The sequence below is a fragment of the Thamnophis elegans genome, chromosome 1 (genome assembly GCF_009769535.1).
Source record: "Thamnophis elegans isolate rThaEle1 chromosome 1, rThaEle1.pri, whole genome shotgun sequence".
NCBI lineage: Eukaryota > Metazoa > Chordata > Lepidosauria > Squamata > Colubridae > Thamnophis > Thamnophis elegans.
The window spans coordinates 85,803,436-85,934,241 of record NC_045541.1 but is presented as its reverse complement, the minus strand read 5'-3'; the positions used below and the strand labels follow the sequence as shown (position 1 = coordinate 85,934,241).

At 36.0% G+C, this 130,806-nt stretch overlaps 2 protein-coding genes across 2 annotated transcripts; both read left to right on the top strand.

Moving 5' to 3' along the window:
• The first annotated feature begins 9,233 nt into the window (after positions 1-9,233).
• On the top strand, positions 9,234-49,980 carry TRIM66 (tripartite motif containing 66). The gene is made up of 19 exons (XM_032212896.1): positions 9,234-9,237; positions 10,743-10,961; positions 11,781-11,913; positions 13,888-14,004; positions 15,047-15,161; positions 17,322-17,468; positions 18,587-18,704; positions 19,981-20,951; positions 23,871-24,014; positions 37,078-37,347; positions 38,002-38,224; positions 40,940-41,000; positions 41,721-41,895; positions 42,776-43,062; positions 44,011-44,146; positions 44,970-45,044; positions 47,292-47,444; positions 49,410-49,628; positions 49,921-49,980. Exons 1-19 carry the CDS (start codon positions 9,234-9,236, stop codon positions 49,978-49,980), a joined length of 3,627 nt encoding a protein of 1,208 aa, XP_032068787.1.
• Positions 49,981-59,429: 9,449 nt separating this feature from the next.
• STK33 (serine/threonine kinase 33) lies at positions 59,430-115,425 on the top strand. Its single transcript, XM_032229101.1, has 16 exons — positions 59,430-59,535; positions 76,021-76,085; positions 85,290-85,427; positions 88,910-89,199; positions 92,193-92,312; positions 94,788-94,901; positions 97,097-97,201; positions 98,594-98,732; positions 101,331-101,419; positions 103,807-103,891; positions 105,422-105,497; positions 108,318-108,430; positions 108,657-108,742; positions 113,569-113,817; positions 113,958-114,041; positions 114,722-115,425. Exons 4-16 carry the CDS (start codon positions 88,978-88,980, stop codon positions 114,887-114,889), a joined length of 1,650 nt encoding a protein of 549 aa, XP_032084992.1. The 5' UTR covers positions 59,430-59,535; positions 76,021-76,085; positions 85,290-85,427; positions 88,910-88,977; the 3' UTR covers positions 114,890-115,425.
• Positions 115,426-130,806: the final 15,381 nt, after the last annotated feature.

Genomic DNA, 130,806 nt, shown 5'->3' with positions numbered 1-130,806 from the left:
TTTTTGTACCTAAAATAAATCACTATGGATGTTATGGTATGTTATTGGTTTACTATGGAAACACATTTTAGCCTTTTCTAGTTATTATTGTCATTCCTTTATTTACCCAGATGTGGCACAGGTTGACATTTAAAGATTATTTTCATTAACTGATTTACTTTTGTATTCTAACATGTGGGAAACTCCAAAATAAGCACTATATGAGTTAATTGTCTAAGGATTTTTGTTAGTTCATTCTGAATTACCTGTGACACTGTGATTATTTTTACAGCAGTCATGCCATAAATAGAAAGCTATGGATTCAAACTAACAACTTAGTAGTTGATAAATTTAGTCATAGCCCTATGGAATGCATTAAGTAACATTAATTCTTATGGAGCAATCAAAATATTTTTCAAAGACTAAAGGCAGCTTTTTGTAAGAAGCAAGATGTGTTAGTTTGGACCATGCAATAATACAAAAACTGAATTTGCTCTATTGCTTTTTAAATGCTGTGGTTTGAGTTGTCTAATTTCATCTTGGATTGCTATTTAGATTTGCTGATTGCATCATTCTTCATACGTGCAAACAGTAAATCTCTAGGGCAAAGCTGAATATTCTTCCTCTACCAACAGAGGTATAATAATGGTATATTTAAAAGAAGTCTCTCTAAGATACAAGGGCTGGAAAGAGATATGGTCTTGGGTGTGAAAGTCAGCCACTTTGATGGGTAGGAAACTAAATAAAGTATCTGACTGTAAACAATTGTTTGTAATTTTGGTTGCTGCGTTAGACTCTCCCTTTGTGAGCATTTATTGTAAAATATGTTCTTGGGGGTGGGGGGGGGGGAGAATCTACTTGACAAAAGAGAGCTTGCTGAACTTCTTACCTGACTGTGGAATTGTATTTTATTCCAGCAAACAGGGAAAATAATTCAGAGGAGGCCTAAATGTAAGAGAAGAAAAACAAAACCTGTTTAGTGATCTCTGCACCTGTCCATGTTGCTTAGTTTTTGAAGCGGGCATTAACAGAGAGAAAAAGAAAAAGAAAAGAAAAGATGAGTGAATCTTCAGATGCTGCATATGAAGGTCTAACCCTTTTCTCGCAGCACCAAGCCTGATGCTGAACAGTCAAAGCTGTTTCCAGGGATTACGCTGTGCATGCTTGTCTGCTTAGTAACAACCCATTTCCTCGGTCAAGGGACTCTTAACTGATTGCTTTAGAGAGAGAGAACAGGTAAGCAAAAATGAGAAGTATTTTTTTTCTGAAGAAATAATATCATGTAGATAAGCAGTTAATGTTACTGATCAGAAGAGCTTTCTTGTCAGTTATTATTTATTGCCTGGTTATTCTTCAAACACTTGCTTAAAGGTATGCTGATGAACTTTGAATAGCTGTTCCGAAATGAAATGTATTGATGATTAAATAATATGTAGATTTAAAAGGTAACGGCCATCAGGCACATGGAGGGGGAGGAGATTGGTGCATCTCTTCAGTGCTCAGGTTTAAAATTACCAAGTAATGCAAGTCGGTGATGCTCTGACTTTGAATAACTGAAGGGCAATTGTTCTCTCTCTGTAAGATAAGGACAGCAATGTACTAACCAAAAACTAGATGAGATAATATTTAGGTAGCTGATCAAATGGTAAAAGTTGGAGTGTGTGTGTGCATGTGTGCGGTGTGTGTATGTGTGTTGTGTAGCTGGTTAATGCAGTAACTGCATAAGTCTTGCCTTTGCTGTGTTACGTCTGCTATATTAGCAGTTATATTTGGAGTGCTGCTGCTGTTACCCGTTGCTCCTTCTCTTATCTAAAAGGCCTGAAGGTCATAATCACTTGACTTGTCCCTTGTCCAGAAGCTTTGTTGATTAGGACCCATAGGCTAATTCAGATGTTTATTTGTTTAAACTACCTCTATCTTTGTACAGAACTTGTCACATATGTTTTTGAATGAGGCTCTCCCCCCTGTATCACGTTTGTATAGTACAAGCTTTCAAAGATCTGCCCATTGGTGATATACACCCTAACCTAATTTTGACACAGCAATTCCAGGGACACTTTTTCAGATACAGTTTTTAGCAGAGATGAGTGCAAATTAGAGCATATTTCCACAGACTGCTTTTTAATTTGTCCTATTAAAATACAAGTCCCCACAAGGGCATTATGCAGTTCTATTCTGCATCACAACTCCAGCTGTCAGCACCAGTGAATCATACTGTAGAATCTCCAGCTGTCAAGAAAAATAATCGTGCTTAAATTATTTTAGTTTAAAAAGGAAGCAAACATTGGAACAACTGATAAAAACCGAATGTGTAAAATAACACAACATATTTGTTAGGTCTTTTCTCCAATAAAGTCTAGCAAATTTTCCTAGTTATTCTGATTTTCAGATACTGTGCCTGCTTGAATATATAATAATGGTTTAGTAATGCATTATATATTGACTTTATGTGTTTATAATGGCCACTTTATTTAATAAAAGAAGTCACCGGAAAGAGATTGTTTTGAGCAGAATAGCAGAGGGGAAGGAAGTGCTGCATTTTCCTCTACTAAGATTTTTCCTCTGCTTCTTTGCGCTGTCCCCCCATGGAAGTGCATCAGCAAAAAGAAGTAACGATATGACACCAATTTACATAAAATTATCATATGCTAACTTAAATACACTATGCACATTTATAATTTAATTTAAATATTATTTGTTTAAATAATTTAGATATGTATTTATTTATTGCTTATTTATCCTGTTTTTCCTCTTAAGAGTGTTAGTCAGCGCACGCTGAGGTCTCCTTATAATAACAAGCTTGTAAATAGGTCTTTGACAAAGTAACTGGCCCAGAGTCACTAAGTGAGCTCAATGAATAGTCACAGTATTTATATATGATAATAAATCAGCATTAAAAAAGCACCGATGCATTAATAATACATAGCTTGATTATGTTTGCATTAACCTAATGAATGCTTTGCTTTATGCAGTTAATAAGTTATTTTATATCAGAATGAAGCAGCTTGACATAAATTCTTCTTTGTCCTGGCATGGCTAGGGAAAACTATTACAGAGATATGTTAAAAAGGTGCAGTGTAACAGAACGTGTTATATTGTTTCAGTCTTCCCAAATTCACATGGGGAAAAATGCTCAGCCTGGGAAATTTTTGTTCAAAAATACAGATAGCTTTATGCCACTTTGTGGTTGAGTGGAGGCTTGTGTTTGGATTGCCCCAGTCTAAGTTCAACATAACTGTTATGCTCAGTTAAGATGCTGGGCATAGAACAGTGGAAACAATACCAATTAAGTGAACTATAAGTCTGTCCTGTGTCCTGCCCAAGTGCAAAGTCCTGATTGGCAATTGAACAACCACTGCTTTTCTCCTTACAGTTCTTTTACTTAGAATAGGGGTTCCCAACCTCCAGTTTGTAGACTGGCACTGCGCCGTGGAATGTCAGAAACCAGGCCGCGAAATAAGCGAAATCCCATCCGCGGGATGCAGGCAGTATGTGAAACCACGCCCTCTCCAGTCGGTAGAAAAACCTCTCTCCTTGGAACTGGTTCCTAGGAGCCAAAAGATTGGGGGCCATTGACTTAGAGGATACTTTCAGCTAGTGGACTGATGCCTCTTTAATGTAATGTAATTGCCACTTGTAAAATAGGAATCAGGGCAGTTATATCTTCAATCTTCTACTTTTGCTTGACAAGTGGTGGCCATATAAATAAATTAGTCAAATCAGTGTGTGTGCGTGTGTGTGTTCTTCAAACCCTTATTTCCCAGCTATTTCCTATCATGGTGAACAAATTCTAGATGTCTACCCCAAAATAAAATCTGAATGTAATAAGCAGAGTGCTTGCTATTTGCTATGTATCTTTGATATGATAAGTGGGCTCTGCTATACAGTTCCTGCATATCTGAAATAAACCACACTGGGAAAGAACAGTGTATAACCTGACTGGAGAAATGTTTGAGGTAGCCCAGGTTCAGGAAAGAGAAGAATGGGAAGGTTTTATCTAGCAGTTCATTACTTACTTTTTATCTCTATCCTGAAATTTGATTTAGAACAATAATTGAAGATGTCAATCACTTTACTCTTAAGAAATTTCTCCCAGGTATCAAGATTTGTACTAAACTTTTTTAAATACAAAAGGATTGATTTAGTTGATACTTTTAAACAAATTTCTAAATCATCATCGCTGATGCTGTAAGAATAATATGAAGCAAAAGCAATGAAAACACCAATTAATTTGTACACAAACCTTATGGTAGTCAGAAAATAATTTCAATTTGCTATTTTTATTGCTATTTTTGTATAGTTTACAGAATCTTACATAAGGTATTCCTGCTGCAATTTCACAATTTGGTGAAATCTGTGCTTAATCACTCAAAACAGTTATGAAATTAAAAAATAAGGCCATTAGATAAAATTGTTTTAAATGCTCACTTTGACTAGAAAGAATAATATAAATTGAATAAATAGATGATGTACAAAACTGATATTGTCCATATTATGTGAGCAGGTCAATAACACAACATAATTGCCCTCATATTTCCTTTTTTTCTTATTTTCATTTGTTAAGTGATAAGGACACCCTACTAAAGTAATGCTACTATGAAAAACGTAACATTGAAAATACATTTTGAAAAAGTCAAATACCACTACCTTAGGAAATTTATTAATTTTAAATTTTAATACCTTGGCAAAATTTGGATTATACCTTTCAGTTAACTGTTTCCTCTTTATTTACTTCCATATATTTTCTGATAGAAATGAGATGCTATGTAAGAGCAAAATTTATCTATTTCTTATCATTTCTTTAATGGATAGTGTGATATACCTGAACTAGGGAAGCTTAGGCTTGCCTCTCTGTTCATTCATACATTCCAAGTGAACTAAAGCCTTCTTTCCCTCTTTCATCACTTCATCATTTACCTATTTTTCTTGTTGTTGTAAAAGAAATATTCCCATGTGAGTTTCCCTGAACTTTCTCTAGAAGAGCATAGAACAAATATGATGGCAGCAGGGTATATTTGAAAGAAAGACATTTAAAAACAAGTTCATGTTATGTATAATTCAGCTATTATTGTTCAGGTGTCATTTTCTTTAAGAGCAAGAGATGCAGCAACTTAGAAGAATATGCATAAAAGCCCCCCTCCCCCATCAATATTGAGTAATTGGAAACATTAACATACTAGAGTCATTGACACAAGTATAATTAATCACAAGAATAGTAAATGAGTTACTAATTGAACAATTTCCAGAGCATTTAATAAGAAAATATAAATGACATTAACATCTGAAACTATACTCTCTGATAATTCTATACATTAAAAAAATATGTACCATCAAGTTAGAGACATCAGAGATTTTGAGAATAGCATACAAGAGATAGGCCAAATTTTACAATATTTCTTTTTCCAAATGAAACCAGAAAAATCTTTTGGAGCTATCATTAGTCAACCTACTCAGCCTCAACATTTGATATCATTATCTTCAATACAGTATTGATTTAACAGGAAAAATTTAACCAAGCTGGGATTTTGTTATCCAAGGGAACTTGAAATAACTAAGATAACCGTTCATTTGCATATCTACCCTGCTTTAATATCACACAGTAGAAGTCCATCATATAAAATGCATTAAAACATTTTACAAAACTCTGTAGTTGAAGCATTTTAGTACAACCATAAAGATCATACAAAATGTCTGGTCTGTCTCATTACTTTGGCAGCTTAGAAAGGATAAACACTAGCCCCACTTCCTCAGAATGTGTAGTCCTCAATGGAACTGCATCTACATGGAGGGAGGTATGCAGTGGAGTACCCCAAGGCTCTGTTTTAGGCCCAGTACTCTTCAACATCTTCATCAATGATTTGGATGAGGGAATAAATGGGGAACTCATCAAATTTGCAGATGACACCAAGCTGGCAAGAATAGTCAACACTCCAGAAAGTAGGCTTAAGATACAGAAGGATCTTGACAAACTTGAACATTGGGCACTATATAATAAAATGAAATTCAATGGTGAAAAGAGTAAGGTTCTACATTTAGGCATGAAAAATGAAATGTACAGTATATGTGGTACCTTGCTCAATAGTACTAACTGTGAGAGAGATCTTGGAGTCTTATGGACAACCATTTAAATATGAGCCAGCAGTGTGCAGCAGCTGGCAAAAAAGCCAACACAGTTCTAGGCTACATAAACAGAGGGATAGAATCAAGATCACGTGAAGTGTTAATACCACTTTATAATGCCTTGGTAAGGCCACACTTGGAATACGGCATTCAGTTTTGGTTGCCATGATGTAAAAAAGATGTGGAGACTCTAGAAAGAGTGCAGAGAAGCGCAACAAAGATGATTAGGGGACTGGAGACTAAAACATATGAAGAACGGTTGCAGGAACTGGGTATGTCTAGTTTAATGAAAAGAAGGACTAGGGGAGACATGACAGGAGTGTTCCAATATCTCAGGGGTTGCCACAAAGAAGAGGAAGTCAAACTATTCTCCAAGGCACCAGAGGGTAGAACAAGAAGCAATGGGTGGAAACTAATCAAGGAGAGAAGCAATTTAGAACTGAGGAGAAATTTCCTGACAGTTAGAACAATTAATCAGTGGAACAGCTTGTCTCCAGAAGTTGTGAATGCCCCAACACTGGAAATCTTTAAGAAGATGTTGGATAGCCATTTGTTTGAAATGATATAGGGTTTCCTGCCTAGGCAGGGGATTGGACTAGAAGACCTCCAAGGTCCCTTCCAACTCTGCTATTGTATTATTGTATAGAATAGCAGCATTTTTGCAGAATAAGTGTTTCAATGCAAAAAGGAAATAAGACAATTCTAACTGTTTCTGGATAGTCAACAGACTCTTGGAGAAGCCATTAGTGCATCTGTTTTTGCCCAGCTGAAACCTGATTTGTGAGAAAACACAACAGATTTTAAAGGGACACAAGTAACCAAATTATTGAGTATTAATTAATTGTTAAATAATTAAGATTATTTATGGCATATGTAACACATGGATTATATTCCTCTTCTTTTTTGCTTTACAATGATTAAAATTTTGAAAATTTTCAATATGAAACGAGCATTTTCTTAAAAAAAACTAGGCAATTTTTTTTAGAAGAACATAGCCAATTCTTATATGGGAAATTACTCTATACTGAGCCATAACATTAGTTCACATAGTTTAATAATGTACATTAATTGACAGTAGCCTTCCAATATTTTATGTACATCTTAACTGTACTATCAGGAACCATACAAATTATATCCACAACCATTCTCTTTAATCATCTGTTCGTTTGTGTCACAAAATGTCAGTTCATAATATTTTTGAATGTTTTTTTGGCTTAGCAAGATGTGTAAATTTAACCATTCTGGTGTAGCTTCATATACGAACTGGGCCACCATGATTTGTTCAACAAAACCTTGGCTTGATTTTATGCATCAATACAGTTATTATACAGTAATATATTCAACAAATAATCAAACAATTGTACTACCCAGGTGTATTCTGTGTACATAATTCTTCAAACATACTGAATTCTTAGATATATACATGATCATTTAAGATTTTAAGACAAATATGTAAAATGTGTTCAAATGTGATTTTCTGAATTGTGTTGATGCTTCCCCCCCTTCTCTTTATGTAGGTAGCATCAGTTTTGTACATAACTTCTTCATTACTGTACCAAGGAATGTAGTATCATAGAAGATTTCTTTTATAGGAATTGTTGCCACAAAAAAGCCAGACATGGCAAGGGTAAGTATGTATATTATTGTTTAATAAGTTGGTATGCCTTGTATAGATTAAGTAACTTTGGAGTTTTCGTGCATTAAGAATGGTACAAGTTTGGATAAATAGTCTAGCTCTGGTTGATTTCTCAGGGTTCTAAAAAGAATTTTTGATAAATGAATCTGATTTATTAAATCATTTCTTAATCCAAAAAATAAATTCTCAGGATTATTAGTGTAGTTATCTTTAATTAGTTGTTCTTGACAATATGTTCTTTTATTTTGAAATTTTAACTGTTGAATACTGTTGAATTGAATAATTTAGATAATCAATAACTATAGACCATGTCTTGCTTCTCCTTTAGTGGATTAAGTAGTTTATCCTGTTTCAGTTTAACAAACTTTAAAACCTAATATTTCCATTTCATAACAGGGATATGACTGAGAGTCTCTTCTTCATTGAAACAGTCTACTATGTTCTATCTACAGAATAGTTTTCTAATACTGAGAACAGGTTGAATTCCATCAATGTTTTTATTGTTATTGTTCCATTGCCATTTTGAAGCAAAAGGAGGAGATACTTAGGGCATAAATTGCTGTTGATCATAGTTGTGATTTGAAAGAAGCAGTCGTGCTTAAAAAGAAATGATTAGTCCTGTTCAACCTTAAATTCCTTAATAAAATACATTTTACCTGTCTGCACATGTTATACAGGATGGGATTTCATTATTATCAGAGCTACATAATGTAAAAGTTTTCAAGTCTTTATGTTGCATCCAGTGTTAAGATGTGTGTTTACTTCCAATTGTCACAATTGTATAGAATTGGATCAAATTGTATTTGATCTCTATACATGACACAGATTTTCAATGACTTGTAATGACTTGGAAAAAAAGGTATAGAAGTATTGAATAGCAAGGAATAACTACTGTACACTAGCCTTGGTCTTTTCCCAAAAGACAATTCTTACTCTCCATTGTCTCACTTCTGATAAAACTTACAGTACGAACCTCAGAGCTGGCAAAGCACAAACAGGATCTCAGAGCCCCAAGAGAGATGTTACTTCAGCAACAGTCTGGCTCAAGCTGAAAGTGCAGAGAAAAGCTTTCGTGAGCTTTCAGTCAGTCTAATTCAGGCAAATTCCCAGAGGGACTTCCTCTTCTAAGTAATCACACAAAGGAAGCCTAGGTAACAGGGAACTGGACGCTCTGTTGAAGACACCAAAGAGGCAGTTCTGGAGGATTTAGATATCCAGGCTGAGGCCATAATGGTTACAGCAGCTCAGGGTTTCATGGAAGCTATAGTTCTATATAGCTAAAGTTATAGTTGGCCACATGCTAGATTTGGGTTTCTTTATTAGGCAGTACTGAGTATGATCTGGAGATGAAGAATTTTATATATATTATTTGTCATGGCCACACTACTTTTTGCTGAAATTTAGATTTATAGTTAACCATAGTTGTACAGGATCTACAAGTGTAGGATCTATAAACTCCAAACAGTTCCATGAGACTATGGGCATTTTTCTGACTAGTATGGGTATGTGTGCTTCTGTTGAAGAATTATTGCACGTTTGCCAAAACAAATCGAGGGAAACCTGAAAAAAGGAACATAGGCTTTAGAAAAAGACATTTGAAGACAGACATTCCAGTTATGATCTGCCAACTTGGAAATAACATTTCCAAGAACTCAAGGATTTAAGATAGGATCTTATTTTCTTTTGACCCCCAAAATAAGTGCTTGGCCTTATTTTTGGGGAGGTCTTGTTATTTTTGAGGTGCAGGAGGTAGGGAGCACAACACATGGCTGTTGCTGTGTTGCAATATTTTCAGGGAGGGCTTATTTTAGTGCATGTACTCAAAAGCCTGATTGGGCTAATTATCCGGGGAGGTCTTATTTTCAGGGAAACAGGGTAGTTATTAGTTAGGGAGAACAAAATCATGAGAATCTGCTACTTTTCTATTTGCTTTCATTTTTTAAAAATTGCAACAGGTGATTTACTATCATGTTTGATTGGATACATTTATATTTTACCTTGCAGCTATGCTTGAATTCTGATAAACACGTGTTAGAAAAATAGAACAAAGTTTAAGACTGAAAGGATATTCTTACCTGTTACTTCCCATATATTTTGAGGTGCAAAGAAAAACATAGGATATGATGAAATAGTTTAAATATGTCTCATCCATATAAAGATTTCCTAATTTATTGTAAGCTTCCTATACCTGAACTCTCAGACTCCTTATCCATTCACTGAATATGTGAATTATATATGGTTAGAGATCAAGAAGCACGGATCATGTGGTTGTTTTTTCATTTCTCTTGTCAAATGTATGGTGTATGGTGCAGAATGTGAAATGTTGCCATTTAAAACCAAGGGTGGAAAATGGGTCGTTATTAAATTTCAACTCCCAGCAACCCTGGTTAGCATGGCTGATGATGAAGGATGCTTGGCACTCATACAGTCATAATAAGAGAGCTAGAAATCCCATGCTTCTGTTTTAAATGGCTTGGTAATGTAATATGTCAAAGAATATATGTTATTTACCTCTGCCACTAGATAAGGTGCTCAAGTTTTACATTCTCTATTGGAAACATGTCACTGGGTGTCTCTAAAATTTCTCAGTTTAGTTGGGTGGTCTCTGAAAAAGGACTTTCTTTGATTTGATGATCAGGTAAGTTTGCAATCCACATATTAGCAGAATGAATAGTCTGCACAATTTAACACCTTCTTTGTGTGAATTCACCATTCCCTGATTTTTCTCTGTCTCTTATGTAGTGTTTAAAAAATGGAAATCTCTTTGTCCATTAAGACTATTTTCTCTCTAATGATTTATATTATCTCATAGCCAACTATCGCTATAGTCATATAAATCCTGCCTTAAATTATTGATTTCAAAGGCTGGATAATGCTATAAGATGCTAGTAAAGCGGTGACCTGCGCCATAATAGTTTTATGTGCTCCAAACTACTGCTGATCTATTAAATAGCAAATGCCACCTTTTAAAAAGAATAACTTCCAAATATACATTATATTGAGACAGTGACTCTGTCAGCTAATGGAAATCATCCCAATGTAATTATATTTTTCTCCTGCTCGAATCTATTACAGAATTGCTCTGGTTGCAAAGAAAAAAGACCTGCACACAGTTTGTGTACAAACTGCAACAAGTGGCTTTGTAGCTTATGTACGGAAGAACACAGCCACAGCAAAGAAGCAGGAGGAGAACATTATTTGCCAGTCTCCTTGAAAGGATGTTCAGGTAGAAATGGAACCAGCTCATGTTTTTTCCCATTCTTTTGCTGAACAATATATCTGTAATTCACTTATTGGACCTGTGCGTGTATAGAAACAGTGCCTTAGCTAATGTGATGCAGTTCTCAACAGAATTCAGTGATCCGCCACCCCCACTGAAAAACCTCTCACCATGGAATTGGTCCCTAGTGCCCAAAAGGTTAGCGGCTGCTAGTCTAGAATGTCTGTATCCTTCCTGAAAATTGCTGAAAAGGGCAATCAGCAAAGAGAAACTGAAAAAGATTCTAAAATTCTGTGGACTCACCTAAATGCATATTCTTTCTCTACTTTTGGTTGTTTTTTTTCCCTAGTTCCTTCCAGAGGAAGGACATGGTGTATTTTAAAGGCACTGTACAAAGAGTTACATTCTGCTCTTTTCTCTACAAGATTTTCAGTTCTAAATTGAAATAGTGGAGCATAATAAATTTATGATATTTGCATGTGAAGGATTTAGATGATTTACATATGAGCGTGAAATTTGATGGATATAAAATACATGACTCCTGACAATCTGAGATTAATTGTGTTAACTTTCAGAATTTATTATACAAGACCACTTAGTAATCATACATTTATACCAATCTTTCTCTAAAAATCATCTTCAACATGTATTATATCTGTATTTTTCCCCTAGAATTTTTCCTGCAAATGCAGGGTGCATTTTTTTTTGGTTCAACTGACTGCCAGTCCATGAGCTGACAGGAATTGACTGACCAGTTTGTCTCCTGTGCCTGATATTGAGGCAATTGCAATTGTTCTTATTTTATAGCAATGTTTTATTTTTCAGGAGTTGAAGGGGAAGCCAATGAAAATCCCTTGTTTTGTCCGCTGCATAGCCAAGAGAGGCTTAAGCTGTTTTGTGAGACTTGTGACGTCCTTACCTGTCGCTGCTGCCTTCTGACAGAGCACAAGGATCACAGGTAGGAAAACAAAATTGCCATGTTGTCTCATCCAAAGGTGGCTTGGTACAATAAGAGACAAGATCCCTTCACTTTTTAAGACTTAGGCAGAAAAGGGAATTGGAGCAGGTATAACTTTTCAAGCAAGCTATACCTGCTGGAATTCCTCCCTCCTTTCAGTTTTTCAACAGCCACGTGCCCACTCCTATTTCTGGCCACACCAAAGAAGCTTCTCTGACCCACTATAAATCAGTGCTGTAAAGCCAATGAGAATGCATTTGAGACCCTGCTCATTTTAAGTAGGACTAGAGTCAAAAATATATAGGGCTTTATTTTGTTTATGTATTTATTTAATGAATTTGTAATAAATAAATACACAAATCTCTGTAACAGCAACTCTGAGCAGCTTGTAGCATATAGCTCTCCTTTTTGTTGTTGCTGTTTTCTACCTATTTTGTTCTTCCCATCGTTTTCTCTTTCTTTTTATTGTTTCTCTAACTCTGGGCCATGGAGAGAGAGGTTTTGTCCGTTTTCATTTTTGTGCCTTGACTCCTGATGCTCACCTGGCATAGTCCCTGCAGCAAAAATTTGTGGCAGTATTTTTAGAAGTGATTTGCCATTGTCTTCTTCCTCTTAGTATTGAGAGAGAGTGATTTGCCCAAAGTCACTCAGATGGCTTTGTGTTTAAGATTAGATTAGATTAGCAGTTTTTAATCCAGTTCTTTTGACCACTACACAAAAATGGCTGTCATTGATATCCCTAAGGTGCTTTTTTATCCAGGTCATTCTTGTGACTTTGGGACAACCATGATCTGGATAACCGAGAATCTCCATAGACTCTCATTGATATAGACACAGATCTGAAATAATCACTGGAGAGGCTCCTCCGTCACACCAGAACCGTGGTTAGAATGCAGTGTTAAGGCTAACTCACTGCTCACTGTCAGAAGTTCGATTCTGACCAGCTCAAAGTTGATTTATCCTTCTATCCTTCCAAGGTTGGTAAAATTGTTGGGAATAATATGCTGACTCTATAAACCTCTGAGAGAGGATTGTAAAGCACTATGAAGTGGTATATAAGTCTTAAGTGCTATTGCTATTGTATTCTTGCCCACTTTCTCTGGCTTTAGGCTTCCCACACATGCCAAAAATTAGGTCAAGGAATATATGTTTTAGTTTTAGTTTTATTAAACTTGTATGCCGCCCTATTCCCCGAGGGGACTCAGGGTGGCTAACAAAACCAAATGGGGAAAGGGGGAGTACAAAAAACAAGAAGACAAAACAAATACAAACAACAAATTAAAAACTCATCAACAGCCGCAACCATTCGAGTGGGGCTGGGAACTCAACAGCCCCAGGCCTGCCGAAACAGCCAGGTTTTAACGGCTTCACGGAAAGCCTGAAGGGTGGTGAGAATCTCCACGGGGAGATCGTTCCAGAGGGCTGGAGCAGCCACAGAGAAGGCCCTCCCCCGGGGGGGGGTGTCGACAGTCGACACTGGCTAGTTGATGGAATCCAGAGGAGGCCTAATCTGTGGGATCTAATTGGTCATAGAGGGTAATTGGCAGAAGGCGGTCTCTCAAGTACCCAGGTCCAATACCATGTAGGGCTTTAAAAGTAACGACTAGCACCTTGAAGCGCGTCCGGAGTCCAATAGGCAGCCAGTGCAACTCGCGGAGGATAGGTGTAACGTGGGTGTACCGAGGTGCACCCACAATCGCTCGCGTGGCTGCATTCTGGACAAGCTGAAGTCTCCGAATGCTCTTCAAGGGCTGCCCCATGTAGAGTGCAATATGCTGCCAATCTCTGCTATGCAGGATGTTGTCGAGGGATATAGAATTGCTGTTTAATTCCTGTGGAATTGGGAGGGAGAATAGAAATGAATTTTGAAGGGATCGATCTTAAGAGGAGGGGTTGGCAAGCTGTTAGGAAAACTATCTGATTGGCCTTCTGAACCCAGGTAAAATTTCCAAGACTTTTCTTTTTTTCTCTTAGATTCAGGCATCTTCAAGAGGCATTGCAAAATCAGAGGGTTATCCTGGAAAGCATTACCTGCAAAGTAGAAGAGAAAAAAAATGTAATGCAAGTCTCAGCTAAACATATTGAAGACAGGTAATTGAGGAGATGCCTCTTTTAAGAAGCTGAATTGTGTAATGGGTTTTTTAACTGATTTGTATTTCTAAGAGTTAATTCCTGGGACTATGTAGAGAATGATTTGGTGCCTCTATAACTCTATAAATTGTCCATTCATTCAAATTCATAGCGTCTTTCACTGTGGATTGACATCATACAGTCATGCTGTTGTTTAAAGCACCATAGTTGTCGTGTATTAACTAATAATCCTCAGCTATGAGAAAATCCTCATATCAACCTTGAGCATTCCATATCTTTAAGGTTTTCTCTTTCCCTGATTTCTTTAGTGACATTTTTCTATGTTTACAGAAGTGTAACTTTGATATGGACTATGACTTGCTGGGCAGTAAGTAACCTAGTACAGGTTAGGACACTGTCAGTATATATAGCCTATATGGTGGCATTGTTTAAATAACCTGTTTATTTATTTAGTTTCTGAAATATTTATTAAAATCTATTAAAAATATAAAGAATATAAAGATTTTTATATTCATAAATATTCATAAAAAGTAAGAAGCCGTGTTCTATGGGTATAAAGTTATATTGTGTGATATCATTTCAGAGAAAAAAAGTGGTGGAACATTAGGTTGGTTTTCTTCAAGATGTGAAAATAGATACCAAAATACCCTTAAAATAAAATTGAAACTCTTATGTGTGACAAGTAAATATTGAATGTTATACAATTAATAGTTGTTCAAAAGTTCTGGCAAATAAAATTTAAATATGTAGTGCTTAATATTGGCAAAACTATTCTCCACTTTGAGAAAAAAATGATAAGCCCATTAAGTATATCATTTAAATGTTTATCTGTGTACAAATGCTAAACAGTAAATATTAGGTGGATCAATGCATCTTGCAACTTGAAAGATTCAGGCCCTAAATCCATATACAAATTCACTCTGCACACATTATCTGCATATATAACCCATATAATCTCATTTTTAACCTCCATAAATATGATTTCTTCCAAACATTTTGAAACATGATTATAGTTATTGAAATTGTTAATCTTTCTCTACAGATTGTTTGAAGCAAAACACTTGCAACGGAAAATAGAAAATCAGATCAAAATGGCCAAAATGGTCCTGATCAGTGAAATAAATAAGCGGACAAATGTTCTCCTTGAACAGTTGGAGGTAAATCGGATGGTTCTTGAAGCTAAGAAGATGAGGCAGGAGATGCCAATTTACTGTAGTACTGATTGGTTGATAAACTCACTCGTTATGCCAGTGTTTCCCCGGGTCTTACTTTCTTTTGGGTCCCAAAATAAACACTAGGGCTTATTTTCAGGGTGTGTCTGTATTTTTTTTCCCATATAAGGGAGGCCGCCGCCTTCTGCTTGCTCACTGCAGGGCAGTGCTGTCTCCATGATGCAAGGTGGTGGAGCTGCGCCATGCACACCACACCAGCTTACCTCAGAGCTCCACAGCCAGGTCACCCAAGCTCCAACATGTGCCTCACCTCTCAGCGGCGACTCCACCAGCCCCATCCTGCAGGACCTCCCATGGCCACTGGCCCGCTTCTTCTGCTTCCTCGCAGCCACAACAGAACAGGAGGCAGAGCAACGTGCCAGTATTGCAGCCATGAGCTGAGGCGGGGGTGAGTGGAGCTGCCTCATGTGCCTCTTACCGGTTTACCTCATGGCTCTGCAGCCAGGCTGTCCATTCCCTGACATCTGCCTTGCCTCATGGCCGTGGCACAAAGACACATCACTCAGCCTCCTGTTCTATTGAGGCTGCAAGTGAGCAGAAGTGGGCCTCCAGTCATGTGGGCTTGTCTGCACATGGGTGCTAGTACTGCCGCCATGAGGCAACTGTCAGAGCATGAATGGCCTGGCTGCAGGTGCCCTGAGGTAAGCCGGGGTGGGGCACATGATGCAGCTCCACCACCACCCTTCCTCACCTTGTGGCTGCAGCATCGCAAGCAACTAGGTGGAATGGCTGGGCGGGCAGCTGCTCAAGCTCCTAAGTAGGGCTTATTTTGGTAGTAGGGCTTATATTATGAGCACATATAAAACATTCTAGGGCTTATTTTTGGGATAGAGATTTGTGGGAGGGAAGAGAAATGCTGCCTAGGGAATCTTGAGAGGACATAGACAATTGATGCATAATGAGCAAGGAAAGAAACTCAGAAGAAAATCACTGTAACATCTTGAGTGTAAAAAAAGACTCTGGGAAATTTCAACTACCAGACTAGTAAGATTCTGTTAATGTAGCCTTACAGTAAAGTAGAATTAGCTTATGTAGTTATGCTTCCTATCTGATCTACCTGGGAAAGCTGACACTAGTTGAGGGAACATAAAAATGGGATGTTTTGGAAAAAGCAATTCCCTGGGCTATTACAGAGACAGAGAAACGGCTGGATATTTATTAGATCTGTACCATCATTGAGATTCACAATGTCAACCTAGATTTGCAGGAATTTAATACTGAAGGCAGTTTCTGTTCTAAGGAAAAGAGAATGAATGAAAACTTACTTTTCCCACTCTTTATTATAGCAATAGCAATAGCAGTAGACTTATATACCGCTTCATAGGCCTTTCAGGCCTCTCTAAGCGGTTTACAGAGAGTCAGCATATTGCCCCCAACAATCTGGGTCCTCATTTTACCCACCTCGGAAGGATGGAAGGCTGAGTCAACCTTGAGCCGGTGAGATTTGAACCGCTGACCTGCTGATCTAGCAGTAGCCTGCAGTGCTGCATTTAACCACTGCGCCACCTTGGCTCTTTATTGGTTAAAGCATTAGTGTTTAATCATAACTTGAATTAATTTTCAAAGATTTTTTAAAAATTAGAAATAAATTAGCCAGGGTGCTAGAACCAAAAGTTCAGCCTCTATTGATAATTATATTTACAAGAAATGCTTCAGGGTTAGGGTTAGGGTTAGGGTTAGGGTTAGGGTTAGGGTTAGGGTTAGGGTTGGCTGTTCTATTGGATGCTTGCTCATCTACACAGAAAAAGAGACAAAACTAAGCTACAGTCATAAAATTCTTGAGATGATAGAGAGCTACAAAAACAGTTTATTTTTCTGGGAATGAATACTTTGGGAGTAGCTGTGCTTATTGGGCCATGCCTAAATGTTATGTGAAGAAATCACTCCTCTGTGGCAGCCATTTTCTGAGAATGCCGAGCATAGACTTGAACCATTTTATTTGTGCCTATTGACTTAGCAAAGGTTTTTACTCCTGATCTAATTTGTGGTTTTTTTATATCTCATTTTGAATATAGATGCCATTTATTACCAAGCAAGCTATATTTTTAAATGACTGTTTGCTTCTTTGTTTCTGATTGTTGACAGCGGATCACCAGTGAAAGGAAGCAAAAAATGGAACAACAGCTTCAGGGAATTATGATGTTAAACAGGCAGTTTGAACACGTGCAAAACTTTCTTAGCTGGGCAGTATGCAGTAAAAGCACCGTTCCATTCCTCTTCAGTAAAGAACTGGTAAGAGTAAATGCTCACTCCGAGACACTTTAGATGGCCTTCTTGTCTAAAGTGTAGTTTGACCTTTTAAATGAACAGAGGGGTGTGCTATAAGAATTACTCAGATTGATCTTTCTTAAATGATCATTGAAAGATTATGAAGAGAGAAATAATATAAGTAGACAATGAGAAGAAGGTACTGATAGGTCAAAAGTACCCTGTTCCTACGAATAAAATGTTTAAAAGGCTTTTAAAAGCAAATAAAAATAGTCACCCCAACAGAAGTAAATAGTTGTTAAGTCTCAAAGAAAAAATATAGCTAGTCTTCAACTTACAACAGTTCATTTAGTGACCGTTCAAAGTTACAAAAGCACTGAAAAGAGTGACTGATGACCATTTTTCACAGTGGACCTTTGTAGCATCTCCATGATCATGTGATCAAAATTCAAAACCAGTACTTGGCAACTGGTTCATATTTATGACTGTTGTTGTTCCCCAAAGTCATGTGATCACATTTTGTGACCATCTGACAAGCAAAGTCAGTGGGAAAGCTAGATTCACTTAACAACCAGGTTATTAACTTAACAACTGCAATGACTTACTTAACAACTGTGGCAAGAAAGTTGTAAAATGGGGCAAAATTCACTTAACAAACATCTTACTTAACAGAAATTTTGGGCTCATTGTGGTCATAAATGTGGTATTTGTATTTTGTATTTGTATTTATTTGTCTTGTATGCTGCCCACTCCCGAAGGACTCCGGGCGGCTCACAATAGACAAGGAAAGGGGGAAATATGGTATAATAAACATTATTCTGGAATGGCTTTTCATGCGAGACACATTGATTTTATCCTCATTTAATTACTGTGGTGGCCAACTTTGTTGCCTTCAAAATTCCTAATGCTGATAAAACTGAGTTAAATGCAAGATAATTTATTTTATGGTAAATGGAATTCTATTCATTTTTCTTTTCAGTTCATTATAGCTTAGGAATCTCCACTTGAATATGAAACCCAGCCCATAGTGAATGTAAACAATAATTGAAATATAGGATTAGGTGCCCATTTCAAATCCTAAGCTATAAGCAGCCAATTATATTTTTATTGCATCAAACTATAATTCTCTGGTTTGTTACTAGATTGTTTTTCAGATTCAGCGTTTGCTGGAAACCAACTGTAATGCAGATGTGGGTTGTCCTTGGAAGATCAGATTCACGTGGGACCCGTCTTTTTGGACTAAACAACTATCCAATATAGGTAAAACAGTATATTGTATAATTGTACATTTTTTTTGAAAAAAATGTATTTGTGTGTGTGACAGAGAAAAAAATGAGAGACAGAGAGTGGTTCTTTATCTCTATGTACAGTAAGTGATATTGCCCTTTCTCTAATGATTTTGTGGCCTAGGAATGAGGAAGCCAGTTCAGAATTGTTTCTTACAGATCCAAAAAAGTTTTAGATGTGACAGAACAGAACATAATCAGAATCTAGGAGAACTCATTGTAAGAAACTGCAGGCTGGGCATTTCAAAATAAAAGAGCTTTGTTCCAGGAGTTCTCTGGAGTCACTGGAGGGTTTTAGATGACTGGCAGAGCCAAGTGCTTTCCTTTTTGTTGCCATATTGAAAATAAAACATCTCTGATTATCTTAGTGATCCAGTCTCCTGTTTAACTGATAAATGGAGAAAATATTATATTTTCAGGCTAAATGGCATAACAGGATTGCTGACAGTTTTTCCCAAAATTGGTTTCTTCAGGCTTCTGAACCTGGGACTATGATGACACTTTGTTGATGCACCCAGTGTCCTGATAAGCACTGGGACAACCACATTATTATTTTGATTATTAAGGATTTCTGTGGATTGATATTCTATTCATTACTATATTGTAGTGCCCTCCTTCAATGTACATTAGTTTAGTTCAGTGTTTTTTTGGGTAGATAATCAACAATGACCGGAATTAGAATTAGAAAAGGGCACACTTTAGACATGTGTTTTACGATATCCATTTTTGATTCCTGATGCTTAACATTTTGATAAAATATCAACAATTTTAGTCATATATTAGTCTCATACTTACTTATAAAAATACGTACTGACAGATTGGATCAAATCATTAGTTTCACTCAGTACTATGTTTTTAGAGTAGAACTATCTTTCAGAATTTAGTTGATCAGTGCTGCTTTCCTGCTGCTCTTATACTTATTGTTTCAGATCAGCAGAATTCCAGGATGGAAAACTTTTAGATGGGTACTTCATTACACCTTCTACTGAATATGAAATTGTTCTGTTCTGGGTGTCCCAAAGGTACTTTTTCAAGAGACAAGAGTTAGAGCTGAAGAAGCTTCTTGGATGAGAAGCAAAACATCTTCAAAGATAAACCAGAAAGTTCAATCATCTCTTGAAAAAGGTCCTTTGGGACAACCATGATCTGGATGACTGAGAATCTCCATAGACATCCTATTGTGGATAAAGAATCTTAAAATGAAGACTATTGATGCTATTCCCCCATTATTTTTGGTTTGTTCTTTTTAGGCCACTTGTCAATGGAAGGGGGCCCAAGCCACCATTCAGATGTACCAACATATGCAAGTATACAAGGAATGCAGCCATCTCTGTATCACCATCATGGCCATCATTCTCCAGTGCCACAACATGACCCACTCAATAACCAGCCCCACCAATATCAGCCTCCTGTCCATTGCCTGGCACCTATGTGCTTTGCCCATTGCCTTAATATCCCACATATGAACAAAGGGCAGCTTTCTCATCAAACTGTGAGCCACCCTCAGCCTTTCCGCCAGGCTTCTGAAATACAGCAACACCACCCACAACATTTCCCTGTGCAGTACAGCTTGCAGCAACATGAGAGGGAGCAGAGGTGTGCCCCACGGGTGCTGAAAAGCATGCAGCCGTGTGCTGAGCAGAAATCTCATCAAGAGCCTGATGGCCTAACTACCAGGTTGGGCAAGAACTCCCAAGAGCAGCCAATGCACCTTCCACCTATTTATCCCCTTTCGTCACAGGATGACCACCAAAGCCAAGGTAGTCATTCCCAGCAACTCCCTGTACAGTCTTCTCTTCACAGTCCAACAGTGCAGGTTCAAGTTGGTCCCCTCCAGAAGCTAAAGCTGAATAATTTGCAGCAACAGCCACAGCCGCCACCACCACAGCCTCAGCCACAGCCACAGCCACAGCCACCACAACAGGAACATGCATTGCCACCCCCACCACCCCTCTCACCTCAACAGTCGCCTGCCGCAGGCCCAAATGAGAAATCTCACGAACACGTGATACAACAGAGCTTGGACATCATGCACCACCAATTTGAACTGGAGGAAATGAAGAAAGATTTGGAGCTTCTCCTTCAGGCTCAGCAACCCAGCCTGCAACTCAATCAGGCCAAGCAGCCTCAGCATGTGCAGCAAACCATTGTTGGCCAGATAAACTACATTGTCAGGCAGCCAGCCACAGTTCAGCAGCAAAACCAAGAAGAAGTGCAGCAAGTGAGCTGACTAGATTTATTTTCTTTTGATTTTATATATTTGGTGACATCTTTGTTAACATTAATGAATATTCAATCTGAAACAGGGCTGGTGAAGGATTGAGTAAAAGACATTTAGCCCAGGTTAAGAAATAATTGCTTATTTAACCTTATTTATTAGTTTCTTTGTAAAATTTACTGGCCATTCATCTTACCACAGGATACCTTTTAACCTTATTTTAAATAAATCCAAGTAGATATGTTTATCAGGTAACTGATCTTTAAGTTAGGCTTGAAATATTAAGCTTTCCATTTAAATTTATGTGAAAAAATAAATTTACAGAACAGTTTCTTATGGATTGCATTTGACTCCCATTCTCTCATTTTTTAAGGGAAATCTGCAAATATGTTTCTCTTTCTCCAGGTGAAGAATTGTTAGATAATTTTAATGTTTATTTAAGCAGGTTTTTAAAAAACTTTTTAATGTTTGTTTTTGCTTTTAAATGTTTTGGGCCTCTCCAGAACAGAGAATGCTTACCAGATCAGAAAGATGGAGTGCAAATCAAGGATAACATCAAGGAGAGGATGGCGGATTAATATTGTCATGTTACTCAGAACCCCATTAAACTGTCCTGTTTTTGCTTTCATGTGATTGTAGGATGCCTAGATTTTCAAGCTCTTAGACCACTACAAAACCTAAAGGAGAATCCTTAGCAAATAGACAGTTAGTGCATGGTGGGGCAGAACATGGTGTCTGACAAATCAAGAAAAGAGAGAGGCTGGACATGTCACTTTAAGGGTCAACTAGTATTAAAGTTATATCAAACTTCGTTTAAATAGAATCCACTGACAAATGCCCAGTCTATAATTAGGAGTGAATTTTCTCTCTATATTTCCATGCTGTAAGGGGGAACGACCCATTAAGATGCTGGACTTGTCAATCGGAAGTTGGCAGTTTGAGACCTAAGTAGCATGTGACAGAGTGAGCTCCCATTCCTGCCCCAATTCTTGCGCCCTAAAAGCAAGCACATGCAAATAGCTAGATAAATAGCTAACCCTTCCAGATAACAGTGTTCCATGTGGCTTCGGCATGTGGTCATGCCAGCCACATGATCACATATGTCTTTGGACAATTCCGACTCTTAGATATATAGATAAATAACCTTTATTGCGGGAACATATTAAAAATGATTTTTGTTGCCTGCTCTCAAAAATGTACACATATGTAACACATATATACACGTGCCCCCCTCAGAGGGAGAGGGAGGGAGAGAGAGAGAGAGAGAGAGAGAGAGAGAGAGAGGCTACATAATTCTACACCCAAACATAATTCATACGCATATGTAATCATAATCTTTAACTGTGAATCAGGGATGAGCGCTGCTCCCTAGAGTCGGACATGTCTGGTAGGAGAAATCTGTATCTTTCCTTAGAATTCTTTATTGGCCAAGTGTGATTGGACACACAAGGAATTTGTTTGGTGCATATGCTCTCAGTGTACATAAAAGAAAAGATACATTCATCATGCATCATAAGGTACAACACTTAATGATAGTCCTAGGATACAAATAAGCAATCAAATCATAGTAGGAAACAATCAATATAAATCGTAAGGATACAAGCAACAAAGTTACAGCCATACAGTCATAAGTGGGAGGAGATGAGTGATAGGAACGATGAGAAGACTAATAGTAATAGTAATGCAGACTTAGTAAATAGTTTGACAGTGTTGAGGGAATTATTTGTTCAGCAGAGTGATGACATTCGGGGGAAAAAATTTCTTATGTCTAGTTGTTCTGGTGTGCAGTGCTCTATAGTGTCGTTTTGAGGTTAGGAGTTGAAACAATTTTCTGTCCAGAATGCGAGGGGTCTGTAAATATTTTCACGGCCCTCTTTTCGACTCGTGCAGTATACAGGTCCTCATTGGAAAACAGGTTGGCAGTAATAGTTTTTTTCTGCAGTTCTAATTATCCTCTGAAGTCTGTGTCTGTCTTGTTGGGTTGCAGAACCAAACCAGACAGTTATAGAAGTGCAGATGGCAGACTCAATAATTCCTCTGTAGAACTGTATCAGCAGCTCCTCGGGCAGTTTCTTTTTTATATTAAAAAATTGGGTAAAACTCCTCTTCCCAAGACGTTAGTCCTTTTCTTGGAGGAAAACTGGTATTTTTCCCAGGGCAAATAACAATTTTGAGGAAAAATTATGCTCAGATTCATTACCTGGGGAAATGATGTGAGAATATTCGGTAAAAGAAATATTTTCCTCTTCATCATAAATAACATTATAAGTTTAAAATACCAGTGGAATGAAAATAGTGTCTCAGAGGTGAATAATAATGAAATGTTATTTTAAGATAGCACAATCTTTTTATTTATAAAAGTTATTAATATATTTTCAGCTGAAAGGCAATCAGTGTGATTTACCATGTTTTAATTCAAATAATATTCTTTTTAAAATAATAACATTGAACAAACAAAAGTAACAACAACAAAAATTCAAACTAAATGACTGAGAAAAATAGGATCTGGGGACTATTTTTACCACTCTGCTGATTCCCAGCAACTGGTGCTCTCCCAGATTTCCGTAATCTCATAAATGTCTTTTATGTGCGGTCAAAAGCCACCTCAAAATTTTGAAAGAATTATGAAGTTCATTTGAGAAAAGATGTGTTCACTGAAATGCTGTGGTAAGGACATTTAAGAAACTCAAAATGGATGCCAGCTTCTACGGTAAATTGGTAATATCTAGGCAGCCAAATGAAGGCAGGTTAACACAGAATATACGTATATATGAAGCCTGAAAAGTATCCATTTGTTTGGATAATATAAATACTTATTTATATACTGTTAGTGATCTTGTTGCCATGTGCTTATTATTCATTTATTTTGCTGGTCATTGACTGAATAAACTATTTTATCTATGTACTATTTCTTTATGAAAGATTGGTGAAGATTCTGCTGAATCAGAAGGTCAAAAACCAGCACTTCCTCTTGATAGAAATGTGATTCCATCTATGTCTCAGCCAGGAGATGAAGCTACTGTCAACAGGCAATCTCCAGAGAGTATATTGAGTCCAGTCAGAAAGGTAAACCTTCCTTCCTTCCTGTAAAATAATGTTTTTTTTAAAAAAAAAATCTATATGACTGGTTTAAAAAAATCCCCTCTTTCTCTACCTTTATAAAAATTGAAGGTGAACTTTCACCTCGGTGGAGAAAGCACATTTATCTTTATGAATGAAGTAAAACATAGGAAAAAACAGTATTTATTAGATGAGCTTTCTGGACAAGATGATTTTGATATTTCTGTTGTAAAGTAATTGAAGCCATTTTAAGGTTAGGGTTAGTATTATATTGCCTTATTTGTTTGTTTTAGATATCCATTATGGCAAGATAAAACTCTGAAAGGATAGTTTGATTCGACAAAAAAAATGCTCAAATCTCCCTATCAAAGCAGATTTACAAGGTGAAGCAAGGAGCCAATTCGATGTATATGCAGTATTTAATAAATATGCAGTACTTCGATTTGATTTGCAAATTCAGAGGCTTTTTTGCTGCTGGGAGGGTTACAGACAGTACATTGTTGCAATTTCACTTCCATATATTGATAATATTGGAAATGGGCAGAAATAATGTGTAACCAACTCTCTGACCTTGACGTGAATAACCGGCATCTTGTGTATGATTTCATTCAATTGCCTGCCAACTTTTGGGATGATAAAGCTAACCTTGATTTGAGTTTCATTTACTTTTTCAACTGCTAGTTTCTATAATATGGCCAAACACAAGCCTTAACTCTGCTCATTATCGTGCTGGATATGGAATGTAACATATCTGATGTTACAGAGCACCTTAACTCTGATCACTTTAATATGGGCTCATAGTTATCCAACCCTCTATACTCTCCTGGGTCAACTTTTATTTTTAAATTCTTCATGAGTGGGACAGGTTTAACTCATCCACTAAGGAATAAATGAGTGCAAGGCAAACATAAGCACTGTCCCAAATGTTTGCTGCTCTTATAAAAGTCTGCTTTATCTGTACTAGATAATGGCCTGCATTTCTCTCAAAGCCTGATGTTTTCTCATATCAGCCTATTTCTATTGTCCCTGCTGACAAATAACGTTGTACAACTTTGAATCCATTTGTCTAGAGCTGAATCATTACTTCCCCCCACCCACACCTTTGAATCTTTGAAATATAATTATACCAGAAAAAATCCACAAAGGTCTATCTTCAATGAATTATGAGTTATTAATTTCTGGATGGACATTCATATTTTAGAGCTGTTTCGTAGATTATGTTTGTTTATTTGTATATTTAGAATAATATTTTATTTTTATTTTACTTATTTGAAAGCATAACCAAGAAAAAAAAATTGGGGGGAAGAAGTTGAAAAGAAAATTTAAAATTATATAAAACTGAAAAAAAAAATTCAAAGCAATGTTAGATAATACTGCGAATAACAATAATCTTTTATCAATGTAGCATTTTAAAACCACTATTAAAACCAAATCAATACTCAATACAATAATTAGCAAAGGCAGCCAATATACAATAAGTTAACAATCAAAACATTTTGTAGGAGCTTCTATCTTTTCTGGGCAACTCTGTCTTTATTATCACAAATCAAGCAAGATCTGGTACTTTAAAGCCTTACATTTACTTGTATTTTTTAATTAAAAAATAACTTCAGTATTGCTCCTTCATGTGGAAAATATTTTTGTTTCTTTTTTTTTGAATAATTAAAATTTATAACTAAAGGCTTCTAATTAATTTACAAAATTGTAGCAATGATGTTGGCAAATCTGACATGTACAGGTAATATAGAAAAATACTATCAGTTGGAGATTGTTGTAAAGTTAAGAAAGGCAGTGAAGTAAAGAATGACAACCCTGATATCAGGATGAGGCATGTGGTTTTTCTTTAGTTCCTACTTCCACAGGTTGTGGAATTATCATGTGGCTTAGCTCTTTCCAAATTCTTGATATGTCAGAGCTATAAGTCTCAGAATCCCCCATGAATGTGGCCACCGGGTATTATATATTATTGTGAAGGCAAGACTGCAAGGTGACATATGCAAACTGTGAGGCTGTTCACCGGGCATGATAGTTTGTAGTAAGTACAAAAGATGGCCTTGAAGGGAAGAGAGAAAACCTATTAGCAAGACAACGATCAGATAGATGAAGCTTGAGTCCAGCCCAAAATGTGGTGTATGAAAATGGCTCAGATAGCCCTTGCCCCCTACCCTACATTTCACAGGAAGAGAAAAGAGAGAGGAATACAAGGATTTGATAGATTATTAAGGATTCTGAGGCTGAGGAGGTAGATGATCTAAATCTTCTTTGCATAATCTCAAGTGATGTCTCCCTGCCCTGTTGCTGAGAAGAGTAATATATTAATTATCTTCAATGACAATAACAAATGATACATTTATGTTGATATCAATATAGATAGGTTGGAAGGAGGTTTATGATGTGGACACATAGGAAGAATTGTCCTTACTAATTGGTTTGTATTAGTAAAATATATTTTGTTTTTTAACACACACAAGGTATTTTTTCTGATATTACATGTACAGCGACAGAGAAATAAATCGTTAAGGACTGTACCAATGATTGTTATATATGTGATTGTTGTTTCAATTCCAGCCATGCATGATGGAATCTCCTTTTGTAATATAAGTATACAACATTCTGAAAGCTGCTTACTTAAGTTGACAGATATGAAAATGAGACAGTTCTTGGAATTGCAACTTGAGCTCTTCATGTGTCAGCCTTGATGTTAGCTCTTCTCAGGTTCTTGGTCTTCTTCTGTTCTGTTCTCTTTTCCATGGTGTACTTCATGGCCAGTATGAAATGCTTATACATAATAAAGAAGGGATGACTTACAAACGCAATTTAGTAGTGAATTTGTTGGAGCCAGACAATTATCATTTGCTAAGGAGCAAGCAAAGCAAAAAGGCATATTTGTATATAATTCTTATAGAAAAACACTGAAGAACTTTGCATATATTTGATTAATTAGATACTGTTCATAAGTAATAGAAACAACTGATAGATAAAACAGAGGAAGGCTACGATTGCCTCTTATTGCTCAATGTCATTCACTAATTAGGAAGAACTGAAGAACTTTACAACTGGCTTAACCAATAAATTGGACAACAACACCCAGTACACCCATTCTGATCAAATGGAATTCATCCCCTGATGATACCTGATGGACGAAGTCTTCTACATTTTTGATATAATGCACAAGAAAGAAAAACCTATCATTTGAGTCCCATGATAAGAAAGCTGTCATGCTGAATTCATTCAAGTATTTTCTTTGTCTGATGCTTTCTGAGTTTAACTCTACCATGGCTTTTCAGGCTAATTATTTACATTGTTATGAGTTGATTTAAAGAATTGACTTTTATGCTTTTCATCTGAAAAGAGATGTTAGACAAGCTATCTGTCGAACTATAACAACTTCTATACTGTTGTAATGAAGATTATGTCAATGAAGGATACTGTATGTCCATGAAATCACCAGATTATAAATATGATTTGAAGAAGACTTTTTATTGGTGAACATAATGAACCAAATATGAAACAATCTGGCCCTTTTCTCTTACTGGACCTTCAACATCTCCCTACCAGGCTTACTTCATAGATTTTGTAAAACATCTGAATATAAAGCCAACTATTACTGGAATTCAGTTGGGTCTAAAGCAATTCGTCAGTTTGTTCAGCATATCAAACTGGTGTCACCTGTTGTGGTCCGCCGGTGGCCTGTGGAGCTGGCAGCCGAGTGGGACAGTGAGGAGGTTGGCGAGGAACATGGGCCAATACTGGAGTCTGGGAAAGGCTCAGACGAGGGCTCTGCGTCAGAGGCAGAGAGGGGGCCAAGGCCATGTGATAGTTATTTGCTGCCTCCGGAGCCTCCAGAGTCTGACATCAGTGAGGACCCTGTTCCCAGTGTGCACATCAGCGGGGAACCTGTTCCCAGTGTGCACATGCACAGAGGTATCAGAAGGCAAGAACAATAAAAAAAACAGGACTGACTTGGGAGTAAGGCTTGGAGATTATTGGCCTCTCCCATAAGACATAAAGGAGGAGTGAACGGGACATGAACTTTTGCAGGAAGCAGTTAGTTTATCTGGTCGGTTCAAGCTTTGAGAAGTTCTGTTTGACTGTGCTAAGTTTGGCTTTGCAAAACTAATTAGGCAATTAGGTCTCTGGCAGCATTTCAAGGGAGATAAGGGGCGTGCTTATCAACATTCTCCTGAAAGACTGAAGCAACTCGAGCAGACATCTGTCGGAATCTTCATAGACTGTTTGTGAAGCCTTGTAGGCTGTGAATGATCATAATTCACAGCCGTATAAATAAAAGAGGTTTTGGGGACTAATATTGTGATTTATATTTTCTCAGGAAGCCTAAACATCACCTCAGGTCTTTCTGGTATAATCAACAACTACTTTTTAATCAACTGCATGCTAGAAACAAATTAATCCATGGACTCTTCTATTATTTCAGCAGTTTCCCTAAGCCAACATAAAACTCTTAAGGATAATTATGACTAAATCAGTCTGATACAACAGAATATGATTTATTGTATTTTACACCAACTCACTACAATTATTAATTGAATATCTGTATGTCTCTCAAAGCTTCAGAAGATTGGACACCCCAATGCCAATCACTTTAGATGCCTTGATTTGGAAGTTATTTGTTTAGGAAATATCATAGGGATAGACTTAAGTAAATACTCAAGATGTTTTCATCAAAGATACACTATTTGGAACTACTGAAAAAATAATCTGCTTTCTGGCCTGAAGTTATGTAGGATTTGTCTTTTCCCCCAACTGGGAAGCAGCAAAGGCACATCAACCTCTTAAAGAAAAATATTTCTTCTTCAATGACATATTGCAAAAAGCTGAAGTAATATAGTTTCAACACTGGTGTTTTCAAATGTACCATTTTCTCAAATCAGTAAAATAACATGTGGAGGCTTTACTGACAACATTTTAAGGATGTAGTTTAATAATATAATGTTCAAACAATTTTTTGTCCCCTGGTTTGTTTTTTGTCTTTCAGTTTTTAAGAAGTAACTTTCATAGAAGGATATTGCAAAATGGAGGGAGTGGTTTAGATTACCAAGTTGGCAAAATATCTAAACTCAATCACTACTAACATTAATTTAAAGAAAATATTATTTAAAATGCTTTCAAGCAACATCATTTAGTTCAGCTAAATGAGCTAGGACTTTATCTAACTGATGGGAGAATTTTTCAACTGACTAGCTGCACATTGTTTTTTGCTATATATGACTTTAAAGCCACCTATTCATAGAAAGCAGTCTATGTTTCATTCGCAAAGTCTGGTTGAAAAAAACAAGATAACCAAATGCCTAAGAAAGATTTAAAGAGTATTTGTATGTTTGGTACCATTAGGCTGTTGCCAATTCCTCCTGCACTGTCATGCAACACTGTAACTGCAGCTAGCAGATGCCACTTTATGATTACATATGAATCAAATCCAATAACCGATATATTTATATAATCACCTTCTGCAGATAGTAGATACATTCCAAAAATAATGTACTTGCAAATTTGGAAACTGTGTTTAGTTTCAGGGTTTTTCAGATTCTTTATATGACAGAGTGCAGTAGAATATTCAGAACTATTGCAAGCAATGATTGAAAATATAATTTGGCAAAAGCAAATTGACAGCAACTCTTAAGAACACAAGGAGATTCCATCCTAGCCCAATAGATGGGGCTATAATCATGCTGCCATTTGTTTCTGAAATGTTGGTTAGACATACAATCTTGTACAGTTGGTTGTGTATAAAGAAGAGGTTAAACTTTGATAGCTTGAGAAAGCAATTGTGTCATGAACACAGGAGGGAAGATGAGGAACTTCATGTGATAGTTCCCAATGATATTGTACATTGCATTCTCAGTGTCAGTGCTTCTGGGAGAAATATCACTACGTATACAATAATATCGACTGTTCAGCTAAACATTGTAGTTTTGTAACAAAAATTCTATTGTATTTGGTAATGTGTGGATGATATATAAAAATATAGTCATGTGCAACTCATTAAGATATATGTAAGCATATCAAACATATGGATATGTTGTTAGAAAATTATATTGTGCATAAAGATGGTGATAATTATTTGTACTTTGCTTCCAATTGCTATGATGACATAAGCATCAGGCATGTGACTGGTGACTTGTTAAGAACCCAAAGCATCAAATGAGCCCAATAGCAGTACTACTCAACTTTCATTTTCATTCTCCTCAAGCTTACCACACATGCAAACACTGATCATTTAGGTACCACATAATAATAATAATAATTGCTTCACTTCGCTCTTATAAAAATACTATCTGAAATAACTATTATATGACCAGCATATGTGCAAGTGCAGTGTCATATGAAGACCATCTGTACAGGATTATGACTGTCTGAGAAATCTTTAAACTGAAAATTGAGCTCAGAATGATTTAACAGGAATACTTGTCTTGGGTTTAGAAAAAACAAATATTTAGAGAGCGAACAAGAATTATCAGAGCAATTGAAATTAATTACAATAAAATTGTGTAATTTCATTCATTATCTTGGCTCTTTTAGTAAAATGTGTCCTTTCCAGGATGTTTTTTTTATGATGCAGTAAATCTATGCATGTTATTATTTTCTTTGAAAAAGAAAAGCCTACACGTAATCTTTCAATGTACATTTATTTATTTTTTTACATTTAAAATCTACAACATAATGCCATTGTTATCATATGTGGAGGCTCAGTCAAGCTTTTGAACCAGTGCAGGTGATTCATATTCCACTGAGGAATTCTGGCCACATGTCTCTTGTGTTGTTTAACCATTTATTTTAATGTGAAACAGCATAAAAAACAGGACAGGTATAGCACTTTTTGAGTCTTCTCTTTCCCTCCCTCTGCCCCGAGTACTAGAAGCTTGGGATTGTAAGATTAAATTTTGTTCAATTTATAACAAAAAGCTTTCACACTATTACAGATGTGAGGTTTCAAAATATGTTGATGATTGTAGGCTAAATCCTAAATCTTGCTACATTGCTAAATATGCACCTGACATAAGCTTATGGCTTTATCAGAGTAACTTTACCAGTTTTTCAAGCTGTTTATTTTCATAAAATAAACAGATACTGATCTCCTAAGGACATCTCTTATCCCAAAGTCTTTTGACATTTAAATTGACTTGTTTCTGTCATAGATTTGATAGGTTTACTTCTCTTGTTTACATCTCTTAATTCTATGAAAAGGCAGGGCAATTTATAAATATGTAATAATATTTTATTTCTTTATTTCTTTATTTTGTAAGTGTATATGCCATCCATCTTGCTATCCAAAGCACCTCTACATTTGGAATTCACTTAAAATGATTAGATGATGTGATAGCACAAAAAAGTAGTTCTATTGCTAATCAAGCACTCAGGATTCAGCATCAGCCAAGTTGTTACTTTCAGATCATGTCTTGGGGGAAGCTATGCTATCCATCTCTCAGGATATGCCTAGCAACTCTCTTTTGTCTTCTTGACCATGTGTTTGAACAGGCAAGTTGGTTTGAACTTTGTAGAAAGGTTGCTTAGATTTCTCCCTTTTTTTAGATCAGTTGGCAGTCCTAAATGTTAGAAATGGTGGCCTGATGCCAGTGCCTCACAAATGTCATGGAGGTAGATAGATCAGTTGAAATGGGCATGGATCAGATCCTTTGGTCTCTAAGCAACTTATGAATCTTGGAGTATTAGAGAAGGCCAACTCATTATCTCTCCCCCCTTCTTTTTCTTTTAGGGGAGACAATTGTCAAATCATTTATTTTTATTGTTATTAAACAATGATGAATTTTTACAGAATACATAGCTGATTTTGTATTCCATCACGTGGCAACAGGAGAGTCTTTTGATCAGAAACAGTTTATTTAAATTCAGGTGTAGGCTTCTGGTCACTCTGAGTTAAACTTCAGCTAACTTGATTTGAATTACTGCATTTGTTTAAGTTTACAGCATAAAGGAGTTGCCAAGGGTTTGTTCCACTTAGCTGCATCTTTTATTACTTTGCATCCATTTACTCTCAGTAATTTCTCTGCAATTGCAAAAATTCTATGCCATTTTAGCAAATCCCAAACCTGTTTTTTATTAACAGTTGTCATTTCCTTATCCAGTTTATTCTGTAGCTTGTTTTGCACACATTTTTCATTCTATTGTTCCTTTTAAATACGACTTCTATCTTTTAAATAGGCATTATCCCTGCATCACTTGATAACTTCCTGATACTGTAAAAACAAGAAAGTTAATATTTTCTCCACTTTCATGCCATTAATGGTATCATATCCTAATTTTTCCATGTAAGGCTGACATTAAATGTATGGAACAAAGACAGTGAAAACACCTACAATATTAAAGTTGAAATCCACACGGTCAACATGAAAGCAATTGTAGGAAAATAAATACTTTTTCATTAAAATCATAATTAATCATTTTCAGTTTAGATAAAGAGCATCATTTCAGATGCTCCTGCAATTTATATGTTAGCATAAGGAAAAATATAGAAGTGAGATTGTTCTTTCACTACATGAGTGGAAACAAATGAGAAGAGTAAGAAGTGAAAACATAAGGATTGAGAAAAGTAAACAAACTGCATATAAGTGAGGATGTGTTTGCAATATATCATATATCAAAAAGTCAAATGAATTAATGGCACAAGTTGCAGCATAAAATCATGATATGAACGTTCGTGATGTTGAAGGGTGAGATATTAAATTTTTTTAGACAACATAAAAATAGGATAGACGTATCATAATTTAGGGCAGTAAAAAACACAGGGGGAAGATTCCTCTCCCTTTCCTCCTAGCGGAAAAAGGAATGATCATTTTAAGGAGATAATTAATTGAACTTAATGAGCCTTACTCCCAATACATTTTTATTGCATCCTTGACAATAGCTTTGTGAATCAGCATGAAAATTTATCAGATCTTGCCAGGATCTTAGATAAGTAAGCACACACATGTACAACATTTCATGTACACATTTTATTGGGCAATGCATAGTTTCTTTATTATTGATATCACAAAATTAACTTTTATCCAGAGAGAACTAGGCAATTTGATAGCTCCATTTCCAATTTCCCCGCTATTGTTCCTTCTTTCTTTTAGTAAGATTAATGTTTTTATTGATTTAAGGAGTTATATTTTCCATGTAACTATGCTACTAATAACAGTGACACTGTCATTACTTACCAAGATGTTGCTCTGATCTCATTCATGGGTGAGACTAGCTGAGACTATGCTGAACTGGTACAGCATAATTAGCTGTACCAGTAACAAAGAAATATTTCCTCACTTTTCAACACCATCTAAGGATAGCCCCAGTGTGCAAAAAAACCTTTGCAGTTTATCATCCTGATATCTTGGATGGATGTGACCAGACTATAGAAGAGGTTCCACAAATCTACAGTGCTGTTTAGAACTGGTTCCAGCTCTCTACCCGCGCCCGTCTGCACATCATCAAGATGAAGAGCGAGAGGAGAAATTCTGGGAGTTGAAGTCCACAAGTCTTAAAGCTGTCAAGTTTGAACACCCCTGGGTTTTTTTCTAAAGGGTTAGGGATGCAAGGGTCTTGTAACTTGACAGCTTTAAGACTTGTACACTTCAATGCCAGAGTTCCTGAGCCAACATGACTGGAGGAGGAATTCTGGGAGTTGAAGTCCACAAGTCTTAAAGCTGTCAAGTTTGAACACCCCTGGGGTTTTTTCCTAAACGGTTAGGGGTGTAACTTGACAGCTTTAAGACTTGCGTGCTTCAAATGCCAGTGTGTCTAAGCCAACATTTTGGTTGCTAAGCGCCAAGCCACTCCCACTTGGTTACATAGCTGGCAAGCCACTTCCACTTGGTTACATAGCTGGCAAGCCACTCCCACAAAGCAGGCCACACCTACAGAAGAGGTTCTAAAAACCTTTGAAACCCACCACTGGACCAGACTCATATTTTTGGAATTACAGGGACAAGGATATACTTCTTCTCTGGTCACTCCAGCATCCAACCATTTCTTCCTCAGTCTTTGCCTTATTAGCACTTTATATCCCAAAGTTAGTTCTAGATCTGTAACTATTCCCCTCTTTGCTTTTGACATCAATTTTTCTTCAGTCTTTTAACAAGACAAAGCATCATTCATCTTCACTATTTTATTGTGGGGAAAAGTAGGGTTTACTTCCTTGCTAGTTTCCTTTTATTTGTCATGTTCTTTAGAATAGAATAACAGAGTTGGAAGTGACCTTGGAGGTCTTTTATTCCAACCCCCTGTTTAAGGCAGGAAACCCTACATCACTTCAGACAAATGGTTGTCTAATCTCTTCTTAAAAAACCTTCAGTGTTGAAGCATTTACAACTTCTGGAGGCAAGTTGTTCCACTGATTAATTGTTCTGTCAGGAAATTTTTCTTTAGTTCTAAGTTGTTTTTCTCCTTGATTAGTTTCCACCCATTGCTTCTTGTTCTACCTCAGATGCTTTGAAGAATAGTTTGACTTCCACTTCTTTGTGGCAACTCCTGAGATATTGGAACATTGCTGTCATGTTCTGTACCTTCTTCCCTCTCCTTAAAGGAAGAATAGCAATAGCAATAGCAGATTTTTATATACCGCTTCATAGGGCTTTCAGCCCTCTCTAAGCGGTTTACAGAGTCAGCATATTGCCCCCAACAACAATCCGGGTCCTCATTTTACCCACCTCGGAAGGATGGAAGGCTGAGTCAACCCTGAGCCGGTGAGATTTGAACCGCTGAACTGCTGATCTAGCAGTCAGCCTGCAGTGCTGCATTTAACCACTGCGCCACCTTGGCTCAGAAAGGTGTTGCTCATCAGCAAATCAGTTTTAGTTATTCTATTCTACTTATAAAACCATTTTTTTGTTTTTTCTGGAGCAATTTCTGCCCTGGTCCCTTCCCATATGCTTGTTATTTAAACTTTGGAGATGCCCAGGTGGGGTATAAGAGGCGGATCCATCAACTCAAGCCAAGGAAAATGGACCATGAGAGAGGCCTGAAGTTAGAGATGTCACATTGATGGTTTTTCCCCCCCCATTGACTGGTGTATGCTGGAAGGGGCAGCAAGTCAGAAGAAAGAAACGAAAATTTTTGCTTGTGAATGACATATTCTCAAATCAGAACAGTATTGTTTTGTAGTAACTTAGAAGGCACTCAAAGCAGAAAGCAGGACAGGGTTTGGCAGGGAAGATATAACAATTTTAACTGGAACCAATCAAGGATAAGCGGTTAATACTTTACTGTAATACTGTACCCAATAATACATAGAGTAGTCACACGAGAGTTACAAAATTTTGGGATATTTGGAGATACTTCAAATCCTGACTCTAGTACTTGGAAGCTCTAATATCTCTAATATTCTACAAATATGGAATCTCCAGTTGGGAAGAATTTTTTTCAGAACACACAGTCTATGAAAGTTCCACAAATCAATAGATGAACCAAATACTATAACTCTATCATATATGTAGTGTTCCATATTTTGTAATAGAGTTCTCTAATGAAAAATTAATAGAAAGATTTATAGGGAAAATCTCACAATAATATGAACAATTTGAGAAACTAATTCTCAAGTATGTATAGGCTTATTAGATTTAAAATTATTCATTAAAATATTAAGAAAACAATTCTCACACAGAGTATTAAGAGTAGTTATTATTGTATCTATCAAATCCAAATCTTACAAGACCCCCAGACAATGATTTTTTGTTCTGGGAATTAATCTAAAAGTTTTCAATATGCCTGAGAAAAAAAGCTTCATTTTAGAATTATTTTTGTACATCGGTAAAAGCATGAAGGGTAAAGAGATAACTCTTCTTGTGACAAGGCAGTTTTCATGCAGTTCTGTAAGAAAAGGCATTCTGATTAAATGGAAAAACCGCTGATTTAAGATTGTAAATAAACACAGAATTAAGGAAAATCTAAAATGAAGTTTCATTTATGAATTTGCCTATTATATTTGACTCAGAATAATGTTGCATTCGATTTAGAAGCATACCAGCTGGCTGCTGAATGAATAGTTATTTCGAGATGTCACATCAGAAATTCATGATGCTTACATGTTTGGGTTGAATGTCCAGCATGCAGTGTCCATAGCTGCAGTTCATTTGTTACATAATTCAATTGCTACTTTGAGACACACATAAACTCACGAACCATCTTTTTATGTTTCTTATTACATATGTAGCACTTTAATTTTCCCAGGAAAATTACTTCCATTGTCTCAAAATATCCTAGGATTGGACCCATTATCACCTTCCCATAGACATCAGTGGCAGAGTAGGAAAAAAACAAGAAATAAAATAGGGAACTTAAGACAAGAAAAGAAGAGAGAAAAGTAAACAAGGAATTTAAAGAAAAAATGTCTTCCATCTGGCCAATTTTTGAAAATGGTGAATTTGATAGAATGTTTTTACTGAGCGAAAAAGCTTCTTTACTAAAATCAAACATATATAATTAAATCAGGTGTTGAGATAGATTGCAATTTTATTGTTAATGGCTTTGAGATTTTTTAAAAAATAGGAAATAGTATACAAATATTTTAAAACAAATAGTTTTATATTAAAAATTGTGCCCTAGCATAGGAAAAATAACATATTTATATAATAACAGAAAAAAACCGATCTTCTTTCCTTCTATATAAAATAAATCAAAATACAACTTGTTGAAAAATCATAATTTTGTAAAATTTACTTGAAGATTACGTACGTACTTGCAACCTTATTAACATAATTATTGTGAAAAGCCATTTATTTTGCTTTTAAATTTTATATCTGAGGGTTTTAAGAAGCATTTTCTATTTTTATATGAGATGACAAAAGATCTTTTCTGTTAGGAGATTTGTCCATGAATGAATGAATGAATTTTAAGAAAAACATATGTTGACCGATATTTGAGGAACCTTTTAGTAGATTCAAACATTTAAAATAGATCATTGTTATGATAAACATTCAGAATGGTGTTCAACAAGATAAAACAATTAAATATTTTAATATTGCAATCAAGCTACAAAAACCTTCATAGTGAAAGAATTAATGTTGCAATGAATACTGAGCTTCCTATGGTCTTTTTTCTCCCCCTCTTCCCCCAGCGGTCAGCTTCAATGAACATAGTGGGTTTTCCAAACATTTTAGAGGTTGATTTATCTTCATCAAGGGCACCCAGACAAGCTGATTCACAGGCAAAAGAAATCTGCAGTGCAACACCTAGCCTGCCCCAGAATGTATCACACGTCTCTGAAGTGCTTCCTGAATCTGTATCTACTTATAATCTGTCCTTGGATAGAACGAGGACCCTGAGTTCTGAAAATATTGAACATTTAGCAATTGGTGGCATGCCTTTGGTAAATCCAGTTTGCAAGGTAAGAATAGTTATACATCAGATAATCATTTGGTAGGGACGGAAGTGGGGGGTGGGGGGGGGAATCACAAGAATGGTCATTCTAGTTTATTTGCTAAACCACCACATAGCTGAAAAAATATCTGCTAAGTTTGTTAGAACCTTAAAAATTGTGCCAGTATTTTTATGCAGTCTCATTTAAGTTATCTGGAACTTCAGTACTAAGGTGCCTTTTGTATAAACCCAGTTAATTTCAAAAGTTCCAATGCAGATCAAATTCCTGCCAAGAGTTTCTTATTTCTTGACATAGAGATCACCCTAGAATCCTTGCGTGACTTTTCTGTTCTTATGGCAAAAAGTTAAAAGTCTCCTTCAAAGAAAAGTTAGACTTTGGATTTTCATGAACAATTCCAAGGAATTTTATTGGCAGTGTTAAATAAGTAATTTGCTGTTGCCACATAGAATTAGCCTGATACTGATAGGAAGTTGAGACATTTGTGAATTTTTTTTGTAGATCTGTGGTTTTCAAAGATCTTAAATTATTTGAACTCATGCTTGTGTGTCCCTCAGAGTGAAGCATTCTGAGACGGAATAAAATAATTCTGCTTTTATATTGATTATTTTGTTGATGTATAAAATATTTTGCAAATTTCATTTTTTTCTCTTCAATTACCAGCTGGAAAATGAAGAGTTTAGCCATGTGAGTTATCCTCTTGGGAGCAATATTGTCACTGCGCAATCAAAAGACATGAATGAAATGGCTCTTCCTTTACAAAATATTCTGGAAGAGCCTATTAATCTCTCAGTGAAGAAAACTCAGCCATGTACTTCCTCTCCCTTACTTATCAGCAACACAACCTTCATGCAATCTGTTAATCCCAAACCAGGACACACTGAAGGTACCAGACTTTTCTTCTTTTTTATTTCATGGATGTTTAAAATCATATATTGCATAGCATAATTATTTCAAGATTTGCTGCTGAAAATACAAATGTTTTATAATGAGAAACCATAAATTAAATTATGATTTCTGTAATTGTCCCATGTTTTCTATTAAAGTCCACTATACTGGCCTTTAGTAAACATGAATCAACTTCCCTGCTAATAATAGGACAAATAGAATATTTGTCTAGGCTTGATTTAATATTAGAGATCTATTACCGTATATTAGAGATCTGTTAATTTGAATGAGCCTGATAACATAATAAGTAAAAAAAATGATACAATACAATTTTAAATGTTATCAGTAATGTTATACTACTGCTGAGAAGAGAAGTAGCAGAGAAAAGTTTATTATGCATTAAGATAGAAAAGGTAGCAGGGAGTTTGGCTATTCAAGAATGATATTTTGGAAGCATCCAGATACCATCACCATCACTTGATCATCCTCCTTTGCATATTTTATTTATTGTGATTAACTAGTATTGCAAGGCCAGTTTACGGAATGTAAAAGTGATGTAATTTTGTAGAATGAATAGACATTTTCAACAGATCTGCCAACTGTCATTCAGGCTCTAGTAACATCCAAATTAGGCTATATGTATTTTCTATACAAGGATACCATTGATGGCAATTCTTTCAGAATGAAACTGCTATTGAATTCTGCTATATCTTAAGCTCTGCTGTCTTATCTCAGACAGAACCATTTTTTTTCCTTTAGCTTTTTTGCCCCAGTGGATCTTTGAATTTATAATATTCTCCTTTCCCATTTAGGGAGGGGCTATTATTTATGACAACTCCAGGGTTGTATAGCTGACAGGACCAATTAGGTCCATTTGAGGGAATAGGATGGCTTTGTATCCAGTAGACCTAAAACTGACTCTTCCCTGCCCCCACCCCAGAACACCCATTTTGTGGCTTCCTGCTGACTACTGCCGGAAGGAGAACTACCAGCAGATTTCCGCCTGCTTGAATGCAGTAAAGGTCTTCACCGTGGTTGGATCCCACCCCAGCAGTGCTCCTTGCTGACAGCAAAGGCCGTTGGAAAACCACCAAGCTCCTAGCTTCCTCCAGACACTAACGTTGTTGCCAGTGGAGGACTTGTGCTCTCAGATAATAACTTTATGAATTTAAGATTCATAATTGAGAGTTGATAAGATTTTAGACTTGTGTCAGGTCCGAAATAGGGAAACTTTGTGAATAGATCAGTCTATTTTTAGATATGTTATATGTTAAATGTATCTTAATTTTTGTAATGTTGCTTTATTAATAAAGATTTTTGTAAAAAGCATTTACTTTCTGAGGTAAACATATTGACACTTAATGATGGTCAGTATTATAAATAAGATTAGCAATGCCCCCTTCTTCGGGAAAACACAAAAGCAGATTCATAAGTACAAAGAAAAACAAAACTATCTCTATATTAATAGAGTCCAAGAACATTTTGTTCCAGCCCTTCCTGCCTCATGTATTAGAATACAATCCTATAATCCCTAAGAGGTTTCAAGAATCATAGATATTCTAAGTTTTCCTATGAACGAATATAGAAATTTGCATGCTGACAGGAAAGAAAACTTCAAATTCCCTTTGACTTCCAGGGATGAGCTCCACCAATAGAGCTGTGTGAGGAACTAAAACGATCACCCGAGTGACATATTAAAGCAGAGTCAGTATCTGCTGGATACAAAGCCCTTATTTCTCAATATTCTCCTGTAATTGGAGAAAATCCCTGGAACTGTTGTAAATGTTAAAAGCAAACAGTGGATTAAGTTTAAAGCAAAAACTCACCGTCCTTCTTTATAGTTTTTGGAGCATCAATTGAACAAGCATTTGGAGCTGTTCTGCCATGAATTCTCTCTTCTTACATGATTTCTCTGTTAATGGACTACGGAAGGAAGGAATTAAGGATATGCATACCAATCTAAGTCCAGTAAATGTGACATACTTTTTTTTAAAAAAAGCCCAGAATTACAACTTCTGATATTCATGTTATCTGCACATCGTCGTCAAAATGTAGCTATCTTTGTCCTGTATGCAACTTTCTCAATACCTTGTTCACGTCTTTTGAACTAAGAAATATTTTGAGGCAACAGTAAGAAATTCTGTGGAATACACCTGTTCATGTTCCAGTGGATTCCATTGGAGCAAATCTTACAGATAATCCTGAATTTATGAAAATCAGGACTAGAATTTTGATGACTGTGATGCAATCATGTGACCAGACCTGATTACAACCATTTTTATTGCAGCCATGGTCATTAAGCAAACCACATACCGGTAGTTATTAAGCAAATTACACACACAAACTGACTTTACTTGTTATAAGCTGGCTGGAAAAAAATATCACAATTTCCAATCATGTGATCACAAGGTGCTGCAATTGTCGTAAATGTGAGTCAGTTGCCAAGTGTCTGAATTGTAACCCTGTGTGTGTGTGTGTGTGTGTGTGTGTGTGAAAGAGAGAGAGAGAGAGACAGTTGTAACTTCAAGGATGTGTTGTATGTCATTTTTTTCAGTATCATCGTAGCTTCAAACCATCATTAAACAAATTGAAGTTGAAAACTACCTGTACTTCTGTGAGAAATTTACTATAGGTCTGTATTTTGATTGCTAAAAAAAATCTTCTCTTTAATCAAGGTAGCTTTGTGTTATTTTACTCATTTTATTTCTTGTAGATAGTCCTAACTGTGAAGAAGAACATTTTGAAAAGGAAATTAAAACTAGTGAGAACAACAGGTAATCAGAATTAATGGATCCTACAACTTTAAGGAATTTAAGAAAAGAATTTTTTTTTCATTTAGAAAGTATGTAAATTGGAATTAATCGAGTGTTGATATAATCAAGGTAGAATGAAGCAATTCTAGAGGAGAGAAATGTATGAAACATGAATTAATCCAAATTATACAGTAAATGGAAAACTAAATTTGTCTGTAAAACTGCAGATGTGAATACTAAATGTATCTAGCTATTATGTTTAGTACCATACCTAATAAGATAGGAGTGGCATAAATGTCTCACTAATTCAAAGGAATTATATATCCTGCAAAAATTATAACATGATACTATGATTATAAAACTCCATTTTCCACTTTAATTTATCTAATTTAGCAATTGTATATGTCTCTTAAAATCAGATATTTCCTTCATATGCATTGTAAGAAATCATAATTTCTTTTTTCTGTCTAGACATCATTCCAAAATTACGAATAGATGGAGTCAGTATAAAAATTATTTGAGTGTGGAAATGTGCTAACAGCTTACTATTGTGTAGAGATGATAGTGTGGAAATATAAGATAAATTAATAAAAACAATGTTAAAATATCAGTACTGATTTAAATATTAACAAAATAGAACATTTTGACTTAATCTGCCGAATTGTGTTACAGTGATAAAGGTAAGATAGAGGAATGACCCATAGAACTGATAAAGTTGATCCACTATTTAACACTTTTTAGAATTTGTGCCAAAGAAGTGAAAATTCCATATGTGCGATTGGAACGATTGAAGATATGCACATCAGAATCTGGAGAGCTTCCAATTTTTAAATTGCAGCCACAGAAAAGTACACATGATGGGACATTTCTGTTGATTATTGAATGTGGTACTCAGTCTTCAAGCATGGCTATTAAGGTAAATTCAATTTATCTGCCTTAACTTGGGTTTTTTTCTTTCATTTTATTCAAATGCATTTAGTAGCATTTACTGGGGATCATGGACAAATTGGTAGCCAGCGGGCCGGATGCGTCACATGCAAGCCATGCCCACCCCAGCTCCATGAATAGGGAAAAACATCGTGAAACATCACATCACATGACATGACAGCAATGTCACACTGTGAGTTTGACGCCCATGTTTAGTGTGTCTTCATTGAACCTCTTTCCCTCTTTAAATGGAAGGAGTCTTTTTTCATTAAAAGGCCAGTTAGGCTATAAGGAAGGCTTTATATCAGAGGTGGTATTCAGCAGGTTCTAACCAGTTCTGGAGAACTGGTAGCGGAAATTTTGAGTAATTTGGAGAACCAGTAAATACTACCTCTGACTGGCCCTGCCCCCATCTATTCTCTGCCTCCCAAGTCCCAACTGATCGGGAAGAAATGGGGATTTTGCAGTAACCTTCCCCTGGAATGGTGTGGGAATGGAGATTTTACAGTATCCTTCCACTGCCACGCCCACCAAGCCACACCCGCAGAACCGATAGTAAAAATTTTGAACCCCACCACTAGTTTATATGTCTAACTTATAAGGTATACTTCCATTCAGATGCTAACATTTTAGCTTTATAATTAGCCGATGACTATGTTGGTTAGGCCATTTAAAACTAATGAAAATTAATGAATTATATAATAAGTGTTAACTCCAGATTATGTAAATTGAAACCTCAGGAAACCTGCCCAATATCCAGTCTTCAGAAGAAACTAATATATTACATTCTCTACAGAAAATGTACTGTATGTAAGCTTCTGTAGTATATCAAGCACTTTTTGTGAAAATGTTTTCCCTTTTCATCCCAGGTCAATCAAGGACATTCATCTGAAAGTCTAAATCCTAAACTTGAAGAAAACCTGGAGAAAAGCAGGATCCTCACAAGCCAGCTGACTGAACAGGTGTTACTTCCTTCAGGAGATCACAGGCTAAGTAATAATATGAAGAAATCTGGGCTTCCTCATGAAGATCACACTATTGAGAATGAAGATTTTTGTGCTGTTTGCCTAAATGGAGGAGAACTTTTGTGTTGTGATTACTGCCCAAAGGTGTTTCATCTTTCATGCCATGTTCCTGCATTACTTAGTTTTCCTGTGTGAGTATAACAGAATTAGAATTAACTGTTCTCTCCTTTAGGGCTAGATCTTTGCAAGTGAGCTGCTTTAGAACATACATACCCAAATATTAAACACCTGTCCTTAAACTGATGTGCTACTTTTAGTGCTTCTTTCCTGTTAATTTTGTTTGCTTGTTTGGAAATCTTGAATAAATAAGAACTTACTCAATGTTAAGTTTGGATCAGTAGTGGGATTTAAATTGTTTTACTACTGGTTCTGTGGCCATGGCTTAGTGGGTGTGGCATGGTGGGCATGGCAGAGAAAGGATATTGGATAAAGGAATGGGAATCCCCATTCCCTCAGCTGGGACTTGGGAGACAGAGAATAGATGGGGGCGGGGCCAGTCAGAGGTGGTATTTACCGGTTCTTCGAATTACTCAAAATTTCTGCTACCGATTCTCCAGAACTGGTCAGAACCTGCTGAATACCACCTCTGGTTATAGAAAAAATCTAACACAGTGTATATGTTTCAAACAGAAATTTTATTTTTGAAAAGAAACAAGACAAACATTGAGAATAACTAGTTGGAGAAACATTAAAAAGACTTGTTTGGGTATTTTTTAAGGTTATTACAATCTAATTTCCTACAAACAGTAAAGTATGTTTGAAAGAATATCATAACTTTTTCTTTGCTTCTGATGTTTGTGAATCCTGTTTATGTCTCTGTCCTGTCTTATGTTATTAAACTTGTTATAATAACTTAAGGAATGTATAATCTATATAGATTTCTACATTATTTGTTGCAATGGATTTTTTTTTTTGCCAGGAGTAATGAGTAAAAGAAAATTCTTCCCTGATTTAGTATTTCAGATTTTAAAAAATCTGAAGTCTAATGGAATGTTGGTTAAGTCAATGTCTACCATTGGCATTTTAATCAAACTGTACAGTAGCCCAATGTGCATATTGTTTTTTTTTTTGTGCTGCAGAGGTGAATGGGTGTGCACACTTTGTCGCAATGTGGAAACACCAGAGGTAGTCTATGATTGTGAAAACACACGATTTGACTATAATACACTCATGCAAGCAAGACCAGTTTATGGCCTTGGTGAATATGACCAAAAGGTAAGTCTAGGCAACAATATTAATGACAAATCTATCTTTGCCAATAATGTATTTTCCCTTTTCAGTAGGTTTGCATGACCCAGAAAACAGCACTGAAAGAGCTTCTTTAAGAACGGGGCAGAACTGAGTTCTTAGATTTGAGTTACAGTAGGATCTGGACTGAATTTTATCTAGATAAATTAAGCAGTTTTTGAATTATTTTGGCTTTCTTCTTTTTTATTAAATGAAAGGGGATAAGAAAAATATGTGCAGGATATTTTTTACATTGTACTAATTTTTAACTTGGAATGTGTTTATTTAAATTATGTGTACGGCTGACCATTTCATAATAGTGATTCAGGGTGGTGTACAAAGATTAAAACACAAACCCCAGCATATAATCCACAATGCCCAAAATTAAAGCAACCACCCCCAGTCACAAAAACACAAATCAACACCTGCAGAGCTAGTCTAACCTCCTGGCCTGTATGCCTGGAGAAACAACTTCATGCCTTGCAAAAGGCTAATAGGATCAGGGCTACTGCATTCAGAGTATGTTACAGTAAAGTAAACTAGTTGTATTACTGCAGTGCGCTGAATTGTGCTATAGATATTATGCTAAAACAATAGAAGTGAAAGAGTGGACTCTAGCCAAGAATTTCTTTTGAGCTGCACGTAGATCAACCTGTTTTAGAATTATACTATGAAAAACTAGGAATATTAAGAAATTCAAATGTCTGTGTAAAAACTCTTGATTGAAGCCAGTATAAATGTTTGTACAGAACATAAATGCTCATGTAGCCATTTATTATACATAGGTTAATTGTAGATTTGTATTTTATAGAAGTGTGAAAAATTGGTGCTTTCACTGTTCTGCAATAGCTTGAGTCTTCCATTCCATGAACCAGTCAGTCCCCTGGTAAGTATACAGAAGGAAGTAACTTCTCTGGTCAGTATGACCTTATCAATCAATGATTACTTTTTCCCCACCCTTTCAGTGTGTACAGTCTTTTTTGTCTTTGCCTTTTACAATGAAAATGCTTTTACCAATTACTGTAAATGAGCAGAACTGTTTCAACAAAATTGCCAGTTACATTAGAAATTGATCTAATCTTGTAGTTGAATCAGTTGATAGATTTGTAAACAGAAAAAAGAATATAAAGGCAGTTTGGAGATTCAATGGACTTTCAAACACTGTTCCAGTTTTCTTTCCATATACAGTACTGCATGTACAAAGCTGGAAGAAGGAGGCACAATGTGCCTTTTGATATTGATATGAATACAGTACAGATAGTCCTAAACGTACGACCACAATTAAGCCCAAAATTTATGTTGCTAAGTGAGACATTTGTTAAGTGAGCTTTGCCTCATTTTACAACTTTTTCTTGCCATATTTGTTAAGTGAATCACTGCAGTTGTTAAATTAGTAATCCAGTTGTTAAGTGAATCTAGTTTCCCCATTGACTTTGCTTGTTAAGAAAGTTGCAAAAGGTGATCACATGACCCAGGGACACTGTCAGTTGCCAAGCATCTGAATATAAATCACATGACCATGGGGATGCTTTTTCAGTCATAAGTCTGAAAAATGGTCATATGTCATTTTTTTCAGTGCCGTTGTAACTTCGAGCAGTTGTAAATCAACGACTACCTCTAGTTGGCCAGTAAATTTGATGACTTCTATAAATTCTATCTACTTGGGGAATAATTGTTTTATTGTTTGTTATAATTTATTTAAGGGCATTTCTTTTGAAAGGACAGAGTGTTGCTATGTTAGAGAATTGGGTATAATTCTACTTTTCTATTAAATAATAATAAATAATCACTTTTTTGTAATTGTTCCACAAGTAGTACATAATCCGTCATTCACAGAAAAGGCTAATCTTGCCAATAAGCCATGTCAACCAATCTGCCATCCAAGAAAAACCAAGTGGTCATGGCTTTTTAAAGTTTTTTCTCTTAGTTAGTATAAGATATTCATTCAATTGATTGGTTCAGCATGATTTATCTGTTGGTGCTTTGCTGAATATACACATAACATTTCACATGGTTAGTATTGTCAAAAGCAGAAGCCTGCTAGTTTTTTTGGGTCAATGTTCCAAAGGCGTCTTTTTCAAAAGACAACTGGCCTTGAAGTCATTTTTTTCCCTTGAAGACATTTCACTTTTTATCCAAGAAGCTTCTTCAGTCAGAACTGAAGGCCAGTTGCCTCTTGAAAAGAGCATTTTTGGGACAACCATGACCTGGATGACTGAGAATCTCCCTAGACATTTTGGGTCAATGGTTGCATTGTTTTGAATGGATTGAACTGGCCACTCTGTTAGGTAAGCTCCCCGTTGGGAGAGCGAGTGCATTTAGAGAAGAGTTGTGAGAATTGTGTTGGAGATCACACAAACCAGCATACAGAGACACTGCAGTTTAAATAGGCTTTTACTTTCGTGGAAATAGAGGTATCAGAGTCCATCAAACAGTCCAAGTCATACACGGATAAAACAGTCAGTCAGCAATGTCTTTCAATTAAGGGATAATCCAAATAATATAGTACAGTATCATATAATCAGTTCAGTACTCAAAGTACTAGCAGTTGCAAAAGCTCACGGCACTTTCTAACAGCCAGCTTCCAAAACACTCAGATCAGATCAGCCCAGCATCTAACAGAGAGCTAACAGTCATTCTGGCTCCCTCTTATGGCCGATTGAGGAAACAGCAACCAATCACATTTTACAGTATGATTTATAGAAACAGGTACAACATTGTTACATGATTTATATATTGCCAACCCAACCATTCGATTATATTCCTAACACACTCTCCTTAAAATTAGGAGCAGGGTCATGACAAAGGTAAATTGAATTTTATTCCATTGAATTTGACTAAACATTGAATTAAAATTCATTGAAATATTATGACTCTGTAGTCATGTATTTAATAAGTTTGCCCTTTTCTCCCAATAAAAATTAGTTTCAAAACATGACACCATCTTGAGCCCCATATCAACCAGTGGGACCTCACTCCAAAATATGCATAAGTTATGGGCTTCTTTAGGTTCCAGAGAAACTCTGAGGTTTCATTAGAATTACTAATTACAAATATTAAGGAAATATTTGTTTTGTGAATGATTTAGCATTATGGGATTTATGAAATATTCTGCTAATTGGATTATGTACAGGCTCGCCATTATTATCAGATTATAAAGAAGCCCATGGACTTGTCCACTATTCGGAAAAAACTTCAGAAAGAAGACCAACTACATTATACCTCTTCAGAAGAGCTGGTGGCTGATGTGCGTCTTATGTTTTGGAACTGTGGAACATTCAACTATGTAAGTTCCAATATTCCAGAATTCAGCACATATTTATACACAAAAAGGACATGGCTTTTCTTTTGCAATGGATAGTTTTATTTTAGTTTTTAAATGATATTGTAGATAAAGAAAATATGGAGTTGGTTAGAGGTACAATAAGAAAAGATGCATATAGAAAATCACTGGTATTAGTTCTGGTTTGAATATTTTAATTTTGAAAACTGTAATTCAAAATAATTTTAAGGGAAGTAAAGGAGAAAGGAGTACTTCTTCCTTTTATTCTGTGCCCAGCTACTTTTAGACGTTATAGTTCACATGTCTTCAGCAAATTGTAATTTATTGTCATCATTGCTTGTCTTCATCTATTTTATAAAAAAATTCTAGTAGTAAAATACTGAATCTGAAAAACCTGTCATTCAACTGTAGGGCACTGGAGACTATTAATAGCTTTTAAAACTTTATTAATTTTCAAAATATTGAGTTTGACAATAGATAAGGAATCTAGAAGAATGGTTAATCTGTGTTCTGTTTCAGTGCATAGCTGCCATTCATTTCTTATATTAACAAGAATCCATGCTTCTTATCACCATTTTGATGTGCTGATAATTTTAAATTATATTCAATGTACACATTATAATAATATACTCAGCTCATGTGAGATCACACACTGATTTACAGTCAATGACATAAAGCAGTCACTAAAATGATTCATTGAAGCATCTGTAGAAATTACCATATGCCAGGTATGAAAAAATAGGAACATATAGTTGAAAAAGTAGTGGCTAACAAGTAGATTAAAATATTGTGAGATTTCTGAATACAAACTGATAAAGTATTGGTTGATAACCCACTGCATTTAACTGAGATTGAAAAGGAAGTGTGAATAATTGATGTGATGAGATGGTAGAATATAAGAAAAAACTAGAGAACATCAGAGATATCGAGAGCTGAAAATCAAAAATGAAAGATGCGTATACTGGCTGTGGTGGTCTCAGTGGGTTACTAATATACTGGGTGCCATACTAAAAAATCTTGGAAAGCGCTTAGAAAATGTGCACATTGACAAAATTCCCTGTCAGTTGCAAAAGGCCAGATTGCTTGGATCCACACATATACTATACTGATACATAATGATATTCTACATTATGACATTCTAGGTTCTTTGAAAGAATTTGATGCATATGAAAGCCAATATCAGATGAAGAACTGGCAGCTCTAACTTCACATTATTGTGGACAGATAATTTATTAAACTTATGTACCAACCACTCTGGGTCCATTACATAGTATAATATATATTATAACGGTACCTTGGTTCTCAGCTGCTTTGGAACTCCTTGAATATGTACTCAGTGCATTTTGACACAAACATTTTGTCCTCATTGTTTGTTTTGTACTTGATGCACAAGCTAGAACTTGTTGGTGTTGGCTGCCTTGTGACTCATTACATTATTCCTTATGGGAAAAAACTGTTTAGTACTCATCAATTTTGGTATTATCATGCCTCCTGGAACCAATTAAGATGAGTACTGAGATACCACTATATATATTATGCTAACATATATTATTGTTTATTTTGACATGCTATTGCTGTTGACCATTTTTCTTAGTCTATGTTGCAACTAATCTTTTGGCTTTATACATGAGCTGTGGTGGCGCAGTGGTTAGAATGCAGTATTTGCAGGTTAATTCGGCTGACTGCCAGGAGTTTGATCCTCACTGGCTCAAGGTTGACTCAGTCTTCCATCCTTCCGAGGTCGGTAAAATAAAGACACAGATTGTGGGGGGCAAAACTGCTTAGAGAGGGCTGTAAAGCAGTATGAAACAGTATATAAGTCTAAGTGCTATTGTTATATTGTAATATATGTATGTTACTATAAAGTGATTTAGTTTTTAAAAATAAATATCCTTAACAGGTAAAATAATAAAGACTTATTATTCTAAATAACATTATGACAAATTAATTATGGTGTTTCTTTTGCAGCCTGATTCAGAGGTTGCTGAGGCTGGAAGATGCTTGGAAATATTCTTTGAAAGCAAGCTCAAGGAAATTTATCCAATGAGGCAATTCCCCTTGGTACAACAAGATGATTCTGATTTAGAAGATGTGGAACACGAGAATAGTCAAGCAACCCCGGAAGGATTGCAGTGGCCTTCATATAGGCAGGAGTGTATCCAGCCTAAAAGAAGACGAAGACATGCTGTAAGAATTTAAGAGCAAACTCTCCTCATACCTAAATGGCCACAAAGCTAATTCTGTTCAAAGCTGTTGGTACAGAATTGATGTGTTTGAGAATATATTCCCAAATACTGTTTAAATGAAGGTGTTCCTTTCCATATATTATCATAATGTAGAGTCTATTATTTAGGCACACCCACAACTTCATTGTGAAGAGACTGTTGAATAAATCAGGATATGCTAGAGTTGCAGATTTATACAGATCAAAATTACATATTTGAAATTCACCTGTTCGTTTCCTTTTTTTTTTAAACAGGAAAATGAAAAACCTAAAAGACCCATGTTTTGGCCTGCGAAAGGTTTCTCACAAGTGTGACTTCTGTAACGTTGCTTGGTATACTATGGTATTGGTATTGCTTGGTATACTATGAACAACAGCAACAACAAAGGAACTAACTTTATAAGAGGAGGTAGAAAATGTGTATTTAAAGGATTAATATGAATTTCAGAATGATTGATTGATTTTATTTCTGTGAAGGGAAATTCTAAACATAATATATTTTAAAGGGCAATTTCCAAGTTATCTGTTATGTTTCATTATTTGTATTTAGACAGATGTTTAATCATGAAATAATAATTAATAATGGTATGCTATTTTTAAAATAATTTTATAAATTCCTTTGATTTATAGTTTTTAGGTGATATAGCTACCTGGCTGTTTTCTGTATGCAGGACATATTTCCCACTTGGTTTTCCTGAAATAAAGTTATTAACTGTTATATTATAGGTAGCACTGACTAAGTCTATCCTCTCCTACACTGAAGAAACTGAATTCCACCTTGCAGTGCCATTCTAGGCATGTGATGTTGTTGGCTAAGCCGTGGGTGGTTGACTATATCCTAAGAGACTAAATGAGACAGGAAATCTTGGTTTTTTTACTTAATAGAATTCTAGAATGTGACTCTACAAGAAATAAATGGAAAGCACATCATGCAAGAATGTTATCTGGAGAAACTGTGAGGTTTGAATACCCTTCTGACATCAGGAACTCACACTACAGATATGTTTAGATTATCCCAATTCTTTATCTGATTTCACTATAAAATTTAGAGGATGTTATTGGAACCCATCAACAAGTGTGGGTTTTTGTAACTATCAGAGTGATAGAGGAAAAGAATACTTTTCTTGCCCCCTTTTGATCAGTATGGAATCTAATATGAAATATATTGAGCCCTGATCATGCTATGTTCATAAACCCACCCATGTGCCTCATTCTCAAACCCAAGTGAATTGTGTAATACATACAGAGGGAATGGAGGTATGGGTGATGGACATTTTATCTTCCCCAGTTCTCATCTCTTAAAGCAAGGGTGATTTAATAGCTTCAAAGGATAACAATTTCCCAGATATACTAGCTAGACGGTACTTTAAATCAGTGTTTCTCAACCTTGGCAACTTTAAGATGTGTGGACTTCCACTTCCACAATTTCCCAGCCAACAAGGAATTTTAAAGTTGCCAAGGTTGAAAAACACTGCTGAACACCAAGAGGAATTTTCAGCACAATATGAATTCATTCAATATTATATCCATGAATATTTCAGTGGAAGGCACTTTAAGTGAGTTTATAGAGTTATTAGGAAGTTCGGAATATTTTCTCCATGATTGATGTGAAAAATATTCAACATAAGCTTGTAGAAAATGTCTCTTTTTCAATTGTATAATAAACTAGTCTATGAAAGAAATGTAAATTGTTTTGCTACATTATTTCCTGGCAGGTAAAGTTCTTAGTGCAATTCTTCCCAGCAGTCTTAATCTGTTTATGAATGGTACTTTTAGCTTAAAAAAATTGGTGTCTGGATTTCAAGCAATTCTGTTGGCCAGGTGTTCTATCTTGATGGCCTCCGATTAGTGGATTCCCATACTTATTTGCTTCTCCTACACATGCTGCAAAAATAAGGACTGATCACTTTTCTTTCTGTGGGTGGATCTTTGAGGATACATGGTTTCCATTTGCATGAGCAAACAATGGCTAACATCATAGAGCCATAGTTATATGGATTATAACATAGTTATATGGGATTTTAGAAGTCATCTTCTCCAATCCCAGGCTCAGTATATTGCTTTCCTATTCTGAGCAGTTCAAATCCATCAGTGGGGAACCCACAGTTTCTTAGTTTTTCCAGTTACCTATTCTTCCATCACCTTCTTCTAAAAGAAGAACAGTGAACTCTAATTTCATATGGCTCAAAAATTTTCTTGACAATTTGTACAAGGGAAATGAGGGCAGCTAGTAGCCTCAGCACTTACCTAGGGATATTAAAAGAAAAAGAAAAAGCAATGTCCAATGTTTCAATGCACCACCAATGAACATTAAGAAAACACATAATTTTATCAATGGAGAAAAGGGCAGTTTAGCATGAAAATGTTCCTTATGAAGTGGTGGTGGTGAGCAGGAAGCTTTGTAACTCAGATGATTGACATGGAGGGCTGCATCCAAATTCAAAGGGCAGGGGCATGCTCATCAGACAATAGCTGTTTGGAGCAAAGGGATCACCTATAACAAAATGAAGCACAGCATGTGGCAGAAGTGAGAAAATACTACTGTTGACATGGAGGTAACAAACACGGGAGGATGTTTTCTTTGTGGTAGGTTGCTGATGGGTTGAGGACAACATTGTGCAGTTCTGGCCTAGAAAAACAGCAAACTCCTGCCTAGCATAGTTGGCAATTGGTCGTAAGTGCAAACAGATTGCCAAATGCCCAGATTGCAACCAAGCAACCATGGGGTGCTAGGATGGCTGGAACTCTGAGGACTGGTTGTAACGATCATTTGTTCAGTGGCACTGCAACTTCAATCAGTAGCTGAATCAGTAGGTCATAGGTTAAGGTCTTTCTGTGTTGCCTTCCTTTTATTTCCTTACATTACAAGTAGGAACACTAGAACTTTGTTTGTATGAAACTAAACAATGAGCTCAGCATTGCTATGAAGTTTCCATGGTCCTACAGAGGAAAGTGGAAACGAAAGAACATCCTGTTCCTTATTAATTTTGATTATCGTAGTGTTGGAAACACAAGGGTACCAAAAGCAGACCAAAAGGATTAAAAATAGAAACAGTCTGTGTAAATGTTAAAAGATGTAATATAAGAGGGCTAAATCTCTCTCTCCATCTCCCTCACTCCCCCCCTCCATGTGTAAAAGCATCCATGTATCTAAACATGAAGGAAAGGTACAGGAAGTATTGACAAGGGGAAAATCCCTGAAAGGAAAAGGCAGGAACTGATAGACGATTCCACATAGAAGCCAGCCACTGAGGTTTGCCATCTCAATCTAGTGGGGAAGAGCAAAGACTAGGAGAATTACCAATTAGCCCTGTAGTGTGGCCCCACCAGCTGCCTGGCCCCACTGTCCACCTATTGCAACACAGATCCAAGTTTCTGAAGTTGGTAGGAGCAGCACAGGAGAGAAGCAGTTTGGAACTGCCCAATTTCTTTGCTTCCATCCAGCAGTTCAAAACTAGCCGTCACAGTCAATGCAATTACTTTCTAAGCATCTACTGACTTCCTTCTTTTGTATTACTAAAAATTACTTTCTACTAATTGTGTTTAGAATAGAAGCCTTAAGGCTAGCTTACCTTAGAAGTAAATTTCCTGAAGTATAAATCTATATGACTAGGACTGTATAGATGTATATAGAAGATTGATGATGATGGTATCTATTCAACTGTGTCCAATTCTTGACAATTCTATGGACTAGGCTCTCTCCACATTTTCTGATTTTGTATGGTTTCTTTCAATTTTATGCTGTGACTGTTGTCAGCTTTAAGGGTGTCCAGTCATGGTGTTTTTGGTGCCCTCATTTGTTTTTACTGCTGAGCATAAATGCCTTTTCCCAATCAGTTTGATCACCTGACATGGTGAAAATAAGTAAGATTTTTGTGATTTTGCCTTCCAATAATACATCTGTTACTTGCTTGTTTGTCCCCTTTGCTTAACAAAAAATGAACAGGAGCCTTCTTCAATACTACAACTTGAATAAGTCAAGTTTTCTGCCTAATTTTTCATGGTCCAAATTTTGCAACACTAGATAGCTATGGGAAATATAGCAGTGCAGACCAGGGATGGGGTTCTGCTGGCATTACTACCGATTTGGTGCGCATGTGCAGTTACCTATAAATAGGTCTGCGCATGCGCAGAACATTTTAAAACATCAAAAAAAGATGTTGCAGCAACTGGGGAACTGGTTTGGGGGCATGGCGAGCATGCCATCCCTACCGGTTTGGAGACCCAGTCGGCATTTCCACTACCGGTTCCACTGAACTGGGGTGAACCAGTAGGAAACCACCCCTGGTGCAGACCAACAATTTGGTTGTCAAGCTGATGTCTTTGTTTTTCCATACTCTTATTTATGCTCATCATTACTAGATGCAAATGCCAGTTAAAATATAGCTCTTTGATGAGAATACAAATCCACGGTGGCATAAGACATATACTAAAATGTTTTTGTCAACTCAACTTATCCATACATCACCATCCTTGTATTCACTAGCAATTTCCAGGTTGCCCTGAAATGCCTGCTGGGTCATCTATGGCCATAGACGCAGTTCACTGGAAACAAATTAAATATTTGTTTAGTGAGCAAGCCATTAGTCTCAACAATGATGTTTGCACTTGATAAACAAGATAAAAAACATCGTGACTGGAAGTAGACCTGAGAGAGACTTTGTTGAATTGAAATGTCTTTAAAGTATTTTCTAACATTAATTCTGTTCCCAAAAAACCACAAGTAACGCCCATCTTTAAAAAACAAATATATACCCAAGTATGTACCCAAGTATATATTTCAATATAGCTTATTAGAATAGAACCTGGTCAATTGTTTGAGAAGAAAATTTGATGAAAATGAATATTATATGGATAGATTGTCTTCTATTCTTCATAATTGTCTGCATGTATTCTCAAAATACTGTATTTCGAGCAGAACCTTCAGAGCAGATTTTGCAGTACATACAATAAATCATTCTCTGAAAGCAAGAGGCTATGTCACCTATAAGCAAACTTTTTTGGCCATATGAACATTAAATCCATGCATAATAACATATATGTAATAACTTGTACATTGAGTTGTTAACTAAGTTCTGAAGGCATAGATGATAGTATCTGTGTTTTCCTTGTACTAAATCCAAAATAACAATTGGCTTTAGGACATACTGAAACTTCTGTTATTAATATTTTCTCTTATTGTTTCATTAATTTTATTATGAGTAATAGCTTTTGAAATTCAGAGTGTGAAGTTTTTGGTTCTTATAGCAAATAAACCATCAATCTGATAAATAATGATAAATAATTTTTTCCTAGGCAACCAACAAGCTGGGTTCACCTGGTACATTAGGATAATGTAATTGGGAAATTTGTGTTCAGTGTATTGTCCTAAGTAATTACCGTAAGTAAACTTATCTGAACTATGCAACCTTGATAAACTACGGCTTTTGTGAGGAGAGTCACAACATTGTACTACCACCATTCCTTCTCCCTGAGTGATTGGAAATGTTCTTAAGCAAGATTAGTATAGGTAGTCCTTGACTTACAACAATTGAGCCCAATGTTTCTGTTGCTAAGTGGGTTTTGCTCCCTTTTACGACTTTTCTTGCCATATTTGTTAAGTGAATCACTGCAGTTGTCAAATTAGAAACACTGCTATTATGTGAATCTGGCTTCCCCATTGACTTTGCTTATCAGAAAGTAAAAAAAAAGGTTATTACATATCCCCAGGACATTATAATCGTGATAAATATGAAACAGTTGTCAAGCATCACATGTAAATCACACGGCCCTGAGGATGCTGCACTGATTTTAAGTGTGAAAAATGGTTGTAAGTCATTTTCGGTGCTGTTGTAACTTTGAATGGTCACTAAATGAACTGTTCTAAGTCAAGGCCTACCCGTATAGTCTATGGAACTTACACTTAACATGTATGTTTGCATGAGTCTTTGTGGGAAACTGTGCCACATAATATTTCTACAATACACTTATCTACAGTTAATTAACTAATTTTCAGTTTTAACCCAACACAACAGGCTAAAATGTGGTTAGCTAATATGTGGTTCAGTGTGTCATGTAAACAATCATTATATATGGTAATAATATCATGTAATCCTATAGATAAGAATTTGGTGAAGCGAGCTGCACGTATTGGAGCTTCTAAATAACTGCACACAAAGGAAAGGCAGCTGTAGAATTGTCATTTCTCCCAAAGAATATTGGAAAATTAACGCTGGTTGATTTCTTCTTATCTTTAAAAATAGCTTCGAAACATTGTACTGAAAAGTAAGCTGTGGATTTATTTTGGAGAATTTTTTTCCTTCTTACAACCCTGTAATCCAGTGATGGCTAACCTTTTTGTCGCTGCGTGCTGAAAGCACGTGCACGCACCCAGAATGCAATGCACATGCAACCCCCCTGCACGTCCCACCCTGTACATGTTCATGCACTCATGTGTGCCCCACCCTCACGCATGCACGCATGACCCACATATGTGCCCCCACTCCCTGCACATGCACACATGACCCCCTGCACTCCCCTGCCCTCCACACATGTGCCTCATCCCCACACATGCGCGAAAGAGACCTGAAAACCACTGAGATGGTGGGAGGCGCACTTATATTAGCTACATATTATTTAGAACTTAGAAACACATATTTATATGTCTATTTATAAAACAATGTGATATTTTCTTCAGGTGAAGTGCCTTTGTAGGTGTCCTGGTGTTGTATACGCATATAAAGGTGCAGGGCTTCTATCCAAAGTTGTGCCTGATACCTGAAGACCTTTCCTCTTTCTCCCCCAACACGCACTGCAGAGGCCCTGCCTTGTTAGGGATTCAGCTGCCACCCATCTTTAGAATGGATTTCCTTGGGAAAAAGCAGAATATTTATGTTTCTTTAGAAGTGGAAATGATGATACTGAAGAGGCGCTTTCAGCTTCATTAAGAAAACCCTGGATTTTAAAGTTACTTGTTCTCTTTTTCCAAGAGAAGAGATGTATGAGAGAGGAAGCAAGTGTTTTTAGTACTTCTGAAATGAGAATTGAAACGTATGACAATAAACTTACATTGTGGATAATTACAGAAACTAATAAAATCTAGATCAACATGTTATAAAATACTAACACAGAAGCAAGCAATTATAGCATTTATTTATAACTATGGTATCTTCCATTGTCAGGTAATAAAATACGAATAATTACACCATTTATACTGGAACCGGATCTCAATAGTGTTCACTCTGGAGGCTGAATCACATAATTCCCAGCACTACTTGAACCATTCCTTAGGGTCAGGCATTCTGAAAATAAGGTATACACAGTGGAAAATAGAAGGCTGTTATCATCCTTACTGTATTTCACTTCTTTTAGGAACTCACTTTTCATTAAACTGTTTATTTTAAATGTAAGAATGTTTTCCTGTGAAGGACTAGAAGTTTTCTGGAATCACATAAATCATACTGAATCAAGTCACAATAGTTTATAGTTTATCTTTCATGATAAACAGTATGTGCTAATATTTGTTACTAAGGAGATCTGGCAATGCATACTACCTTCCATACAGGAGATACAATTAATATTCATACAAAAGAAGAAATTGATTATACATCTGATATCGTTTTCAGAAATGGCAATATTCAAAACTCTGTGGAAAGGGCTGTTCCGACTTTTTGGAATACTCTGAGCCTGATTTCAATAGGAGGTAGGTGGATCCTTCTGTTCCCACAGCAGGAATTTCTCTGTATTTTCTACTGACCCACACTATATGCTTCAAAATATTTAGGTTTTTTCTTTTAATAGATAAGAGTACTATCCTATATATTTTTACTAATAAGTAAGCCCCAGTGAGATTACTAAAATTTATCTTCCGATAAATGCATGTAAGATTGCATCATAAGTAATAGAAGTTTACTGTACAATGACTGTCACTATAGCTAAAGAACACAAGGTTTTATTAAATTGTAATTATAATTATCTTGAGCATTCTATTGATCTAACGCAACCAGATTGTTTAACTTTCTACTATGGCTGTCAATAGTTTTGGCTTTGAAAATGATCACAGTACCACAATCCATTGTTCTATGCTTTTAGTCATGCACTATCATGTTGATCAACATCGTTTGTATTCTGAAAGCCTATGCATTCTAATCTGACATTGGATGGATGAATGGATTTTCCATGACTGATAAAATAAATATTGCTGGCATGCAAAGCCATTGTCAATCTCTAAATGGCAAATTATCACTTCAGGTGTTATATATTATTTTTTTTTTTAATGAGCTGTCTTCTCTCCAGTTGCTGCCTCCTCCTCATATATACTGAAGCTACCTTGGACTTCACACACCACATGATACACTACTGTGATCTGTTTGGTTTTTGCTCAGTATGTAAGGTGAACCTAATCACTGAAGTCTGTAAACAGATGAAATAGTACAATGTGTGAATCTAGTTCACTATAATTTATACAAGAAATCATGCTTGGTGTCATGTGAACCAAACCAGAAGGCTTAAATATAATACTGTATATTAACCAATTTCATTGCATTTATTTTGTAGAATGACAATGAAGACTATACTATAGAACACCTATCACATCAAGATCAACTTCTCCCCAGTGCTCATATTCCAGTTGCTCAAAGGAAGTTATCCCTTACAAGCATCTAGACCTGATACTGTTCAAAAAGAATTGTAACACATAATATTTTGGTACATTTGAATTTAACCATCTTGAGTGGTAGTGTATTTTGGTAATGTATTTTCATTTTTGCAACATCATCATGACATCACTAATCCTATTTAAAAAGGCACCACAGTTATTCCTATAGCAAACCACTTTGTCCCAACCTGGCTCTTTTAGAAAATTGCACTATATAAGCAAACTGACCAGTTTTCTCGTCAGAATATTTTACTATTGAAAAGTAAAGAAGTCCATATCTTTAGAAAGAGAAGATAAGCAAAGAGACTGGGTTAAGTAGCGCTTACAGAATATGGGGTACTATTAAACTTGACATTGTAGCAGACAGATATTATTGCAAAACTTTCCACTATAAACACTGCTGTAATGCATAGAACAAAATCAATGAAGGACAATATTTGTAGCTCAGCACTGATGATTTGGGTAATGAAATGTCTGCAAAAAAACAAGCAAGCTCAGAGAGCACCAAGCACATTACAAAACAGAAAAGGTGGAATTGCTGTTTTGATTTTGAGAATATTTTGAGTTTGCTTATAACAGACAATTTGGGAGACGGCTAAAGAAACAAACCTAATTGCTATTAGATTCTTGTGCTATATTTCACTGCATGTTTCCTTTTAAAGACTATTACCAGCATTTCAGAGAAATATGTCAAAGAAATATTTTCCGCCTGCAACAAATGTAAACTTTAGCATCAAAATAAAAAAAAGGAAATTCGGGATATTTAAATGTGAGTAACAGACCCCCTAGATAAACCTATTGATTTCAAATTAATTTTTATCAGTTCAAGGAATAAGGCACCTATTTATAGGATTGGGGCATAAGGCTACCACAAAGAGATTTGAATAATCCCGTTTACTCTTTCCCATAATCCCGTGGTTTAGAATATGATACCCCAATTGGAGAAACATAAAAGTCAATCAGCTATCATCCCAATCATTTCTTCTGAACTCACACAAAAAAAACCCCCCGAGACGCTCCGAGGAAAGAGGACGAAGAAAAAAAACTTTCCCGTTCAGGCGCCGGCCAACCCCACCAGGGGGCGGAAACAACTCCGCGTCGTGAACTAGTTTGACCTCGCGCGGCTCCTGTACCATCTGCGGCTCTCCGGCTGTTTGAACGCGGGGAAAAGTTTCTGCAACGCGATGGTGCCCAAGTGTGTCAGAAGAAGACCGCCGCCCGGCAGGTCAGCGAGGGTGAGCTGCAGGGGGTGAGAGGATGATGATGATGAGGAGGACGTGCCGGTGAGGTACAGAGGGTCGAAAGCGGGCGAACGGGGACGTTTTAGCCAGCGGCTGCCGCCGAGACGACGCGGACAAGCTGCAAGTTGTCCAGTTGCCATGACGACAGCGAGGATGCTCGCCGTCTTGGGGAGCCCAGAGCCGCCGGTTGCAAGGGGGGGAGGGGAAAAAGAGTAGCGTCTCCGCCGGTTTTACCCCCCCCCCCGGGTTTCTAAACTCGGATGCTTTATCAGGCTAGCGATATTCAGAGCGGCGTTGCGTTTGTTGTAGCGGGGGTGGGGGGGAGCCCAACAGTCCCGCGTTAACTTCAAAGCTATCACGTCCCTCTTAGCCAATGTGCTTTCTTCAAATGCTGTTTGAGGGGGGAGAAATGCGTGAGCGATACATTCAGAGGAAGACAACGTGCAAAAATGGACCGATTGCAATTAGAGCCCATATTGCACTTTGCCTTCTTAGTAGCACTTCAGTTTTGTTCTGGCAAACGAAGTAGGAAGTTTTACAGAGTTCTGTGAGACTTGCTCCTAAATAAAATGATACGTGATTCTAAATTAATACAGTGATTATTCACATTGGTGCTAACAAGCATCTTCCTATTCAGTTGACATTTATTTATTTGTTTGTTTTGTCCAGCGTGTATAAGATAAAAGATACAAGTATATACAAGATTATGAACACATAAAATGGATACGAATAGATGGGGTTTACATAGGCAGTAAGACAGAAATGCTTAACCTTTATTAAGAAATAAAATGATGGAATTGAGCATCTTGTTAAACGGTAATTTAGCGAGTTCTTCCTGAAATGTGTTGTTTCCAGAATGAGTATATCTATATTTCAGTTGCACATAATCCTGAAAAATAGAAATGTTTGCCCACTAATTCCCCATCTTAGTATTTATCATGTAAATTTACACCATTAATTGATTGGTTGGTTATGTGCCATCAACTTAGTATTGGTTCTTAGTGATCACATAGATAGATATATTTTCTCCATGGCAAACTGTCCCTAACCTGGTCCTTCAACCTGGTCCTACCACACTGTTGTATCATTTAAATTGTCACATTTAATCACAATTTTCAATGTCAGTGTCAATTTTTTTTATCTGGACTCTGCATAATTTTAAATGTTTATAATGTTGATATTTTTTCCTGCTGTGCTTTTATCAGTTGCGCAATTACATACACTCTTTTCCTTAAAGAATACTTTACTTTGCAAATTTGAAAATTAGTTATAGATTATTAGCCCCAGATTTTGACTGTCTGGAATTATTGTCACATTTCTAATTATTTTATCTATTTACAATAATTCCAGCTTCTATGACTTGTAGTATGGTTAATGGAATGATATATATAGAAAAACTGGCTTTTGATACTTCAATGTACGCTTGTGTATTGATAGGAAGGTAAGTAGGCAGAGATTTAGAAAAGCTGGATAAGTAATGCTGAACAGAGGAACAAGAAAAGAAATAGTTGAGTCCTTTTGTTGTTTAAACTAAAGAAGGTGGTCTGATAAGGAAATACTGATGTGGAATATCAAGTTTTGTAACATGAGCTTATGTAGTTTACTGTATATACTCGAGTATAAGCCTAGTTTTTCAGCCCACTTTTGGGGCTGAAAAAAGCCGCCTCGGCTTATACTCGAGTCAGTGAAAAATTTGCCCGAAATGGAGAAAAAGGGGCGGGGCCATGCCGCTGGGTGACACTCGTGAATGGCCCAGTGCCCCTGTGAGTTTCCCCTCCCTCTGTGTCAGTTTGCCGCGCAGCGCGCACCGCACCATCCCCCCTCCTCACGTTCTAATGTAATGCAGGGCTGTCTTACGATTCCCCTTCCTCCCCCTCCTGCCGCTCTGCAACGATGTCCCACCTCCTCCTTGTTATGGCAAGCAGCCACATAGCGATGTCCCACCTCCTCTGGTACAGTGATCCAATGATAGGAATCACTGTGCCGTGTGTCATAGGAGGCGGGACATCGTTCCCGCGGCTGCACGGGACATCATCATCACAGCGGGACATCAGCATCATGAGGTGAGTGAAGTATTTCATTGAATACACCGCTAGTTTACTGTTTTTCTTTGAAATAAATATTCAAAAACATTATTGGTATCTATTTTTATTTTTGAAATTTACCGGTAGCTGCTGCATTTCCCACCCTAGGCTTATACTCGAGTCAATAACTTTTCCAGTTTTTTGTGGTAAAATTAGGTGCCTCGGCTTATATTCGGGTCGGCCTATACTCGAGTATATACGGTAACTGGAAAATCTTATTTCATATTATTTTGACTCCTTATAATTATTTTCTTTTGGCAGAGTTCTGATATGATATACAAGTCTAATCCTTTATGCATTCTATGTTTAAACACCAGTCTTGAATTCTTATACAGAATACACTGAGTTAAAAAAGAAAATGTGTCATTTGTTGTTTTATTTTAAGCTATTTTGTCCTTCTAAGATACCAGTTTGTAGCAGTTTGAAAAAAAAGAACTTACAACACTCACTTCATCCATCTGCAATTTATATAAATGGAATTTTAGGATACATTTGAGGTTTTCATACTGTAAACCTCTCTCTCTCACACACACATATACACAGAGAAGAGAGAAGGAGAGTTCTATCTATGTAATCTTATTTGCTGCTTGGATTTTTACACAACTCACAGCACACACTAAGAAAAACTTGGATAGATCACACTAAACACCAGTTTAGCTATAATATTACAATAGCTGCCAACCAGAGACAGACTACATCAGATAATGGAGGTAGTATTTGCAACTCTTGATAATATCTCTGAATTTGTATGGTCCTCTTCTAAGCCCGATATTATCTTGGTTATGAATTCAATACATAATTGATGTTCTTTGCAAAGAAAAGTTTTGTTATGTGAAACAAAAATATTTGTATGGATTTAAAAAAAACATTAAAATAGACATACAACAACACTAAAGAAAAAGAAAAAACTGTGCTAGATCTAAATAAGGTAGTAATTTATAAAGAATTATTAGATGAACAAGAATTAAAATCTAACCAAGAGTTGAAGTGCCATGGAATAAAGATAGACTGGTGGCCATATTTACAAATTCGGACAAGATACAAAAAATATTTAGAACAATGCGGCATCTATAAGGAACAACAAGAATTAGATAAAATAATACAGGGGGCAGAGGAAAAAATGATCACTAAAGCATACAATTACTTTTTGAGATTCAAAATGGAGGAGGAAATGGTAAAAGAGACAATGATAGTTTGGGCAAAAATTTTTAAATACAATATTGAATGGGAAAACTTTGGGGAAAAATTACAAATTAACATTGTCAGCAGCATATAAACAAAATCTCTATAAAATGTTTTATCATTGGCATTTACGTCCAGTGTGATTGGCAAAAATGTTTCCGAACAGATCTGTGGAATGCAACAGATGCAAATATAAACAAGGCACATTCTACCATATGTGGTGGACGTGCCCAAAAGCCAGGAAATATTGGATTAAAATAAAGGTATGGATAGAAGAAATTACAAAAAAATAAGAGAAAACATAAGTAAGAAAATCCAATATTCATGCTCCATATAATAACTGTGGCTAGAATTACATTTGTTCAAAACTGGAAACAAGATAGTATCCCTTCTGATGTAATGGTAATAAAAAAGGTACTTTTTTAGGTACAAGCTAACTATGAAATTAAAAGAGAAGAGAAGAAACAGTATTACACGATTTGGAACATATGGTATAATTGGCTTGAAAACAGAAATAAAGAGCATTCATAAAGACTACTAGAAAGGTATATAAAAAAGAAAGATATTGTATATATTTGTAAATATTGATTTGTTAATGTACATATATGAATAAAAGAAGAAACAGACATTGCGATCTCTAGAACTTAAAATATATTGCTCACTTAGCTTTCCTTACCCTCTGCTAACATCATCAGAGTGTTAGCAGTTAATATATGAATAAGCATACAGTATATGGAATAAGGATATATAGGATATATAAAGAAAGTTGAAGTAGCCATGATGTAAATATGAATGATAGTGATACTGACACTGTTACGAGTGGAAATGTGGTGTTAAAGTTGAAATATGTGTAATAAAAATCATTTAAAAAAGAAGAAAAATATTATATTAAAATAGCACAGCATCCTAGGACAGTGATGGCTAACCTTTTTCTAAAAGCATGCCGAAATTGTGTGTGCATGCACTATCACACACGTGCCTAGACCCACAATGGAATGTGCCACACCCACCTGCACAAGCACACATGGACCCCCCCCCTCACATGCACGTGGACCCCCCATGTGTGTGTGGGGGAGTTTTTACCCTTTCAGGCTCTGAAGGAAACAAACTTCCAGTTGGTCCATTGGGCCTGTTTTTTGCCCTCCCCAGGTTCCGGAGGCTTTCGTGAAGCCTGGGAAGGCGAAAATGGTCTCCCCTGGTCCTCTGAAAGGCCGAAAATCAGCTGGCTGGCATGCGCATGTGCGCCGGAGCTGAGGGCTGGCATTCTGGCAAATATGGCTCCACATGCCACATTAGTACGTGTGCCATAGGTTCGCTATCATGGCTCTATATTGTGTGCATTCTTGTTTGCTCCCTTTGTTTTTCCACAGTAATATTATTATTGCTTATTGCCAATCAATAGGTGCAGCTAGTTGTGTCCATGCTGTGTTAAAAATTCTATGTAGCCATCTGCTGCTTGAATGATTTCTGTTGGTGGACTATCTGTCCCTGGTGCTTTGTATTTGGGTGACTTTTTAACTTTTGAACAACTCTTGCTTCTTCCTCAATCAGTATTTCTGCTCTAGCACTGTTATTTTGAGATCTTGTGCTGCTTCCTCTAGGTATCTCCTAGGGGATTGAGGAGCTTTTTGAAGTCTTCTCACCACCTTTCTATCATTTCTGATGTTCTACTAGTGGCCTTCTGTTCTTGTCATTGATTATTTCCATGGGGTTATAATTATCCTCTCTTTTCCATATACCTTTGACTACTTTGAAAAACATTCTGCAGGTTGATTTCTTATTAGCTGCTAATACTTTTCTGAAGCATTCCAAGGAATTTTGTTTTGCTTTCTTGATCATCCTGTTGGTATCTCTGCATTGTAATCTGTAATTTATATTATCTTTCCCCCTGATTTTATCCAACATTTGTATAATTTTCTTTTTAACTTTATTGCTTCTTTAACCTCTTCACTCCATCATACAGCGTGTTTGATCCCATTCCATCTTTTTCCACTTCCTTTTTCTGCATAGTTCTGCAATGTTAAGCAAAGTAGTTCTTCCATTCATCCTCCTCATTTGCCACTTTTGGTCACAGTTGACTAAATATTGTCTCCATCCTTTGTTGTAATTTGTCTATTACTTCTTAATTACGTTTTACTATTTTAATTAATTCATGGTTTTTATTTGATTTTTTCTATTAATATTAGAGTTGTCATGTCTTGCTGTTAGCTCTACATTCTTGTGATTGGTGTTACATATTCCATTGGGAATAATTTTTGCATCAAGTATTTTGAAACTTCTTTTTACTCTTGTTAATATGTAATCCATCTTACTTTTAGTGAGGATGTTACACCATGTACAACATTGTGAGTCTTGGTGGTAAAAAGTTGGTGTCCAAAGTCCAGTATCCTTTGCCTGTTCTCTTTCCTTTCACTATTCTTAGCAGCATGGGGGCTGATGAACTGTTAATATTCTTTTCTGTTAATACCCAGTCTAACATTGAAATCTCCCATTACTTAACAGTACATTGTTATTATTAGATTCCACTTTCTCTATCGCCTCAGATACTGTGTTTCCCCGAAAATACGACCTGTCCTGAAACTAATGCCTTGCCACATTTTTTGCGTGGTCAAAAATATAAGCCCACCCCAAAAATAAGCCCCCTGGACACACACGACCCTCCGGCCAGGCAGAGCACCGCTCACCGACCTAGCGGTATCGCAGCTCCCGCCAAGCCACAGGAGCTGGGGGGGGGGGAAGCACTCACATTGCTTGGCATCTTCAGGATACTGCTAGTTTGGGGAGTGGCATTCTACCTGGCCGGAGGGGGAAATTGCCAGGCAGCTGCTCCCTTGCAAGTGGGCTCCCGAAGAGCCGGGCACAGCTTCAGGTGCAAAGCAGCCTTGTGTGTGCTCTATGATTGTGGGCTGGCTGCTGGAAGACTCTCTGTCCAGAAGACTCTCTGTCTGGCAGCTAGCCCACAACCATAGAGGGCACTCCTAGAGTGGCCTCTGCTGGAAGACTTGGAAGCTGGAGAAGAAGTTATGCTCAGAGTGCGGCGGGGGCGGAACAGGCACTCGTGCAACCCCCTTCTCCAGCCGGGCAGAGCTCCATGCACTGACCTAGGGGGTATCCCGAATGTGCCAAGCCTCGGGATCTTGGGGGGTGGGCAGAGCGCCACATAGCTTGGCGCCTTAGGGATACCCCCAGGTCAGTGAATGGTGCTCTGCCTGGCTGGAGTTGCCGGGCGACTGCTCATGAGCGTGGTCACCTCATGGTTGCTTCGCCCCTGAGGCTGTGCCTGGCTCTTTGGGAGCCAGTTCGCAAGGAGCAGCTGCCCGGCAACCCCAAAACAATAAGCCCTCCCTCTATAATAAGCCCAAGGCCATATTTCGTGGGGCAAAAGAAAATAAGACCCTGTCTTATTTTCGTGGAAACATGATAGTTCATCGAAGAAATCCTTTTGTTCTTCTGTGTAATTATCATTGCATGGGGCATATAATTGTACAAATGTTTCAGTTTGTTCTCTTTTGATTTTCAATATTATTATTTTCTCTGAATAGTTGATGTCCAGTGTGCATTTTGTTATGTCTGGATGTTCAAGAAGCACAATCCATTCTTTGCTGTGGCCCCTCCTCAGTGAATAAACAAGTATCCTTTGTGAACTTTTTTTACTACCATGTGGTTTGCATCTTCTATTGGCTATTCCCATTATTTTGATCCCTCTTTGCATTATTTCTACCATTTCTTCTGTTTTATTTCCCAAGCCAGCAGTGTTCAAAGTTCCTATTTTGTATTTCACTATTCTGTTTCTTAGTACTTTAACATGGCGGTTATTTTTTGTTTCATCAGCCCATTTGTATCTCATTATAATTTCTATAGCAATATATTATCCATTGCCCTCTTGCTGGGCCTGTTGCAACTTCACCAGAGCCCCTTTAGCAAGGCCATCCAGGGTCACCCAGGATGTCCTTTATGGCTGCCCTTACGGTCCTGTAGCACAAGGTCATACCATATTTCGCCCATTCCTAGTAATCACTTACTTTGTTCTGTTAACCACCTCTCATGACGCGAATAGATTTAAAAGAAAAATATATTTCTTTGAAATGTATAAGGGATAATTTTACAATATTATCTCTTTGTACCCTTTCAAGAATCCTACTCTGTTCTTCATGGACACTTCATAGTTACAGTACATAAAATTTCTTGGAAAGAATGTTGAGATTACCTGACAGTTAAGCAGCCCTTCCTGAGAATAACTTTTTATTCTCTGATATAAATTTTGTCTCTGAATTTTTATTATCCCTGCAACTTTTGATTTTTTAGAATAGAAAAATCTATTATTAATATATTGTTAGGTTTGCCAGATCAAAGAACAATGCTATTCATTTAGTCCAATTATCTTATTTTCCAATAAGTGCATGCATGGAAGGCCACACACATGCATGGAAGGCAAGTTTGCTTGTGCACGCACAGTGTTGAACCAGTGGTAAACCGAAGTGAATCCCACCGCTGTATACAATGAAGTTAAATTTGATAATGTTGAATATATCATCACTGTGTTTGTAAGCAATAGTTTATGGTTTAGCATTTTGTATGAATCCAGCCATTTTGTTGTTCAACAAATCAAGATTAAAAACAACATTGTTTAGCCTTATGTAAGAAGCTAGCCAAAATGTATTTGCAGGGTTTTAGCTGGATAGCAATAGCTGCTTAATTATTCAAAAAATATTTCTGAAACCAAATTCTGTGTATTTGCATTGCCCTATTTTTTTTTCCAGTTGGATATATGTATATGTATATATCCAACTGAAAAAAAAAATAGAGCAATGCTACAACAAGTACTTGAGGAAGCTAACTAGGCAAGAATGCAAAGATTCTATTGAAGGCACTGCTCCTAGCAACCAACCATGGCTGTATGAAACACAAGCATGGTGAACTCCTTTGTTCAATGGATCATTTTTCCATTTAACAGGAGACTGTCTAGGTTTTATAAGCAGTTTGCTTACATAATGTTTTGCACAATTCCTTTCTCATGAGTTTTTAAAATTATGATTATGAATTTAAGAGCCTAATTTGAAAAAACGCTTAAAGTGTATTGGAATTAGTTTAGTTTTTTAGTTTTATTTGTCATTTATAGGCCGCCCTTTTCCCTGAGGGGACTCAGGGCGGCTTACAATTCGTGGGAGGGCGTGCAAGACAAAACATAAAATATGTGAATAAAATAAAATAAAACAGTAAAACACAACATTCATTCAGCATTCGGGTGGGGCGGATTAGGATCTTATCCCCAGGCCTGACGGGATAGCCAGATCTTAAGGGCTGTGCGGAAGGTCTGGACGGTGGTGAGGGTACGAATCTCCACGGGGAGATCGTTCCAAAGGGTCGGAGCTGCTACTGAGAAGGCTCTCCTCCGCGTAGTCGCCAGTCGGCACTGACTGGCGGATGGAATTCGGAGGAGGCCCAATCTGTGCGATCTGATGGGACGGAGGGAGGTAATCGGCAGAAGGCGGTCTCTCAAGTACTCAGATCCACTACCATGGAGGGCTTTATGGGTGGTAAGTAGCACCTTGAAGCGCACCCGGAGATCAACAGGTAGCCAGCGCAGCTCGCGGAGGATAGGTGTTATGTGGGCGAACCGCGGTGCGCCCACAATCACTCGCGCGGCCGCATTCTGGACTAGCTGAAGTCGCCGGATGCTCTTCAAGGGCAGCCCCATGTAGAGCACATTGCGGTATTCCAGACTAGAGATCACAAGGGCTCGAGTGACTGTTGTGAGGGCCTCCCGATTCAGGTAGGGCCGCAACTGGCGCACCAGGCGAACCTGGGCAAATGCCCCCCTGGTCACAGCTGACAAATGATGGTCGAAAGTCAGCTGTGGGTCCAGGAGGACTCCCAAGTTGCGAACCCTGTCTGAGGGGTGTAAAATTTGACCCCCCAGCCTGAGTGATGGAACATTGGCCAAATTATTGGGAGGGAAACACAACAGCCACTCGGTCTTGTCTGGGTTGAGTACCAGTTTGTTAGCTCTCATCCAGTTCTTAACGGCCTCAAGGCCCCGGTTCATCACGTCCACTGCTTCATTGAGTTGGCACGGGGCGGACAGATACAACTGTGTGTCGTCCGCGTATTGATGGTATTTTATCCCGTGCCTCCGAATGATCTCACCCAGCGGTTTCATGTATATGTTAAATAGTAGGGGGGGATAAGACCGAGCCCTGCGGCACCCCATAAGTTAGGGGCCTCGGGGACGATCTCTGCCCCCCAACCAACATCGACTGCGACCTGTCCGAGAGGTAGGAGGAGAACCACCGTAAAACAGTGCCTCCCACTCCCACCTCCCGCAGTCGTCGCAGAAGGATACCATGGTCGATGGTATCGAAAGCCGCTGAGAGGTCAAGGAGAACCAGGATGGACGCAGGATGAATGATTTTATAAGCTTGTGAAAGGCAAACTACATTAGTACACAATGGATTATCATAATACAGGGTGTAGTTTTTTATGTTATGGATTAGTATGAATCCATCCATTATAGCTTAATGCTTTACGTAAACTAACCGGTCAGGTTTAACATAATGTGAAAATCAGGCCAACAAATGATAATAGTATTAACAAACAAAATATTATAGTCACAACATAATATAAAACACGGAGATTTAACGCTAAGATGCTATTAGTCATTACTGTATTTGTTTTATGTGTGCAATATTATGGAATACGTATTACTGGGTAGGTATACTCAATTTATTTTAAAAGACATTCATATACCATGGAATGGAGTGGAATGTAAGAGGGTTTGGGCTAGAAAGGTAGAAAGGTTAGTTAGGTGCATAGGCACTACTAAATTTCAAACTGTATTCTGCAGTGTTGCTTTTTAAACCCTGAGGAAATTACACACCATGAACATGAAGGCATAAGAAGCACACCAGTGAGTCTACATTTTATTTATTTCCACCTCTGTGGAAATAAAAAAATCGATTTTCTGATGGTTTGGCAATAATTATTTATGTTACATAGATAAGGACATTTAAAATCATGGTTCACCAAATTCAGAAGTACAAATAGCTAGAATGCACCAATATACTGTAAAATCCTGGTTAGTTTAATTTGTACAAGAAAGAATGGGACCAGGGTGCCATCTTGTGGAAAAAACAAATAATAACATTGTTATCTGACAAAATATCATTTATTATTACTACTGACTGACAAAATATCATTTATTATTACTACTGACTTAGGTGCTAGAAATATTTATAATATAAATATAAATATTTATAATTAGACATGTATAGTTATTTTTAAAAATATTTTAAATGCATGTATAATACCTACAATTTGTCACTTATAAGTTTGTGACTTGCAAATAGTTTGCAGAATACCAAACTAGCAAAATATGGCTTTTAGTTCAGCAATGCATTTTTATCTTTACTTTTTCTTTTTCATCATGGTACTAAATTAAATTGAAAACATAAAAACATTTCATATCTAAGGGCATTTGTGTTTATTTCAGATAAAAGTAGAAAGATAATAATCTCAATTTATTTCCTTTTAAAAAGAAAATAATTTAATGGAATATAAAGTATTAAAACACACTTGTTTGGAGAGTTTCAGAACTATTCTCTTTAAATAATTACTCAGAATTATTGCTCTATATTATCTAGTACAGGCACATACACTGAAAACTTTGCAGTAGCTTTTTAAAATAAAATACATTTAAATTTCTTTTATCCGTAGACTTGAATATTTTCCATATGATTTTAGTTTGTAAACTGTGGAATTGGTGGAATTCTGCAATTCCTGCTCTGCCTTGAAATTATTTATAAGGTAAAGGTTACCTTCGCACATATGTGCTCGTCGTTCCTGACTCTAGGGGGTGGTGCTCATCTCGGTTTCAAAGCAGAAGAGCCAGCGCTATCCAAAGATGTCTCCATGGTCATGTGACTAACATGACTAAACACAGAAGGTGCATGGAACGCTGTTACCTTCCCACCAAAGTGGTCCCTATTTTTCTACTTGCATGTTTACATGCTTCTGAACTGCTAGGTTGGCAGAAGCTGGGACAAGTAACGGGACCTCACTCCGTTATGCAGCACTAGGGATTCGAACTGCCAAATTGTCAACCTTTCTGATCGACAAGCTCATTGTCTTAGCCTATCAAATTATTTTTATTCATATATAAATATGATCTGTTTTTCTAGTGTACAAGAGGCTAGACTGAGTGTTTTACTCATGATTCAGTACATAAGTCTAATCCAAATGTTTTGCACCAGTGTTCTGAATGATTGTGCATGAGAATGATTCTGTAGAGAAGGATGCAGTGGGTCAATTGGAAATACAGTCAAGGTTATAGACTTCCCAGAAAAAGGATGGGGCATTTTGAATGGGATCAGGAATAGGATTAACTGGAGGCTCATTTATTTCAAGATAAAGTTGAAATGATCAGACAAAATTTAAAAGAGGAGAAGAAAGAAGATGAAGGGACAACTAGAAAGTAAAATGAGAGGGGTTGTATAAAGCTGCAAAGTGGATATGAATAGATTGCCAAGAAGTAGAATAGCAGCTTCATCATAATGCGACTAAATAATAATTAGTATTAACCTTAGAAAATGAAAATAAAAATAAGTTCCCTAATTCCCTAATGAGGTTCAGATGTGTGTTATATGTATGGAAGTGGAAATCAAGTTTTTTCCTAATAGACAGACAATGTGGGACACCACACTCTTTTTAAATATATTGTTCATTATCTTTACATTTATTTATGTGAAATAAACTTTTAAAGCCGTACAATTCTCATGTAGTTTTAACTTCCATTTTTTAAGCTCACATTCACAGTTCTCAAGTCTTCTCCATCTACAAATTCAGTTTTAAAAGAATTTCATTTCCTAATATGCTTATATATGTCTTAGGGTACAAATAAATGAAATTTAACTGGTAGTCATTTGTTGTGACTCAGCAGATGTCTTCTGTGAGTCTTTTCAGGATGCAAGATTAACACTGCAGCTGGGGCTCGTGAGTGGCGTGTTCTGGGGATAAAAGGACAGATGGTGCCACGCCCTGGTTGCAGGAGTCAATGTTCCTTGGTTCGTTCAACATGGTTTGATCACCGGTTGTGGTTTATGTAAGATACACTTGGATGAGTGCTTTGTTTTTCTGTAACTCTGATTCGTAGAGACTTTGGAAGAAGTGCTTTGCTTTCATTTTGTTCAACTTGTGTTGCCGTAAGAAAGATTTGTTTTTCATTCCGTTATCTTCAGGCAGAGACTGTAATTATGTTATTTTGGGGCTCACAGCCAGTCTGAGCCGAGAACTGATAAAGAGAGTTCCTTTTAAGTTGTTTGCCTGTCATCTGTTATCGAGCCGAGAAGGGGGGACAGAACAGTCATTGGTGTCTCTTAAATTTCCATGATCACTTAATGCCAACTCTCACCCTTCTGCTTATGTTGAGGATTATTTAGATCAGGGGTGTCAAACTCATGTTGTCACAGTGTTATCACGTGACGTATTGTGACTCCCCCCCCTTCGCTAAACCTGCCATGGGCATGGCCAGCGTGTGACACATCCATGGGCTGCAAATTTGACACCCCTGCACTAAATCATAAAATCAGACTCCATGAATATGCTTCTGCTGCATTTTAGTCTTGGTAGGTGCTCTGGAAAATTATGATTCTAAAGCAGCGTGTCAAACTTATGGCCTGCGGGCCAGATGCATCACATGCTGGCCCCGCCCGGTTTAGCGAAAGGGGAAAAAGTCCTGATATATCATGTGACGCCACTGTGACGCCATGAATTTGGCACCCCTGTTCTAAAGCAATATAATAAAAGCTTATATGTAAGGAAAGATGGTTTTTCTTTCACTGGAAGGAAAATAGGTTTATAGTTATGTTTCTGAAAACTGAAAGCTTTCACGAGAGCTGCAACTGATTACAGTGTTTTCAGGTTTCACTCTCTGTCTCTGTGTGTGTGTTTGTGTGTGTGTTTGTGAGTATGTATGTGTACATGTAATTAAAGTTGTTCTCTCCCCAAAACTCTTAATACTTGAAGCTAAAGGGCCTTGTCTTAAACACACTCTCATCTGAGTGGAAGCATAGAAACTTCAAAAGAGTAACTTGCTTGTGTAATTCCCAGCCTTATGCTCTTCTTTCAAGGAAAGGGGAGAGATTAGAAGGCAAAGAAAAGCCAAGAGTGTGAAAGTGAGTAGTCTTGCCTGTTTCCACTTTCCAACTAGAAAGAACAATTGTGATTATGTGACTTCCCACTTAGTGACCACTTTGCTTAGTGGTGGAGTTGCTGGGCCCAATTAGGGCCATTAAGTGAGGACTACTACCTGTGCTTATCCTAAACAGCCTATTGAAAAGAAACAACAATCTTTGCTTGGAGGGCTGTTAAGACTGATTTAGCAAACGTAGAATGTTAGAGTTTTAGAATTAAGAAAGAAATTACTTTGCTATAACTAGCTCAGAAACTAATTTGAAATGGGTTCACATAGTGTTTTTTTCATATTAGAATCACATGCTTTGTTAATATTTCCAATTTAATATTATATGACTATTTTATCCTCCTTGGAATGCTATCTAAATGCTTTTTAGAATATTTGATTTCTTCAGATCCTACCGTAGAACAGGTTAAAGCTATGAAATATTTGAAAGCCATATATTTAATTTTCAAAGCTTTTAATATCTAGAATTACAAAGAAATTATTTTTCTGAATCATATAACAGTAACTCTGTTTATTGCAAGCAGACTTTTCTTGCATTAATATCTGTCTGTGCACTGTAGTGCTTTATAATATAACTATGACCTAGGAGCAGCCAGTTCAGGATATGTAAAGTTGGGGATTTCCATCTTATACTAGTGCCAAATTAAATGAAAATTTACCTGGACAATAGTTCTTCTGTTATCTTACCTCAACAGATAAAACAAATACCATAAAATAGCATTTTATTACTAGGCAAGGTACAAAAGATGCTTAATACCATCTGCAAAAAGGGTAGATAAGAAACATTTGTGCTTTTATTAGTGTGAGTAATTCCATCATTCAGTAAATATGGAATAAAATCAATAGTGAAAAAAAGCAACAACTTACAATTGAGCAGTCCTGCTAAACTATATGATTTGAACATTATAAAATATAACCTTTCACATATTATTTTAATCTATTTAAAAGGTGAATACAGTCCCATACAAGTGCACATACTTTAAAATCTATCCATTGGCATATATAATATATAACATTATATATGTTGTATACAAAATACTGCTGCACTCTCTAGGTAGATAGGTTCATTCAAATTGAGCGCATTTTAGTTCATCTCTTTTCCATACCACTATTTTGTATGTTTCTAATTTGTTCTGAGGCTTCATACTCCAGGAGCAAATGTAGGAACTGTTCAAGATGATAGTAGCTTATTAAGAACCCTTTCCACTGACAAAACAACATCTGCTGTTGGAATGCTATTCGTGGTTTCAGCTCAAAACATAAATATGCATGTGCTGTCTAACTTGCATTTAGGCAAAGTATTTAACATTGGAAAGAATGCAGTTGAACTGATATTGGGTGTTACTCCTGTGATGAATTGAATATTATGGTTACCCTCTTATGATGTACAGTACTATAATGGCGTTTAGTGATGGGTTTGCATTGTACGATGTGATAAAGCAGGACTGCTTGAGCTAATAAAGAGGGTGTTTTTCTCTCTCATTTGTTGAAACACTTTCAGTTTTCCCACTCTTTCAAAGTTCCATTTAATTTGGGAGAAACCATGGGTTTTTTGTGTGTGAGAATGCTGAGGACAACAAGTGTAATTTCGTGATTGTTTCAGTGTTCCTTAAACAGGAGTAAAGTCTGATATCTAATTTCATTGTTTTCTTCAAATGTGAATCTGAAATCACATGCACTACAGGCAAACACAAATTAGAGCTCTCATTTAGATATTCTTCAGTAAAGAGGGATTTAGAATGAAGGTGTATGGGGTAAATGGGTAAACAAATTAGGGCCATATACATATGTATAGCTAATATGAATTATTGTGTGTGCACTATGCACATATTTTTTCTAAACAATGGTACATTTATTATAGTTCTTTTTAGGAATATGTAATTGAAATTGGTAACTGAAGAGTTACTAATTAATGTATTAGTTTAGATTAATCATAATCTTTGGATGCATGTTTCTGAATATTTCTAAGATTAATGTACTAATCACATTTTAAACTAAAACTTCAGATACCTCAATGTATGTAAATCTATAGCAAAATATCTGGTTCATCTATCCAAGCAAGTGATTTAACATCAGTTATTCTAGTCATTAAATTTCTTTCCTCATTTATATAATGAATATACATGAATGTTTCTGTCAGAAAAAAGCAGCTGGGAACATATCTTTGGAAAGTATGAAATACTTTAATTTCAATAAACACATATTATTTTATAAAACATGATAAAGTTCTTCAGAAAGTATTTGTAAAAGCTTAGTTATGAATTTGAATCCATAGTTCATTGGCCCAAAATTGACATTTTTCTTTGAAATCTAGTTATTTTTATGATTACTGCCATTTAGCTAAGCAGTATTTTAATAGAGGAAATATAATGTTTCTTCGTTTATTAGCTATATATTTCTTTACAAGCACCTTTGGATTTGACTTAATTTTTTAGATCTTAAATGGAGGTATTTATATAGTCCCTAAAATGATTAAGATATGTAATATTATCTAATATTCAGTTATTTGCTTAATTTACAGAATATAGTTCCTCAGAAAATCATATTTTTGATGTGTCCATAAAAATGATAGTTGTATTAGATGGGAAGATCAACAAGAATCATATAAGGCAATCTTATCTAAGTATATTATATATTTTACGTGTAGTGTTCCTAGCAATCTGTTACCTCAATTAGCAGGTTGACTAGTTATAGAATTACTTCTACTTGTACAGACTTGGTCCTTGTTACCCTTGGATGCTTTCATATATAATCAAGCATTTGTTCCCACCCCCTTGGGGATCTGGCTTTTGAATTTTCCTTTTCCAGATGTGCTCCACTGATTATAAAGCCTTGGCATCCAGCCATTGAAAATCCAACAAACCTTGCGGTTGCTCTAACTGTATTACTATATAACTTGGAAGTTCTCAAATGTCCTTTGTGTATTTATCATTGTGGAACAGTGAGTAAAATGGAGAGTCCAGTATTATATTTAAGTATAACAGAAAACTTTTTTCCCATTTCTTGTTAACAATATAGGTAATGAGAAAGATATGAAGTCATGTTGCTGCTTTTGTCCTGCAAATTAGATGTAAATGAATCAGGTAAGAATTGTGATTTTTAATCAATTTAATTAAAGTGCTAGGTGTATAGTTCCTTCTCCCTTGGGTATTCTTTAGAAACAAACTAGACCTTTCTGTTAAAAAACATTATATATTTGGAAGAATAAAGATAGTTAATGACATCAGTAAATTGATGTCCATGTACTTGTATAAATAAAACTTTATGCTCGCCACTCATAGAAAAAGATAATCACAGCTCCTGACAATCTTCTTTCACCTTTTATATATTGCTTCTTCCTTCCTAAAAAGATACATAGTGAAGTGAATAAGAATACTGGAGATAATTTTCTATAGAAAACAAAGTTCTACTAAACTGAGAAACAGATTAAACACTACATCAAAGTAAAAGGTAAACAACAATTTCTGGTTTGGAATTATAATGTAGTCGTGAGGAATTTATATAAGACTTTTTTTAACATTACAGACAGGAAATAGTGGAATAGCAGATAAGGGAAGTCACCCTGCAATAGGATCACCATGTATGCCTCTGTGTAGGAAATCTAAATTCTCTTTGAGGGAAATGGGCGGTTTAGAAACATGAAATAATCAATCAATCAATCCCCAGGATTGTAGTTTGGATTTGCCCCCACTCCAACTGTTCTTGCAAATTACTCTGAAAAGCCACTTGCACAGTTCTTAATTGCATTAATAGCAGTAATTGACTTTAATTTGCATGTAGAATATCAGTATATGATTTAAATAAATGCTAACACACATCTAATCCACATGTTTATTTTAAGAATGTATTTCTCACTGCCTCAATTCCTAGATACTACATTCTGCTGTTCGAAGTGGGTAAACTTTGTAGTTTGTAGACTACTAATATGAAAACAACTAGCACATACTGGTATATCTAATTTCAATTTCTGCAAGTGTATGTCATATATTTGTAGGTTAAGGTTGCAGACTTCAGACCTGCTTATTCTAAATACTGTACATTAGGACTTCTATTTAAAGTAAGTTTTTTTCAAATTACCATCATGTAGCATATGCTAAAAGATAAATTTACACAGATTTAAGTCGGGTAACATCTGTTTGGAACTGGTCTTAGTGGGAGCAGTTCTATCTTTTTTCATACATTTTTTTTTTTACAAGATTGCAGATGAGACTGTAAATATAAATATTTGAGAAAGTAAATTTCTGTTCTGTACAAAAAAAATCAAGATGCATACTTTACCTTCTGATCCTCAGTCCAGAATGTAGTATTTTTATTCCAAATTGATTGTAAATGGAGATAAAAGTATGGCCGCTGCAGTTTGTCATTGGAATTGACAAACAGCTTTGTCTCAGAGCCTTCCCTTATGAATCAGGCTGTATGTCATTCCTTTTCAGTCAGGACGGTATATCTTTTCAGTTCAGTTATTTGATTTAGAGTTTACTACACTGCTTAAAGTAAATAAGTCTTGCTTTTAGGCAAGCAATGACTTTTTGACTTGGGTGGCTATTTGTCTGGAACGGGGGATATGAGAACTCAGATGTAGACTTTTACTAGCATGGGGCCCTCTGGATGTGTTGGGCTATAATTTCCTTCTAACATATTCTGATATGCTGATTGTTTTTATTTTTTAATTCAAATTTTGTGTTTCCCAAATTGATGAGATTTTTTTAAAAAAAGTAGGATTTAGAATATCTCATTTTATGCATACCGTATTATAGAAAGTGGTGAAAATAGGTGAGAGTATATAGTGACTGATTCATATGGCAGAATCTTTGCAATTATTTATATATTTAAGTTTAACTTCTATTCTGAGGATCCAAGTGTCAATAATTATCCTGGAAAGTAGATATAAATTGATCCTTAGACAGGAAAAACTTAAGGCATAGGTATAAAATAGGCAGTCCCTGGCTCAGCAATAGTAACTGTGAGAGGGATCTAGGTGTCGTAGTGGACCACCACTTGACTATGAGCCAGCAGTGTGCTGCAACTGGCAAAAACGCGAATGCAGTGTTAGGCTACATCAATAAAGGGATAGCATCAAGATCATAAGAAGTGATAGTACTGCTTTATACTGTACTAGTGATGCCACACTTGGAATATTGCGTCCAGTTCTGGTCACCAAGTTACAAAAAAGATGAGGCCCTAGAAAGAGTGGACAGAAGAGTAACAAACATGATAAGGGGTCTGAAGGCTAAACTGTACAGTTAAAGGAACTTGGTATGGTTAGCCCAATGGAAAGACGGTTTAGGCGTGATATGATAGTTGTCTCTTGGTACTTGAGGTGTTGTCATAGAGAAGAGTGGGTTGACTTATTCTCTAAAGGACCTAAGTGTAGAACAAGAAGTAGGGGAAGCCAGTCAAAGAGAGATCCAACCTGGAACTAAGGAGAAATTTCCTGACAGTAAGAACACGTAATCAATGGAACAAGTTGCCTACCAGAAATGTGGCTGCTCCATCACTGGAGGTTTACAAGAAAAAATTAGTCAACCATTTCTCTGAGATATTGTAAGGTCTCGTATGTTGGGCAGGGGATTGGACTAGAAGAACTTGAAGTGCCTTTCAGCCCTGTGATATTCTAGTGTAGGCCAGTCTATTCTATATACTTGAATGGACTATGGAATATATTCACTCCACTCCACTCCACCCTATTCAATTTCTATATAGAAATACTGGATTGCATCTATACTGCATGCTTCAATTTTCTTTACAGTTTCAAAGTTACAATGGCTCTGAAAAAATGATGTATGACAGTTTTTCACACTTATGACTGCTGTAATATCCTCATTATCACGTGATCAAAATTCAGATGCTTGGAAACTGGTTCATATTTATGATGGTTGTAATGCCTTGGGGTCATGTGATCAGCTTTTACAACCTTCTGACAAGCAAAGTCAATGGGGAAGCCAGATTCACTTAACAACCGTGTTACTAACTTAACAATTGCAATGATTCACTTAACAATAGTGGCAAAAAAGGTCATAAAATGGGGCAAAACTCACTTAACAAATATTTCACTTAGCAATGTAAAAGTTGGGCTCAATTGTGGTTGTAAATCGAGGACTACTTGTACTAGCTTACCTCTGTTTAGTGTCCTGCCAGTAGAAGACCAATGAGAGTTATTTTGCTTATTTTCACCCTTTCTGAGGCTTGAGCTGTCTAAAAATCTGCTGAGGAAGTCTGAGGGATTCTTGGCGTAATTTTTTTTAGAGGATGCAAGCAGTTGCAAAATGAGAGAAGTGGCAGTGCTTACCTTTTCCTTGTAGCACTATTGCTCTGTTTGACCACACATTGATCAAAAGAGCTCTTCTAAATAAAGAATGTGAACTTTGGATTTAATTCTTTATAAAAATAGACTTGAAAAAAGAGAGATATAGGAAAAATAAATGTAAGATTATAGATTTCCCCAAATATGCAGATAAATATTATAAAACTTCTAAAAAACCATCAATACTTGGAAATGATTTTGTGTATTGTGAAAAAAAAACCCTTCAACCATAACTGGCTAGAAATCTTTTAGATGAAAAGATTAGAACACAAATTTTCTAGCCAGGCTTCACATAACAAAGAAAGAGGATTTTTAAGCATTGGAAAATGACATGGTGATGGCCTTTCAAACAAGGAAATGAACCTTTTCCCTGAGAAAATGAAATCTTGCTCATTTCTCAGTTACCTTTTAAGCTTTTCAACCTGTCAATGAAATTGTGTAATCAAATAATAGCGTGCCTGAGGCTTATTGCCTTTTCTTGAGAAGTAGTATCATCAAATGATGTGCTCTATTGCTTTTAATCACACTGAGCCAGAGATTCCTTAAACTTAGAATATTGGTTTCAGTGGACTTATTCTAGAATTTATATCATATAAATGTTCACTTAAGAAAAATATGATCCAATGTAAATAATAGAATACCATAAGCAAAAGAAAATAAATGGTTGTATTTTATTTTCATGTATGTATTTAAATAGTATTTTTCTCTACTTAATTCTTTACTTAATTTTTCCAGCCATTTGCTTCCATTTCATATAACATTAAGCATAATTATGTTTAAATGAGTATACTGTTTTTCTTTTTCTTTTAAAAAACAGTTCTATTTTGTAACAGAGCCCTACCATGTATTTAATGTTGAGCTAGAATTACATTTTCTAGTTTTTAGCTGTTAAACATAATTTTCTTTCCTCTGGGATTGGGCTTTGAGATGGGAGGTCAGAGAAGCTTCAGTAAATACTGAGAGCAACACAGGCTGGAGTGAGAGGTCAACTTTACCATTAAAGTCGAAAGGGGATAGGCGAAGCAAGGCATAATCCTCAACAGAGAATGAGAGGAGGGAGCTATGCACATTTGCAGAAGGATTACTGCAAAAATCAATTGCAATTTATTGTTGAAAGGTCCTTGGTGCTCTCTGAGCTTGCTTGTTTTCTTGCAGACATTTCATTACCCTAACTAGGTAACATCATCAGTGCTAGTAAGGAGTGATGTTTGCTGTCAGTTTATATTCTGGTGCCTTGCCTGTCTGTGTGTGTGTGTGTGGTGGTGGTGGGGTCCTAGAGATTCTTTGGTTGGACTGTTTACAGATGGCTCTTTGGCAGTTTCTTGATTGGGGTGTTGCTTACTTGATTGTGGGTCTGAAGTTAACCTTGGAGTTAGAATCTTTATTGTTGCCAAGAGAACTGGATAAAATGACCGAAACATTTTGAATACAAGATTCTGGATCTGCAAGTCAGAAGACCCTTCTATGTTGTTGGGAAATAAATAGTAGTTCTGATATAACCAGATCAAAATCTCAAGGAAGTCTGGTTGTTTATGGTGCCCTTATTAAAAGAAGAATATCACACTATCCAGGGACACACATAATTGATACATAGAATGAGAGAAATATACACCAAGAAAACATTGAAATGGTTAAAGTAGAAGTGAAGTACATTAGGATAAATTAGGAGTAAGTGAACAATGCTGCCAAAAGGGGGGCATTTTAAATTAGATGAGTATATAATATATTCTTCAGGACATGAAAACTAAGAAGGAATAGAATGGTAGTAAAAAAATTGCTAAGTACGTGCTTATCAGTAACCCAGTAAATAAACCCAGGATCCTTTGTATTGGATTTAGTGGATATAATGTGAAAATTGAAATCAAATTGACCACATCATTGGAAATAAACAATATAGAAGTGCAATCTAGTTAGCTGGGACAGTCAAAATACAGAACAGAATAGACATGAGCTATAGAGGTCAAATATACAGATTACACTTAGAAAATTGAAGTATGTCTGCTAGCGGGATTTGACCTGGAGGACATATACCCAAACAATAAAATCAATGTAAGGGAAAGACTTACTTGGTGTAACTAATGTGAAAGATAACTTGAGAAGCTCTGAGAAGCTGTAAGAGCCATTGTGTAATTCAAAACAGAAAATAAAATACCCTGCAAAAATTTCCAAGAAAAAGATCTAAGTGGCTTTCAGATCTAGGCAGTGGTTTCAGACTACGAGAGACAAAGTAAGCCAGAAAATGAAAGGTTAGGCAACAAAAAAGAACACACAATATAATGGCTGCACATAGACTTTCAGTGTCAGGTAAGAAATAAGTATACTTCAGAATAACAAACAGAGGGGAAGTATAAGTACTTTATAAAATCATATTTGCTTTAAATAGATTTCTTAAAACAATGGAATCTTTTCACTTTCACCTAGAAAGTACATACTAGAGAGGTGTTGTGCACAGAGATGAAAACAGAAATTTAAAAGCACTGCCTGAGACCTGTATGGTGCAGATACAAAGAGCAGATTAAACCTAGGAAGGAAAGCAATGGCAAACTGAAATATACCATATTTTTTGGAGTATAAGGCACACAGTTTGCCCCCCAAAAAGATGGTGAAAATCTGGTTGTGTCTTATACTTTGAATGTCACCACCTGGTTCATCTGAAGAAAAGGCAGGTGAAGCGGGCGCTACGCAGGAGGCATGACAAAGTAGCTCACCACTTGGTCTCCCGCTTCTTCAGACAGCCCACTTGGAGGGCGGTCAGCTTCTGATCCTGGCCTGGAAGACAGATCTGGCCAGAAGAAATGCACACCCTGTTTTTGCAATCGAGGAGGAAAAAGAGCATTTCAGGTGGTGAGTAGTTCCAGGCTGCACCACAATCCCTGCAGCCTGGAACCGCCTACCGCCTGAAATGGTCTTTTTCCTCCCTGATTGCAAAAATGGGGTGTGTATTCCTCTTGGCCAGATCTGTCTCCCGGGCCAGGAGTAGAAACCGCCCGCCCTCCACCTGGGTTGTCTGAAGAAGTGGGAGGCCAAGTGGTGAGCCACCTTGCCTTACATCTCTCATACAGTGCCCTCTTCACCTACCCCTTCTCGGTTCCAGGCAGCCAAGATCGCCGCGCTCTGAAAAACACTCTTTTTCTTCACCAATTGCAAAAACGGGGCATGTGTTCCTCCTGGCCAGACCCATCTCCCATTCCCAGCTGCTCCTGCTGAATCAGGCTGCAATAATGTGCTGAAGCTGACCTGGCTGTTTGCTGCAAGGACGCTAGCCAGATTAATACTGATGGATTCTGGCAGGCAAAGCCAGAAACTTTTTTTCTGGTTTTCCTCTACAAAAATTAAGGTGCGTCTTATATTCCGGTGTGTCTTATACTCCAAAAAATACGATAATAATAGAGAGAGAGAATATCTGTATGACAACAAAGATCCAAATATTTAAAAAATAATGTTTATTCAGTGACAAGGCTTCAATTGGTTGAGGAAACCTGTAATAGTAGTGTTCTAACATTTTAAAGTCACTGCTTTGGCTAGTGACAGTAGGCTTCTAGACTCAATTCAAGGTATTGATAATTACCTATAAAGCCCAGTATGGCACTGTATCAGGGACAATCTTGCTAATTGTGATTCAGCTTATACTTTCTATATTAGTCATCTGCAGAGGGAATAAAAAGGCTTTGAATTGGATATATTTTCTGTCAGCCCTTCAGGATAGATCAGAGTAAGAATTCAATGTTATGTAGGCCAGTTTTATTTTATTATAACAAAATCTTCTAAGTCTGAGTGTGCTTTTCCCTCCTCCCTTTATCTTTGTGAGTACTAGGGAAGGAGTTTTCTGAGGTTTTATTCAAGGACAATCCTGTCCCAAACTCTCTTATCAGACTGTTATCTTGGTGGGCCCCCTTCCTCTTGTTCTTCAAAGCCATTCCCTCTGCTCTCTACATTGGTTAGGATCAACCCACGGAATCATTGCTCTTCTACTCTTCTGATCAGTGCTCTTTACTTTTGATGGAGGCCAGCAGAGAGGACTAAACACATTATTTTCACCTTCTTCACACTTCAATATGAGCTGGACATGGGGAGACAAAAAAATGCCATTTTAGAACATTTTAGAAAATTTCATACCACCATTCAGATAATGATGTAGTCTGTATTATTCTAGTGAAAAAATTGGAGTGGAGGGGGGGGATACATTTTTAATAAATTAGTATTAATGAGCTAAAATAAAATAATTCAATGCCAGTGGAGAATTTTTGATTATATATATTTTGATAAAAATAAAAGTATATAAATTGAACAAATGTTACCTGTCTTCTAATACAATTGTGTCAATTATGCCTTTAGTCTATAACCACAAGCCCAAAATATTCCTAAATACAACACTTAAATAGGCAAAGAATGCCTTCGTGTGAATATATAATAAAAGGCTTTTAACTTTTCTTAGTAGAAATAAAGCTACAATTACACCGTATTGGCTTGAGCTATTTTATTAATATGCAATTATTGCTTTTAGAAATGAATAACATGACACCAATTCTTTAGCTCACAATGGACTTCCTATAGCATTCAAGTCCAACTAAGATTTCCTTGTTATTTTCATTTTGAATATTGAAAGCTTTTGTTAGTTTAGAAAGAATAATAATAAAGTTTTCCCTTACTTTTGTTTATTATTAGTCTTATGTTTAATTATGTTGCCTTGTCCTTTTTTGGTATGTTAGGAATGCTTTCAAATAGATTATGAAACAAGAAGAGCAAAAGAATGACCATTTGATATGGTTTGTTAACATTAAAAATTTTAAGAAGTTCCTTAAGTTAATTATTTCTTGGTACCTGTGTGGTAGACAAAACATACTCTCATTTTGCACAGTTGACCATTAAATAAATGACTGTATCATATGTCATGGACAACTGATTTCTGTGTTGTGCTTGGTGTATCCTGAACATTATATTAAGTATTGAGTGAAGTAAAGTTTAAAGTGTGGAATATCTTTTTCCCCCTTATATAGTAAATGATTCTATTTGTTTTCCTTACAAATGAAAACTGGAGAAGCAAAAAAAGAGGTGGGCACTAAAAGCTGTCATAAAGCTGTTAAATGTCAATATATTCAATTAAAACATATTTTACATATTTTACTTCTGACTTTTCCTAAATGGATTTGGAAAATCCTAAGCCATCTGATATGTTTTAAATACTGTAAGTATTGCTAGGGTAGAAAATGTCCATTTGCATGAAATATGGAATGAACTTTGATACATATGATTTGGGCTTGCTTGCTAATACTGTAGTCCTATTTTGTGTTGTTATTCCAATTATTATTAATGTGATTTTACACAGAAAAATATGTTTAAAATTGTTAACGTGATATAAATTATTTACCAAAAGTTTTAGTTTATTAAGAATTCTTGGTTCTTTGGGTTAGAATATAGTGAAGAAGATAGTTTTGCTTTGTTAAAAAGAAACTATTCAGATTTAAACTGTTGGATTGAGGTTACAAAATCATTTTCAATCTTAAATTCTCCAGTATTGAAACAGAAAGATTGATCTCTTTGGTTCTGCAGCAGCAAAGTTTAATTTGTTGTTTCAAAACTGAATTGCCATTACACTGTATATTGATTATACTAATAGAGCCATGATGTATTATGGAGTGTTTGTGAACTTTATTTAGTAACTTCAATCTTTCAGTAATTTAGGGTTTAAGAACTGTTTTTGGAACTACAGGGGATGCTGAACTTGCCAAAGACCCATGACTCTTGTTCAAGACAAGCAATTTGTGGTATAGAATGAAGCATTAAAGAACTATGTTTTCAAAACAAATAGAATTATATATGGTCTGACAAGCATTGTCTTAAATAAAATGAAATGAGATCCAAAGGCAGGGTTTCAAATTTTATCCAAGATTTCAAGTTCTACCAACTGATACATCCTTATCAAACACATCTTTAATTATTCATAACTTGGTTTTGATTTCTTGCGATTTTATTGTCTTTTTAGATAGCTCATGAACATTAAAGGGATCGAATCTGTACTTTTGACATTCAGTGGCATTCAGTGATTTCTATCTATCCGGTATTGCTACTATTCCTTTCCATGACAATATTGCCCATTTCATCATGGGCCTCACTTTATGAGGTAAGATTTTTTTACAATACATTAACTACTTCTTTTCTAATAATGGATGGTTATCATGGCTAGCATGGAGGAGGAGATTTGGGGAGCAGATTAGGGACAGGCTGGAACATCATTCTGATTATGGGTAGGGGAGACAGGGACCAGGCCATACTTGGGTAAAAAATGGCCTCTATGTATTATACTGGTTCTGGCCTCCTGTATTCAGTCTCATTTTCAAACCATTAGATTTTCAGAGCCCCTGAGTTTTGAATGCTATTGCTGCTACTAAATACCAGTTAATCTACAATAACAGCTTCTGCTTGAGCATCAGGTGGCAACCATGATCAGGAAGGCTTTTACATAACTTCATTTTATTCACTTATTGTGCTCTTTCCAGGACCAGAACAAATTTCCTATGGTCATTCATCACTTGATCACATCTTGAATGGATTACTGCAATGCACTGTACATGGGGCTGATCCACTTTAGTTCGGTGGTCCCCAATCTTTGCAGCTTGGTGGCCCGGCTTGGTGGGAGGAGGAAATAAGGGAACTGGGCTGTGCAAGGAGTGGGCTGGTATGCCCTGCTTTAGTACATTGGTCTCCAACCTTTCTGGCTCTGTGGACCAGCAGCCACAGTGGGGAAGGGAATAGTTTCGTGTGGGTGAGTCACTTGCACAAATGTAGTTTCACACATGTGCATGCTTACCCACCACTTGTGTGGCCTGGTTCCCAATAGGCTGTAGCCTGGTACTTTGCCGTGACCTAGGGATTGCTGATCCCTGATTTATTACATTAATACAATACAATAGCAAAGTTGGAAGGGACCTTGGAGGTCTTCTAGTCCAACCCCCTGCCTAGGCAGGAAACGCTATACCGTTCCAGACAAATGGTTATCCAACATCTTCTTAAAGACTTCCAGTGTTGGAGCTGTTCCACTGATTAATTGTTCTGTCAGGAAATTTCTCCTCAGTTCTAATTTGCTTCTCTCCTTGATTAGTTTCCACCCATTGCTTCTTGTTCTACCCTCAGGTACCTTGGAGAATAGTTTGACTCGCTCTTCTTTGTGGCAACCCCTGAGATATTGGAACACTGCTATCACGTCTCCCCTAGTCCTTCTTTTCATTAAACTAGACATATTCAGTTCCTGCAACCCTTCTTCATATGTTTTAGTCTCCAGTCCCCTAATCATCTTTGTTGCTCTTCTCTGCACTCTTTCTAGAGTCTCCACATCTTTTCTACATCATGGTGCTCAAAACGGAATGCAGCATTCCAAGTGTGGTCTTACCAAGGCATTATAAAGTGGTGTTAACACTTCATGTGATCTTGATTCTATCCCTCTGTTTATGCAGCCTAGAACTGTGTTGGCTTTTTTGGCAGCTGCTGCACACTACTGGCTCATATTTAAATGGTTGTCCACTAGGACTTCAAGATCCCTCTTACAGTTACCATTATTGAGCAAGATACCACCTATACTGTACCTGTGCATTTCGTTTTTGTTGGCTAAATGTAGAACCTTACTCTCTTCACCATTGAATTTCATTTTATTAGATAGTGCCCAATGTTCAAGTTTGTCAACATCCTTCTATATCTTGAGCCTATCTTCTGGAGTATTGGCTATTCCTGCCAGCTTGGTGTCATCTGCAAATTTGATGAGTTCCCCATTTATTCCCTCATTCAAATCATCGATGAAGATGTTGAAGAGTACTGGGCCCAAAACAGAGCCTTGGGGTACTCCACTGCATACCTCCCTCCATGAAGATACAGTTCCAATGAGGAGTACATGTTGAGTATGGTTGGTCAGCCAGTTACGAATCCATCTGGTGGTAATGCTGTCTAACCCACATTCTTCTACTTAGTAAGTTATGGTCTTCTAGTAGTAGGTTATGGTCTACCTTATCAAATGCCTTACTGAAGTCCTAGTAAACTATATCGACAGCATTCCTCTGGTTCACTAATTTTGTCACATTATCAAAGAATGCAATAAGATTAGTCTGGCATGATCTGTTTTTGACAAACCCATGTGTTGGTTTTTGGCTATTACTTTGTTTGCTTCTAGGCGTTCACTAATTCGTTGCTTGATTATCTTTTCCAGAATCTTTCCTGGTATTGAGGTTAGGCTAATAGGTCTGTAGTTTCCTGGATCTGTTTTTCCCCCCTTTTTTGAAGATGGGAACCACATCAGCTCTTTTCCAGTCCTCTGGTAGTTCCCGGTGCTCCAGGATCTCTGAAAGATATAGTTCAGTGGTTCTGAGATCTTGTCTGCCAGTTTCTTAAGAACCCTGGGGTGCAATCCGTCCGGTCCTGGTGATTTCAACTCATCTAGGGTAGACAGGTGTTCACTTACCATTTTCTTCCCTGTTTCAACTTGTGTTCCTAATCTGATTTTTGTGGTGCTGTTTTTGATAGGTTGGACTGTTTTATCCCTTTGTGTAAAGACAGATGCAAAACATGAGTTAAATAATTTTGCTTTCTCCCTGTTGCTTGTCACCTTCTTGCCACTTTCTCCCAGCAATGGACCAAATGTTTTCTTAACCTTTTTCTTGTTTTTAACATGTTGGAAGAAGCTTTTTTTTGTTATTTTTTACTTTTGTGGCAAGCCTTTCTTCATTGTGAGCCTTAACGTTCCTCACTTCATCTTTACATGCTCGGGCTACATTATATCCCTGCTCTATGAGCTGCACTGGATTCCATTCCATTGTGATTAAGGATGCAATTTGAGGTCCTCGTGGTCATTTATAAAGCCTTTCATGGCATAAATCTGTAATATTGGTAGGACTGCCTCTCCCCAGTTGTTTCTATTTGCCCTATTTGGTCTGGTGGGAGGGGCATTGTATGCGTTCCACTGCTTAAACAATTCATCTTGCTGGATTCAGAAAGCATACCTTTTCTGTTGAAGCACTTACACTTTGGAACACTATTAGCCCTGAGATTAGATTTGCCCCAAATCTGGTTATCACATTTATTGTGACTTTATTACGCTTATTGTATTGTTTTTATATGTTGTTGGACATCCAAAACTGGATAATGAAATGAGTGATTATATACAATAAATTGAAAAGCTAAACTAAACTATTAGTAGATCATAAAAAACACAGTGCTATTTTTCTGCTTTGTAAACTGAATATATCAAGACCAACAGTTCTTTCTGTTTTTGTAGAACTCAGTAAGTTTCTTGTTGAATTTTACTTTGTACTCTCTTACTATAGAGTCATAGTGGAGGTGATAATGATGATTTAACTTTCTTACTTATAGGAATAGTTTTATAGGTCCATTTTTTGTGATTGTATTTTTAATACATGGGAAAATTCCCATAATTCTTTGTTGGAATTTGCTTTCTGGAAAAATATTTTTACAATGATGTTTTTGACTTTCACTTCTCCAAATTATCTGTAAATATCAAGGTACAGTGTCTTTGTTACAATATTGTTGTTGGTTGCTAGTCACTACAAATTTTATGCCACCATATATTTTCTCACCTTCTTGTTCTGCTTCCTTCAACAGTGCATAGAGAGGTTCCAATCTTTGTGCTACTATTTAATTTGCACAGCAGGATCCATACAATCAAATAAATGGCGGATCTCAATAAAGAAGAGAAGGATGTAAAATGCCTCAAGTGCTCTGCAACATTTCAACCAAGCAATAGTGTATATTCTTGTCCCTATTGCAAAAAGGATTCTGTGTCCTCTGGAGTAACTGTAGTAGAAACCTCAGATGTAACAACTGATAAAGCAAATGAGAATTTAGAACCTGAAGAAGGCCCCTCAAGAAAACAAGTATCTTCTTTAGAAGATGTAAGCAAACAAAATTTAGACATTTTCTTGACTCCCTATGCTCTGCACTGATTTACTTTGAAATTATTTTCTATTTGCAGAAATATATATACCATATATGTGACACTTTCCATCTACAAATTCTCACCCACAAACCCAGACAAATATGTCAGGATCAGACCCCTTGCCCTGTGTAAAACAGCAGTGATTTTTCCTGAAAAATGTATCCTGCTCAAATCTTGGATGGAGCTTCCTTTTGAAATGGGGTTGGGTTTTATATGCATTTGAGTGCTGAGAAATCTAGCTATGGATATTGCATCATATATCAATTGCAAACTCCTAGTTACTGACTCAATATTTACCCGTTCTCTTTAGTAATCTTTAAATGAATGCTTCATTTATCACAGTAATTGTAACTGAGGACTGTCTGCAGTCTATTCTGTTGCCCTTTCCCCATCTGTTCTTTCTTCTGACAGGGTCTGACTTCCTATATTCAGATAGTGACCCAGTTTCTGGAAAAATTCTTCTAATGTCTTGTTAATGTCACTACAGGTCGGAATGGAATTCCTAGCATTCAGCAACAACAATCTGTCAGGTGTAGCTGTACTCTTAAGTTACTCCTATGTGGAAAATAACTAACTTAAGGATTTGCTTTCAAGCATGTGTAATGTTTTGAGTTTGATCAAGACAGGACATATTTATTACAAATACATTTGCAGCCATTTTAGAGCACTGGTTTCCTTTTCCCTTACTTATTTATATAGAATCCTCTGTATTTATATCCCTACTTGTAAGATAGGAAGCAACTCAGTGAAATAAATAATAAACAGCAGATTACATTAGATAACTCATTTTGGATTCACTTCCCCAATTTTAATTGTTCCATTTTGGCAAAAATATAACAGAAGGCCTGAATGGATGACATCTCCAATCAGAGGAAAAGAGATTAGAGAGTGAAATCCTATTCATTCTCTGTAATCTCCTTCAGAGAAGGATACAATCAATTCTGGTAACTTGCTGAATAGGTTTTAAAATTGGTATTAAGGACATGGAGGTATATGATTCTATGTACAGAATTGGTTCTAGAAAGTGGAACCAGTGAATTTCTGTTTGTCCTCATGGTATGTTAGATATATTTTATTCTCAAACATTGTTTTGAGCAAATGTAGGCAATACAATAGGTTATCCAAGATTTGGAGTAGGGTATTTTTTCCCCTAGGCATTTAAAGTTGAGAGATACCTTAGTCGCCTTTATATTTTTGCTTTCTCATGTTGATGTTTTTACAGATTAATGATATACTTAAATGTTATATGATTTAATTATATATGATTTAAATCATGTGAATTAATTATATATTTTAATGCATTGACATAAACAAATTTTATGTTTATAGTTGTTTTTAGTAGAGTAGAATGGTGATATACAAATATTTTAGTAATGGATGAAATACAAATATTTTGAAATAAGTAATGAATGACTGCACTGATTTTATAAGAGACTCCTCTTATTCCAAGGTAAAGAAAAAAATTAAAAGGCCTTTTACTTCATTTTAATCCAGTATAGTGAGGGTTTTTTTTTCTTTTGGGCTGGTAGAATTGTATTTTTCTCCTATCATAATATTGTTAGAAGTGTGCAGTTAAGAATAGAGCTAAGGCAAAAATTGCAGAAAAAAGGGTAATTTATTTCTTCCTGTAAATTAGTTTATTTAAAGAGGCTCTCTTAAAATGAAGAGGCAAAGCTTTATACAATGATATAAATCATATTTGAACATGCCACGAATAACCAATATCTGGGATAGAAAATGGAATTGAGAAATTATGACAGGAATGGAAAATTTCTGAATCATATGACGAGTTACCAGATGACTGGCAAAAGAAGGATATGTCATCGATGCAAATATTACCTTGGTTTTTGAGTATCTTGTTTTTTAAAAGACAGTTTTCACAACATTGTCATTCAAATTTTCGACACCATAGATTTATTTGTGTATTTTATTTCTTGATTCCAGCAATTAGCTTCAATCCAACCTTTTCAAATCTATAATTTCTGTAATCTGTAGAAAGCATGACTCATCACATGTTTTTATGATGAAATGTGAAAAGTGTGTCACTGTTGATTCTATAGCACATATTCTTGAAACTAATTTCTTGAAAAAAATGTAATTTCATATACAGGTACATTTTTTGCAAATTTTGCTGTATTTTTGTGATTGCCAAGAGAATTAAACAGTATGACCTAGTGTCTCCCCATTTGGACATATAGTATGACATTTTCCAAATAAACAGCAAATATTATGCTACCCTAAATCTCTCCAAGACCAATCTGTTTTAATATTCAAGTTTTAGAAAAGAAAAATAACTAATAGCACTGCAGCTGGAGAGCCCAGTAAAATATAGAAATTGAAATTACAGAGCTGTCTCTTGCCCTTCCTCATCTTTGTTCTGAAGAGATGCTTTGCATTCTTCTTATATTTCTCCCCAAAAGCTCAGTGTATCATTTTTTTATTTTTGAAAATAAACTGGCTGTGGATTCCTATGCATCCCTAAATCCCATATGTATACAACTTCAGGAGAGGTCAGATCCTTTGGAGGAATATTGCTGTGATCCTCTCCTGGATACGTATGAATCAGATTGATTCAATTTCGAATTCAGTTGATTTTGAATATATTTCAATTTTAACCATTAATTGAAACAGAACATTTCACAAAATGTGAATTAATTTAAATTTCCATAGTTAAATTGATCGAAAGGGTATGGAGAAGGAAGCTCAGTTCCGATATAATATGTTGCAAGAATATTTTTTCTATTACATAAGATAGATTTATACTGAAGTGTTCTTTTAAGCCAGTTAAGTTTGTCTTTTTTAGTTCCCGTCCCACTTCATATATTTTCTTTATTTGTAATAAGTTACATAAAATGTATCTCATTTGCTTGAAGCTATTTCAAACAGTATATAGTCTTTAAACAATGGCTTGTGTTTTAATTTCATGCTTTTCTTTTTATGTTCCTAAAGATGTCAAAGGCAGACTTAACAGACGTTCACAAAAAAATACTTGTTACCCCAGGCATTCGTGGCAATATTGCGGAATGCAAAATCCCACATACACGAATAGATGATGGAGCAGCTATTCAGGTTTGTAATTCAGTATCCTTGTGAAATGTTGTTGTAACTTTTAAAGTATGATTTGATAAAGAGAATGGTTTAGGATTGAGTAGGTTTAAAAAAAGTTTAAAACCATAATATGGAAATATCTAAAGTCATGTACAAGCTATTGAATACTCCAGAAATCATCAGTCTCAATATTAAACAAAATGAAATGGATTTTGGACTAGCTTACATTACCCTATTTAGAACACATTTTCAAAATATTTGTGTAGACTACTTATTTGTACTCAGAGAAATTATAGCAACCTGGCACACAAACGATCAGATGATTGCAGCTAAAAAAATATTCTAGGGACTTTCCTCCTCTCATTGTAGTTATGATTCAAAAGATATGCTGCTCTGTTTACCAGGACTGGCTTAAACCAGAATGTTTTATTTAAACACAAGGTTAGATAGATAGATAGAAGTTTATTTATATGCCGCCCTTTTCCCTGGGGGGACTCAGGGCGGCTCACAATCCAAGAGGGAGGGGGAGACAAACTTTTTAACATATAAGACAATACATAATTAAAAAAACCACAACATTCATACCATTCGGGCGGGTTACAGTCTTAGCCCCAGGCCTGACGGGATAGCCAGATTCTGAGGGCTGTGCGGAAGGTCTGGAGGGTAGTGAGGGTACGAATCTCCACGGGGAGATCGTTCCATAGGGTCGGAGCTACCACCGAGAAGGCTCTCCTCTGCGTAGTTGCCAGTCGGCATTGACCGGCAGATGGAACTCGGAGGAGGCCTAATCAATGAGATCTAATAGGTCGCGTGGAGGTAATTGGCAGTAGGCGGTCTCTCAAGTACCCAGATCCACTACCATGTAGGGCTTTATGGGTGACAAGTAGCACCTTGAAGCGCACCCGGAGATCGACAGGTAGCCAGTGCAGCTCGCGGAGGATAGGTGTTATGTGGGTGAAGCGAGGTGCACCCACAATCGCTCGCGCGGCCGCATTCTGGACTAGGTGGACTAAGGGTACTAGGTGTGAGTAATTTGGATAATTTATTCAAGATAACAGAGTTGACCACATGAACTTGCTCAAGTAGACAACATTCTTACACAATTTTTAGTTCTGGGGTAACATACACAACTGTTTTACACAAAATTAGAGCTTATTATTGCAGGCATCCCAGGAATATAAAGGATTAATTTTGGGACTGCATTTCTGATCTACCATGTTGGCTTTAAGGGAGAATGAAGAGATTATAATTTCAAAAACAGGGACAAGAAAAATGAAATTGGGTGAAAAAACCCAGCCTTTTTAAAAAAAAATCTTTCTGAAAACCAGAGGAGGAAGACAAATTTTTGTCAGAGAACCAGTTTGGTCAGTTATCAAGGCACCAATTAGAACTCAGGAATCTTAGACATAAAAGCCAGATGGATAACTTTGGACCAGTCCTCTTCTTTCAGCACGGTTTTTGTGGTGGGGAAAATGGGAGGAAGGAGTATTAGGTATATTCACCACCTTGATTTATTTATAAAAATAATAAAGGCAGGATTAAAAAAAATTGAAAAGAAAAAAAATACCCAAGATTGTACGAGTAGCCCTTGAGCTGGGATTCAGAAAGCTAGACAACTGAGTTTTGTAGAAAAAAACAAACTGATTATGAACATAGAACATAACTTGAAGGTGATTTATAGGAAGAAGAGTATTGAGTTTCAGAAAACTGTTGTGCCAACGGGTATACCTGGGAAGATAATTTCTGTTAATGCTTTTAGTTTAAAATGCTCAGTTTTAACTAACTGGTGATGAAGGAAAGATTTGTACTCTTTTAGTTAACCAGCCATCAACACTTTGACAGTAGTTGAAACCAGTTAGGGGTTAATCTGTGTCTCTAAAATACCTGAATCAGAGTGCAAATGAGAGTGGAAACATCTTTGATAATGGAATTTTATTTTCCAGCAACACTGTTGTTTTAGCAGTCTGATTTTTCTAGTTAGTTGCTTTGCATTTTTTTGGTATTATTTCTCCTGTTCTATAATTCTGTTAGCTGGGGCTAAAGGTCAATCTGCCAAACATTTCTGAATAAAAAAGGGGCAAGTCCAGGGCATTTGTACATGAGGCTAGGAGTAAAAAAGCTTATTTATATCCATTTTTTTAAAAAGAAAAATAACCAGGTAACAAAAATGGCATTAGATTTAAAGGAATATAAATCAGAATACATTACTTTAAACACCCCAAGCATTAAATTGGAAACGGGGGGAACTGCTTATAGTGAGCATTTAAAAAAATGAGGAATTCTAATTATTTTTCTTTTTTAATTCATTCAATTCTATTGTCCCTTCTATTGCATTGTACTTTGTTTTTCTTAATGCATAAAACATCATCTACATGTAATTGTGCATATTTATCATCTCCCTAATACATTTGGTGATTTCTTGGAACTATCTTCTAACTATCTTACTTCTGTACTTTGTCCTCTTATTTATTTCTTACATATTCTCTATGTCTGCAGCAAATTTATTCTTTTGGAAGGAAATTAGGACAGGGCAGCTTTGGAGTAGTGATTGAAGTAACACACAAAGAAACAGGCGTAAAGTGGGCAATGAAGAAAGTGAACCGTGAAAAGGTTGGTATTTGTAACAGACAAAGAGTTTTTCACTTTGGCAATGATTACCTTATTTTAACATTTAATTTGAATAACCATGCTATAATTATGAGCTTCTAAGTTTCTACTGTAGTTAGGAAATATTGATTACTGTGCATTTATTATTTCTTCAACATTTTATGGGAGATATAATAATGTTAATTTATTTTGATTGTAACTGTGGGACTGCAGATATGTCAAATGAAATAAAAGAGTTTTACAATGCAGCCTAGTACCTGTATATTGTACAAATCAAGGTAGCTCATTTCAGTAAATGTTATGATAAAAGATTGTTTTTAAAAACTTTAATAAGTGATATGGGCTATATCAAATATGTAATGATCAAATTATGAAGTAGGTGTGTTTTACTCAAATTAAATTCTTTCAAAGATTGTGCAGGGGAAATGAGATTAAATCCTTAAACTTTGAACCAGAAAGTATCACTGAGAAGTGAAACCATCTTTAAAAATGACGATATGTTATAAAAATGGAGTTGAGGGCTTTCAAAGGAAGAACAAAAATGTGAGCAATTAGCTTTAATGATTTAAAGTATTGTAAAGAAAAGTGGCAGTTACAAAGTTAACATATCATAGATCCTAGTACTACTACCAAATGTATATAGATGTGACTTAGAAAAGACTGAAACAAATATGTTCTTTGCTGTTCTGGCAAAAATGAACATGGGAAGAGTAAATGGATCTGAATAAAATTTAATTAACTTTAGGGACCTCATTTTGTAAATATAGGTGGGTATTTTGGACTGGATGATTTAGAACAGCTTTTAGCATATATATAATTCTAAAAACCAATTACAGGCCCTTGGAGAGGCTTCTATAAATATATAGCGCTTTTATAAATGTAGGCATCTAATAAAGGAGAAACTCAAAAAATTAGAATATCGTGCAAAAGTTCATTTATTTCAGTAATGCAACTTAAAAGGTGAAACTAATATATGAGATAGACTCATTACATGCAAAGCAAGATAGTTCAAGTCGTGATTTGTCATAATTGTGATGATTATGGTGTACAGCTCATAAAAACCCCAAATCCACCATCTCAGAAAATTAGAATTTTACATGCAATCAATAAAACAAGGATTGTACATAGAACAATATCGGACCTCTGAAAAGTATAAGCATGCATATGTACTCAGTACTTGGTTTGGGCCCCTTTTGCAGCAATTACTGCCTCAATGCGGCGTGGCATGGAAGCTATCAGCCTGTGGCATTGCTGAGGTGTTATGGAAGATCAGGATGCTTCAATAGCGGCCTTCAGCTCTTCTGCATTGTTCGATCTCATGTCTCTCATCCTTCTCTTGGCAATGCCCCATAGATTGTCAATGGGGTTCAAGTCAGGCGAGTTTGCTGGCCAATCAAGCACAGTAATCCAACAGTCATTGAACCAGGTTTTGGTGCTTTTGGCAGTGTGGGCAGCTGGAAAATGAAGTCAGCATCCCCATAAATCTTGTCTGCAGAAGGAAGCATGAAGTGATCAAAAATCTCCTGATAGACGGCTGCGTTGGCCCTGGTCTTAATGAAGCACAGTGGTCCAAAGTCCTGTTGCTTAGTGGTCCAAAGCCCTCTTTTCTGATGAGAGCAACTTTTGCATTTCATTTGGAAACCAAGAGTATGGAGGAAGAATGGAGAGGCCAATCAAGCACAGTAATCCCACGGTCATTGAACCAGTTTTTGGTGCTTTTGGAAAAAGTTGCTAAGACCTGTGTTATGTGCCATCAAGTTACTATTGATTGTGGCCAGCCATATTTTCTTCATCACCTAATCCAGTCCTTCAGGTCTTCCAGCCATGCACTCTAACTAGTATAGCTGAGTCTATCCACTTTGCTGCTCATCTTCCTCTTCACTTTCCTTCCATTACATAAAGTGGCATGAAGTCGGCATTTGGGTGATTATTTTTTTTTGTATTTTGTTACTTCAAACAAACATTCAGTTGCACAGTTGGCTTTGTTGCTTCTTGTTGAGGCTCTTGCAGTGTCTGATAACCTCTGTAGCCTTAATCTCAAATTCTTTCTGTATTTTGGATATGTTTACTGCCTTGAGTTATTTGTAAAAATAGTAAAGATGGGATACAAATAAATAAATTAAAATACATTAAAAGAACAAACAAAAATTGATCAAGTTTAGTACTGTTTGTAAAAAAAATACTTTTCTCACATTAAGGCTGGGAGTTCTGCTGTAAAGCTTCTTGAACGAGAAGTAAGCATTCTGAAAAGAGTAAACCATGAGCATATAATACATCTTGAAGAAGTGTTTGAGACACCAAAGGTACGATTTCATAAATGTAACTCCCAAGGTTCAGTTCATATCATGTGTAAAACAAGATATAATGATGGCGGTTGGGTGTACTATAATTCATTTGCTCCTAAATTCTTAAAAATAATGTTACTCTTCCCTAACCACTTTCTTGTGGTTTGGACCAAAACTTTCTTCTCTATTATTTAATGCTACATATTTTTCTGTCTGTTTCAAATTTGCAGCATTCAAATATCCCTTTTTCTGAACAAATCTGGAAATTCATTTGGTTTTTTTTTTTTGTCAATTCAGACTTTTATGACTGTCAGATCATTCTTATATTGGTTGGTAGTTAAAAATGGTGAGATGGCAGTTGCAGCTAAGTGATTGAAACCCCATCCCTTTGTGGGGGAAAAGCTACTATGACTACCACCTTGCATTTTGACCCATAAACTGTGGTGCTTGTTACTTGTTTCCGTTGGGATTGTTATATATGCCAGATTTTCCCTGTCACAGTCTAATCCAATTCTCAATGGCTTACAAATAAAATGAACATAATAATAAATACAGTATAACACCTCTTACCCAGACATAAAACATACACCATCCATCACGATTCAAATGCCTTCCCAAAGAACTCATTTTTCAGCTTCTATTTAGAAAATGATCAACATTGGGACTAATCTAACCACAAATGGGAGGCCATTCAAAACACCGATGCTGCCACCCTAAAACACACCTTCCCTCTTGACTTCCTGAAAATTGGGAGCAATCTGTTGCCTCTCCTGGCACAATTGCAAATTCCAGTGAGGAGATGCATTCCTATAAATAACTTGAAATCAGACTATAAGGGTTAACACCAGTGCTTAAAATTGCACTTGAAAGATAATAGACAATCAATGTAGGGCCTGAAATATATACATAATCCCATCTGGGCCCTAACTTTTTCCATCAAGCTAAGGTTTACTGAAGATTTTAAAGGCAGTCACATGTAGAATGGTTTGCTGAAGTCTGGACAAGTGGTGATGCTAGCATGAGCCATTGCAGCTCTCACTATAGATCTAGCTACAATAGGTTTACCAGCTGAAGCTAGGAACCTCATGCCCTCCATACCATGATGTGCTGCAGTAGGATTCTAGGATGACATCCAAGCTATGGTCCTATTCCTTCAGTTACAGTAACTCTGTGTCTAGAGTCATCAATAGGCTCAAAAGAACACTAATATTCTAAGTATTGGGTGAAAGCCCAAGTTTCAGTGTTAAATTTGGAGCCACCAAGAGTTTTGGAACATGCTGAATAATTATTTGGAAAAAACCCTATCGATTAAAGCTACTCCCACATTACTTCTTCAGTTCAATATTCTATGTAAGCTAAGGTGGTGTTACACAGACACAGAGACACAGATATATTCTTTGTTAATGTCAGCGGGTGTATCTTATAATGGAGTTATGCGAAGATGGAGAACTTAAAGAGATTCTTCAAAGAAAAGGTCAATTTTCAGAGAATGAGACTCGGCATATAATCCAAAGTCTTGCATCAGCAATTGCTTATCTTCACAAGAAAGGTAAGAATGTTCATTTTGTACTATATTTAATAATTGCAGTTTTCCTATTTTTACTGTACTTATAGCTGAAAACCATTTTTTACTGTTATTATATTTTTAGTATAATAGATGAGTTAATAAGTACTTTATTCAAAGGTAGTAAGGAAATAGAATATTTCTAATCCTCTCTTCATCATGGATCAAGGCTGTTGACTCCAACCTTGCCAAACTAGGCTTCTCCCCAATTTTAATACTCAAGATGGACCATGATCTAGCAAGACAAACCTTGTGACAAAGGGTGGAGGACATCGAGAGCAGGCAGACTTAGGGAAAGCTCCACTGTTTCTGGCTCCAGATGCCATTAGATGTGTTGTTGCTCCTGCCAGCTATGTTAGTCAGTTGGAGTCAGCAAACCACCGGAAAGCATTTGCACTTGTATGGTGTTAAGCGTTCCCATCGGCAGTTCTGTATGGCAAGTATAAAAGGTGGGATTCAGCCAGTTCGCACCACTTCAGGAAAACCAGTTGTTACTTTTCTGAGCAGTTTGGTGAACTGGTTGTTGGAAGAAATCATTAGGGCAGAGAACCGGTTGTTAAATTATTTGAATTCCACCACTGGAAAAAAACATATTCTGCAATAACTGTTAGGTATCCTTGCCGTTCTGACACTACATATCTCCAGTGGCTGCTTAAGGATGAACTGTTCATGACTACCTGCAAGTGGTCAGATTCTGTGCAGCAGCACTAGGGATTCGTCACAAACATGTGTCTTCTCCACCATAGCGATGTTATATAACAATTGTGACAAACTCTTTGTACTGCTTAGTCACTTCTCTTTTAGCATTGAATCTACAATGAGCCACACAGTTTAGGGATTCTGACTATCATATAGTCAGACCATGTGTAATTGACACTGGATTTTATTATAGATTTTAGTTGTTATTTATTATTTTATACTAGTAGTTTTAAGTTTATATATACTGCTTTTATTTGTTCTGGTTGCTGGTTTAAGACTAATAATAACTTGTTGTTGATAAGTTAATAAGTAGTTTATTCAAAGGTAGTAAGGAAATAGAATATTTCTAATAATTGTTATTTTCTTATCATTTCTGTGGATATAAGTTTTAGTCTGGAAAGTTGTTCAATAAGCAAATGAATGGGATGTGTCTTTTTCAAAATAATGTCTCCATTTCATCATCTCCTGGATTAGAGGTTCAGAAAGACCCACAGTGTAACAAGAACTGCTATTAGAAAGTCAAAGAAAACATACCAAAATAAACATAGAATCTCTTGCATGTGCTTTTGTCTTTCAGCCAGTTCATTTTAATGTTGTATAAAACATTTAACAAAATTTGACAAAAGACCTTTTCCTCCTATAGTGACATTACACAGTGATGCACAAAAACCAGCGAGGTTAACAATGAAGGTGCTATTTCTAGAAATATTTGGATCCATTTCACAGCATATTTATCAAGTTTAGGCTTTTCATTTTTATCAATATGAACTTGGGCAAAGGTTAATATGGATTCCGACTCTTTAATCTAAGCAGTGATCAATGTGAGCATCTGTGTATAACTTTCAATAATCTTCATTAAGAGAATTAAGAAGATAACATTTTAGAGAGAGGATTATATCTTTCTAAGATTATATCCTGATTTGTTCACCTTGGTTTTGAATGGACCGTTGATGAGACAATAATAATTTTATCTATACAAGGAATATTTTATTTTTTTAGAATTTTTAGAATAATAAGGCTCATGCCTTCCTTGGATCCTGTCACAAAGCTTTCCTCCAACTTCTTGGAGTAAAAATATATAAAACTGGAATCTTTTACATATGAATGCTGGTGAATCATCACAGAACTCTTTTTCTTACTTTGTGATGCAGTACAGAGGATTTGAACCTCATCTTCAACATTTGGCCATTCATTCACTTTTCCTTTAGTCGTTAAAGTGTGTGTGATTGTGTGTGTGTGATTGTGTGTGTGTGTGTTATAGAAAAGTTGAAGAGAGTTCACATTGTTTTGGACAGGGTCACGGGACCCCATTTTATTCCACTAAGATGCTCAGATAAATAGACACACATGAATATGTGACAAAATACTAATGTGAGATTTGATATAATTTTAAAAAATCCTAAGCAAATGATAGAAAACAGAAAATGGGTAGTTTGTGGTTCAACTATGAATAGAAATAAAACAGTAGTGGTGGGAAGGAACTGAATAAGAAATAAGTGCTCAACTGATTTTTTTTTTAATGTTTTGTGTTTCTGAACATAGAAAGCATACTGAGTATTTTCATTTGAAAATACTAATTTTATACATTAGTGCTTTTAAAATATTCCTGTGACATATTATATTCTTTAATGTTATAAAATCTATGCAGGTTTCTCTTTCATTTTATTTGAAGAATCGATCTAAGTTTGACCGAAGTTTGGAACATACAGAAACTGTTCTCTTTTTTTTATGAAAGAAGGAATACAGTGACTGCTTGCGTGCATTAATGTGAAATGAAATGCACATAAATTACTCAGTCAAAAGGGTTTTAAAATATTTTTGTCAGAATATTTTTCAATGCATTTGATAAATAACACTTTTACTTTTTGTTCTCCATCTTGACAGATATAGTTCATAGAGATTTGAAATTGGAAAACATTTTAGTTAAAAGCAGTGACATTGATGAACAAAATGAAATGAAATTAAACATAAAGGTAAGAAATTGTAATACTTCACTTTATACACTACTTTTTTTTCCAGATACAGGTATCAAAAGTCACTTTTCCTAGTAAATGCCTATTAGTAGCTTTTAAACTGAAGTGTAATGGTATAATCAAGCCAGAAAATAAGGTTCTGACATAGCAGCAATTGACAAGAATGTGGGAGTCAAGTGCCACTGGTGAAAAATTTCTTATTGAACAAAGAACAGTATAGTTATATGTAAAGAAATGTTTTTAAAAGTATACTTTATTCTTTTTGTTCACTTTCTGGATATTTTAAACTGTTAGCAAATGTAAGCCTGGAGATCCATGATTAGCATGAATTATGCATATTGGCAAGTTAATTTAAACATTTTAATAATTTTGAAAACTATAGTTTTTACATCCCAATGACTTTCTACTTTATGGACTTCAGATGAATATTTACTGCCAAAATGCATTAACTGATTCAAGAACTTACACTTATTTATTTATAAAGAAATAATCGACCTTTAATAAATATAATTACAAAATGCCTACTATTTTTATAGTTGCTTTAAAATGACTGGGAGGATTTAATAAAATGTCTATAATGATATCTAATATTAGGGTACATTTTATGGGAAATAAAGCCACATATTATGATGAAGTGTATTTTATGTCCTTGAGTGTTCTGCCTGAATCAAGGTTTCTCTTAGGGCTAATTCATGCTTCTCTTCATGCCTTTTGATTCTGTATATCCTCCTGCTTGCATTTCTGGGGAGAAATGTATGATCATTCTTGGGTTTGAGGAGTGGCAGGTTTGCGTGCTAAATCAGACTGTTGTTTTTCTCCTCTTCCAACACAGTATTGACTATATGTTAAGGCTGCAGGGCCTTGCTATGTTGTTTTGGCACCAGTTTTCCTGGACAGTTCTGATGAAAACATTTTAGAAGAAACAGTGCTACAGACAAAGCATCAATGCCTAAAGACACAATAATGTAACTCAAGTAGTTGAGATTTTCAAAAATATGCGGGCAATGTTAGTTCTTCCATGTTGATTTTTCTTCCATTGCACAGCACTTTGGCATAATCCTATTCTTTTGTGCCAACAAGAGCTGAATGCAACATGTTGTAGGCACAATTACCCAGCCTCCTTCTCATCAGGATATATGGTTTCTGAGTCACATATAGCAGAGTATTTCCCCCAGATCCAGGTATCAGCTCTGTGTGCAGGAAAGCAGGGACCACAGATTACCTTAGCCAGGCACTGAGACAGGAAGAGAAAAAAGGGAAAAGATAGTGAATTGGACAAACCTACTTTCTTCTTCTCTTTTCTGGCTCAGCTGACATAATAGCCCTTTCAAGGGAGATGGTACCGAGCAATGGATTGACTTTTTGGGGGGCCATATAATATCCCTGAAAAGAAAATGGAAAACACTTCTCTGGAAAGCTGAGGACATGTTTTGCAGTAATAAAAGCAGCCATTCCCTTGCTAGATTGCTCTAGTTTCCATTACATAATGATATCTGATGACTTCGTAGATGTCCTTGTTACTTTCTTGAGAATAATACAGATTTCATTATTATTTCTTTTTTCCTGGATATTTTTTGACTTCCCAGTCTCTCCTATAGATGAGATTTTCTGATGATCTCTCATCCAAGCACTCATCAGGCTTGCCTTTGTTTAGCTTTTTTGAGATCAGCTAGATGGAGTGGACTAATACTTATCTACTGTAGACAACAAGATTGACAGGAACACAACTGACACATGATTGACACTGTTTATCTCATTCTGTCCTTTATGTCTGAAATCAAACATACAGAAAATGGACAGTACTTTGGCAGCCCTCTCAAAGCAGTCTATGAAATATAGGCTGTAAGGATCCTTGGGTACTTGGATTCCCTGAAGGAAAATATTCTCCAGCCGCTCTCCCTTTCCTTCTTGCTTATTTGTTTATAGAATGTGTACAAATAAAATGTATTAAATTCCCTTCAACTGAAACACCCATTTAGTCTCTAAATGTCTTTATTTCTATATTAGCTTCTACTCAATATTAGTATCTTCTGTATATTACATACTGCATTTGGATCCTTAAGCACCATGTAATTATAATTATGTGTCTTTTAAATATGTTAATATAAGTCCTGTAGCAGCATTTGGTTTTCCTGGCTGTTTCTCTTGAATACCCATCTTGCTTTTATGTATGCACAAATGCTAATGCAATTTCCAAAAAAAATGGAAATATGTATGGAAACCTGGATGCAGACTTTCTGCTTAATGTGAATTGTTATAGGAAATCTTTTGAGGGTTTTTTTTTAAATCTCACACAAAATGGTTTAGCTATGAATATTGAAATTTTAGGAAGAATAAAAAGTTACATCCATGCATATAATAAAGAAAACAATGATGGTTTCTTATAGGTAACTGATTTTGGTTTAGCTGTTCAAAAGATGGGAGGAAGTGAAAGCATGTTCCAGTCTACCTGTGGGACTCCTATTTATATGGGTAAGTCCAGTACTTTGTATAATATTTTCCATTAAATTTGAACTGATTAAAATAGTATTATAATGAATTAAAGTTTTGTAAGTATCAATAAATACATAGGGATATATCGAATTCTATTAATTTATATATGTGCAATAATTGTTATGCTCATGACTTATGGATACATTATTATGATATAAGTTTGAAGCTATGTAATTGTTGTTAGTTATAACTATATTTTACCAATAGAGAGTTTCTTCAAACAGGACTGAGTAAGCTTTTTAGAATGAAAATAATGATCTTAATAGGGATGGCTAAGAACAGAAGTTTGCTTCCAATATTAACATTCAGAAGCTTGCTTGTTACAGTGGGCTTGCCTATTCCTTCCCCCACTTCTTCTGCATCCTTGGGAGACTTGGAATCAGAAGAACTGAGGTATGGCATGGGAAAGAATGAAATATCTAACTGTTGGTAGAGGCTGCTTGTATGAATAGTGTCTCAATTAATGTAAGCAGACTTTCCATGACAGTAGGCAAGACTACATTATCACAACATGGATCTATCTGTGCTTTTTTGTCAGAGATGAAATAGAGGAGAGCAGGACTTTGCAACAAGGGAAACAAAATGCTTTAATGCATCAGTGGATTTTCACTTGCACAGACATTTGCATTTCATTTTCATAAATCTGCTTGCAATGTTTGATTCAGTTCAATGGGATTGCTAATTGTTAACATAGTTCCATATTGGTGTGAGTGAGCATAGTCCTTGAGTTCTTAGAATATTGCTCACAAGTACAATACGAGGGTTGAAGCTCAATTTAAAGGATGAGCTGACTAATTCTATTCAATTTTAATAGGATATTTGTAAAAACTAGCAGCTCATCTATTGAAGCTCAGCCCTGTTATTTCATACCGTGGTGGCCATGCAGCTCCCTGTTTCACCTGACTTAAAAAAAACGAATAGGAAATCTGTAGAAGAACCTTTAGTTCCTACAACCACTTGGATTTCCACTTGGATTACAGAAAGCATATTTGATGACCATTTTCATTTTGAAAAACTCTTTCTGAAACTAGTCATATCCACCATGGCTTCCTTTTTGAGTGCGTGCCCATTAAATAGTCTCAACATCTCTGATGAGCTCTCAACACAAACAGATTACTAACGCCTACTCTGACACTTTTACTTCTCACTGCATAGGATCTGCCCTTATATACTAGGGAAGAAGCCTTTCTGACTTTAAAACTAATATATGAATCTATGTTTTTCAAATTGAAATGTATTTGTGTGGTTTTGTAAAGGATTTGAAGTCAAGATTTTAGGAACAGTGTTCACAATTTACAAATAGGAAGAACACAAGAAACAAAATTAGGAATTATGATAATTGTGACTAAGTAAACGATCAAAATGAGGTTATAGCAACATGAATTGTTTAAGGCCCTACATTATTAATATCAACATCTGCTATTTTTTGAGGGGTGAGCAAAGTATATCTCATCCATACCGCTTTCTTTTAAGTAATTAAAAGTATCTGTATTTTTTCTTTGTTGGCAGCTCCAGAAGTGATAAGTGCACATGACTATAGCCAACAGTGTGATGTCTGGAGCATAGGTGTCATTATGTATATGTTGTAAGTAGTTTATATATAATAAAAATATTCCTAAAAAAGCAATATTTGTCAATTACTGCTTGATTAGTGTTTTTCATTGTTTAAATTGTCTCTACTGAATCCTTTCTAACAGAAATGATTAACCTCAGCTCTTAATATACTCAAGTAAGTATTATTTGGTCATAGCTAAGAAAATGTACTCTGATCTCTCTGTGTCTCTATGAGCATACGGTTTTTTAATTTTGTGCTTTGCTGATTGCATTTGACAAAATGGAGTTTATTTGCCAGAATGTTATCTTTAAAAACCCTTGTTTTAAGTGGATACTCACTATAATACACACATTTTTATTCAAGGTTAGAGTCAGATGTAGGTCATGCTTTGTGTGAACTCATTGAAAATGGTTGTAATTAATTTAAATCCCATTGATTATAATAGATTTCCCTTTAGTATGACCAAATCTGGACCCAAGTTACTAGTTCTTATAGACAATTGTACTTTATAGATCTTGGGTTACTATTTTATTTGGTTATTTATAAATAAGACTAATATTTTAATTGAATAAAGAAAATCAGAAATATTTATGTGATATACTTGAACAGTAAAAAATGCAATCTACACTTTATAAATGAATTTGAACTATACAAATACATCTAAATTGTAACAAGGAACTCTCTTTGATGGAGAAAAATGATGAGCCATAACTGTTCTTTTCCTATGTTGAATTTCATTAGGCTGACCTTCTTTGAAACTTCAATATTGGCAACTGAGAAGAGATCAGTCAAGTAGAAAGAATAAACTTCTTCCCAATAAAGTTGATACTTCCCAAATAATTATTCTTCCAATTTATCCAATATAGTTCTTATGCACACAGATTTTACTGAAGTTTTATTGCTTTTAAAAAAAAATGTAGATCATGCTGTGTTCTGAAACTTTTTAATACTGAGACAGTACCAATTTTATGATCACAGTTTATTGTATTAATGTTACCATGCCATTTTTGCACAATATAGCATAGCTGAATGTATTATACATTGGATTGGGGTAATTTGAATGGACAGTAAGAATTCCATGCTGCTTCTGCAATCTGTACAATTCACAGACCTTGTAAAACAAAGAGCACCGAATTGTCCCAATTTTAGTCACAGTTCAGGCTTCATAACATTATACTTTAATTAACACATAAATATTTTAAGTTGGCCTTGTAGGATCACAATAATATTACCAAAATGTTACTTTATATTGTCCCTAAATGACACTTAAAAATCAAACTTAGTAAGAATTAATAGAATATATATTCCTTTTATTCTATTTAGAAGATATAATAGAGATGCATGTAATATTCTTTAATTTTTGTAGTTTTCACAGGCAGCTCAACCATTGTTAGATGGTTTTTGAGCTGTCCTTGTTAAGTGAATGTTTAATGTTTCCATTACTCACTGATGTGCCTAGTAGTTTTTAATGGATCTGTATTAATGTATTAGCTGCTGAACCAATTTTATTAATAGAGATGGTATACCTTCTCTTAACAAGTATATCTGTTACACTAAGCTTGACCATGTTATCCATAGAAAAACAAATCCTTGAAATACAACATTCATTTTACAATGAATTGTTGAATTTCATGGATACTTTTGTGTAGTAGCATAGGGTCTCTATGGTGTATTTTATTGTAATGTAGCTGCAATTTATGGCCCATCTCAATTTTAACACGGACTAGTAAAACAAGAGACAATTATCTTTTATTGAGTTCCTAGTGGGTTGAGTTTGGCATGCCCTCATGGATCACAAGTTTTACAGAGATAAATTAGCAATATCCATGGTCAGTATTTTTTTTTACATTATTCTGAAAAACAACTATACTTGCAAATAGGAATATATTGGGGAATACTGAAATACATCTATTTCATATTAGTTTTTGGTAATGCTTCTCTAAATGTTTTCTTGTTCATTTACATTTTAATTTCTAATCTCAGCTACCTGTGTTTGTACTCCAACAGTATCATCATGAAGTTAAATTGGTTTGACTGCATAATGTAATAATAATTTTTCCATATACTGTAATCCTCACTTGACTGGGATCCTCTATGTGACTGATTGAGAAATGCTGCTTTCTCTCAGAATCTGTCATTGAATTTTAATGATAATAATGCCAGTAAGATAACCAGTAGTATGACATCACACTTTACAAAAGCATGATCTCCAACTGGTGGATCATTCATGTGACTGATCCAGAGAAGCAAAAGAACCTACATTAATACAAATATAGGAAGAAACCAGTAGTTCTGAACAGATTAAATAAACATTCTAATTTTTTTTTGTGTGGAAATAGTTTAAATTCCCAATTCCTGATTTTCTAAATTTGAATGAGAAGTTTAAATCCCTGTATCTACATATAGAGTGGGGGAAATTTGGTAAGTAACCATTTTGTCAGCCCTCAAGATTGTCTCCCTTTCTGTCTTTCCTGATTGTGCTTAATTTTTCATAATGGCTGGTTCATACTTCAAGGCTACTTTTGTACTCTGTTCATATTTCTTCAAGGCTACATTCATTGGTTATGAATCGTATTTAAGCTCGAGTTGAATCACTGCAAAAAGGGATATTTGGCCTAGCTGTAATACAATATAATAATTTCCTCTGTGTTTGACAGTTAAGAATTTGGAATAAGTATTTGATGCTTCTCTGTCCATCTTATCCCGCATTCTTCCTTTTATATTTACTATTCAACTGAATAAAAAGTGCTGCCCTAAACTGAAAAAATACAATATACACATGAAGATATTGGTAGTGAACTAGAGATATATTTCAATAACTGAAACATTTTTTTCCTCTTACCTTTCCAGATTATCTGGCGAATCACCTTTTATGGCAAGTTCAGAAGAAAAACTTTTTGAAGTTATAAAAAAAGGAGAACTTCATTTTAAACTATCAGTGTGGCAATCAGTCAATATAGCTGGTAGGTAGATAAGTATATGACTAAAACTCCTTGATAAATAAAGTAAAAGCATTGTCAAATGATCTTTTGACCTTTTGAAAGCACCAACATGATCTTCATTGAAGTTAAAGAAATTTCACAAAACGATTACTGAATAGTACTCTGCTAAGTTAACACACATGAATATAGTGGAGAGATGTATATTTTACAATTATTAGAAATTAGGTTCATGTCTTTTTTTTTATAGCTAAAAATATACTGCGGCTGCTTCTGAAAGTAGATCCTGCCCACAGAATCACTGCAAATGAACTGCTTGACTGCCAGTGGATCACAGTAAGCTTTATTTCCTTTTCTTTTAAATATTTCTAATTCTTTTGTTTGCAAAATTAATTTTTCCAATTAAGGTTAGATGAACATTTACTTATCTACATTTTATATATCTATAGGTTTAGCATATTCTAATTAGAAAAGTTTAAAGGGGAATCCAGATGTTCTTAATGGTCCAGATAATTTCATACTGTACAGATATTTAATAGTGAAAAATCATTCTGCTATAAAAATTAGTCCCTTGTTTCTAAGCGACAGGAGGCGTTTTTTGAAGTAGGTAAAGCCCTGTGACATAATTGGAAAAATGTATTTACCTACTTCAAAAAGTTATGGTAACACATCTTCATTTTATATAGCTAGATGTATCATAAATAACCTAATGTAATACAACAGAAATTATCAGTTAAGGGCCCAATGTACATGAGTCATCCTCAAAACAATTGTCTAAAAATGTCTGCCTCCACATATAATCAAATAACATCTAATTTTACTATCAATTATCTGCAACATATATATTCATTTTTTCAGTATATTAAGTTTAGAAACTGCAGAGAGTTCCTAATAGTTATAGAAATATTTATTTCCGTAATATTCATGGAAATGAATATAATTTCTTGTATATCTTTATTCTCCCCAATTACATATAATTCTATTTTTTCTCAGCCTTTTAGAACTTCTGCAATGATGGAGAGAAATCTGATACTGAAACTGAGATCCAAGCTCTAAATTCCTCTGCCAGCTGCCTTTGGCTGCTCAAGCAGAAAGGGGATGGGGAAGTTGTGGAAGGAACTATAGAAAGTTGTGGAGCTACAAGAAAAACAGCACTCCCATTATTCATACTTGCCAGTTACATTAGGGAAAAGTGTGACAATCCTGGAATCGATTGATTTTCTACCCCATTTCAAACAATGGGGGGGAAATTAAAAATTAAAAAACTTGCAAAGAGAGGAAAATGCCAACTATCTTGCTGACATAAGCCCAGTTGAGTTCTAAATAAGCAATTCTACTTTTGGCTCTTATATCCATTGGTGTTACTTTCCTTTGGAAAGGGATATACTGAAAAGTGAATCACAGTAACAGAATCATATGAAGAACAATTTCTCTTTAAAAAATCATATACAGCATAAATAAGCTTAATTTTAAAACTTCCTCTAAGTAAAAAAAATATTTATTGTATATTTACACTATACAATTACGAAAATGTGTGGGCCTTTCATAAGCAAAAGTTAAAACTATAAAATATGTGAAAATAGCAGAGTAATATAAAATGTAAAATAAATGTAAACAGTACCAGAATAGGGTTCACCGACAAATGGGCGCTCAACAAAAGCGCGCTGACAAAACCGCTGGGGAAAAAATGCGAATTTGAAATTGTGGTGACGAAAGAGCACAGAAGCGCGGCGACAACAGCGCGCTGACAGAAGCACGCTCTAAACCTAACCCTAAACCTAACCCTAACCCTTACCTTAACTGTAATCACGCTTCTGTTGGTGCTCTTTTGTCGACGCGCCTTTGTGGGCGCGCTGTCAATGTCACGGTTTTATCGCCGCGGTTTTGTCGGGTGCGCTGTTGTCGGGTCACACCAGAATAGACCTAGAATGGAATAGAATAGGTTGAACTGTGCAGTTCTTGGTGCTCTCTGAGCTTGGTTGTTTGCTTCCAGATCTTTCTCAACCAACTAGGTAATATTATCAGTGCCCTGTTTATGTTAGTCACTGATGATGCTACCTAGTTGGGTAAGGAAAGGTCTGCAAACAAACAAACAAGCTCAGAGTGTACTTAGAACTCCACAGAATAGATTTAATGAAAGCCAAGAATCCAGAGTAGTAGCAGACCAAATTCTTTTAATACATGAAGAGCAAAATACTTTGAATTGCCAAAAGATGATGTTGAAATTATTGTGGTGTGGATGCTGGTCTTATGGAAATTTTATATTTTACATTTCTATCAGTTAAGCTAAGAGATTTATGGTGGGTGAGGAGAATCCGGTGGGTTGAAAATTTATTGGAATAATGTGAACAAGCCTTTCTTCTTAAATTACAGTAACAAATAATGTAACAAAATTTAAAATTTCCATAGATAAATTTACATTCTTGGCAGAAGCATCCAGAGAAGGATCTCAAAATGAAACTGACAGCCTAAGTACATATTGATCTTAAGCCATTTAAGGTTTTAAAGATTAATATCAGCACTTTGAATGGGGTGTGGAAATGGAGAAGAAAGTGCAAATTATGAATATTGTTATCTTGTAGCATAGAAAGACTAAAATATCAAATGAGAGTTTGCTATCCTAACATCATCAGAAAAAAATTGTTGAAATATTAGTTTTGGACAATGTTTACAAAATTGTAATAGTAGCCATTGTAGGAAGAGACATTCCAGAATGTCTGCATCTTTAGAATTTTCTATTTCTCTGTCTCAATGATTAATGAACAAAAGCCTTTGAAGAAAATAAGGTAAATAATTGGCATGTGCTTGTGAACGTCATTAGACATAATCTTATTATATATCTTCTAAAAGTATAATTTACTATATTTTGTATCAAGTAGTTGTACTTGATGTTGATTTTCTTGACACCAAACATGGCTGAGTGCTACATTTTTATTTTCAATAACATGGCTTCTCCTTTCACCATTATTAAGCACTGAGTATGCTTTCTCTAGTTTTGTCTGTTCTGGTCATTATAAATTGTTTTAATCCATTATAAGCTCATCAATTTTGCAATGTCTTGTTTATGGGCATATATTTAACTTTTTTCAGTAGCTAGTAAGTGCTATTAGAGCCTCTTTTTCTATTACTGTAGGTCTTTGTTATTATTTTCTTAATTTGTGAAGAGTTCCTTCAGCAAATCTTTATAGTATGGTATGGGAATATTGCCATTCAGAGACAAGTGTTTGAAGATCATAAAGTGGCAAATGTCTTTCTGACATAAGCTGAGTGCCACATGATGGAGGGGCGTATTGTTCCAGTCTATGATTTGAATCTTACTGACATGCCCTTCCTTAAAATCTGGCTGAAAAGAACTTGAAGGAAAGACAAAAGAAAATGAACAATCTAAAAGGCAGCCAATTAGTAATCCTCCACTTTCCCCACAATTAGCACCAGATGCTAGCAAAATTAAAAGCAACAGGTGTTCAAATGAAGCAATATAGCAATTAACTTAAGTGGTTCCACTTTCTTAAAAACTGTCAGAATACAACCATCCTATTTCATGTGCTATTTCAGTATTTGTAGCTCTTTAAAACATAGGCTTGTTTCCCCTGACTACAACTCAGCCTCTTATTTGGTAGGTGTGATTTGGTGCACTTAATTACTTGAATGTGCTTGCAAATAAGGTAGTTATTTTGTTTTCTATAACATCAATTTGTCTACTGTTAATTACAGATGAAAATTGCCATCTAGCCGAATTGGGAGTTCATATCTGAAAATAATTCTATAAGTTCAGAAGTACTAGGCGTAAATTATTTAAATACATATAGAATTTTCTTTGTGCGTGTCTCTATTATTCCAGCCCTCATATCTGGTGGTTAAGGTACCAGGTTAGAAGCCAGGTGTCTATGAGTTCTAATCCTGCCAGATTGGTGACTTTGAGCCAGTCATATTTTTGCAGCCCTACTCATCTCATGGCTGTTGTTATAGGGAAAATAGGAGGAAAAAGTACTCACTCTTGAGGTGATTATTAAAATAATAAAGGCAGCATTAAAATGCAGTATTAAAGTTAAATCATAATAAAAAACGTTATACACATGAATGTGAATACGAGTCTAGTAGTAGAACTAGGTAGGCATATTATGTCTCAATACCACCACCAGAACGATCATTCTGTCTCCATACTTCTGTTACAACATTAATTCAAACTGAGGACAGGAAGCTGTACCTCCATTCTAAATGGCTGTCTAAGCTCTTTCAGCTGTTCACAGCTCCAGTTCCCTACAAAGCAATAGAAAAAGGTCTTGTACTTTTCTTAAGGGCAAAAGCACTTCTTTGCTGCTTACAAATGTAAGCACAAATCTAAGTGTATGACACAATATATATGGGGGTCATTGTCTCAGATACTTCTTTTTAAAAATATTTTGAAACCTGGAGCTGAGGGTAGGTAGGCTGGAATGGTACAGTTATTCTAGAAATATTATTGCTATTGAACTATAAAATGTGAAGCTTTGCTAATAATCCCAGTATTTTTCTGACTGAATTCATGAAACTTTATGTTGCCAGAAAGCAGGAAAAACATATTTGCAGATACTGCAGATATTTCACTTGCAATATCAAGATTGAGTTCTGCTGTTCTTATTTCTAACCTTCGTCATTTCTAGTAATTTATGATAATTTTCTTCAGGTACTCTTAACAAATATGCAATATCTAATTATAGGAAGTCCTTCCAAATTGGAAGATTGCATTGTCCCAATACACTTCTGATTAGCTTACTCTCTGATATTCTAGGTGGGTGTTGGTGCAGGTTTTTTTTACCTGATGGGAACTCTCGAGGAGACCTTTTTCTCCAAAGAGGCCAGCTTTATAAACTGTCATTCCTGGACTATTTATAAGCAATAAGGGGTCATTTCTGGCATGTTCTGGTCATAATGAAAAAGAGTTGTATCAAAAAAGTACTCTTAGGTTGTTAGTGGTCTTATTAAAAAGCCAACAGCACTCTATTGTTTTAATTTCCTTTAACCATCCCCCCCCCTCCATTTCTTTGGCTTACTCTCATTCTCATCATTGGTTTATTAAAGAAATATAATTTCTATTTAGAGCAGCATAGTACAGTAGTTGTTCATCTATTTTGTTCATTTCTCCTAGAAATACCCCCCTTAAATTGATTGTTATTCTTCAGGGTGAAACAGACATTGTTCAAAGGCCATTTAATGTCCTTGAGTTAATGAAGAAGTGGAATAGCAGCGGTAGCAGCACTACAGAAGTAGCAGTTTTTGAAGATGGACTAAATGGTGCATCGCCTGCTTCACAACTGGAAGAAATTCGTGGAGAACAAGAGAGCCCCATTAGCAGCAATGGCAATTCAGACCCCAATATAGAAGCAGAACCAGAGAGTGGGAGCAGCAAACCCTCAACACCAACAAAACAAGTAAGCTTAAAATATTTGTCAGCTTAAATGAAGCAGCTAAGCAATTGCACAGAGCTGGGTTAGTCAGCTCAATATCTCTCTTTATGTTTGCATCTGATATTTTCCTTAAAATCAGTTTGTCCTTTACTTTTTCCCTGCAGACTAACAAGAAAAAAAGTCATATCAATGTTTTACCAAATGGGACTTATAGAAAGAAGAGTTCAGCTGTCAAATCAACCTACAGTGTAAGCATATTTACCCAATGATCAATTTAGTTATGTAGCAGCCCAACTATAAGTACTTGCACTAGCCTAGGGTCATATGTGATGCTGTATGTTACTAGAGTCGATAAGAAAAATGCTATCACAGAAATCGGAATGTTTTCATGAATTCATTTTTCCCCCAGGTGAGGTAAGTGTAGATGAAAGTCCAGTATAGAGTATCAGGGCATGTTGATATGCTGAAACAGAAAGATTTTTACTGATATCATAGCACATTTGAGTAAAAAAGGACTCTAAAGCAGTAGGTGGAAAGTACCTCACCCTTTATTATGTGTCTTAGGACTTGTAGGAGTGGCTTAGCTATTCTAGCTCTGAAGGATTGAATTGAATTGAAAAGTTTATTTGGCCAAGCGTGGTTAGACACACAAGGAATTTGTCTCCAGTGCAGAAGCTTTCAGTGTACTCAGGGTGTCAAAGGTTATAGCTTTCCTGAGCAGATTTTGTTGCTAATCCACATTTTAGTTTATCTGATTTACAGTCATTTTGAGAGATAACTACATCTCTGTTCTTTTTTAAGGTAACCTCCTTCAAAATCTTACCAATGAAACATTGTTTCAGCAGTAAGAGAGAAACTATGTACTAGTTTCTAAATATTCTCTTCTCATATTACATTCAACATATCTTGTTTTTATTGTCTTTTTAAGATTCAGGCTGGAGTTGGATCTTTGTCTCCAAGACTCGCTGCAAAACGCACAGATAATCAAGAAAAGAAAATTGAGATAGAGAAGTCTTTAACCCAAGGACTTGCAAGCAAAAATACACAAAAACCCAGTGCCCATGGTGGTTTACACAAAAACAAGAAGAAATCTTAGAAGAATCCCACTCTTCAAAATGTAAGTCCTACAGTGTAACGATTGCCAGTGCCAAAATGTGCCAACTCTATAAAAAAAGGACCAATATACCTTGAACTTCTATACTTGTTGTTGTTGTTATTCTGAAGCCTGTAACCATCAAGAGAAGTCTAGTTTCAGAGTAGTGCTGATAAGTGTTCTAAAGCAGTGTGAATTCCCAAACTCTGTGAGGGCATCCACTGGTAGTATTACACTCAGAGCAGAGAATTGTGTGAAATTTTTGTCTTTTATTTATTGTATCTAACAGGCATCATTCAGGCAAGCAACTAGTTTCTTTGAGTCCACTTGTGTTTGTCTAAGATTGCTTTTTATTGTTATAAAACTTTGTGAAAGGAGAAAAGAAAATAAGAAGCCAAAATATGTAATGACTAAGTGATTAGTTATTTTTTAATAACTAACTGCATTTTGCACTTGTCAGAAATTGATAGGATTTTGTTTATAAAACTGTAGGTATTATAACTGGTGTACCAAGATCAATTAAATTTGTTTCTAATTCTTTATGCATTACAGTTAGTCGGATAATTTACTTTTAAGCAATTGTAGATATTATGAACATTGCCAAGGTTAATCCTGCTGCTAAAATGCTTGTGTATTTAAATAAAAGAGATCTTAGAAGAGTGTATTTCACATGCTAGTTCATCTTCATTTTTAAAAATAAATATGGATCATTCGCTAAAGAGAAAATTAATTGCGTGTATAATATATATGTGTATAGTTAAGGGTCAAAATATGTTTTTGCTACATTTTTTGTTACATTTGTTACACTTGTTACATAATGCTTCATACATTCTATACATTTTCCACTGTGTATTTATTCTAGTTCAATATTTCCATTGGAATCAAGTCAATGGATAGGCTTTTTTCAAACACCGCATACATTTATTTTTGAATTTGAAAAAAATCCGGTATTTTACCACAAATGTGAGCAGCATTCCTAAGTTCATGTGCTCCCATGTTTTTGTTTCTAAATCTGGTGACTTGTCTTTCTTATTGTTGAAGTTTGTAAACAATATCGTGATCCAAGTAATATGCAATCCACAGATTCCACTAGATTTCTAGGCCCAGGAATCTCTGATGACGTAAGAGGTTAATGCTATGTTAGGCTTGCTAACCTATGCAAAGGATGCTTGAAATCTTAAAGTGCTAGCATTTCAGATGCTCAAAATATCATTTGGGATTTAATTTGAAATGCAAATTATTATTTATATATACTATTTATTTATGTACATAAATTGCTGTGACTCAGTTTGGATTTGGTGGCTTCTAAATCTAAGGAGAAAAAAGGAAATAAAAAATCCTGATACAGCTGACCAATTCCCAAAGGTTGTATAGCCTTTGTTCTTCAAAATTATTTTAATAAAATAAAATTAAAAAATGGAATATTTCATTAAGCTGGTAAAAGAATTACTAACTTGAATTTGATAGTCATAATTTTTATTTAAAAATACGTTTTGAAATTCTTCTGTTGAAATTAATTTATTGTCTCATATTTCCTTCCGGCATTCAGGTAGTCCTTGACTTACGACCACAATTGAATCCAAAATTTATGTTGCTAAGTGAGACAGTTATTAAGTGAATTTGCCCCATTTTATAACCTTTCTTGCCCCAGTTGTTAAGTGAATCACTGCAGTTGTTAAGGTAGCAACACAATTGTTAAGTGAATCTGTCTTCCCCATTGACTTTGCTTGTCAGAAGGTTGCAAAAGGGAATCACATGACCCTTGGACACTGCAACCATCATAAATATGAACCAGTTGCCAAGTATCCACATTTTGATCACATGATCATGGGGATGGTACATCAGTTGTAAGTGTGAATAACGGTCTTAAGTCACTTTTTTCAGTGATGTCGTAACTTCGAACAGTCACTAAAGGAACTGTTGTAAGTCGAGGACTACCTATTAACCTCTTATCAACACAAGCTCTGTTTTGATGTTGCATCTGACTTTCTCTCCAGTCTGTTAGGAAACAGGAAGAGAATTTCAGAAAGCTCATGTTCATTTTGGCTTTTCCTGACAGAAGCACATGAGGTCTCCTTTGTCTTAAAAGTCTAGATCCAGATGCTGTTAACTCTCAGTGTTAGTTCTTTCCCCTTAATCAGAGTGCTGCTTGGAGAAGCCACTCCTTCACAGCTGCAGAGGCATCATTAGTTCATCTCAGGTTAGTTTACTTTTATCATAGTGCCTGTTTCATGGCAAACTGACATTGTGTTTAGGGTTATTCAGTTTTGTGTTCAAAGAAGCTATTGATAATTATACGTGGATATTTTTTTTTTCATGAGCAGAGCTGATAGAAATTGTGACCTCTGTTGTTTTAGGTTCATGAATGGATAGCATTTTATGCAAAACAAATGGACCTGTAAAATTCTCTTACAACTGTGAAGACTGAATTCAAAGCTTTTGCTTTGATATCATGAAATGTACAAAAGTCATGGTTTTGAAGTTGGAATGTCCAGGTTTGAATTTCCACTTTATTTTGATTTATTAGGGTAATCTTATCTCTCTAATCAAATGTGTTTCTCTTAAGGCCCCACAAAAATTGATGGGAGTCACATTTAAAAATGGTACCACATATTTCGGAATGTCCCTTAGTCCCTTAATATTTTTTGGCACTTTTATATTGTAATTAGATAGGTTGCCTATGCTGATGCCTGCACAGCTACTAGCAGTCACTTTATTTGGAAAACTGTAACAAAGTACCTAATTTGACAAGGCCTCAACCAACAGCATGTGAATCCCTTCAAAAATGGCTTTAATCACTCTTTCATCTTATCTATGTGAATATTGAAAGCTATAACCCAAGGGTGTCAAACTCATGGTGTCATGGCGGCATCACGTGACTTCCCCCCCCTTGCTAAACTGGGCATGGGTGTGGCCAGCGTACGACGCATCTGGCCCATGGACTAGGAGTTTGACAACCCTGCTATAACCCATTTGAAGAAAGTTCTGATAGTGAATCATTTTGCTTACATAAAAAGAGTGGATTATATACCAAAACTTTACTAATTGGTCTTACACCTAGGGAGGCAAAAGAAAAGGGATGGGTGATATTTAAAATCTTTGGATTGTGATAAATAAATGTATATATTTGGAAGACATGACAGAAATTCTTTGTCTTTGGTGCTGCGTATAGTAAACTTTTGAAATAGACGTGATGTATTAAAATGTCAAACTTTATTATCAGTTATTATCCCCCTTCCCAAAAGATTATAGAAATTAGGATCTAGGATCATTTTTAATACTTTTTTCTCTGCTTTTTAACACTATAAAACATGCATGGTTGGCGAATCCCATGCTTGATAAACTGTGTTTTGAATTCAGTATCAATTTTCTCAGCAGCAATGCATGAGAATGTTAACATTCTTGCTGAGTTGCAACAAGTTGCAAGAATTAATATAGAATTTTCATTTGCTTTAATCTTATCTGTTTATCATTGCCTTATTTGATAAATAGTACAAGTTTGTACTTCCTCAAAACACAGCAAATATAAAAGAGTATATAAGGCAACAGGCTGAAAGGTAAGATTGCTGCTGAAATGAAATGTGAGAAGGACATATTGTATATTGTGAGAATATATTGTGAAGTCATGATGCATCCACATATGGGTCATAATACCAGTTGTCCATGCTATGCTTTGTATATATGCATCTTTATGGGAGGCTGAAATACCCCCCCCCCCCAATCTCCACTACATGATGCATTCTGCTTAAAATATCAGATCTATATTATCACTACACAGCAAAAAATTCAAAGCAGCACTCTCCTTGGAGTCTAGAGATTTCATGGACTTGCCTATGAAACAATGAAAGTAGTTCAATTGTTGCAGTTGTGTATTAAAGGGCTAAAATGCAGAAATCAATTAGTGTTGCTTAGATTTTATATAATATGCTATTCCTAATTGCAACTTCATGTAGCATTGGACAAATCTACTCTTTCTTTCTCAATTTTCCTTTCTTAAAAAGTCATATTTAGCTACCATTTAAAGATTCTTCTTTTAACAAAATCCACCCAGTCATTTATATTTTTCCGTGTGCATTTTTCCTAATTCATGTATTTTTGAATGCTGTAGTATTCAATACACAGTTCTGAAGTAGTTTCCCCATATTATGCTCAAAGGGTAAGATATTTGATGGAGAAAGATAGAAGACAAGAAACAAGGGATCCTGCTCTTACTTAATTGTAAGGACTGAATTTGAACATTTGAATAAAAATGAATTGTTTCAATATATTGTTTAATTATATTTGGGTACTCTTGGCCTATTTTAGCTTAGTCCTGGTGTCATCAGGAGATCAACTCTTTATAGAACCCAAATCCTATTTTCACAGAGAGTTTATATGAAGATGTTGAATTAATCAATATATAAGTAATCAAATTTCAATTGATAATGCATCTGTTGACCTGTGTTTGATTCTTGACACACTCAAAATCATAAAACATTTGAGAGACGATTGATTCAAGAAGTGTGTTTGACTTCATCATTCAGAAAGGAATGGACAGCTGAGGCAAACTCCAGGAATCTACAGATAAGTAAAACTTGTTGAAGGAAGTAGAAAGCTATAATCAAAGAATTTCAGCAACTGTTGAAGAACAAGAGAGAGAGAAAATATTCAAACACTTCTGCATTTTGTTTTCCTCTCCATCCTACATAATGGACTAATTGGACCCCTTTTCTGAGCTAGATGATCTGTCTTTATCTGGTCTGGTTTTATAATGGTCACATTTGTGATTATCATTCTGTTTTTCACTGATTGTGAAAACTAATTCTTGAAAAAGACTATCAAGGGTCTTTGAAAATCCTTTCAAGACAAGTCATCAGACCCAGGACAATCTTTAGATGAAGGAATCTTTATGTTAAAGGGTATTATAAAATACAATTCTTCTCTACCTTCAAAATATGGTGAGTAATGTTTAAGGCAATAAAACATAACTATCAAACTTATAACTCAGATATTCAATATCCTTACAGAGCAACTACAAGCTTCTTACACTGCAGGTTCAGCACCAGAAGGGGAAAAAGCATCTCACAGAAGACAGGTGGTTGACAAAAACATTTGTACTAATACAATTACTGCCTGCATAGAGTTTTAATGCATCGTAATGACACATTCAGAAGAGTGGGGAGAATTGAAATGATCAAAACACTCCTGAGACTTTAAGAACTGACATACCTTTTAATTTCAGCACAGCTAGTATTGGCGCAATCTCAAATCTTCTCTTTTACAAGGCTCCTCCTTCCCTTCCCTTTTAAAACTTACTATTTTTACTTAGGAGAGTAGTTAGAAGGGATGGGAATTGACAGATCAAAAGCTTAGCAAGTATTGCATGCCCTCCATAAATTCTATCTGTTTTGAATGATGACTGTCAAGAGAAGTACAAACAAAATAATAATCAGTCTTGAGTGAGCATGTTCAGAAGCTTACTGTATGCAGGTACATGAAGACGCTCTTAAAATTTTATCACTCTTCAGCTTCTGATTTTTCTTATTTAGTTACCACTTTATAAGCTTAAGAAAGGCAGATAAGATCTTGTCATGCTGGAAAAGTTTCCCTAGACATGGATTTAAAAAAAAATATTTTGAATAAATAGGCTTGGAAAGACCCATCTTATTTATGAAACAAAACTGATGAGGTTTGCTAACCCCTAGCAATGCTTTCTTTGCATTTGTCATGTGTAAGTCATATACTGAAGAATTACGTCTTAGATCAGAAAGCTCTTACAAAAGTAAACTCATATTTTACATGGATCCTGAAAAGCATTTAGCAGGTTGACTCCATGCTGAGATAGTAAGATATATTGAATTAATATTTGTTTCTCTGAAAGTTTTTACTTTACCCCTCTGGCGATGAGCTTTAAATTCTGGGTTTCTAAACTTTGGCCAGGAAGGTGCAAAGCACATTCATTTTTATTCTCCATAACTTATGGGGAAGCCCAGCTGACTCATCTGGACATATTTGCTTTCAATAATTTTATTAAGTATTATATTAAACAGATAAAAAATTAATGATGCCTCCCTCTTCCCGCCCCCCAGGGAAAAGAAGAGACAGGGTAAAAAATATATAAGAAAGTTCTCCCTTAAATTGCCAGTAAATAAATTCAACATTAATAACTTATCACTGTCACTTAAAACACAACCAAATACATCTTTATTCCATGTCATCCTATTTTCTATAAATTCATCTCTAAATCCTCTGTTTTGTTAGTCAGCAAAAATTCAGTAAAAATTAACAAAAACAATTAACAAACATAATATAATCCCACTTTCTCCCTAAAAATGTATTTCCCCCAATTACTCTTTAATAATTAAATCTAATTTCAACAATTAAACATTATAAAAATTAAAACTATTCAACATTACCACAAATAATACCATTTATTCATATAGTAAAAGGACTAATAAAAATACAAATCACATAGTTATTACAAACCAACCTATTACACCCAATTAAATATTTCAATATAGTTACCTATTACTTGAATAACATTTATATATTAAAAATAATAACCTAGATATTGCAGACAAACCAGTTTTGCATTTTTTCTTCCTCCTGGCAGTCTTTAAATCCCATGCATAAAGTTCTAATGTCTGCTTTCTTCTGCTATGTTTGTCTCTTCTTTCATAGTCCTTGTCACCTTTGTTAAAGTCTACTTGCAGTTTCAATGTAGCCTTCCTAGTACATCTTTTAGACTTCAAACTACTTATCTACTATACTATACTATAAATAAGTAGTTCACACCCTGTATGAGAAGGAGAGGCAGTGCCTGGGGCAAAGTTGAAAGAGAAATCAGCATAGAGTTGCTATGCAGTCACCAACATACTAAGGCTAACCCACAATGAATTATGTTGACCCTAACTGAAGAATATTCCTGAATGGGCAATAGAATTTCTCATGTCAAATATTATATCCATTCATATGGTTGTGGCTTTTCCACACTTTTGATATGTTATTGTGTGCCACTGTTGTTTTTTAAATAGATCTCCAGATCGATTTGTAAATGTAATATTTCCATTTCTTTCTTGTAGGCTATAGTTTTATTTTGTTCTATAATATATTTTTCAATTTTATTCAAAGAAATTTGATTCTCTTCAACACTTTTTGGTTGCAAAGTAAGGTTAAGCAGCTCACAGTTCTTCAGTCCGCAGATCATAAATTTCCTTTAAGTAGTAATCTGTTGCTTTCTAGTAGTTAATCTTCAAAACCTTCTTATCAGCAATTTATAAACACAGACATTCTTTCCCACACAGAGGATATTTTAGTTAGTTTCCACATCTTTCTTCAAATCAATTTCATACGTGTTCTTAGCATTTAAAAACTTTCCAGAAACAACAGTATAGTCATCCTTTTGCTGTATGTTACAAAAGTACTTTGCAAAATCTTACAAAGTTGGAAGCATGTAATTTCTGTTCCGTTTAAACATATTAAACAGAGATTACAAAGCTTATTGTTCTGAAGGTTTTTCAATCTTGAAGAGGTAATAAAAAGGAAATTAAACGCGAAGTTTAAAAAAAGATAGGCATTAGTCGAACTTCTTTAAAAAGGTTACATTAATTGCTCAAAGCAGGATGAAATCCCTAATTCCCAATGATTGCAAGTGGTTGAAAAAACATATGCTTCTATCGATTTAAAAAACAACACAGTTGTCCGGAATACATGAGATGATCTCAAGATCTATCTTTAATCCAGAGAGTATGGATCCTACATCCAGCTGCCTTATTCAGTTGCAATATAACAGTGAAGGTATGGGCATCCATTTGCCTGCCTCTTTGGAAGCATTTACCATCTGGACAGAGGTAATGGGCTGTGAGAATTACCTTGAGGAAGTGAAGGAAGAGTCAAAGCCAAGGAAAACGTCAGACAAAAACATTGAGCAAAAAGTAGGAATTTGAGAAAGCATCTCAGATTGGACCCTTCCTAGTTCTTTTTAGGATAAGTGCAGAGAGGGGGGAGGCACATTCAGAATTGCAAGATTTTGTTTCTGTGACTCAGTGACACCAAATCTACTTTTATTATCTTCAGTTCTGATATTAGAAAATACCACTGCATGCTTGTAAAGGACTAGAAAGACACGGTATCTTTCTAAACCCCCTAACTTTAGAGTCCTTTGATAAATAAAAATATTTTAAAAGCAAGCCTGCTTTGCTTGTCTCTTTTAAAATGAAGATATATGAACAAATTAATCCCCAAAGAAAAGTCTTTGTCCCACTGAAGAGATTGCATGCAGGATATAGTTGAGGATTCTTGGCATTTAAATGTGGCACTGTTTTGAAGAAAAAAGAAGCTAGAACACAACACTTCACCATCAGAGAAAAAAGAAAAGAGGTACAGATGAAGGACAGAAGCAAATCCAGTAACAGAACAATTTGGTTATTTCTATGATTGATATGGGAGAAACGGCCTTCTGGGTAAACAGAATAAATTACTTTCAGGATATTTTTTATTTATTTAACATTTCCTTTTGAGTAAATATTGGACCATGTAGGACTGAGAAGAAGCAGGTACAATGAAGATCAGTCAGGCTGCTTGCAAGGAGATACCCTTTCCCCTCTGATGGGCCGCATGGGGAAGTGGCTATTTAGCTTAAAAACTGAAATTAAACAACACTGGGAACATGTCCGTTTCCTTACTGTGTGTTCTTCAGCCATTATGATTCTTGCCTTGACTCTCAGACTGGATCCTGTACCTTGAACTTTGGATTGTGCCTCTTGAACTCTGGATTTGCCTTTGCCTCATGAACTTGAATAGGGAACTTTCCTTGCCTTCATGCTGTGGACTGGCTCTGACTGCTCTTGAGTCTGTTGAAGCCATTGGAGGTGAGCTGGTGTTGACGAAGGGGAATAGTAATTCAGGTTTGGAAGCCTTAATAAAGATTTCTAACACCTGTGGTCTGTGAATATGTGCATGTGTGTGAAGAAGACAGCACACACTCCTTTGACAATACATAGCTTGCGCAGATACAGTGCAAAGCTTGTTCTTTCTGGTCCAGCTTTTAATACAAATCAGAAAAGAAAATCCTATTCAGAAATATTCTTAAGGAAAGTGTCAACATCTTTTTGCAAGACTTACCAGTATTATACCCATTAGAAATTGCTGTTTTTTTCTGTTCCAAGAGAAAGTGCAGCTGCTTTCACTGTGCACAGAGAAATAGTAATTTGACCATGAAGAAATAAATGGGGTGTCTTCCTTCACTGCCAAATGCATCTCTTAAGGATGTTGTGCTGGGGAAGATGAGCCATTTGGCTAAAAGGGACTTTCTTCATTTCATCTAAGTCCTTTTTAATCTTCCATCACAAACCTGGCTTCAGATTGTTTTGCTTGTATAAGATACTGGATGGATAGATGAAGAATGGAAAATGTAATGCTTATATTACAGTGAATGTGATTTCAAGAAACACTTAACGGCACATCCTTCATTACATCATTTGTAGTCTCTGACTTTTTGAAAGTAGTTATGAATACATGCAGTTAATAATTACTGATAGACCTTTGCTTATTTTTATTATTTTATACATTCTTTATTGAATTTGACATATAAATGCATAACAAAAAAAGCAACTCACATGCAACGATTGTCTGTTTCAGAATTAAGATCTCATTTATAGAGCATTTATGGATCTAAGGTTCCTCACATTTCAGCAGCATTCAGTTTGATTTGCATTAACAATATGCCAAGGATGATAATTCCATCCAAATTCTAAATAGAAAGCAGCATTTTTGGATTAAAAGACATAAAATAACACATTGCACTTAATATATGTAACCATCTCTCCTGGGATTTGCATACAACACCACTAATTAACCTATATTCATCCCTAGTTAGGAGCTGTGGTCATTTCCAACATTCTATACGGATATCACTTCAATTCACATTTTAACATAACTAGTATATTACGTACTTAGTTGTGAGACAATCAGAGACTGAGAAATGTGTCCTGGTAGATAGAACAATGTACTGTATATGGTAATCCTGTTCTCACGTGAATATAAATCCTATCAAACACACTGAGTTATTAATTGAGAATAAATGGGCATAGAATTATCTCAAAGGTGCTTTTTCAAGAGGCAACTGGGCTTTCTTGTTTTTCTTTGAAGACGTTTGGCTTCTCATCCAAAAAGCTTTCTTCACCTCTAACTGGATGATGGGAAGCATTACAGATCTCTAAAGAGTGCTGGGTCTTTGCATAATGTGCTCAAAATGTTATAATTTCAGCCAGTTCATTTGTGCCTTGAGTGAGATCTATGGATTTATTTGTTTTATGATCCATTTGTGTACTGTTTTGACCAGTGGTGGGTTTCTACCGGTTCGCACCAGTTCTCTCGAACCGGTAGCTCTGCCATCAAGCAGAGAGCGAACCGGTTCTCTGTTGTTTTGAAAGTGCCCCACCCCTGCCCCTGGATTATACCTGTCTTTATTTCAGCTGCTGAAGCCCAGCTGATCAGGGGTGGCAGATTGAATTGCCGCTCCTCAGCTGTTTTCTTTGCTTTCCGAGCAAGTTTCTTTCAAGTGTGCACATGTGCCCATTGCGTGCTCAGTGAACCAGTAGGAATGCCGGTTGGAACCAACCACTGATTTTGACTGTCCATCATATTTCCGGGAGTCTTCGCCAATACCAAATTTCAAAACCATCTGTACTCTTTCTGTTCTGCTTCCATAGAGTGTCACAGGGAAAACGATCGCCTACATGATTCTGTTCTTTGTAGGTACAGACACATTTTGACATCAGACTATCTTTTCCAAGGCCTTCATTTCTCACTAGTGCCAGTTAGCAGCATCTTTTTTTAAAAACAATTTGTATGAAATAAATTTGTAACATATAAAAACCATAAGCGCAAATATAGATAATAAATTAAATGAGAGTAGCAAATAGTGAAAAAAGAAAAAGAAAGAAAAAGGAAAAAAGGAAAAGGAAAATAAAGATTATAAAAGCCTCCTGAGTGAGGTTCTATGGTACCTAGACACCTCCAAAGTAGCCGAGACAATAGTGTGATAGTGAATGGCAACTAGTACACCAGTAAATGACGTACTCTTGTCAAATGACTTAAGAAAAGTTGTCTAGGATCATGAGGCGATCATATGGCATGCGTGCCCCAGGTGGCACAAAAAGCCATATTTGCCGGATCAGCCACCCTCAGCGGGAACATGCATGCACACAATTTTGGCACACCTTTAGAAAAAGGTTAGCCATTGCTGGTCTAGGATATACTTCAAATTTATGTTGGAAATGTGGACAACATGAAGGGTAATTTTATCATGCCTGGTAGACTAATAAAAACCCCATCCAGAGATCTAATACATAAGTGATTCTAATAATTTGAAAGATCAACATTCAATTTAAACCTGATTTTTTTTTTATGGTAATGGACAGTTGATTAGAAAAGAACCATGGAATATTATTTTTATATGTGATTACTATTGCAAGACAATTACAAGCAAAAATTGGGAAAAACTCTTGTCGCAGTGAACTCCAGTAAGAAAAGCAAAGGAAGCATGGAAGCAGTAAGACAAGGCAGCAGCTATTCCGGGTTGCCATTTTGAACTCTGCACCTCGCATTTTCAGCCTCCAAATGCTCTGTTTGAGACCTGTTCAAGGCTGTGGGGATCAAAAAACATTAAAAGTCTGCAGGGATCACCAAAGCGTATTGCCGCCAATCACTGCCCAAAAACACAACGTGCAGAGGCCAAAAAACGGGGCGTGTGGAGGCCTAAAATACAATGCACAGAGGCCGAAAATGCAATGTGGCGGCGATCGGTGGCAATGTGCTCTGGCGATCCCCACAGCCTCGAACAGAGCGTTCAAAGACTGAAAACACGAGATGAAGAGGCTAAAAACGTAAGCCACTGAAGCGGCAATGGTCTACGGCAATCACTGAAGCCTGGAACAAGTCTAAAACGTGACACATGGAGGCCGAAGGGTGGGAGCTGGCGGGTGGGTAGGGATACATTTGGAGTATGACACACCCAATTTTTCACCCTCTTTTACTCCAAAAAAAAAATACAGTAATTGCTGTCAGGAAGAATGGAAATCTGCAGCATATTTCTCAACTGCTAGTTCCCTTATGTTTGTGAACGTGGGGAACATTTTTTGTACATTACTTACTGATATACTGTATGTCAGGGAAGATAACATCAAGTTACAGCTGGGAGAGACTGACCTATCCCATGGAGTCCATTCCTTTTGTGGTTCATGCCTATAATCAAGTTGGAACAGAAGCAAATCCATTAAACATTGCTCCAAACTAGACTCCATCTTACACACACCCATATTTCCTTTTCCACAGAGCATTTCCCATGTGGCCCTGATATTGTTTTCTAAAGATTGTTAATTCTGCTGCCACTTTCATCCAAAATTGTTGGATGGGGGAGGAGGATAGCTCAGTTTCTGACAACTCCAGTTAAAATGCATCTCATGTAGAGATGCTAATGAGAACTTCTAGACAAGACCCTGGAAAGCTGCTGCTAAATGGAGTAAACACAATCTCATGATTTGCCCCTGTAAAAGTCCAGTGAAAGAGAGGGCTTTCTACATGCCAATGAAAATGCTACTTTGCATTCAGAATATTTATAATTGCACTAAAAAAAGTTCATTTAAGCATAATATCAATTAGTACTTTCATTACAAGGAAATTTAAATACCAATTATGCCTGGGAAAAAATGACCTATGGCCTCTAATTCAATATTAATGCACTTGATGAGTGATGCTAACGGCATGGGAACAAATGCAGCTGTCCATATGCTTACATCAGTAAAAGGGATATTTCTGTCACTTAATATAATTTCATGGACAAGAAGTGGCTCTTTTATTGCGCTTAACGATGAGAGATCCCATCAAATTCAAAGAAACTGACACCCAGGGCATTTCAAAGGATAAAAGATATGAGATGCGATAATGGGTAGATAAGTATTTCCCACAATTGATGGACTAGATCTGCCTTATTACAGTTCAATGCAGTCTCTTGCAAGGGCAGGAAAGAGTGATAATAATTACAGCCTGGGATTTGTAAAGGTGCCAAGAGAAACTAGGTGTTCAAATATAGTTATAAGTCAAAGGAACTGGAATGTTTGGAAATCTCGGAAGATCTAATGACCAACAGATGGAGAAAAAACAATGCATTTATTAATAGAAGTCTGCTGAATTTGGGCATGACATTTATAATTCCATAAAATGGTTTTAAGTATAAAAGCAGCAAGGGAGTAAGGATTGCTGTACCTAGATTAGAGGAAAATAGGATTTTCCATGCCCCAAATATTCTTTCTCATCTCCAGTAGACCAAGGCCTATACTGAAATCCCTAAAGAATATGACTCCCTCCACATTAGATAATTATAAAAGTGAAATGTCTCCAGGGCAGCCCTGTGGGCCGGATCTAATCATGTCATAGGCTTGATCTGGCCCGTGGGCCTTGTGTTTGACATATCTGATGTAATGCCTCTGGTTAAGGCACGGGGTAAGGGGCCATCAGTGTGCTTTATACCTCTCTCCCAGGTAAGTTAAATTATGCTATAGAGGTCCTGTCCTGGTGACAGTAGGGGTTTGGATGAAGAATAGCAGACTTCAACTCAACTCGCTTTGGGTGGCTTTGTGTATTGCAGACCCCTGGCTTTCCACCTCTTATTCTGGATGGCGCTGTATGGATTGCCTGTGCAGTTAAGAACCCCGTGTTCCTTCTGGGCTCAACTCCTGTTCAAAGAACAGGTTGTAGTCATGATCAGGAGGGTCTTTGGCAAGTCTATGTTGAGTGCCATTTATGCCTCTTCCTGAATTAGGAGACATTGCTCGTAGTCACACATACCTTAATCACCTCTTGTATGGATTACTCTAACACACAGTACATGGGGCTGCCCAGAAGCTTCAGCTGCTGCAAAACGTGGCTGCACCGGCAGTTAAGCTCCGCTCCGCAATCCATGCTTGTTACATTTCTGCTACATAAGCTCCATTGGTTGCCAGTGTGCTTCTGACTTCAATTCATGGCCTGCCCGGCACTTCCAAGGTCTCCCCCAGCCTTCCTTCTCTGCAGCACTCTTGTGCTCCTTACCTGGGAGTCCCGTCTCTTCCTATTTAACACTCACACATCTTGGGGTTATGATGGCAACTGCCAGGCTCACATGATACTGTACCTTATGACCGCATCACTTAATAACTTCAATCACAGTTCCAATTGTTGTCATAACCTGAAGTCTGCCTGTTCATTTTCTCATTTATAATTATTTGGGGTTACAGCAGTTTTCCAGCCAATATTTCAAGTGTTTCATGAAAAAGAGATAATGGGGAGGAAGAAGCAAGCCTTTCAATCAACATGGTAGAAAAGATACTACTAAATATGACAGGAGAAGAAAATCTTTGAAAAAGATCACCAAGAGATTAAAAAGTATTAATCATTAAATCAAGAGATAAAGGATGACACAAAAATACATGAAAAAGAATTTAAACTTTTCAGTGACTTTTTGCTGGCATGTTTAAATTAAACTTTTCTCTCTCTACCTGCCTTTTTTCTTTACCTGCTAGGGACACTACAGAACAGTAAGGTGCCATCATCAACTTGTAAAACTTACATGAAACACATTTGTTTTATGTTTTGTTTGAACTTGTATGACCGTAAAGACATTCTCTTAGCAAAGACACCTTGGGGGAAAGATCTAAATTAAGAAAGGGGAAAAATAACTAGAAGTTGAATGGTTGAACTGATGATTATTTTTGTGTTTCAAAGTTTCAAATTAGTGAAAGTGCTACAGAATGTGTGCAGAAGTTGAGTTTCAATTACTGGATTGGACGGTGGGTATCTGGTGTGCTTTCAGAGCTACATCTCTTTAAGTTCTGTAACTTTCATTAGTTCATCAATTTTTATAATTATTAACCAAAGTTTAAGAATTAACATTTGATGTGATTGAAAAGCTAAACTTGTTCCACTTGAAATAAGCAAAAGAGAAAATGGTAACTTTTCATCTCCTTTTCTAGACTAGTTAATCAAATGCTATTGTATCTTGATTGCTTCCAAATAACTTCCACATGTAATAATACAAATTGGATTTTTCTTATTTTTAAAAATGTTAACTTTCTATAAATATCCACAATATACTGTAGAGTAAATTATTTAGTCATCTTTACAATCCATGGTGTCAAATGGAAATGCATATTTATGACTAGACTCCAGCTTGCATCCTATATGTTTTTAAGCTCTGTATAGAGCAAGACAGAAATGGTATTCATGCTTTGGAACATATGGAGAAGACTTCTATGAGTACCATATACAGCAGTTGACCAGGCTCAAATTATCCTACTTTGGACACATTATGTGAAGACCAAGCTCCCTGGGGAAATGAAGACAATCAGCAGGAACGTGGATGGACTCAATTACACTGGTGGAGAGGTGCACTTTTGGAGGACATGAAAGACCAGTTTTGTGACAGCTTTTCTGTAGAAAATCTATATTAAATTGGCACCAACTTCATAGCACACAATCATTTTATGGGGCAGGTATTAACTCCCAATAATGATCTATAGGCAATAGAGAAGAGAAGTAGGCCTACATCTGATCACTGCTGATCAAGGTAATTGCCACTGAATAGAGCAAGATATTTAGCTATGTATTTTGCCCATCTTCTACTTTTCTTAAGTTATATGTAAAAGAACAATTTGTACTCTTCCTAGTCTCAAGGTAGGTACAAGTTTTAGCATAGAATGTTCAGATATAATTTATGCCTCAATTATTTGGTTGAGCGCCCTTATTGGAAAATGGTCAGGGCTCAATAAAAATACATTGTAAAAAGGATCATCTGCATTTTGAGGCTATGCTGTTATAATTACACATTTGGTTTGGATACTCTTTTAATAGGCACATGTATATATTTAATGAGAACATAAAAACACACAAAGACACAAATTCTG

Excerpts from the sequence above, each read along its gene's own strand:
- TRIM66 (XM_032212896.1), top strand. Across the intron at positions 38,225-40,939 it reads CAAACCAGGACACACTGAAG|ATAGTCCTAACTGTGAAGAA; the intron begins GTACCAGACTTT and ends TATTTCTTGTAG. Across the intron at positions 44,147-44,969 it reads TTGGTGAATATGACCAAAAG|AAGTGTGAAAAATTGGTGCT; the intron begins GTAAGTCTAGGC and ends TGTATTTTATAG.
- STK33 (XM_032229101.1), top strand. The coding sequence starts at position 88,978 with ATGGCGGATCTCAATAAAGAAGAGAAGGATGTAAAATGCCTCAAGTGC. Across the intron at positions 94,902-97,096 it reads AGAAAGTGAACCGTGAAAAG|GCTGGGAGTTCTGCTGTAAA; the intron begins GTTGGTATTTGT and ends TCTCACATTAAG. Across the intron at positions 98,733-101,330 it reads TGCTTATCTTCACAAGAAAG|ATATAGTTCATAGAGATTTG; the intron begins GTAAGAATGTTC and ends CCATCTTGACAG.